This window comes from Zootoca vivipara, chromosome 15 (assembly GCF_965207765.1).
Source record: "Zootoca vivipara chromosome 15, rZooViv2.hap1.1, whole genome shotgun sequence".
NCBI lineage: Eukaryota > Metazoa > Chordata > Lepidosauria > Squamata > Lacertidae > Zootoca > Zootoca vivipara.
In genome coordinates this window covers 24,932,987-25,050,412 of record NC_142598.1, presented here as the reverse complement: position 1 = coordinate 25,050,412, position 117,426 = coordinate 24,932,987, and the positions used below count along the sequence as shown (strand labels likewise).

General features: G+C 44.4%; 2 protein-coding genes across 5 annotated transcripts; one reads left to right on the top strand and one right to left on the bottom strand.

Annotated features, from left to right (window-relative positions):
• The first annotated feature begins 439 nt into the window (after positions 1-439).
• On the top strand, positions 440-107,212 carry ABCA1 (ATP binding cassette subfamily A member 1). 3 transcript variants are annotated; one of them, XM_035097202.3, is made up of 51 exons: positions 440-658; positions 1,355-1,589; positions 21,278-21,419; positions 27,493-27,586; positions 28,760-28,901; positions 30,002-30,120; positions 48,544-48,665; positions 48,845-49,036; positions 56,481-56,567; positions 60,956-61,196; positions 61,405-61,544; positions 63,158-63,274; positions 66,782-66,970; positions 67,459-67,664; positions 67,760-67,936; positions 68,726-68,948; positions 70,318-70,539; positions 72,344-72,548; positions 74,031-74,141; positions 74,405-74,576; positions 74,671-74,802; positions 75,485-75,624; positions 76,616-76,753; positions 77,412-77,632; positions 78,574-78,646; positions 79,442-79,644; positions 80,631-80,679; positions 81,585-81,695; positions 82,691-82,839; positions 83,284-83,408; positions 83,616-83,714; positions 84,441-84,630; positions 85,579-85,673; positions 86,014-86,046; positions 88,008-88,113; positions 88,381-88,455; positions 88,746-88,915; positions 89,132-89,309; positions 89,772-89,887; positions 89,977-90,121; positions 91,759-91,882; positions 92,796-92,925; positions 93,431-93,551; positions 94,617-94,679; positions 94,947-95,053; positions 96,071-96,212; positions 97,219-97,353; positions 98,038-98,141; positions 99,029-99,121; positions 102,572-102,815; positions 104,296-107,212. In XM_035097202.3, exons 3-51 carry the CDS (start codon positions 21,348-21,350, stop codon positions 104,434-104,436), a joined length of 6,783 nt encoding a protein of 2,260 aa, XP_034953093.1. In that variant the 5' UTR covers positions 440-658; positions 1,355-1,589; positions 21,278-21,347; the 3' UTR covers positions 104,437-107,212. The 3 variants fall into 3 exon arrangements, with proteins under 3 accessions (XP_034953093.1, XP_034953091.1, XP_034953092.1); XM_035097200.3 differs by lacking the exon at positions 1,355-1,589; XM_035097201.3 differs by lacking the exons at positions 440-658; positions 1,355-1,589 and adding an exon at positions 12,347-12,465.
• A 1,012-nt stretch (positions 107,213-108,224) lies between these two features.
• LOC118097764 (protein NipSnap homolog 3B) lies at positions 108,225-117,037 on the bottom strand. 2 transcript variants are annotated; one of them, XM_035140977.3, is made up of 6 exons: positions 116,728-117,037; positions 113,512-113,719; positions 112,722-112,880; positions 111,381-111,530; positions 110,502-110,588; positions 108,225-110,382 (listed from the first exon to the last, which is right to left on the bottom strand). In XM_035140977.3, the coding sequence occupies exons 1-6, from the start codon at positions 116,788-116,790 to the stop codon at positions 110,306-110,308; spliced, it is 744 nt and encodes a 247-aa protein (XP_034996868.1). In that variant the 5' UTR covers positions 116,791-117,037; the 3' UTR covers positions 108,225-110,305. The 2 variants fall into 2 exon arrangements, with proteins under 2 accessions (XP_034996868.1, XP_034996867.1); XM_035140976.3 differs by lacking the exon at positions 116,728-117,037 and adding an exon at positions 116,187-116,500.
• Between the last annotated feature and the right edge of the window lie 389 nt (positions 117,038-117,426).

Sequence of the window (117,426 nt, the reverse complement as noted above, 5' to 3'; positions counted from 1 at the left end):
AGTGTCCCTATTTTTCCAGTTTACAGTAGCCATCCCGGTTTCTGATTTGATCCAGGGATGCCCCGCTTTCCCTTGCAGTGATGGCCAAACTTGGCCCTCCAGCTGTTTTTGGGACTACAATTCCCATCACCCCTGACCACCGGCCCTGTTAGCTAGGGATGATGGGAGTTGTAGTCCCAAAACAGCTGGAGGGGCGAGTTTGGCCACCACTGCTTGGACGTCCCTGTTTCCATTGGGGAAATGCATGGGCATCCCACGTCGCCCTTTTAAGAGGCGTGCTTGTCCTCCACGTGCTGGCGGTGAGTGACTGAAATACATAAACAGAGGTAGAGCAGCAGCAGCAGCAAGAGCAGAAGGAAGCCGCGGTTGACCGATAATAACCTCCTCCGTGCAGCGCCGGCGGAATCTATATAAGGAGCTCCGGGTTCAACAGATCTCCTGGTCTCCGTCCGTGGGGCAGCTGGCAAGGGGCAGAAGCAGCTCTCCCCGCCGCCTTACTCGCCCCGCCTGCAAATAACAACCACCACACAACAACAACCACAACCCCTTCGCCCAGGTCTAGGGGGACTATCATCAGGCTTCGTGGCGAGGAGTTTTCTCTTTTCCATTCCCCATCGAAGGGGACAGAAAGACACCCTCGGATCAAACTGGCGAGCAGGTAAGATGAGATGGGGTTTTTTTGGGGGGGTGAGGCTGGGGAAATGGTTGGGGGTTCAAGGGAGTTGTTAAGATGAACTTGTGGGGCTTCCCCTACTTCCACCCACCTCACGCCCCCCCCCCTAGAAAGCTTCATTTGCGCCTATGTAAAATCGACACAAAGAGCCTCAGCGCTGGCGCCGAAAACAACTCACTTTGGGGGGGGGGGACCTCGCTGTTTTTTCTTTTCTTTTCTTTTTCATGCTTTGCGTGGGGCTGGGGAAGCAGACCTCCGAGCATGTGCAGAGCGCGTTTTGTTTCCCATGCACACCTTCCTCCCCCGCACGTTCCGAGCATGCCTGAGCGCCCCAGCACCCTTATTTTTTTGTTGTTGTTCGTTTCGTTTCGGTGCCTGTTGGGTGCAGCTGCGGCCGGGAAGAGGGACTCGTTTTGGAGAGGACAAAAGAGGCGAGGCGAGCCTGGCTTGGCGAGGCATTTAAATGTTTGGGGATCTAGCTAGACAAAAAGCAGCTCCTCCGGTTGCTTGAGGTACCCCTGCCTAACCCCACCGCCGGATATATTTTTCAATTCGTTTTCTTCCCTTCTTCCCTGCCTCTCTTTGTTTTCCCCTGTGTCAAAACAACACATTTAGCTCTTCAGGGTTTAGTTGAGGAGTTGAATGGAGGCAGCGTGCAAATTTATTATTTTCCCCCCTCAGCAGAAAAGGCTCTCTGCACAAGACTTTGGGGCACCTTGGAAAGAGACAAATAAGGTTCCTGGCGGCATCTGGAGGGTTCCCTTGGAGCCGAGCCTGAGAGGGGGAGTCTGTTTTTCTCTTTCTCTCTCTTTCGACGGCTGCTTTATCAGAAGATGCCTCCAGTTGGGGCTGTTGAGGCAAGACCCGAAAAAAATAGGGCTGTGAGGAGAGATAGACAGACATGAGGAGCTCTACGGTAAGTAGCTAGAAATGACCGAGAGTAACCCCGGGGTACATATGGCAGCTTAATGAAAGCCATCAGCCTGGCAAATGGAATAATAATAATAATAATAATAATGGTGCAAATCCATCTCATTTGATGGATTTTGCACCTCAGCCCTGGTAAGAATGCATTCTGGACGCAGGAAAAGTTTTTTGTTTTTTTGTTTTGTTTTTGCTAGGAGAAGCAACATATAGCAATAACAATATATTTATAAGAATAGTAGTAATAAGTTTTAAAACATGCTTCTGGTCTTTTGGCCCACTGTTGTGGAAACAGATTCCATTCTTTGTGAGTCAGGACCCAACAGGAACTGGGAGTTTTGTTTTGCAAGGGGTGGGATAGAAAAAAGGAAGCCCTAGGGAACAGGGACTAGCAATGATTATTTTCCTGCCCAAGCTGATATACAGTGCGATCCTTCTGATCCATTGGTCTGGGAGCATTGTAAATATGTGGAAAAAATAGCCATAGTTGTGTTGGGGGGGGCATATTGGTGATAAATGGGAGTCTGGTATTGTATGCATATGGTTGTGTTTGTGGATTAGGTTAACAGTCTGGGTAAGAATCCCCCCCCCTCAGCCATGAAGCTTGTTAGGTGAGCTGAAGACCCACTTTCTCTCACTGGGTTGTTGTGGTGGGGGGGGGGGGGAACCATGAATCAAACCACACTTCAGTTCTTTGGAGGAAAGTTGAGAGACAAATGTGGCAAATAAACAAGAATAAAAAAAGTTCGAGATGGGTAAAGGTACCCCTGGCCGTTAGGTCCTGTTGCGGACAACTCTGGGGTTGCGGCGTTCATCTCGCTCTATAGGCCAAGGGAGCCGGCGTTTGTCTGCAGACAGCTTCTGGGTCATGTGGCCAGCATGACTAAGCCATTTCTGGCGAACCAGAGCAGCACATGGAAATGGTGTTTACCTTCCCGCCAGAGGGGTACCTATTTATCTATTTGCACTTGACGTGCTTTTGAACTGATAGGTGGGCAGGAGCTGGGTGCTCACTCTGTCACGGGGATTCGAACTGCCGACCTTCTGATTGGCAAGCCCTAGGCCAGGCATCCCCAAACTTCGGCCCTCCAGATGTTTTGGACTACAATTCCCATCATCCCTGACCACTGGTCCTGTTAGCTAGGGATCATGGGAGTTGTAGGCCAAAACATCAGGAGGGCCGCAGTTTGGGGATGCCTGCCCTAGGCTCAGTGGTTTAGACCACAGCGCCACCCGCGTTCCATTTGAGATGGATAACAGGAGTTTATTTGTTTGATGCACCTTTTCCTCCACAGACTTGAAGGCAGCATACATGGTTCTCCCCCCCCCCACATTTAATCCCCACAACAATGCTGCAATATCAGGCCGAGAGGCAGCGACTGGTCCAAGGTCACCCAATAATCTTCGTGGCCGAGTAGAGATTCAAACCCTGGTCTCTCAGTTCCAACACTCTAACCACTTCACAACACTGGCTCTCTTAAAAAAAAAGCAAATCATGTTTTCAACTTTAAATTTAATAAGTTAGTTTCTACCCAGTGAGCTTGCTGCAATTTAAGGTTTGTTTGTTTTTTTATTTTAAAAAAGTGTGCTTAGAAATCATTTTCATGAAGCATCACTGTAGATCCTACATGCGGGTCTTTAGTTGCCTGCACATACTGTGTAGACCAATTGCGGTTCCCCAGGGTCAAAACCCCTGACTTGTATGACTGGCACACAGTTGTCTATTATACCATCCGCCGATACCATCATTGCAAGTTTTAAATGAGATCTAAATAATGATTCCAAACGTTCTTTCTGTGTATGGAGATTTTTTTCTAGGACCTTGGCGGGCAATGCGTTGGCCCTCAAGGCATTGTTGAACTAGGACTTTCATCATCCCTGCCCATTAGTCAGTCTGATGGGAGCTAGAGTCCAACAATGTCTGCAGGGCCACAGACTGCTCACCAATTGTGAAATTCTGCAGAGTGCCTTTATGATGTTGCTGCACATCTTCTTCATATACATGAAACTACAGTGGTACCTCAGGTTACAAATGCTTCAGGTTACAACTCTGCTAACCCAGAAATAGTACCTCAGGTTAAGAACTTTGCTTCAGGATGAGAACAGAAATCGTGCTCTGGCGGCGCGGCAGCAGCAGGAGGCCCCATTAGCTAAAGTGCCTCAGGTTAAGAACAGATTCAGGTTAAGAACGGACCTCTGGAACGAATTAAGTTCTTAACCAGAGGTACTACTGTAGTAAACTAGGGAGAGACATTTTAGCTGAACCCTCTCCCCAAAGTTCTCCGACTGCAGGAAAGACACAATTATTTTGTCTGTGCAAAGTTAGTTTTGCCTCCTTATAGTGTAGAGTTTCCCCACATCCTGGAATGTCCCTTATCCAAGCCATCCTCCCACTTCTTCTCTGCTGTGTAAGCCTTCCCCACTTTTCTGCTTTTCTATCCTGTGGCCTTGTGAAACTCCAGCTGTTTTTGTTCTAAAGAAGCGCTCTTGGTTCATCCAAGGTCACAGCGAGGGCCAGCAGTCCTGGCTGGTCCTCCACGTGGACCGAATGTACATCTTGCAATGTGTCCTAGAACTGCCTGCTTGGCTGCAGCAGGGGAAAGGGTCCCTAAAGGCAGAAAAGACAGGAGTGGATGTTACTGAGCAAATGAAAAGAAGAAGCCTCACATCTTCCTATTCCATCCTGCCAAGGAACATTCAGTGAAGTTAAGAGGGAGGGTAACTAAAATCACGACTTGCTTGTCCCTTTCCTCCATCCCCGTGGAGGAAGGTGGCTAGAAGCTTAACATCTGCAGCTACTCCTGGGGTCATTTTTAAAGATGTAGGTGCCATGACCTGGTCAGGACCTAGAACCCCTACTTTCATCAAAAGAAAGATTCTTCAAGAGGCTCTCAGTGCTGGGATTACAGCAAAGTAAATGACCAACGACCTGATTCCTAAGGGTCAGTGGAATTGCTCTCTGTGAAAGTCAGTTTCATTTTTTTCATATCTGGTTGGATAGACATCTAGTCTAGCCCCTTGCAACGCAGGAATCTTTCGTCTAACAAAAAATGTCTCTGTAGCAAGTTTCCCATTCCAGGACTTCTTCCAGTGAAGTCTGCCTAGAGTTGGTACCGTAGACAACTTCTTGCAAATAGAATAATCATTTCATTTACCGGGTATATCCTACTTTTCTTCCAAGGCAGCATAGCAATGTGATTGGTACTCTTCCCACTGGCATTTTATTCTACCAACAAACCTGTTAGGTAGGCTAGGCTGAGATATATTAAGTGACCCAAAGTCACTGCATGAGTTTCATGGCAGACTTGGGATTTTGAACCTAGGTCTTACTAGTCCTAGTCCTAGTCCAACATTCTTAACCACTACACCAAGTAATAATAATGATAGATAGTCAAATCAATGTTTTGGATTGCAGAACTCATTCTGTTTATAAAAGATTGCATCCTTTTTGTAATTTTTGCAAGGCAAAAAAACTACCAGTAATGAATTATGTAAGTCAATAAGATAATTCCAGCATGTAGAAAGCAATTATGCTGATGACTACAATTATAACAAAAGATTAATGTTTCCTGCTGCAGCTTTCTTTTTAACTTTACCTCTTATCTGCTGTGATAAATATCTTTTAATGAACTTTTGCAGGTGGCAGAACCAACAGACTTTTATGTTTTTATGGTCTTGATTCAAGACTCTTGAATTTTCTATAAGTATGATAGTGACATGGAAATTCACGTGGAAATCAAATGCAAGCATTCTTGTGTTCCCATTCGATACTCCTTTGTGTGCAACGATTCCATTATCTCTGGATGAAAATATGTCTCTCTCTCTATGTCTCTGTGTGCAATCACAGTCCCTTCCCAGGACAGATGGAGCATTCTGGGCTTCTGTGAGACATTCTGCAGATTTGCACTAAATACATAGCATTGGGGTCTCCTGGGGCACCATATTGTTGACATGGCAGATGTAACTGCTCCCTCTGATCTACTGGAGTCCATTGTGTTGATGGGAGTTTGAACACATGCTGTTATTATATCATTCAGCTTGTCTCCTCCTGCATCTGCTTCCAAGGCAGTGATTTTATCAATGCCCTTAGCATGAATATCTTCTACTACTCTGCAGATAAAATTCATTCCAAAAGTGTGTGCCACACAATCCTCTAAATAGTTCTAGAGAAAGGTTCTTCCTATTTGAAAAAGTAATAGCTATCCATTAGGGATTCAGTCTATTCTCCATCAGTTAAAAATGTTAAAGTAAGGGAGGCTTCCTCTGGTCTTCCTGTGTTATGTTCTATCAGCTTAGATTTGGCTTTTGATTGAATACCACATGGGTGTTACTGCAGGCAGCAAATTGATTGTGTGGTTTTTTATAAAGTGGTTCGCATATTTTTGTTTGAAGAAGAGCCTGACAATTGAAAATGTGTTGGGCCTTAATTCATTGCTCAAGGTTCACCTTGTGATCACTTCTGAACTAAAATGTCTTCACTGCAATCGCTGAGGATATTTATCTTCACTTTTCTAGTATTCATAGAAAGACTCCATCATCTCATTCATACATATACATATACATATACATATATATATGATACAGTTCCATTGTTCTTTCTGTTTGTCGCATTCTTGGGTAACCAGGGGATAGGAAACACTGGATGGGCCAAAGAAATTGAGCTTCATTCTCAGTGGTTTCCGTTGACTTCCATGGTACAAAATTGTCTGCAGCCAGCAAAATCACACTTTTATAGCAGTTGGGCTGTAAAGAGATCTGCAAAATGGGAGCCAGAAAGGAAACTTTTACTGAGCTACGCCTGATGCAGAATATTGGCTGGAAATCAAGGGAACAAAGGAAGTTGCATTATGAAATGTGACACAGATCTCCAACGTGGGTTTCACTTCCTCTCTGTACCCTAGGAACCCCATTTTTGGTCTCCGTATAAATGGCACTGAACACTTTTCTTATTCCATGCCATTACCTTTATGGAGCTATGAACCTGTGGGGTTGCAGTCCCATTTTGATGGCGTTTGTGTTAAATGCTTGGGAGACTTGGCTGCCACTTTTAACAGTAGCGTTCCTTTTTCTGTTTTGTGTTATGTATGATTCACGAAGGGGAAAAGTCTGCTCCCTTTGCACTTTTCAGCCTTGGTCACTAGACGAAAACATGTGATCCTGTGTCAAGTACTGTGTCAGAAAGACAAGGCAGGCAGTCGGATAGGATGGAAAACTGTTGACACTGTGTTTTCTCCTCCCAGACAATGCCGCTTAATTCTGTGAGCAAATAAGAAGTTCAAAGGGGGGGTGATTCAGAGAGAGACCACTTACAAACTAGCTCTATCAGTTTAAATGACAAGTTTTAATTGCTCCTTCGTTCCTTCTAATAAATTCTTGACTTGGGTTTGGGATAAATGCTTCGCAGAGGTGTAAGCGTCAATATCAGGCTCTTGCTTCTTCTTTAACATGAATGACTACATTGAATTGGACATTTTATCCCCCTAGCTCTGCTTCTAAATAGCTCTTAGGTTAATCCAATAAAGAAACACTTTCTTCACATCATGTTAACTCCATTAGGAAGCAGTTAGTGTGTTAGGTGAGAAAGAGAGTGCTTTTTTAGACATTATGAGTTTGAGCTAGTCTGGACTGGAGGCGCCATCTTTTTTTTGGAAAAGCAGCTGGGATGATAGTTTTCCATCAAAATATACTCTGGCTCCCACTTCTAACAGGCAACCTGAGGGGTGCTGCAGGAATAAGAAATCAAAATTACATACCAAGCTGACTTGATGGTCTGCATGAAATCAATGGGGTTTCCCCTCCTCCTTTAATAGGCTTAGGTTGCAATTCTGTACCTGCTTACCTGGGAGTAAGTCCATTTGAACTCAGTGAGGTTTACTTCTGAGTAAACATGCATTAGATTGTGTTGTTAGATCAATAGGTAGACTAATCAGCTAAAACTTTGCTGATTAATTAGGGGTGGCACTTTGAATCAGGTGGCAAATTATAATCTTAACCCTCAGTGCTAGCTTTTGTTTATTAGGCTATAAATTATTCAGCATATATCAAAAGGTATATCAAAAGGCCCCACTGTTGAGTAGAGTGTTAATTTTTAAAAGTAAGTCAAACCAATCATTGAAAAACTGAAGTATTAACTAAAAATCCTTTAACAGCCCGTCTTTTTAACACACAACCCAACAAGCATCCTTGATCTTGCACTATTGTAAAACTGTGTGTGCCTTTCAGTGTTGGGCTCACATGGGCAATGCAATACACCAGGCGTCCCCAAACTTTGGTCCTCCAGATGTTTTGGACTACAATTCCCATCTTCCCCGACCACTGGTCCTGTTAGCTAGGGATCATGGGAGCTGTAGGCCAAAACATCTGGAGGGCTGCAATTTGGGGATGCCTGCGATACACCAATTCAGCATCTCTGAAATGGGGATTTGAGTCCCTTGAGCCAGTCTCAAATCCCTGTTTTGCCTATAGTGGGCTTGTTCGTACTTCTTCTATCTTTGGTGCTCCACTTTGAGTGGCAACCAGGTGTACAATCTGATTGTATGGTTAGTTCCTGGCCCATGCTAGGACACTGGCGTACTCCCATTGTGTCTCCTGGTGCTGACATAGGAACAGACCACACAATCCAGAGAATCCGTGTGTAGTTGCCATTTGAAGAATGACAGCCCAGCACTTTCTGAAGACTGTAAAGTTCGGGGAGTCCAGTTCTTTAGAGGTAGATTTTTAAAGTAGTTCTGAGAGCTTGACACCAGAGGGCAGAGTATTTACCGGCATACAAACACATGAAGGTATTTATACCCAAAGGACAATTTCTGTAGAAAGATAAACAAGAAATAAGGTTGTACGGTACCGTTGCATGCTTGGACGCTACAGTAATAAGACTTTGAACTAATATGAGCGACCGGGGAACAATTTTTTCCCCCATTTTCTGTTGCGTGAGATTTTACAACTGTTCTTATATGTTCTTTCAATGCTGATTTCATATCTGAAGTCGGTTTTGTTCTGTAAGCTCTAGTTTTTTTGCAATTCATGTTTTTCACTTTTCACCATAATCTTCGTTTTTCGCAATGCAAGAATTCAGTACAGTATATACAAGCTGCTGTTGTTCAGGTAAGAATTTGCGCTTGATGGTCAGGGATGACGGATAGTCCAAAACTTCTGGCGGGTACCATGTTGGCTACCCTTGCCACCAAGAAACAATTGTTTTTTAGTGTCATTCAAATAAACCAATTGCCATGGCTGTAATTCCATATACAGTATATGGGATCAATGTTAAACCTGAAAAATAATCTCGTCATCTGGGACTCTGGCTTTGGAGATACTGTAGTTTGTCTTGAATTTTTCTGATCTCATTCATGGGCTTGTTTATTGGCAATAAAAAGAAGACTAGACATGATTAATTGAACATTTCATTGTATTTTATTTGACTTAGTCCAGAATTTTGATTAGTCCCCAACACCAAGAACTATTGGCTTCACTTGGAAGTTTGCAAGGTTGGGTGGAGGTATATTGGAAATCTCATTATAACAAGAGCATATTTTATTATGGATGCCATTAATAATGGCTTTTGCAGTCCACATCATAGCTTACGGTATTCTGTTCTGCATTGATTGGTAAATACTACCCCTTTTCTCTGTAATGCATTGCCAGTAATCTCTCATATCTCTTTCAGAGATGAGGTTCTCTAAACACTGCTGTCCTCTCTGGCCAGAATTTTACTGATTTTTGAGAGTGAAATATCCTCCACTTTCAGAATGTAAACGATCTTCTTATGGATTGATATTCAGCTCTTGTTTTCACTGGCAATGTTTGGGACTTCCAACGTTTTATGTGGCGCTGTCTCGTAAAATTACATCTGGGTGTTTTGTGGTTTTATGTGGATAAAACATAATGTCAGTAAAAAATATCACTTGACTTATAGGAAGCTCTTGAATTTACGGTGAGGTCATAAGCCAGTCGAGTCGGCCTGCCAGTCAGCCCCATCTTCAGTGCTATATGAGCTCATCGATTGGAGAAGCACTGTGAAGTTTTCAGCCTGAAATTGTTAGATGCCCTAACATAATTCGTGCCCTTTATATATGGCCTCATTTCATCATTTCAAAGAAGGAACTGTTCCTTTCTTCAGGGGCAGAGCTCCAAAATGTGATTGAAATTTCAATCTGGCATTCCGGTTGGGGGCCTCTGGGCTGTATGGATGCCATTCTGTGGGAGCACAGGAGAAAGAGGAAGATGTTTGAGGCTTTGAGGCATAGAATCCTTTTTCCTGCTAAGAAAAAGACCTGGAAAAGGCAGCGTGTTTGCTGTGTGATTGTACATCCTTGGGTGGTTGTTTTCAAAGCATTAAAACGGCCTTGGTCCAGTATACCTGAAGGAGCCATAGCTGCCAAGTTTTCCCTTTTCTCGCAAGGAAGCCTATTCAGCATAATGGAAAATCCCTTTAAAAAAGGGATAACTTGGCAGCTATGGAAGGAGCGTCTCCACCTCCATCGTTCTGCCTGGATGCTGAGGTCCAGTGCCGAGGGCCTTCTGGCGGTTCCCTCGCTGCGAGAAGCCAAGTTACAGGGAACCAGGCAGAGGGCCTTCTCGGTAGTGGCACCCACCCTGTGGAACGCCCTCCCACCAGATGTCAAAGAGAAAAACAACCACCAGACTTTTAGAGGACATCTGAAGGCAGCCCTGTTTAGGGAAGCTTTTAATGTTTAATAAATTATTGTATTTTAATATTTCTGTTGGAAGCCGCCCAGAGTGGCTGGGGAAACCCAGCCAGATGGGTGGGGTATAAATGAATGAATGAATAATTAGAAAGTGGTGGAATGGCATGGTCCAGACTGGGACTATTGTACATAGGGGTGTGGGGTCTGGCTTCCACCACCCCCATGGCATTTTTCTACCAAAAAGTTGCCCCTTCCTCTCAGCTACGATGCATCCCCAGAAATACCATTCCAGTAAAAGACAGCTTTGGGCCAAATACCAGCTGGAGCCTGGAGGAGAGATTTTAGCAGGAGATGGCAGACTCTCTCCCTTCTCCATACCCTGTGGTCCAGACCATACCACCAGGAGCTGCTAAAAATAACAAGCCCAGGATGGGTGGTCATGTGGTAAAACCTATCTTCCATTCTGGCTCCAACTCATTTCATTCAGTACTGGTTCCCAGATGCTGGGTGCTGACACTAGGCCTGCCACCTTGATCTTGATGGGAACATGGGATGGATAAGCTGATGAAGTATATCAGTGTACCTGGAAAGGAGATTACAGGATAGGCACTGCTTGGATTTCTATCATAATGCTTCGCATACCAAAGAGATTTGTCCTTTTTCCTTCCTTCATTGCATTTCTTGACTTATCTAGAGTTCGTCCATTGATGATTTCATCCGCATGTTGCTTTTCCACAAAAAAGAAGAAACATGGCCGAAGCAGTGATGTATATCACAACCCAAACAGTGCAAAAACAGTTACAAAAATGTAACATAATAAATTAGCAACACAATAGCAAATGGAGCAACTTACGAAAAGCAACATTTCAGTACTATAAATGTAACAAGATTATATTAACAATACGACACCTCTGGGCAATAGCAAAAATAACAAGGGAGTGTAACAGTTTCACCTTGATCGTTATAAAAAAATAAACCCTCCCACAATGTTGCTCGCAGTTTCTCTCCTGCAGCAAAGCACAGGGTAGCTGCAAAAAAACCTCTCCCATTTGGCTACCCTCCCATGATATTTAGACCAGCACTATCTAAATTTGTGGAGCTAAACAGGACTTCAGAGTCACATAACCTAGAGCAGTGTTTCCCAACCTTGTGCCTCCAGATGTTTTGAGACTACAATTCCCATCATCCCTAGCTAGCAAGACCAGTGGTCAGGAATGATGGGAATTGTAGTCCGAAAACAGCTGGAGGCACAAGGTTGGGAAACACTGATCTAGAGCTTTCCCCAAAGGTTTCTATTTTTTTGCAGGTGAAAGTTCTTAGGCGCACTGGCCTGTGTTTCTTAAAACCGCATGCTTGTCATTTAGTCAAAGCATATCAAGCTGTGAATGTTTAGAAGCTCTTATCAAGAGAGGTAAACCTGAGACGTTTACAGTCTGGCGGCAGATCGGCACACAGCCATTCTTAACCATTATACTTCCAAGCTGCTGTAATTTATTTTATGATTTGCCTAGCATTCTTGCCTAAGTGTTGCTGCTGCCTCTTCTGCCCTGACCCACTGGGACAGCACCTGGACCTGACACTGTTACCGCCAGGTATGGAGGTGTTTTGAAATCCAACACTGCCAAGCCTTCTGCCTAACAATGTAAAATAAGGCAGGGATGTCTAGTTACTGATAAAGTTAACACAAACTGAACATTATTCCAGTAACAGCAAGGCATGGAAAGATGTGTAATGGCCACAGCATGGCCAACCATATATATTGCTCTGTTTTATCTGATGCAATGTGTAGAAAATTGCATCTGTCTACAGTTTTGCAATGCGCTTGCGGTTTTTAAGAATGAAAGCTGCCATTGAAAATGCTTAAACGTCAACAGTGGGATTCATATTGTTCAGATACATTTCAATATCTCAAGGCTGAGGCGAATGATTGTGGAGTTGCTTTGAAATCTAGCTAGAAAATGTAGGGAAACTTTAAAATCTAGTTATCAGAAAGCATTGCTTTTGGGATTCCAGAAAGCACAATTGGCCGTATCGGCTCCATTCATCTGATAATGGCTCGGCCCCAAGGTTTGAGGTTCAAAGCTCACAGCCACTGCTGACATTTGTGACCGAGACAGCACTTGGCGTGGACTACAGTGCTTCATAGAACTTAGATAGCAATAAGCTGGGTCTCTTGGAGGTATTACTAGTTGGAAATCTAGATTTGCTGAGTAGATTCAGGTAAGTCTTTCAGTTTTGTAAGATTGTTAGTGTAACTGCCTGCTTAAATTACAGCTGTAGGTAATTTCATCGATGACATTCCTTACAGTTGCTGTGCAATCCAACCAGTTTGTACCTTCTGTGCAACATAAAGAGGTAATCGACTACCCTAGCTATTTTTTTATTTTATTTTGGGTGGTGGGGAGGTCCTTCCAAAAGGAATCCTTTTGAGAAATGGTGCAATGCTACTGTTGTTTGGTGTTCGTTATTTTGTAGAACTACTCTGCCTTCCTTTTGGAAAACCAACAAGAAAAATAGCTGGTGGTGTCCTTTTTATGTAAAAGTTATTACTTGTTTCAAAAGGTTTGAATGGTTAGTTAGTTTGAATGGTACTTCACTTTCGTTTTTATGGTGGTTTTAACGTTTCTCATCTTAACACTGTCTGCATAGGGCAGCCAGGGCTTCGTATTTGAAAAACCTAAAATCCTGCTGATCAGCTCTTTGGGAGCTGTAGGGTGTGGGTTGATGGTGGCTGAATTCAGATCTCTGCTCAACTCCAAAAACTGACCATCAGGACTTTGAAATTCTTTTGAAAGGGTTCCGCAGTCACAATAGCAGCCATTGAACAGTGTAGGAAAACCATGCATATAATGTTTGTGTGTATGTGCATTCAGTTGCCTATCCGGTTTAGGACTAATGTTTCATCTACATAGCCTATATAAATATTGAATATTTCATTTCGTTTAAATATTTGAACATTTGAACATTGAATATTTCATTTCATTTTCATTTCACTTTTAATTTGTGTACCACCTTTCCATATACACAAGGCACTTCATAAGCCGAAGAAACAACCAAATATGCCACAAAGATCACACATCCCATATAAGAGTCTGATCCAATGCAAATAAGTCCTCATAAAAATATGACTTAAAGTAAACAACTTATACAGTATCAAATAAAGTAATATTCAATAATCCACTTCGAATATAATACCACGCAATTAAATTAACTCAAAATATGAGCAAATCATAAAACAGAAATCCACTCTTTACAATATTGAAGCGATCTTGTCCCAGGTTGAAAGATGCAAGGTGGGGGGTCTGGTTGGATAGCTGATGTAACCAAGTTTATCACAAGTTGTTGAAAAGTTCTCCAAGTCCCCTTCAAAAGGGTTATCAAGTTTGTTAATGCCCAACCCATTTTAAAAAATGATTTTTCTTCTTCAGAGGCCTTTTTGTTTGTTTGTCGGGCCATCATGGAAAAATGCTGTTTAAGGTTCTCCTTGACCACATCCAAACTTTAGGGTGGGGTGGGGGCACTTGGGATAATCCTTCTGTATATGTTTTTTTAATTTAAAAAATCCATTGTATTCCCTTCCTGATTTTGGTTTCTATGAGCTGTTGAGCCCATGTTTTGTGACACCATTTTAGGACTTCAGTCTGAAACAGTGTCCATTAGCCCCACCAGCATCACAATGATGGTTCACTGTGAACGGTATATAGGTATTCTCTTTCTTTCTCTCTCTCTCTCTCTCTCTCTCTCTCTCTCTCTCTCTCTCTCTCTCTCTCTCTCACACACACACACACACACACACACACACACACACACACACACACCAGTTCAACACTATTTTATTATTGTTGTTTTTAACTGTAAAATGTACTTCATTACATGATTTTTTTTGAAAGAAACTTTGCTCAAATTAGTTTGGAATCTGATGGCCATATGGTGTGGATCCTGGCTGGTGAGCTGGGCCTCAACCTTTTAGTCAATCAATCAATCAGTTTCTTACGGTCATAGACCAGCATTTTTAAAATAGCTAAAATACAAAATTATAAAAGCAAGATACAATAAAAAACAAGCCAGAATATAGAGCAGGGAGAGAAGAGTCACTGACCAGCAGGTTAAAACAGCTAGAATTATAACACTTACTAAAGCGATCCAGTTGAAGACTGGGGAAGTAGATTCATGTGTCTGAAACACAAGATTTCATGCCCAGATTACTACTGGTTTATTTTTTGGTAGCCTTTTAGTTAGGAAAATGGTGGTAGGCTGTGTTGTTTAATCACTTACCAGATTCTAAGGATCATAACTGTGCAAATTTGAAAGAAGGGAATTTTTGTTGGTACAACACTGGACTAAAGCATTTAAAAGTCCAATTAAAACAGATCTTAACAGAGGGAAGAGAGGAGAGGAAGGGGAAAGGTGCATTAACAGCACAATCCTATGTATGCCTACTCAGAAGTAAGTCTCACTGAGTTAAGTGGGACGTACTCCTAGATAAGTGTGTACAGTGGAACCTCGGTTTATGAACACCTCGGTTTATGAATTTTCGGTTTATGAACACTGCGGACCCATCTGGAACGGATTAATTCATTTTTCATTACTTTCAATGGGAAAGTTCGCTTCAGTTTATGAACGCTTCAGTTTATGAACAGACTTCCGGAACCAATTACACCCATGCTTCAGTTTATGAACGCTTCAGTTTAAGTACTCCGCGGACCCATCTGGAACGGATTAATCCACTTTCCATTACTTTCAATGGGAAAGTTCGCTTCAGTTTATGAACGCTTCAGTTTATGAACACCGCGGACCGTCTGGAACGGATTAATTCATTTTCCATTACTTTCAATGGGACAGTTCGCTTCAGTTTATGAACGCTTCAGTTTATGAACAGACTTCCGGAACCAATTGTGTTCATAAACCGAGGTACCACTGTATAGGATTCTACCTTAAGGCTGAAAATGGTATGCACACATATCTCTAAGTAAGGGTAAGTATTATGGGCCACAGGTGAGCATATTGTTTGGTTCCGCTCCTAAGCACACTTACTAGGGAGTGAGTCCCTAGGGACTTAATTAGATTTTCTTCTGAAGAGACATAACTTAGAAATGCAGCACACAGAGAAGAATTCAGGATATGTATATAACCAAGACCTGATGCATTTTATTGAAGGCAGCAAAAGCCAACCTGGTAGTCCAAAAATATAACATTCTTGAAGGCAGCTCATCTAAAGGCTGATTCACACATGCATGCACATCACTTGATTTCTCATTGCTTGAACCTAAATGGTTTGATGAGTTGTGGTTGATTCTATGGACTCACTCCATGGAAGAGCGTTGTGCACTGGTGTGATATCAAAATCCTGGTGATTGAACTGGATGGCTTGTTCACACGTGCAACACCACCACCTGAAACTGTAGATATAAAGCAGACATCCCCAAACTGCGGCCCTCCAGATGTTTTGGCCTACAACTCCCATGATCCCTAGCTAACAGGACCGGTGGTCAGAGAAGATGGGAATTGTAGTCCAATACATCTGGAGGGCCGAAGTTTGGGGATGCCTGTACTAGGGAGTCAGCAATTGGTGACACTTCAACAGTTTGGGGATGCCTGATATAAAGCAGTGCAGGTGTGAACCAGCACTAAGTGCCAGACCTTTAGGTGGTCATGGAGTTCCAGTTGGATCAAGATTGGAGTGCAGGTGCTGTCCCCCCAATCTGAAAAGGGCAACGTGTATAGAAATGGATAATTATCTGATGCCGTCTCCAACCATAATGGGTGATGGGTGAGAAACAAGAATGGTGGAAGCACTGTTTGGGCAGCTGGCCTGTTGCATTATTGCAAGTGGCTGTTGTAATTTGGTGAGTTGGAATGGCCAAGAAGAACTCACCTTTGAGAGTTTAATCTTACATTATATTTAAAAGTCAAACACTGCTTGCAATAGGAGTTGGATCCAACCTTTGATCTTTATTATGAAAGAGCCTGGACTGATTCCCCCCCCAGGCTCAAATAGTTTTATCTGTTCTCGGAGCAAGGACAGCACATCAGAAACAGCAGGGCAAGCTGGTGTTAGCATGCCAAGATTGTTTGCAGCTGCCCTGCGGGCTCTGCATTTGGGAGATGGAAGAACAGCTCAGTCTCTCTAGTCCTTTGTTCCTTGACTTAGAGAAGGGTGGGAAGTGAGAGATGCCTTTAATGCAGAGGTGAGAGATGTGTGGCCTGCGATATAGCATGGACAACTGTTTGGGTTGATGGTAACTGTAGACTGGAAACATCTAAAGGGCCACTCATTCTCCATCCCTGCTCAACACAAGTATGCCAGAGATGAAATAGAAAACTCTATGTACTTCATGGTGGATTATTTCATAGAATCATAGAATTTGAAGGGACACCGAGGGTCACATAGTCCAAACCCTTGCAACACAGGAATCTTTTGCCCAACGTGGGGCTCGAACCCACGACTGTGAGATTCTCATTCTTAATATTTGCTTCATAAAAAGGTAAAGGTAAAGGGCCCCCTGACCATCAGGTCCAGTCGTGTCCGACTCTGGGGTTGCGGCGCTCATCTCATACTGGACTGCAATACCTGAAGTTCATACATTCAACAATGCCTATACCAGGGATAGATAAAAAGCGGTCCTGCAGTTGTCATTGGATTATGACTGCTACCATCCCTGGTCATAATGGCTGGTAATTATCCAATCCAACCCCTCATTTATGCCGTCCCCTGGGGTGAGGGATGCTGGTCTACTGGTGGTGGTGTAACTGTGGTATGCTGTGATTATGTAGAGGTGTTTGCCATCTGGGGGCACTAACTCCGTGTAGTGTTGATCCATGGAATTGTGGAGTAGCTCAGTTGGTAGAGCATGAAACTCTTGACTTCAGGGTCATGGGTTCGAGCCCAACGTTGGGCAAAAGATTCCTGCATTGCAGGGGGTTGGACTGGTTGCCCCTCCTGGTCACCTGCTTCCAACTCTACAATTCTTTGATTCTATGCTGCTGCAGAAATTTGTGCAGTCCTATTGGGAGTTCCTGGGTCATGCTATAAGCACCTCCAAACCATGTTAGCTAGATCGCAAACCTGCCAGAAAAACACACCAGTGTTGAAACTGGTAGAGGTCTTATTACACAGATATAGCAAATTGGGAGTCTCAGGAGCCATGAGAGCTAGATCCTTCCGTTCATTTTTTAAAATAATAATAATAAAAAATAGAGCCTGGTTTCTCAGAATTATTTCTTTGTTTTTTAAAAACATAATTCACAAGTGTGTTTTTAATTGAAACTGCTTTTGGGGTGTTTTTAATTGCAATTGGTTTTAGAATGTTTTAACTGTTTTGTTTTTGAATTGTCTATGTTTGTATTGTCCTGGGCGCCTCCAGGAAGAAGGGCAGGATATAAATTTAATGAATAAATAATAATAATAAAATGAAGAGAGTGGGTTTGTTTCCTAGAATAGTTAAGCCTACCTCCATGAGCCTTCACCGTCTGCTCTCCGGTTTTATAACATTGCCTAGTCACTGACTAAATAGTTACTTTTTAGGGGAAAGGTTCTCCCCCACCCCCCCACCCCGGCCATACCATTTTTTTCTCCTAGTCAGAGAGCAAACAACTGTATTGTTTGCCAAAGCTTCCCTCTTCCCTAAGGCTGTTTAATGTTTGTTCAGTACAGCTGTGGTGAAGGATGAGTTGAGAATGAAATGCAACTGCACGGTTTTAATTTCCAACACACCTTAAACTTTAAAGCTGTAAAAATATGGTCATGGGTAATGGGTGGACTCTGCCAAGGTATGGAGACTGATTTTAGGTTATTGTATGGGGTGTTGGAGGAGGAGGAGTACCTCTGGTGGGGGACATTGTTGTGCTCCTTCTGGGGTAGTTTGTCCACCTTTGGTCCCCACCCTGCACTCATCTCATGACTCCTAGAAGTTGTCGGCATGCAACAGCGGCCACACCCCAGGAATGGCTTTGATTGGCTGGCTAAACCAGGTGAAGGTAGCCAATGGGACTCGCCTTTCATGCAAAGACAGGCTCCGGGAGATTGAGCGGATGAGAGCAATAGTGGGTCCATCAGTCAAGAAGGCAGCTTCTGCACATGGCGTAGCGCAGGCATAGGCAACCTTGGCTCTCCAGATGTTTTGGAACTACAACTCCCATGATCCCTAGCTAACAGGGCCAGTGGTCAGGGATCATGGGAGTTGTAGTTCCAAAACATCTGGAAAGCCAAGGTTGCCTAGCCCTATGTCTGCTGTAGAGGGAAGTAAGGGGCAGATAAGGCTCATCCACCTGGGAAGGTAGCCCATTTAGGAGAAGGAAAAGACTGGTACTAAACCTCCACTGCCTTGTGGGATATCTCCAGGAGAAGAAAAGGCTAAGGAGTAAATCCTACACAAATCCGGAGTGGAGTCCCTAAGGCAATTGGATGGCGCCTTGTACGCCTTCTTCCGGAAACTCCCGCAGCCAAACTGGTGCCAAACGTATTGTTCTGCTTTCCTTTGGACCAAGCTAGGCTGAGAGAGAGGGTTTTGTCATCTGGGCAGCCCAGGACCTCCATACACACTGCCCAGGCTTGCACCCCGGGGAGGTCACTTTGGTGCTGCTAACACAGAGGTTTGACTTCGCTCCCAGAGGCACATTGTCGAGACTGATGCAAACAATAGGAGGCCGAAAAGGAAGACTTTTTGGGGGGGGGGTTGGAGCTGCACAAGCATACTGTCCTGGGCTACCTTTGGAGTGCTCAGAAATGACATCTGGCCATGCCAGCCTTCCTAAAGCAAAGGCAAATTTGTGCTTAGAATTTTGCACTTTCTGCTTCGTGGATTAAAAGCAGTTCCTTCCCGAGAATCTGTGTATCACTTTGTCACACTTTCCTCCCTGAGAATTGCCACATGGGAAGTTGCTTGAAAGGTTCGTGGATCAAAACTCCACCTCTTCTGCCCTTTGATGCAGCTGTATTGAAAATGGGGGGCGGGAGGATAAACAGGAGGCATTGTCACGTAGCAGGGAGGGGCTTATAGGCTGGTGTCTCTTCCATGCTGCTGAGGCATTTTTCAGTAATCCAGTCTGGGGGTTGGGGGGAGGGTGATAGAGAGCTGAGTTCTAATCTTGCATTAGTCACTGTTTTGCTCTGGAAAGAGCTCTCCGCATTTTCTTATATTATATATTTATCTATTAAATTTCTAAACCACCCTTCATCAAAAAGGGGATACAAATGGGTATACAGTAATGGCATCATGTTGCAGGGAGTGCATTGCAGACCACGAATGGTCTGCAGAGACTGCAGTAGTTTTAACAAACATGGTTCCGTAGCAGCAATCCTGCTGCTGCTGTGGGTTTAGGGACAAATTTGATGTGACACAGGGAAATCCATCATCCGATTTCCTGCCTCCCTCCTCTCCCAAGGTAAAAGAAGCCATGGGCCCCTGAATCAGATTGGGATTATTGCTTTGGAGCACAGAAGGTCTATCCTTTCTCCTACACTGTGAATTGCCCTACCCACTTCAAGCTGGTATTTGCCCTGCAGAGCAGAACATACATGTGTGAAACAAGAAAATCGAGGGGTCCCTTCAAGAGGTTCAGCTTCTTGAGGAAGACTGGACCTTCGGAGAGAGCATACCTTTTAAGGCTCAAACTGGTCAGGAAATGAACAGAGACCAGACCAGGATATACAAAAGCAAAGCGGCTGTAAGCCTGATCTTTATTAACTGTTGCAACAGGGTGCTCACTGCCACACACAGGAGGCACCCAGGACAAAGGTGTGCAAGCCCTTAAATAGACTTTTGAACTGCCCCCCCCGGAGCCCATACATCATACATACATCACAGAAGGGGTGTAGCTCAAGACCACCCCGCAACACATCATACGTACATCAGAGAAGGGGTGGACTACAATAGAAATATGAGTGCGTTGTTTTTATCCTGTTTGCCAGGTTTGTTGTTGTTGTTGTTTAGTCATTTAGTCGTGTCCGACTCTTCGTGCCCCCATGGACCATAGCACGCCAGGCACTCCTGTCTTGCACTGCCTCCCGCAGTTTGGTCAGACTCATGTTCGTAGCTTCGAGAACACTGTCCAACCATCTCGTCCTCTGTCGTCCCCTTCTCCTAGTGCCCTCAATCTTTCCCAACATCAGGGTCTTTTCCAAGGATTCTTCTCTTCTCATGAGGTGGCAAAAGTATTGGAGCCAGGTTATATGGCTCCAATATATATGGCTCCAATATATATGGCTGCCAGGTTACCTGATTGGATTACCTGGGCATCCTGGCCACTCGTTTGTTATAACTACTCAATTCCTGAATCCAGGTCACAGGCCCACCCTACTCATATCTTAAATGTGCCCTTGAGGCAGGATTTGTGAGCAAAGAGACAATGGGGAGGCTCCCCATTTCTTTTGACCTTGCAGAGAAATGATTGAGGTCATTTGGGAGAGACAAAATGGATTCAGGACCTTTTTCTGTGGTGTTTCAGACATGTGGTTTATACATTTATTATATTAAGACCTCTGTGCCTACATGGTAACCACATGTTTTGCTCCAGAGGCAAAGAGTAGTACTCTCTCTGTGTGTGTTTCAGTTGTGGAAACAAGTGCAGAAGAAAGTGATCCCATCCTGCCCATCAAATGAATCTCCCCGTCACCATTTTTAACACCTCTGCTATTTTCCAAAAACAGCAGGATCTATTCTATTTATGAATCTCCTGCGTCACACCTTGTTTGGCTTTTGGTGTGCAGTTTGAATGGAAATTATAAATACAGAATTACAGGTGCCTCTGCGATACGGTGTGTGGTGGATGACCAGGGTTTGTGGGGGAATGTACTTGCGATTGACAAGAAGTAAAGTTTGGAAACACTTGGCTTAGAATTCAAGATCCGGTTTAAGCTCTGTAATCAATCCCCTGCTTCATCTTCCTTAATATTGCTGCTGTGGCTGTGTGGGTGTTACTGGGCTACACAGCCCTATATTGGGTAAGAACAAAGCAACATAAAGAAGGAAGTGGTTTGTTTTGCTTTAAGAATTAACAAAGCTTGCTAATCCATTCCTTTTGTTGTTTCTAGTTGATGACCAGCCACAGTATCTCTGCTGTGTGCTGTTGCCATCTGTGGTGGTGCCAGTGTAAACGGAGGGATGAAGATGGTGTTCTGGACACAGCTGGGTTTGCTGCTATGGAAAAATTTCACCTATAGAAGAAGGCAAACGGTAAGATCACACTATTGCTTGGTTTTTCACAAAGTAGGTACTGGTTGCTTGGTTCCCAATACAGGGACTACTTATAACATCATTATTTATTTATTTTGTGCTAAACAGTAAACACAGGGTGGTTACTCACATGTGCAAATCTCCCATTGATCTCTGAGTAGTTTTTATATATATATACAAATAGCTACAGGATTTGTATAGTGGCTTTGATGTTCTATTGATCTGAAGATAAGTAATAGGTTAGTTGGATAACTTACGATGCCCTGAAGAAGTCGTGGAAAGGCTTTTTGATCTCTTGTAGGTTCTCGTTAACGGAAGAAGTGGCAGGTAATGTTTCATGATCCTTCCTCCCTATAGCTACAGTGAGGGAAAAAAGTATTTGATCCCCTGCTAAATTTGCCCATATACCCTCTGACAGAGAAATGACCAGTCCATAATTTTAATGGTAGGTTTATTGTAGCTGTGAGAGACAGAATAACAACAGGAGAAACCCCAGAAACCCAGAAGACAAAAGTCTAGAGAATGATGTGCATTATAATGAGTGAAATAAGTATTTGATCCCCTATCAACCAGCCAGGTGTCAGGCTACCTGGTATAGTATCTTCAATGTATGTAACAAGCTGCTGTAAGGGAGAGGTCTTACCTGTACGACAGAAGCAATCAATCCAGCAGTTTCCAAAGTAGCCACCATGACCAAGACCAAAGAGTTGTCCAATGATGCCAGGGACAAGATTGTAGACCTGCACAAGGCTGGACTGGGCTACAAGACTATTGCCAAACAGCTTGGTGAGAAGGTGACAACAGTTGGTGCAATAATTCACAAATGGAAGAAACACAAAATAACTGTCAACCTCCTTCGGTCTGGGGCTCCATGCAAGATCTCATCTTGTGGATTTGAAATGATCAGGAGAACAGTGATGAAGCAGCCCAGAACGACACGGGGGGGAACTTGTCAATGAACGCAGGGCAACTGAGACCATAGTCACCATGAAAACAGTTGGTAACACACTATGCTGTGAAAGACTGAGATCTTGCAGAGCCCGCAAGGTCCCCTTGCTCAAGGCAGGACATGTACAGGCCCATCTGCAGTTTGCCAATGCACATTTGAATGACCCAGAGGAGAACTGGGTGAAAGTGTTGTGGTCAGATGAGACCAAAATTGAGCTCTTTGGCATCAACTCAACTTGCCGTGTTTGGAGGAGAAGGAATGCTGCCTATGACCCCAAGAACACAATCCCCACCGTCAAACATGGAGGGGGACATATTATGCTTTGGGGGTGTTTTTTTGCTAAGGGAACAGGACACCTTCACCACATCCAAGGGACGATGGACGGGACCATGTATCGTCAAATCTTGGGTGAGCACCTCCTTCCCTCAGCCAGGGCATTGAAAATGGGTCGAGGATGGGTATTCCAGCATGACAATGACCCAAAATACACGGCCAAGGCAACAAAGGAGTGGCTCAAGAAGAAGCACATTAAGGTCCTGGAGTGACCTAGCCAGTCTGCAGACGTTAATCCCATTGAAAATCTGTGGAGGGAGCTGAAGGTTCGAGTAGCTACACATCAGCCTCGAAATCTTACTGACTTGGAGAGAATCTGCAAAGAGTTTGCCAATACCTCCTGACAAAATACCTCCTGAGATGTGTGCAAACCTGGTGGCCACCTACAAGAAACGTCTGACCTCTGTAATTGCCAACAAGGGCTTTGTCAACAAGTACTAAGTCATATTTTGCAAAGGGATCAAATACTTATTTCACTCATTATAATGCACATCAATCTCTGACTTTTGTCTTCTGGGTTTCTGGGGGGGGGGTTTCCTGTTGTTATTCTGTCTCTCACAGCTACAATCAACCTACCATTAAAATTATGGACTAGTCATTTCTTCGTCAGAGGGCAAACGGGCAAATTTAGCAGGGGATCGAATCCCGGCTATGTCTGGGAAATTCTGGACATATGGCAGCCCTAACTTATGCACAACTGACTCGCGCGTGAAGCACCGGGAAATAAATAATTACATAGCTGCCAAGTTTTCCCTTTTCTCGCGAGGAAGCCTATTCAGCATGAGGGAATTTCCCTTTAAAAAAGGGAGAACTTGGCAGCTATGTAATTTGGTTCGAACCTTGAAATGGCAGGAGAGAGCTAGTGGGTCCTCATGGCTCACGAGGAGACCCTCCCCGGAACCCAAATAGGACTTCACGGCGGGAAAAGCTTTGAAGGGACTGAAGACACAGTGGGGCTTTGTTTAGGCTGCTCAGCCTCCCCGTCTAACAGCTGGTGTGCGTGGTAGCGCAGCAGCCGGAGCTGCTTTTCTGCACATCCTTCAGCCTCCAGCCGGCCCCAGAGCCTCAACTCTAGTTGTGGATATTTTTGGATGCAGTGTTTTTTTGGTCTGGATTGGAGAGAGAGCAGCAGAGAGGGCGTTTAAAGAGTGTTTAGAGGGTGCTCTCCACTTAACAGTTTTTGCTTATGTGTGCAGGGCCCAGAACGTAACCCCCCGTGTAAGTGACGGGATGCAGCCTATATCAGCAGTCCCCTGGTGGATTGCAGTCAATATCCTGCCCCTTGCTACATCTAGCACGGTTTGCATCAGCTTCGTAGATAGCTGGCATAAATGCATAAATGAACAGGAAGAGATGCTGAACAAGGAGGCGAGTGCCTGTGTATTTGCTCAGCGCTCGCCCCTGAAGTTGCTTTTTCCTCCCACAGGGTTCAGCCAGTATATACTTTGTCCTGGCTGCCTTCCAGCAGCACAAATGTAACTCTTGCTCTGCACACGTCGAGCTGAGCTTTGTACCCGGCTTTCGCAATGCTTAGTTCAGCTGGTGTTGCTGCTGCTGCTTGGAAAACTGGCGGAGAAGGGAAATGCAGCCCAAGCTATTTACGGGACGAGCTCTTGTGGGAAAAGAATCTTTCACAAAAAAAGGAAAAGAAACCCACCCACTCCCCCTGTAAGACTGAAGCACACACACATCTATCTAGGTGTGTATGAAGTGAGCTATCCCAAATTGCAACATCGTTAGTTGCAGAAGAATCAGAATTTTAGCATTGATATAGAAAATATTGATTTAAATATATGGCAAATATGAATTAATGTTTGTAGAATCCTTGTAAGGGAGGCCAGCATTATTGCCTCCTTAATGTAAATACGAGTAGTATGAGGAGCTGAAATAAAAGATGATTGCTCAAGATTACTTACTGAGATGGCATGCACTCTCTGAGCCATTGAACTACACCTTCACAGCAGATACCGAGCCTGGCTAGGTGTTTCCAATCCCCTTTTATAAAGACAAACCAATTTTCTGAAAGGAAAAGCAATAAACAATTCTTTTTCTCAGTTCCGATAGAATCTGGTTTTGCGGGATGGGGGATTGCAGCAAAACAGAGTATTTCATAAGGAACAACAGGATTGATATACATTTGTGGCTATTGTTGTGTGTATACCACTTCCCACACCAGCAATTGGATGGCACTAGATTTAGAGTACAGTGGTACCTTGCTTGTCAAACGCCTTAGTTGTCAAACAAATTGGCTCCCGAACGTTGCAGACCTGGGAGTGAGTGTTCCAGTTTGTGAACGTTTTTTGGAAACTGAACGTCCGACGCGACTTCTGCAGCTTCTGATTGAGTGCAGGAAGCTCCTGCAGCCAATCGGAAGCTGCGCCCTGGTTTTCGAAACGTTCCGGGAGTCGAACGGACTCCCGGAATGGGTTATATTCAGGAACCAAGGTACCACTGTAAATTGGAAAAATGCATTTCCTTCAACTTGCCTTGTGGCACACTCAGTGGAAAAGGTTGTCTGCAAGTGACAGACTCTCCAGGTTCGGATTCCAGATTTGGGGGAGATGTGCCCATTTGGGGCCACCTAAAATGCTCCAAAAGAATATCGAATTTGAATTCCCCAGCCTTCAGTTTTTATATGCTTTTGTCTTACCGGTCTACTTGTTTTATGTTGTGTTTTTGTTTTAATGATACTGTTTTTTATTATGATGTTATACACTGCTTAGATATATAAAGAAATATTAAGTGGTTTGCAAATGTTGTTGTTGCTGCTGCCGCCTCCCAGCTTGAACACACCCCTCCTAGTGCAGGTTGGCCCTCTCCCCAACCACTTGAATCATCCCTGTTTCCCTGACTGACTACCTGGGTGATTCTATGAGGGTGGTAGTGAGGAGGACCCAACATCAGCCACACGAATGTCCCAACCCTACAGTTTTAATCTGGGAAGCATATGGATTAACCTCTGAACATCCACCAGGCATCTGAGCCATTAGTCCAGCTTTTCCAGACTAATTTTGTATTGGACCAAGATAGGTCCATCCACCATTAGTTTTTGCTATGATTTTTTTTTAACAGACAGCATGAATCTGCACTATATTTAAGCACACTAAGTTTCACTGCTGTGGGAGCAAGGAATGCTACCACATTAAAGTCATTTTATTATTTATGCATTTGTTATCATTATATCTCCCCGTTTTCCTATGGAGACCTAGGTGTAAGAATTGCTAGGTTCGATAGATATAGATAGATAGATAGATAGATAGATAGATAGATAGATAGATAGATAGATAGATAGATCCCACTGAGTATTTGGTTATCTGATTTTCAGATAAGAAAAGGTTTGGAAAAGGAAAAAAAGATCCCCAGAAGTAAAATATAGTCAAACCTTGGTTGTCGAATGCAATCTGTTCCAGAAGCCCATTCGGCTTCCAAAATGTTCTACAATTGAGGCATAGCTTCTGATTGGTTTCAGGAGCTTCCTGCACTCGAACGTAAGCCACATCGGATGTTCGGCTTCCGAAAACCATTTCAGATTTTCAGAGTTTGGGAGCCGAAACATTCCCAAATGGAGGAGTTCGGGAGCTGAGGTTTGACTGCAACAGAAAGAGAGGTCTAGCTTGCCATGACATGACACATCTATTAAAGGCGCCTGAGCTCTGCCTTTTGCCGCCGCCCTCCCTCCCGCTATAGAGCCTCCCATCCAAATGCTGGCCAGACCAGACTTGCTTAGCTTCAGCAAAATCTTCTGCACCCTGTGACTTCAGGCCATGCTGTGGAAATTGCTCCGTTAGTCCTACTGTGTTTGGGGGAAGGTGTGGGATTTATTTACAGTTTAGATTTAGCTGAGTTACAGTAACACCCCCAGTCCTCCTTCATGCCTTGGCCCCATGTTAAATGTCAGTTGCCTAATTTTAGATACATGTTGATGCCACTACAAATGCTCTAAACAGCACCTCCTGCACTGACATGTAAAACATTATATACATGACAGTTGGCAATAACTGTGTGGATAAGTATATTGTTACACTCTCCCGACTCTTTTCCGAGTGGTGCGAAGTTCCAGGACTGCAGTGCCCTTACTCAGGTTTGGTTCATTGGAGGCTTCTTAGAATTTCGTGATTTCTGTGCCTATTTACAAATAAACACATTTAGCAAAGGAGGAGTCACACCTTCAATTCTCCAACAGGCACACAAAGCCCTCTGCTCCTGCGTCAGGTTTACCCCATCATTTGCTTCACAGATTACACCATCCTTGGTCCCCAACAATTTCCTAGCCATTGTTGGCCCATTTACCTGCAGTTTCCCCAGCAAAGGAGTTTTGGTGTTTGTTTGTTTTTTGACAACTTTCCCTTGATTATTAAGTCGGCTTCCAGAACTAACTGATACTTCCATGAAACTTCCCTTGTCCAAGCCACCAATCCCACAACACTATAAAGTATTTCCCTGGAGGTTTATGGATTTATTAATTTTTTTCTGGGGCAACTGTATTTTTTGTGAGAAAATAACCACATGAGCTGTGGTGGGTTGAGAAGCTTGTGGATATGATCAGAGAAAACACTGCATAATTTTTATCCTGTGTTTCCTTGAGATACATGAATTCCAAAAAGCAGCCTGTGCATCAGTGGCCCATTGACAAGTTTTCATGAAACACTGAAATGCAGTATCTTCTCCAGAAGTGGTGTTATAACTCTAATACTGCTTGTGATGGACTTAACCACTTTGTCCTCAGTTTCCTATTGATACCAAATGTGGATGATTAATATTTTGTTTCTTCTTTCCTCTTCTCTCTTCTAGTTCCAGTTGCTGATTGAAATCATTTGGCCTTTGTTTATCTTCTTTATATTGATATCTGTGCGGCTGTCGTTTCCACCCTATGAACAACATGAATGTAAGTATGGAACATGCATATGCTTTGCTTTATATTTGGTAATGATGAGAAGGAAGGAAGGAAGGAAGGAAGGAAGGAAGGAAGGAAGGAAGGAAGGAAGGAAGGAAGGAAGGAAGGAAGGAGAAGGGAGAGGATTGCCTTCATCCTCTCCCTTCTCCTGCTTGCATGTTTGGCATCTCTAGCAAAGAAGGACCTAAGTGGAAGGGAAGCACCTTTGCTGTGCATTATGGCAAAAACAAGCAAACAAAAAAGGTAGTACAAAGCTATGCTTGATAACTTGCAGAGGATACCCGTTCATATTGGTAGAAAGACACCAAGGATAAATGCAACTAAACTGCCATATAACAGTGGCTTTCCACGTGATTAACAACCCCCCATGTTTTTTCCTGTGCCAATGAGCCAGCAAATACCAGATGTTTTAACAATTTTGATATTACTATTTGCCTTCTGAGAAAAGAAGATACTCTTCACTTTATGCATTAAGTGCAGTTCAGTTTCATCAAACATTTTGCCAGGTCATGAACACACACAGGTGTACCTTCCTCCCCCTATACCAAGATCTGGGGCTGTTCAGAGAAACCTTGATTGCAGGTGACTGTGACCTCATTAGGTCTGCTTATGAATTTAAGGGACAGAACTGTTATCTAACGTTCCAACGTTCTTTGGTGTGTTTTTTTCAACATGAGCTTTGGATAGCTTACCACATAATATTGCAACAGCAGCCGAGCTGTAGGTGTGTAGCTTCTTAAACTACTGGATATTTTAAATATGGCTCGTTTAATGATTTTTGAAGTGATTCAACAATGGGAATTTTTTCAGGCATCGATTCTAGACACACCTATCTGGGAGTGAGTAGTTTTAAGGAAAACTGAAAGAGATCATTCCCCAAGGTATACAAGCACATTTTGTGTGTCCACTGTAATCGCTGTTCAAAAAATTCTGAAGGCTTTTGAAAGTTTTGTGGGTATTTCCCCATTGTTGTTTGCTAGCTGTAAACTCTTTGCATACATTAGAAACCACTGTGATAGTGAGATGCATGCTCTCTCATGGTGGGCATGGAAAAAAAATTTTTTTAGGGGTGGAGACAGACTTAGGACAAAGGTTTTTCAAAAGGAGAGAAAGCAACTTGATGGCCTAATATGTACATTCCTAAGTATTGTCCTTGCCTTTCAGGTCATTTTCCAAACAAGGCAATGCCTTCAGCTGGAACGTTGCCATGGGTCCAAGGGATTATCTGCAATGCCAACAATCCCTGCTTCCGCTACCCAACTCCTGGAGAGTCACCAGGCATTGTTGGAAATTTTAACAAGTCTATGTGAGTACCATATCTTCCTTTATGAATCTCTGGCCCAGGGAGTAATGAAGGGACAAGAAAGAAGAACAGAACGGAGGCAAAACGGCTTTGCACTGGTCTGCATTATAAAAGGTGCTAGCTGTTCTTTTTTGGCACCCCTGCAGGAAGCCTTTGTAGAAAAGTACACTTGGTTCTGAGATAGTGGCTGTACTTGGCAGGGCGAATGTTGGGGCAGAACATACAGGGCAGCGAATCGGGAAAAGTTTCACCCAGGGCAAAACTCTGCAGGTAGGAAGCAGTAGGAAAAGTGTATTAAAGGGGAAGGGGAAACTGAAGCTCTTTAGGACCTTAGCGGTTCCTATAATTCACTTGTCAGTCGCAGTCGCACCGACATGGAGGAGCAGTTAGGCTTGCTCAGCATGCAGAAATCACTTGGAAGGGTATCTGCACAGTTTGCTTCATAACTTTCTTTCTACGATAGCTAGAGATGTACATTTTAAAAATGAAAGCTGAGAGTCTGGGGTCCTTGTGTGGGGGCACCAATGAAGGCCTTTGTGGCAATCCCAAGTTATACAAGTATTTTTGACTAGTACAAATGAGGATGGTCCTGTTTCTCGCTTGATCCTTTTGGGATCAGATAACTCTTCTCTGTCTTAGTATGCTTGTTGCATCTGAGGAACGAATGGCCAGGTGCCCTTTGCTCTGGAATTGTGATCAACCTCTCTAATCACGTGTCAAAGTTGCAATACCCTTTGAGGCCCTGATCCCAAGAGGAAATGGGAAGCATGTTGCCACACCTGGAGTTTTTGATATAAAAGAATAAAGCATTTATATGAGCAGATGGTCAAAAAAATGCCAAAATTTCATTGGCGAAGGGAGAAAATGCAAATGGCACGTCCAGCCACTAATTCACACGGGAGACAATTCTGTTGGAATGAGCGCTCACAAAACATTCTTCCCCAAACCTCATTCGTTTAGTGGGACTTGCAAGACAGATCGATGAGTCTTATCTCCCCACTTTCAATTGTAAATGGGAATGTGCTATACTGTACAAAGAACAGAATTTGGGGTCAAGCGATCTATCCTTCTTTCCCCCTCTTATATTATCCTATCTTCCTTAGTGTTTCCCGCCTGTTCTCTGATGCCAAACGATTGCTACTGTATAGCCACAAAGACACCAGCATTAAGGATGCACAGAAAGTCGCAGGGAAACTGCAGAAAGTTGGGAAGACTATTTCAGGTAAATGAACAAAGGATGTGCTGTACGTTTGGTGTTGCGTCAGTAATGCAGAAGATGGAAAAGGCTCACTGATGCTTAAATTTGCACTGGCTAACTTTGTGAGGGGGCCCCCAATCATACCACAACAAGTAGTTCACCCCCATCTGTCCCTACCCCATGGCTGGACCCCTGTGTTTACCTGAAAAGTAAAGGCACTTTTCAGGTAAAAAAAATATAACTGAATCAGAAGCTGGAATTTAAAATATAGCTGCAATACTGTGCTTCCTTAGTTGAAAATCAGCCCATCAAAATCGATAAAAGATTTGTTTCAGAGAAAGTATGTTTAAAGCTTGCATCCTAATGTGAAATATGCCATTCTTTCTTTCAGAGAGCTCCTTCATCCTCCCCAAATGTGCTTGATTTCTTGTGGGTCAGCACCTCTATTTTGGTACTTTCCCCCATCCTCAGCACTCTGTGGTTTATGTGTTTGTGGAGCCTTTACCCCGAGATGGCAATGACTTTGTTGTTATTTTTATTTTTATTTTTATTTTTATTTTTATTATTATTATTATTATTATTATTATTATTATACATATACATACATACATATATATCAGACACGGGTTGTCTAAACTACAGAGCCTAGGGCTTGCCAATCAGAAGGTCGGCGGTTCGAATCCCCGCGATGGGGTGATAGAGAGAGATGAGTGTGCAACCCCAGAGTCACCCGCGACTGGACCTAACGGTCAGGGGGGTACCTTTACCTTTTACATGCATATATCATAGCTACCAAGTACCCTGTTTTCCCCGGGAAACCCCCGTATTTTCTTACCGTTCCCCGCAGGTGTCCCGAATGGCAAAATACCCCAGATTCCCCCCGGATTACGGAGCTCCTGCCATGTTCTTCTGGTGCCGCGCCAGCACCGGAAGTTGCTTCTACGCACTTCCGGACATGCGTAGAAGCGAGTTCTGGCGCTGTGGACATTTTGGAAATGGTCACAGCAGTATCAGAAGTCACTTCTACGCATGTCCGGAAGTGCATAGAAGCGACTTCTGGTGCCGCGGCGCTGCTGACCCCGGATCTTTCAATCTGGAACTTGGCTTCTATGAAATATGCGTATTCTTTTTTATTTATTGACTGCTTATATATCAGGCATAGGGTGTGGCATGCTATGAAGGGATCATATATATGTGGCAAAATAAACTTTCAGCCCCAGGACCATTCTTTTGACCCATCTAAGAAGATAGGCTTGAATCATGCATTAGGCCCACTCTCTTTTACCTTCTTGGTAAAGGAACTGGGCTGGGAGAAATAGCGGCTACTGTCATATGTAATCAAGGTGGAAGAGGAGGTTCCCTATTGTTGTTGTTAAACCATCACCCTCAACCCCCGTGCTTTATATATGAATGGGGAAAAGACCTGAACAATAAATATGTCTGCCCTTGCTATGTTTCTTCCCTGCCCTGATGTTCCATTTCTCCACCCAACCCTCTCATCTTCTCCAGTGCAAGAGTTCTTTAGCATTTCTTGTACAGTGGTGCCTCGCTAGACAAATTTAATTTGTTCTGTGAGTCAATTTGTTTTGCGAAAAATTCGTCCAGCAAATCCCATAGGAATGCATTGAATTATTATTATTATTATTATTATTATTATTATTATTATTATTATTATTATTTGCACATAGGAACGCATTAATTGAATTTCAATGCATTCCTATGGGAAACCGCGACTCGCTAGATGAATTTTTCACAAGGCAACCTCCGCTCAAAAAATCTCTTCGTTAAGCGAAAAATTCGTCTTACAGGACATTCGTCCAGCGGGGCACCACTGTAGTTTTTATTCAGACTTTAAAGGAAGTATGATTTCTTTGTAATGCAAAACCACACTCCTTGAAAAGCTGTAAGGGAAATCCATTGAAGAATATCCCTGGGCTGTAGCCATTGTGTGCATTTTTTGAATAGTTTGCCCGTGCTTGGTAGGTTCAGGTTTTATGAGGACGGTGCTTGTAATCTGCTAGCTCATGTTGATGATGGCTGTAAAGAAGTGAGTAGGGTATCCAGTCAAAGTGCAAATCCTGTAGGTTGGCAGAAAACACCTAGTGATTTTCGGCAGCTAACGCCATAAAAGCTTATAAGTTTGATTAAAGGGAGCGAGAAGACCTGAGGTAATTACTTGTTGCAGGATTAAATGAGTAATGAGTATCTCTGAGCTTAAATTTTATTATTAACTCTATTTGTAATTATCTATATAAAGCAGTGACATATATAAAAACAATTTAAAAATTACAACAATGCAGCATTGTAATTTAACACATGTGCGTAAAAGTATTTTGTGTGTGCGTGCGTACAACAAAAGATGTTGCACTTCAGAGAACAAGCATATGCCTCCTCTTGTTCTGCAATAGAGCTGACATTTCCTGAAAGTTTGCGACAGATGGAAAACATTGACAAGAGTTGAGCAAAATATTAATAAACAGCACTTTGCATTTCAAGTGTACAAGGCACTTCATAAAAGCGATCTCAGTAATCCTGGTGACAGGCCATTGCTGTTCCATCGATATTGCAGATTGACGGCTGGGCAGGGGATGAGCTGAGGCTGAGAAAACAGTGACTTTGCTAAGGCCTCATAGTGAGCGCATGGCCGATGCAAACTATGAACTTGTCAGCATTTTGCAGCCCACACCCTTCTTAACCAATATCCTGGTGCTGGAGAAAAGAATGGCAGCAGCAGCAGCTTCTCTCTCAAAAATGAAATGTATGGTGTTAATGCTAATAAAACAAAAGCTGGCAAATTGATTGGATAAACAAGGCCTGGGGCAAGCACATGTTTGTTTTATAAGGCAACTTGAGAATGTGCAGTCGAATGTGTGTACATTTTTTAAAAAATAAGAACATTGTGCACTGCAATTTAGAATGTTTGTATGACAGACACCATATTGTTGGTGCGAGCTGTGGTGGACAAAGGGGCGCTTGTCCTTTATGTTACACTCACACAGTCTCCGGGAAAATTAGTCAGAAGCTGTTGTAGCAATGACCTATAGCTTCAGGCTTCCATTGCTAGCAAATGGAAAAGGAAGACCACGCACAGAAATGAAAAGCACCTTTCAGGATTAGATGAGCATTATTTCTAAAGAGCGGAGAGGAGGCCTTGAAAACTTGCATGATACTTCAGGTTTTCAGTTTCCCCGAGTAGTAGGAAATCTGAGGGCCACCTTTTTACAGAGCAACTTTCCTCGTGATGAGACAGTACTTACTGTTTATTTACGATGGGCAATTACGAACCTTGAATCAGTGTTGGCCCACCAAAAGCAACAGCAGACCCAGGGCTGCAAACCTCAGTCATTTTTCTTTGCCTAGATTTGAATGGCAAAAATATTTCCTTTATCCCCCACACTGGCAGGTGGGATATGATCCAGACTCCATTGGCTTTGAGGTATCACCAGGAACCATGAAGCCATATTAAGCTTTCTCTCCTGCAGCTATCAGGCAGCGCAAACATCTGGGCAGCAGGCTTTGTCTTCACTTTCCATGTAAGAACAGTATGTTCCATAAGAACACCGTAATTGCATGCCGGATTTTTTTTTGGGGGGGGGAGGGCATTGATTCATCTGGCCCACAGTGAGACAAAACAGATGAGAAGTAACAGGGATGGTACAACTGGGAGGAGAGTAGCAGGACCCTTTCACCCTTCCAAACTATGCCCTCCCACTGCCACTTTCCAGCTGTTCTGCAGCTGCCAGCACAGTGTCGCAACTCCTCGCCTGCTCACCCCCACCTCCAGCTATGTTTTGTTAGTCTTACCAAAACTATTTTGGATTCCTCCGGAATTCCGAGGATCATAGAATCGTAGAGTTGGAAGGGACCCCAAGATACATCTACTCCAACCCCCTGCAGGATGTCTTGCCAAAGCAGAACTCCCCACATTTGTTTTTGCTTTTCGGCAAAACTGTGTTTCGGGCCGAAGCTCTGAAGACCACGTCCCCTTTCAGAATTCCTTCAGTGTTTCAAGCAAGGAGAGAATTCCCAAATGGACTAGGAATGTTACTTCTTTGAAAAATCAGGACTGGTATTTCCCATGGGAAGAAATCCCTCGCTGGCACCAACTGCAGCCTCCCCCCCCTCCCCCCGAAGGCAAATAGTGGTGCCAGAGGAGCAGAGGAGGGGAAAGTTCGATTCCTTCTGCCTTTCTGATCCTGATGCCTCCCCCCCCCCCCACCAACACGTGGATGATATTCTTTTTTAAAAAAAAAAACCATGATGCTCAAATACAAGAAAAAAAATCCTTCCAGTAGCACCTTAGAGACCAACTAAGTTTGTAATTAGTATGAGCTTTTGTGTGCTTGCACACGTCTGAAGAAGGTATTGTGTCAGACCAACACGGTTACCTACCTGTAACTGGTCAAATAAAAGGACACTTTAAATATCACAACTAGTGTGACCTTCAGTGGCCTAGGTCGTTACAATTATCGTTGACTGCAGATATTCAGGGCCTTGAGGCATTTATTTGTGTGCTCTCCTGATCCTTTACTACTGAGAAGAGGTTAAAAGACCTTTGCCTCTTGAGCCTAGGGAAAAGGAAGTTGAGAGAAGATAGGGCTGTGCTCTGCAAATACAATGGGAAGCAACCCTTGCACATGTGCTTAAGTCAGCTGGACTGAAATGTGGATATACAAGGACAGGATTGCACCTTTGCAGAATAAAAGTGAAGGAAGGGCCATGAGAAATGAACCTTTTGACTTGGGCTACAATGTAGTCGTTAAGTACAAAACCATATATTTTGGAGATTGTTATAAACTGGAACATCAGAGTAATGGAATAAATGTTTGGCAAGAGCCATGGGCAATAAGAACCAGAACAGTGCTCAAATGGAACTTAATTGATTGTTTAAGAGATACAGTATTAGGGTTGATTCGTAATTGGAGATTATTTGCCTGAAGAAGTCAGGAAGAAACCACCACCAGCTAGGAGAGTCTTTCTTCCTTTCCCATAAAACATCAGCATGGTGTAAAGGAAGGAGTGTCTCCACCCCCATCGTTCTGCCCGGACACTGAGGTCCAGTACCAAGGGCCTTCTGGCGGTTCCCTTGTTGCGAGAAGCCAAGTTGCAAGGAACCAGGCAGAGGGCCTTCTTGGTGGTGGTGCCCGCCCTGTGGAACGCCCTCCCATCAGATGTCAAAGAGAAAAACAGCTACCAGATTTTTAGAAGACATCTGAAGGCAGCCCTGTTTAGGGAGGCTTTTAATGTTTAATATATTATTTTATTTCATTTTTCTTTTGGAAGCCGCCCAGAGTGGCTGGGGAGACCCAGCCAGATGGGTGGAGTATAAATAAAAATTATTATTATTATTATTATTATTATTATTATTATTATTATTATTATTATTATTTATTGGACGGGGTGGTTTGTTTTTGAAATAATATCATTTTTTCCTCAAGCAATTGCATTATGATTATTGTCATCAGTTTCTGATGCATTTTAATGCTTGGGGGAACATTTTGACAGCATGACTAATCCCTTGGGTAAAGCTTTTTTTGGGGAAAGGGGACTACATATGTGGCTTCTTCATTTGGGCTATCGTAAAAATGGCTTCTTGAGCCGATGCTCGTGATTATTCTTCCCCCCCCCCCCCCCGAGATAACAATGTGATAATAGGTTAAGGAAGCAACCTTTAAAATCAAGGGGAGCTTTGCAGGTGAGAAACACCCCACCCCACCATCTATTTATTGTATTAGATTTCTTATTCGCCACTTCACACAGGTCCCAAGTCTGGTTACAGCCATATAATATACAATTGTGAAGCAAATTAAACAGGTGCAACTATAAAACAAGTGTAAAAACCTCTCCATATGTAAAAAACACACACACAAACATTTAAAAACTATTCCACACATAAAATGGTTAAAATATGCAGATTGAATTGCTCCTGGAACATGGCACTCCAAGAAATGAAAGTATTATTTCTACACCATTGTTGAACACTCTGTTCCAAACTTGTGCCAGATTCAGTTTGCTTCTGTGGCATGACTCAGTGGCTTTGTTTTGATTGATAATCTCAGGGCAGTGATTCCACATTTAGTCTAGCCATTTCTTACAAGGACTAGGAGCCAAGCATTTGTTATCTGTGACTGTATATTGTGTCTCCATTTGGGTAAGAGCCAGAAATAAATCTCAAGAGTGGGTGCAGTTGTTATGCTATTAACTGCCTGTATCCAAAAGGTGCGGCTTAGTCAAAGCGTTGATATCATGGCACACGCAAGCTAGTCTCACACCAGGACATAAAGGCTGCCGCTCAGACATCATGCTTCCAACCTGCGCCCCGTCAGTCATTTGGCAGGTTGTGTTTCTTAATTGCTGAAAGACGTAGAACTCGCATCAGTTTCTTGAAATTTTGTAATTTGCTTTTCCAGCAGGAATTTCTTGCCTCTGCACTGAGCCTTAAAAAAAAAGGTAAAGGACCCCTGACAGTAAAGTTCTGTCGCAGACGACTCTGGGGTTGCGGCGCTCTTCTCGCTTTACTGGCCAAGGGAGCTGGCATTTGTCCGCAGACAGTTTTTCTGGGTCATGTGGGCAGCAGCATGACTGAGCTGCTTCTGGTGAAACTAGAGCAGCGTACGGAAATGCCATTTACCTTCCCACCACTATTTATCTACTTGCATTTTTTTGCGTGCTTTCGAACTGCTAGGTTGGCAGGAGCTGGAACTGAGCAACGGGAGCTCACCCCGTCGCAGGGATTCGAACCGCCGACCTTCTGATCGGCAAGCCCAACATGCTGAGTGGTTTAGATCACAGCGCCACCCACGTCCCTGCACTGAGCCTTACCCTTCCTCAAACTTGAGGCTAGTACACACTGCCCTACTGAGCTCCTTGCAGCTGAAGTACCCATGCTGACTTTTAGCCATGCTGTCACTAACATGTCAGTCTGCACAGATGAGTTTTTGACATTTCTGTTAGGGTCTCAGGGGCTTGGAATGGGAATCTTGGGCCATGATGTTGAGACTTGCTGGACTTCTTGCCGTACTTGTTAACCATGCAAGTGGGTGTAGTTAGAACTAGAAAGCACAAGAGGCCTCTCCCGCAACGAGGCTCTGAGACTCAAGCAATATTCAAATCTAATTCTTTGTCTTCCTATTGGAATTTAAATCCCCAGTAACAGGGTTTCACTGGATTGATGAAAACCAAACCAAGGAACAGGCCTCAAGATACAATGTGTTCTGATGCGCTGTGGAACAGTATATTAGAACACAGCATATATATTGTAGCCACGTTCTCTTCCTCGGGAGCAATTTCTCCTACCATAATATCCTTCAACACAAGAGGTATTGCCTAAGTAGGTTCTTCCTTCAGTTAGTTGCACCCATAGCAAGCTTAGATTAGAGAGAGTCATTTTTAAAGATGGAACCAAGTGAAGCATTGGTTCCCATAGTGTGCTCTTGCCCTGCTCTTGTCCTCTTTTTCAGGTTTTAAAAACAGCTATGCAAAGAGGTGAATATCCTGAACCAGGATAGCTCCTTCAGTCCGCTCTTAACAGTAATCTGCCTCCAGCTGAAAATCTCTGCACAAAAGAACCTACGTTCTCACTGACCTTGTAGCTCTCTTCAGAACTCTGCTATCGGAGCGTGCACATTCATTGACTCAGCCACATTTTTTATGGAGAGCCAAGTACGGGAAATGTACTTCTTATCAATGATGTACCTTTATCTCCAGTTCTTAAAGATTATCATGCTGAGAACACACACTGAGTAACTTTGCAAGTTAGGGGCTCTGCACCTGACAGTTTAGATTCGAAGAAACACAAAACAAGGGCATAAGCAGCTGATAATGTGTAAACAGCCAGGGCTGGCCCTACGTGCAGGCTGGGTGGCGCAGGGCACCACGTCGCCGGCCCGCCAGGAGGGTGCCGCGAGCTGCGCCCACCCGCTGGCCAGCCGGTCTGCCATGCAGCTGCGCCCATGGCAGCCGCGCTGCGCCTGCCCGCCCGCCGCGTTGGGAAACGGGGGAGGAGGGCACCGGAAGGATCCAGTGCACCACGGCGCCAGGGGCGCTTAAGACGGCACTGTAAACAGCATAGAAAGGGGAACCAATTCAATCTTTTGCCTATGGTGGTTTCGGAGGCACGATTTGCATGCTATTTTACCTGCCGCAGCTGGTGAGACTCATTGTGACCTGTTAAGGGGTATCATAGGACATGTCATATGTCAATTATGTTCCTACAGTATACCTTTTTGTCCAGAACCCCCTGCCCCTTTTTTTGCTTTTTAAATAATAAATTACGAGGGAGGGAGTAGGAGACCATTTTAAAAACCCACAAATAACAAACACCACCCACTGAGTCCTTCCAGTTTTAACCAAACGATGAGACACTGGTAGCCTTCTTAGAAAAGCAGTGAAGAGATTTCTACAAAAAGGTAAAGAGGCCAGATCCCCTCCTCTAGTAATCTGAGCACTGGTTTAATCATGTGCTAGGATGTGGCTAAACTGATTCTGTCCTGGTTGCCTAAACACAAAACGCTGGTCAATAGGTGATTTCATTTTTCCACACTCCTCCACCAACTGCTTAGCTCCATACAATTACTATTTTAAAAACAAACACTCAGATCCATTGTGAGATTAAACATTCTTAAGGTGTTTTTTTGGGGGAGTAAGACGGTCACTCTTGGTCAGTATATTAGCTCGACAATTGCTGAATGGTGGAGTTAATTCTTCTCCAGGAGAGCTACTGTGAGTTAGTATGTAAATAATACCAGATGAAGCAATGATCTGACTTGGTGTTAGCATAGCTGCCAAGTACCCCGTTTTCCCTGGGAAACCCCCCGTTTTTACTTACCTTTTCCCGGTGGTCCCCCGTATCACTTTGTCTCCCGTTATTCTCCCTTATATTCTCCTGCTGGTGGCCTTTTTTGCCCTTTCCGATTTGCCCTTCTATGGGCACCAAAAATGGCCGCTGCCGGCTTCAAAAGTCACATCTACGCATGTCCGGAAGTGCATAGACGCGACTTCCGGTGTCGGCGGCAGCCATTTTTGGTGCCCATAGATGGGCGGAGCGACACTGGAAGTTGCGTTGATGCACTTCCTGACATGCGTACAAGCGACTTTCGAAGCCGGCGGCGGCCATTTTTGGTGCCCATAGAAGGGCAAAGCGACACCGGAAGTTACGTCGACGCAACTTCCGGTGTCACACGGCTGCCGTTCCCGGATTCTGCAGTCCGGGACATGGAAGGTAAGGATGTTAGGCAGGTTTGGGTGCAGCTTTGCTCCTAGCACACCCTGCAGGGTCATTGCTATTGCTGTCGATGGAGAAGAGTCTTCGCAGAGATATTCAGGCAATAGTCATTGTCTGAATGGAGGTATAAGAAGTACATAAAAGCAGCCATGTTTTCTGTGAAATGCAGCTGATAGATAGAATCGCAGCTTAAGAAATTAGGGTACATCCAGACTGTTTGCATTTTGCGGGCAGAACTGAAGTGCATACCAGTCCTGTAGGTTTGTACATTTAAGTTGGATTAAACTGCTCTGTTGCCCTAGTGTAACAAAAGTAATCTTTTGGTTTTTTTAATGAACTTTTGGTGGTCTGGAAATGAACTTTTGGTGGTCTGGAAAATGACATGGATATACAGTCATACCTTGGGAGTCGAACGGAATCCATTCCGGAAGTCCACCCAAACGTTCAGAAACCAAAGCGCGGCTTCTGATTGGCTGCAGCAAGCTCCTGCAGCCAACCGGAAGCTGTGGAAGTCCCATCAGACATTCGACTCCCAAAAATAGTTCACAAACCGGAACATTCACTTCTGGGTTTGTGGCATTTGGGAGCCAAAACGTTTGAGAACGAAGCTGTTCGAAAACTAAGGTACGGCTGTACATTGAAAAGTGTGTGTGTGTACAAATGACTAGCAGAAGCAAGTGTAGTAGTAGTAGTAGTAGTAAATTATACCATACTCATCTGACTGGGTTGCCCCAGCCACTCTGTGAATACCCTGCAAACAAATCAGGGTGAATGTAGGATGAATGCTTATTGTCAGATACCCGTGCTGCAGATAAATCAAAAGGAATGTTCAATAAAGGCCGGACATAGTCAAACCACCATTGAATGCTTTGTGTAAACAAATCAGGATGATTGCGGAACAAACTGGTTGTCTGCAGGAGGCCTCCATTGAGGAGTATGGCTAGTACCAAGAAGAAGCCACAGTGCTCAGCAAATGTCAAAATAGCTTTAAATTGCTATGACATCATGGTGATCAAATTTCTAACAGAGACAAACAGCACAGCTACAAAGCTTAATGAAATGTGGGGTTTTTGGCTGCTAAAACTTTGCCACTTTAATTTAGTATTGATTAGTGGGATGAACAATGCTGGTGAATGATGGTGCTATCATTAGAGGCATCTCATTGAGTTTGATCGATGCCATACTCTCTCAAGGGAAGATCCATCTCAAATCTTGGCTCTGTGCACTGCATATGCAGCCCTGTGTTGTCTGGAAGTGGAACACTGGTCTGACATCAAAGAACAAAACTGGCAGCAAATTCAATTATGCTGTAGAGCGGGGATTGCCCGTGTAGTGCCTTGGAGGTGTTCCTTGACTCCAGCTCCCATCAGCCTCTGCCAATGTGATCTGTGGTCAGAGATTATGGGAGTTGTCATCCAAAAGCATCTGAAGGTCGCTATGTTGGGTACGGAAACTGGTAGATTTAGGCTCCCCTCTTTTTTAAAAAATAATTCTCACCAAAGGGGATAATACAAAGGTGCCTACAACTTTGAAGCATCAGTCCTTTTATATGCAGAATAAATTTAAAAAGTTGACCCAGTAACTTTTTAAATACAGTCTAACCTCTTCTTACGTCTGCCTCCGCTCGCGTCCATTTCACCCGACGTCTGTGGCAAACCCGGAAGTAACCAGCGGGTTTGCCACCGTTCACGCATCCGCTTGCTCAGCGATCACCATTCTTGTATGCGCAGAAGCGGCAATCGCCGTTCGCACATGCACAGATGTGGGCAATCGCCACCTGCGCACAACGGCGCCTCTCCCAGCAACCCGTTTTGACTTCCGGACGGGCCTCCGGAACGGATTGTGGTTGTGAGTAGAAGTTCCACTGTAAGCAGTTGAGTTTAGCTATTACGTAAGTTATAATTAATTAGGGACAGTGTATCCCTCCCCTCCCTCTCTTCCCCTCCCCCCTTTCTCTCTCTCATTCTATTCACAGAGAGTGAACGAAGTTTTAGAATTTATCCAGCTAAAGTAACAGGGTGCACATGGCAAGGCATTGTGTTGTTTCTTTGCCATTCCACTCCAGGAGGGTAGAGGTGAGCCCTGCCGTGGGCCAACCTGAGGAATTTGATGCAAAAAAAATGTGTGTCGTGAAGATTGTGCAGCATGCCACATCGTACACGGTCGTGCTCCTTTGAACCAAGGCTGTTGTGTCGGACAGAGAGGATGGCTCAGCATCTCTCGGCACTTCCTTTGCTTACGCCATAGGCGGATTGGCTGGGCTGCCAACGTCCAGACTGGCTGCATGCCTGGTTGGTTTGCGTGTTTCAGAGATGGATTTTGCTGAACATGACAAGTGTTGTTCCTGGAGGAAGAGGCGGTGCAGCAACTCAAAGGCACTGTCTTATTTTCCTCGTGATTACTTATGGGGAAGTTGAACATTTATCAGCCCTGATGTCAGGTTATTTTAGGGAGAGATGTGGCAGGGGGAGGGGGTTTGCAGGCTTTGCTTTAGTCATCTGAAGTGTGTTTGAAATATTGTCTTTTAAACCATACTTCGTCTTGAACAGATTGTTGTTTTTAATTGTGATGAATACAGTCTTTCACCTGTGCAACTTCATGTGCACTTTGTAGCATATTCCGCACAGTGATCTAATGATTTTAGACCTTTATCCATAGCTATGAATCTTCATACCTAACCCGCACCCCAAATATAATAGTCTCTATAGGGATCTGATACAGCTTGTTGATCATTTCAGGCACAATCCTAATTATCTTCTCAGCGTTGCTGAGTGGCAGGACCACGTCTTCTTCTTCCTCCTCCTCCTCCTCCTCCTCCTCTTCTTCTTCTTCTTCTTCTTCTTCTTCTTCTTCTTCTTCTTCTTCTTCTTCTTCTTCTATCACTCGTAGCCGAGTAAGATTGTCTTCCATAAACACAGTTTTAACAATGAGTCCGTAAGTGACCGTGGAGGCCAATTCTGGACCCACACGTCCTTCCACAGTGGGGACGTTGGTTCCCGGGTTGCCACTCACAAGAGCTGCAGCAGAAGTAGGGGCCAGAGCAATGTGGATGGATTCTGGACCCAATTCCCACGCCAACTTCAGGCTAGCACATGCCCAGATCAGGTTGGGTGTCACTGCACATCAGCTGTGAGACCAGCTTGAGATTCAGCAGATCCCTTGCTGGTTGGCTGAGCCCCTCCCTGCCCTCAGAGCACCCCGCTTCTGCTGGCATGGATTCCACCAGTGGGCCTCCTCGTCGTCTGCACATTTGGTGGCTGGCAGGAAGGCAGCTTAGCTGGGAGAGCTGGGCAGAGGGACAATTCCACCTCATCCAACCCTCCCATTCCCAGCTTAAGAGTAATGGAAGCTTGGATTGCTCTGCTGGTTATTGACCAGACTTTACAATTCCAAGTTACTGTTCTTCAAATGCTCACATATTGTTTGATAAATGGAGGTGATCATTTACGGCATACAGTAAAATCTATGGTTAATGCGGCAGGCTTTTGGTGATCACTGTGGGCACATTGGTTTCTTGTAGAACTACTATATCAGAGTGATCTTTGTTTCAAATACTACCCAGTATTGGCAAACATGCCTAAAGACTTTTGGCTTCTGCACAGTTTTAGAACATGCAGAAGGAAGCAGAATAATCAGGGATACTGTATATGTTTGGGCATGCCCTAAGCCTGGCAGCCAGAAAGCTCTGGTTTGAAACACTCTGTACGATCCCTATTCCTCAACTGGGGTGAATTTATGAAGGAGTGATCCAAGGTGTTTAAAGCAAGGGATGCGGGTGGCACTGTGGTCTAAACCACTGAGCCTAGGGCTTGCCGATTGGAAGGTTGGCGGTTCAAATCCCATTGCTCAGTCCCCGCTCCTGCCAACCTACCATAGCAGTTCAAAAGCACATCAAAGTGCAAGTAGATAAATAGGTAGGGAGGTAAACGGCGTTTCTGTGCACTGCTCTGGTTTCACCAGAAGTGGCTTAGTCATGCTGGCCACATGACCTGGAAAAACTGTCTGCGGACAAACGTCAGCTCCCTCAGCCATGAAAGTGAGATGAGCACCGCCACCCCAGAGTCGTTCACGACTGGACTTAACTGTCAAGGGTCCTTTACCTTCACCTTTAAAGCAAGTGAATCTCCCCTGTTCCTTCCTTCCTTCCCATGTTAGCCTGGCTGATAATTAGGCCTTATAAGAGAACCTGAACTTGAGAGGGTCTTTGGGAATGATGAACTCAAAAGAATAAAAAAAGGAAAGGTTTCTTTTCTCTCTTGGTTTACCGGAAGTAATTCACAACAAGACGTGAAACAGATCCATCTAAAAGTCATGACACAAATGAAAAAGAGAGGAGGAGGGAAGAAAAGTTGTTGCCCCAAGTTTTATTGATGTGGCAAAGTTTGTGCAATGAGCAGCTGGGGAAACAGTTGCTGGAGTGGGGGAGACAAATGGAGCTGATTTATCACAGGCTTGGGGTGTGTGTGTGTGTCCCTGCTTCTCATCTCTCCCTGACAATGAGAGCAAAAGGGAGCCAATGGGATGGAATAACCTCGCTTCCCAACTATTCTAGATACCGTGGCCAAATGAAATCATTGTGGCTGGATGACAGTAAGGCAGTCCATTTGCTTTCCTAGCTTACCTGTTTAGGGGCAAGTATTCCAACTGAATCTTATCACTAGCCTGGATTTACTGTATCTGGGATTACTTTGTCTTTAAAAGCTTTTGAAGTTATTCAAATGGGGTAGTTTATTATCTGGCTGCCCTCAAAACAATGAGAACTGATATGTTTAAATTCAAGCCACTGTTTCTCCAGTGCTGTTTGTAGTGATAATGGTTTTTCCATTTTAAACTTTCTAGATCTTACATGCAGAGTTCTTTCATACCAATTGTTCCGTGGAATTCAGGGCATCTTCAAGATTATAGGCTGGCTGAGCCTGTCTTTATGGAGAAAGCTGCTCTACTAGTAGGCCAGTACAATTGTCTTTGCTCTCAGGTTGCTAAAATTATGGGTCACTCGAGCATGGTTCCAAATTATTCTGTCATTGCAGAAGGCAGTGGGAAAGCGCTTTATAATTGCTATCAGGAAGAGTTGTGGTTCTGCGGCACAATCCCAGGTTCAGCCTCTTCCTCCTATCTGAAAACCCTCGAGAAATGCTCTCAGCCAGACAGATAGTATTGAATTAGATGCACCAATAGCTTCCAGTATCCCTATTGATAAGAGCAATTCCTTTCGTAAGCCTTTCTACCCAATCAGAATGAGGCCATTGCCACCAATTCCTTGGACAGTCTCATGACATCTCAAAACAAGCCTTTGTGTATGATGATTCCATGATAAAGATGGCAGTCTGAAGCCAAGACAGGAGTGTGTCTGATCTGATATCTAAGTGTCCCTTTCCATTACTTACAGACTGTACCAGAAAGCATTAGTAAATTAGTTACAACCACACTAGCCATTGTTGTATTTTCCAACTTTTCTTCTTCTTCTTTTTTAGTAGTGTGCTTTTTATATTTACTGCGGGAATACTTTGGCAAGCCTGGAAAAGCAGGAATGAGCCAGTTTTCTGGGTCAAGTTGCTCTCACTGCATTACACAAGCAGCTCTTTTCTGAGTGAGCATTGTTCCCAGAACATATTTGTGAGGCACACTTAGACAATAATACGGAATGCTCTTTTCCACACAGAAGTTTTGCAACTAAACTGGCAGAAAGGGGAACCACAGTCTTTATTGTTGTTTTAAAAAAGTTGCATTATAATTAAAAATCCAGTTTATCATTTCTGTTGCTCTTACCGATTCTTTTCTTCCATTGCCAGTTCAGTGCTAGACCACTCCTCCTCCCTGAGCTAAGTTAACCCTCCACCATGCTATGGTGCCTTCTTATCTCGGATAGCTCAGTGAGGCTCTTAATCTCAGGGTTGTGGGTTCGAGCCCCACGTTGGGCAAAAAGATTCCTGCAATGCAGGGGGTTGGACTAGATGAGCCTTGCGGTCTCTTCCAACTCTAAAAGTCTATGATTCTTGTGTCAGGATTACCCAGGGGTGCTGGCATGGAGAGAAACCACTGGATAGCCTTCAACAATACGGCTTGCACCTCCCATGCCATCAATCAGAATATTGAAAGAAGGTTGCCCTTGGGAGTAAATCATTCTCTCCGTGGTTATAGGTCTAGATCAGTTTTTTAACTTTGAAGTTCCTGGGTGTGGCATCAAAGAATAAATTTGTTTCTTTCTCCCCAAGCCTGTTCTTCTCTCCCCACCCCAATCTAAGAGCATGTTGTTAAACAGCCCTGAAAAGATTTCATCCTCAAGTAACCCAGCTTTTGCCTCAAGCCCTCTGGTGACAGCGATTATTTTGCTTGTAGAACAAAAAAGCTTCAGGGAACATGTAACCGGAGAACTGGGATAGAGAGCGTTGACCGACAGTAACCCCTGAGCACGGGTATTCGGGAGAAAAATAGGAAGTGTTTCTTTCTTCATAACTTTTCTTCTCCAACCAGACTGGTGTCCTGCCAAATCAGGGTCTGAGTAATAGAATCATAATGCTGAGCGGCATAAAGGCAGGGGAAGGGTGCGGGAGGAGGGAGGCTGCAAACCACAAAATTCAGAAAATACAGTGCCTCCGCCTTCCTCTCTCGTCTTCCACCCGCCATTCCATTGTGGCGGAGATTTGAGGAGTTCTCCTTCCATCCCTCTTGGCATGCCGAATGTCTCTTGTAAGCGAGCCAGCTAATAAACATTTTTTTAAAGTATCAGGCAGCCTCGCAGACCAGCATCGGCTGCCCCCTCGGGATCTGGAATGTGAGCTTCCAAAGGCTGCGCTGGCATTGCATTGCTGCCTCTTTTACCCCAGAAGGTGTTCTGCGCTTTGCACCTGAGCTCCTGAAGCCTTTGCAGCCACGTCGTTTTCCGCGGCTGAAAAACATACATACTGAGAATGTGCCTTTATAACATGTTAAAGAACAGGGTTAAAGCTTTCGAGCTACACAGGTCTCCTCATAATATTCGCTGTTTGAGGGAAAGGGTGGGGGTGCCTTCCATAATGCAATTGTGCCCACCCAGAGTGTATGATTTAGATGAGTTTGTTTCAGAGTGCCAGGGATTCTTCAATATGTTGATCAGTACTGGCGCCATACGTCTTACTCTGCTTTCCTTTGGACCACATCAGCGAGACCGAGTTGGGAGGGGGGGGTCTTGTCATCTGGGCAGCCCAGGACCTCCATACACACTGCCCAGGCTTGTGCCCTAGGGGAAGTCACTTCTGTGCTGCTAACGCAGTAGTTTGACTTCACCCCTGGAGGCGCACTCCATTGACTCTCGAGACAGATGGATGACAGCAACAACTGGTGGATGAAGTTCCCCGAAATACAGTGGTGCCTCGCAAGACGAATTTAATTCGTTCCACGAGTCATTTCGTTTTGCAAAAAAATCGTCTTGCAAATCGCGGGGTCCCATAGGAATGCATTGAAATTTCTTTTTTTGCCCACAGGAACACATTGATTAAATTTCAATGCGTTCCTATGGGAAACCGCGATTTGCAAGACGGATTTTTCACAAAACGAATTCGTCTTGCGAGTCACCATCAGAGCGCAAGACGCATTCGTCTTGCGAAAAATTCGTCTTGCAGGGCATTCGTCTTGCGAGGTACCACTGGACATCTTTCCTGCCACAAACACCGTGTGTGGATTATGGGAGGGGAGAAGCAGAGGCAGCCCTGAATAATACCCACAAGTCCAATCACTGACTCCTCCAAATTTTAGGCAGATTCCCCCCCCCCCAATTCATAGTCTTGTAAAAAGTGTTGTTTTACTTCAAGGTTGTGTTGTATCTGTAGTTCCTACTTCTGTTATCTTTTTTTAAAAACTGTAATTTAGTTGAATGCATTGTTTTATGTAAACGATACTGTGACTTTAAATGGCTGTAAGCTTCCTAGACACTGGAAGGGAAGGAGAGAAGTTTTTATATTGTATTGTGTTTTTAATGTTCGATTGAGAGTCACCCAGAGTGGCTGGGGAAACCCAGCCAGATGGGTGGGGTATAATTATTACTGGTATTATTTATATGAAACAAATAAATAGGAACAAAATAAAAACAGCAGCTGGAGGGGTACATCATAAAGCTGCTGAGGTTTTTTTAAGGTCAAAGTTGTTGAGTTTGGTTTGGTTTGTTCAATTTATAAATATTTTTTTAAAATTATAACACTCCTTTTTGGACATCTTCCCCAATTTGCCAAAAATCCATCTGGACACCATTTTTCAGCCTGGAAACCCTATGGGAGGACTGTACCTCTCTTGATTATCCCTGTTGATATCTAAGCACCGAACATGGGTGGAACATGGGTGAACAAAGCAATGCAGAGCTGGGGACAAGATACATGGCCTTAGAGCTGGGGAAGCAAATTTGGCACTTTCCAGATGTTGTGGCCTACAGCTCCCCAGCTGGCATGGCCAATGGTCCTCAACATATGGAGGGCAACACATTGGTTGTCCCTGCCTTAGAGGAGCATAGTGGAGAGATATAGATAAGGAAGCAATGGGAGGTCCTCAGAAGAGGTATGGCATCAAATCATGCCTCCCTGGAGCCTCCAAAACAGTAGCTAAAGGGGCTCGTTGCAAAGCTTAGAGGGGAAGCATCCCATGCAGTGTACCACCAAACACTACACACTCCATAGTTACAGGATTTATCCTCAATGTATATTATTCAGTGTGAAAGGGAAGCCCAGGCTCACATGCCATTTTTATTGTTGCAGTCTGCAAATCCAAAAAGTGGTGTAGAAATGTTTTCTGCGCATAAATTATACAAATAAAACGTGACAGTGTGAACTGGCTAACCAACCTGGGAAGCCTGAGAAGTATATCTATGAGATGTGAGGGGCTGTAGCTGGAAAGAAATGTCACCTCTCTCTTCCCATGATTGTGAATAAATATTTTCTACTTATGCAGCAGAGCAGGGGAGCGGGTTCTGGCTAATGGGAACGTCTCTGTTACAAAGTGGTATGATCTTTATTCCAGTTTTAACTGTTACAGTTTCCCCCCCTAAACAGCCCTAGCAGTAGTTTGGTAAGGAGAATGATACATAATTTTCTGTTGGACAATTCTTAGCCTCTCACTCCCCCAATTCCATCCAAATTATAGCCTTCGAAGGGGAAAGTGCATGACAGGTTTGATGCTGTAATATTGACATACCCTCTCTGAGTTTCAATTTGTGTTGAATTTTGGAAAAACAAAACGGTTTTCTTGTTACCTGGCAGGTGTGAAAGTCCGAGATTTCCTGGTTGACAATGAGACCTTCTCTGACTTTCTACATCACAATGCTTCCCTACCAAAGTTTGTTATAGAAGAAATCCTGAATGCCGAGGTCAACATCCAACAGGTAAGAAAACATTCTCATGTGTAATATAGAACGTATACTGTCAATGAACAGCACTTGGGAAAAAACTCTACAGTTCTCAATTTGAATGTCATGAATTGTGAATGTGATGTGGAAAAGATGATTTCGCTTGAGTCCCAGGAGCGATTTATAGATTTACAACCTCTGGTACATGTTTCCAGGTCATTACATCTGGCTACCGGATAAGTGTGAAAGACCTTTGCAATTCAACCAAGCTGTCAAAGTTTGTCAACATCCAAAACCCAGTGGTAGATGTTCTCAGCAATGCCTTGATTTGCTCCATTCCTAAGGAAAAGCTTTCTGCTGCAGAGAGAGTGTTTCAGGACAATCTAGATGTCATGAAGCCATTTATGGTGAGTGTGTTGGCTTGAGTATTTTGAACTGTATTCACCAAGGTATAGTGCAAGTTTTTAAATCAGCAGAATATCGTGGTTCACATAATATAGCGTACCCTGTTACAAAAACAAAAGGCAAACAAACCCTTTCCACATTACATTTATCATTACACCTGGATTGCAGGAGACCTGTGGCCAAAGATTTGGCTGGTTATTTCAAATCACTGTGTGATTCCTTACGTCTGCAAAAAGAAGGGAGAGAGTCCAAAGGTCAAAATTTACTACTTCTGTGGTCTTAATATCTAAAGCTAAATATTTAGGTCTGGTCTAGGCATCCCTGTAACAGTAACCCATGGTTTGAAAACCAGGAGCCAGTCTTGGGATACATATCCCTTTCCCCTCCTTCCTTCCTTTATTGGCATTTGCCATGGTTTAGATTAGAATTACATGTGTTTTGATGTTAGCCAGTTTTATAGTAACCATGGCCCCATCATAACTAGAGTTTGAAAACTTCATTCGAAGTGTGTTTGCAAATCATATTTATGAGGGAACCTGGTTAGCATATGTCCAGCTGTAACTCTAAACCTTAGTTAATACTCACAGAAGAATGGAGGAGTTATTCGCTTCAGAAAATGGAAGAGGGAGGGGTATAGATTTCAGATCTCCGAGACTAGCTTCAGATCTGTAAACTATGGTTTGGGGGGAGCCAGGGTTACATTTGCACCAGTTCCCAATTTAGCATAATAAGATTGTATTGCTATTTATTTATTCAGTGTCATCAATGTACGGTGCATTATATATGGTAACATAAGCAAAACAGACTAATCCCTGCTCCCAAAGGACCGACAGACTTAACTTTTCTTAAGCAGCCTATGAAATGGCACGACTCTGCCCATCAGATTTTTTTCACCGCCTATTCAAATAGAGCTGCATGTCAAAGGGGCAACTTGCTTCCCGCAGGAGCTGTTACTTTCCTTAGCTATAAAGCTATGTTAAAAAGCTAAAGTGGGAGCGAGCTGTTCAGAAATGATGGAAGCAATAGAAACCAACACTCTTGTGGACCAGCACGTGAATGCCTGGCTAAGTGCAAAGCAAAAGCTCTTTTTAGTTTTGATATATCTTGGGGGATACAGAATTACGCCTCAGTTGTTTGGCTATTCACCTAGCCAAAAGCATAGGATATCTGACACTGGAGTCATATTTCTGCTCTGTCTGGAATGTAATGGTCAGCTCTTTTTAAACTGTTATTGTTTTTCACTAAACTGCCTGGACTCTTATATTTTTCCTTGTCATTTGCTTGTTTGTTTGCTTGCTTGAAAGCCTATCTCCTGTTCTCCAGCCTAAGGGTTACTGGGAGCAGCTGTAGTATTAGAAGGCAGCAAGCCAAACAGCAAATGACCAAAAGTAATAAAATTCCTGCTCATTGAAAACCAATCGGCCTAAATTTTAGACTCCTAAGGTCCGTGCACCAGAAAGAAATGTTGCTTCTAGGGAGAGATTTCCAAAGGCAGGGTCTTTTTTGTTGTGGTGCCTGCCTGGCTTCAGAAGGACATCTGAGGAAAAATGTTAATGCTTGACAGGATTGTGCAGGAATCTCATTGCACTAGCCGTACTTAAGGGACTGAACATTTTCTTGGGGTTTTTTTCTGTATGGCGATAATAGTGCTTAATTGAATTAAGTAGTTGTTTGTTACATTGCAGTGCTTGGAAATGTTTTCGATATATGTATTGTAACTTGCTTTGCTTTCCGAATGAAAGGCTTGGGTTTAATGTGATGAATATAAACCCTCTTCTATAAACCATAGTGCAAATTAGGACCAGAGCTGGAAGCCAGAAATTAAACAAGTTGAGCTTCCATTTGCAGCTAAATGAAAAGCTACTTTCTTATCTTAGGGAAAACTTAGGGAAATCTCGTGATGCTGCAAGTCAGCAATATTATTTATTGGGAAACCAGTGCCGTGGGAAATGTGAAGGACGCCTGTGTGTTTGTCTCATGCCTGACACTGTTGAAGCGAAGAAGGTTTGAGTGGGAGACCTTGGGGAGTCCCACTTAAACCTCTCTGTACTTTCTAAGGAAATGTAGGATTATAAGCATTGTAAATAAATAAAATTATGGTTCAGGAACCTAGAATAAAAGGGAGGGGGAAGGAGACATAGGAAGAACAGCTTTGATGAGTCAGAGCAATGGCCCACTGTCCGTCATGAGCTACGCTTTACCAAACACATCAGTGGAAAACTACCCTCAGTCATGAGATGTTAGCAGTCACTTCCCATTACTTTATTGCCAGGACCAGTACAAATGCTGGTGGGAGTATGGGTTTAGGAATAGATGGTGGTAGTGATGTATATGAGCTTTTGCTTATTAATTCATTTATTCCCTTCTTTTCAGCTAAGGTTGACTCCCAAAATCGCTACAATTAAAATCCATCATGCGTTGCCAAGCCAGACCCAGATATTTGTGTCCCATGGGTCAAGCTTTCCTACCCAAACCTATTTGGCTCTCGGCTTGTTCTAAGTAACAGGGACAGTGAACAATGATGATGATGATGATGATGATGATGATGATGATGATGATGATGATGATGTTGTTGTTGTTTCTATACTGCTCTTCATCCAAGAACCACAGGGCGATTTACAATATAAAAACCACAAAAATACATAACATAGCAACCAACAAAACAAATAACTCCCCCAATGATATTCCAAGCCTTCTCACCAGTTCTGCTATTTAAAGTATATAATATTCACCTGCCCCTCCAATTTGCTCGGCACAGACCCAATCCGGACTCCCCAACTCTTCGGTTAGCTCTAATAAGAGCTCCGGAGCGAGGAGGGTAGAAGTCGCGGGGGCCATTTTGAGCGGCAACGTTATTCTAGCAGGGAGAAGCTTCAAGCCGAAGGCGGAGAGCGCTGGATTCTTCCGAAAATAAAACGATTGGAAAAGACTGTAAGTAACCTCACGATTTGGATTATAAAACAATTTGGTCTGGGAGAGAGGGGAGAAAAAAGGAAGCCACCCCCCCCCACGGCAACAAAGAGACAGTAAATAGAAACCCGAAGCCATAAACAGAAGATTTGTAATTCAAAAGGATCCCTCAAAGGCATCAAAGAGAATATCCCCTTTGATGCAGGGTGAAAAGGGGAGAGAGACTGTGGTTTATGACTGCCCTGCAGCAATGAGGTAAAGCCTAAGAAAAACCTTTCTTTCCCTCGGGAGCCGGCAGCCTAGGCAATTCAGTGAGTTGATCAGGATTTATAAGTCAATTTTTACTTCACTTTGTATTTCTGGACTTTGTGGAATTTCTTTTTTGGCTTAAGTGCTTGTGAAATGTGAGTTCGAACTTTATTGTTAACAAGACTTGAAGAATGCAGCCAGCTTGTTAAAATGGAGTCGAGAAAATAAACTGTGATCATATTCCACCCCACGTGATAAGTTTTGACCTTGGCAGGACTGAAATATGTCAACAAAAAAGTGTTCCCCTGAGTTCCAGCGGTCTGTTTTGACCTTAATGTGGGAAACAAGAATAGAGTTATGTCAAGAGGAGACACGACGACAGGAGTTACAGCAGAAATTTCAGGAGGTGATGGCGGAATATGATTTTCTAGGAGATGAAGCTTTTGACACTGAAAAAGAGCAATGTGAGAATGACAATGATGGGGAAGGAAAAGATGAAGATGAGGACTGTGATGATTCAACACAAAATGAAACACACCATGAAAAAAATGATGACTCTACTCTACAAAAAGTTGGATGGAGTGCCCTGTCTTTGAGGGGGGCACGATTGGTATTATTGGAACTCCAGAACGCCCACAGGGAAGAAGGAAAAAATATGCAGAGAAGAGAAGAAATTCAGGGGTCCTGTATGGTGACCTGGATGGCAAGAGACTGTAAACAGGGGGTGGGGTGAAGGGAAAGTGATGTTGTGATTATAAGGATGGATTAACAGGTTTATAACTGGTCTGCTGATTTTGGAATTTGCTGGATTGGGGGGGGTGGAGCCGGTAATCGGGGATGTAAGGTTAAATTGAGAATAGTTATAGTTTTAAAAGTGAATGGATTTTGGAAAATGTGAAAATATGGAGGCTTATAGAGGGAGAAAAAAAATTAGGCACGGGAAGAGAAAATGGGAGTTTGAATTTTCAGTGATTTGAATATTAGATGAAAATGTTAACAATTGATTTATAAGTTGTATAAGATACAAAGGTGTATTTTTATAAAGTAAGAAACTGTTGCAGATGATAAAAAAGGGATGAAAACCGGGGAAGGGGGGGAGGGGAAGCCCATAAAATATGGTTTTTCAACTATGAATGCAAGAAAAATTTTTCTGTTTTGTATTGTTTTTTTCTTTTTCTTTTTTTTCTTCGCCCTTTCTTTTTCCCCTTTTTTTCCTATTTCTATTTTTCTCTTTTTTTGGTATAACAATAGATGGTTGGATGGATGTCCTCCTGCGTACTGCCCTGGTTTGCTGGAGCTCCCTGGTGGCAGGGGGGGGCTTTGGGGTCAGGGGAGGGGGAGGAGGACAGAAATCCAAGCATAAAATGGACCATTTCTGACTGTTCACAAACATGGGATACTTCTGTGGCAGGGGAGGACCCATGTGGGTGGGTAGGAAGGAGGTGGAAAAGGGGTTTAAGTATGTACCGTTTTTTTGTTTTTTTGTATTTTGTAAAATTAATAAAAAGTATGTTTAAAAAAAAAAAAAATATAATATTCACCTGCCCCTCACCTCTAGATACTGCATATTTAGATACATGAACAGGGCACGAGGAGATCTCTAAAATTATGAAGAACAAGCCAGGCGTATCCGTTATGTAGAGTGAGGCAGTGGCCATGTGTCTTACTTTAGAGAGGTCAGTCCTCTGTTTGAAGGCCCTATTTGAAGGGCTGTCAGGTCCAAGTATGGTTTAAAGGGGCTGGACCCTAAGAAGGGAGAGCAGGGGCCTCGGATGTTGCCCTTCAACACTTGCTATTCCAACAGCAAACTGGGCATGCAAACATGTCACCTGGTCACAGCCTTCCATATGATGGTGAGATGTATTGTACAGTTGTACCTCGGGTTACGAACTTAATTCGTTCCAGAGGACCGTTCTTAACCTGAAACCATTCTTAACCTGAGGTACCACTTTAGCTAATGGGGCTTCCCGCTGCCAGGGCGCTGCCGGCATGCGATTTCTTTTCTCTCCTAAGGTAAAGTTCTTAACCCAAGGTACTACTTCTGAGTTAGCAGAGTTTGTAACCCGAAGTGTTTGTAACCTGAAGCGTTTGTAACCCAAGGTATCACTGTACAGTGGTACCTCGGCATCCAAATTCCTCGACTTCTGAAGGTTTTGACTTACCCGGAAGTCTTTTTGCTGCACGCGCGTTCTGCGCCTGTGCAGAAGCGCAAAATCGCGCTTCACGCATGCGCAAAATGGACGCTTCGACAACCGAAGGTTTCGACTTATGAAGAGCGCCGTGGAACGGATTGCCTTCGTAAGTCGAGGTACCACTGTATTTCTATTTAAATTTTAGCAATTTTGTCTGCATTTGCTTCTACGAATTTGTGTTCCCATACGGAAATGTTGCGCAAATCTGTGTCCGTTTCTTGATCCTCCACTTTTGGTGATGCCTTTCCTCCTCTAGCGAAAGCTTAAGTGGGACTACTGCCTCAGGTGGTAGATGTAAAAAGACTGGAGAGCAGATATTGCTATGTTGTGCTACATGGCCTGCCCTCCATTCTTAATCTATCCTGGTACCTTCCAATGCATTGGAGGGTACTGTCTGATCAGCAGTGTTGAAATAAGATCGAACTCCCAACCTGATTAGCTTTTGTACAGTCACAAAAATGATTCAGGCCAGCTCTGGAACGGAAGGAAAGCTGTCATCTCCAACTAAACGTATGATGATAATAATAATCGTGTGGTCATAAACCAGTAGGGTAGGCTGTTAGGGTGTGATGACCTATGAATGATTAAAAAAGGTTGGAGGGATATTTCTCATGAATAATCTTGACCCAGTCTTTTATTATATTGTGTGGGCGGCTGTTTCAGATTACGGCAATGGTTGTGATTCATGCTTCATTCAGAGGCCACAAGGGAACTTGGAACAGCTCTGAAAGCCCTTGTGTTGTCTGCATGTTTTCTAAATAATTTGGGTGACATTTTAGTGTTCCCGTAGCATGAAAGAAACACTGAACAATACCAGCTGGAATGAATGTTGAACGCCCAACACATGCAGATGGTCACTGCTTCAATCTGCAGGCATATCCAGGTAGAGCTAGGGGGTCAAGAAGGCAACAGGGCAGGCAGCTAGCTCTGAAGTTCCTAGGTATCATCTATATCGTAACTCACATGCTATAGTATACATAGGCGTCTTTGTCCTTGTAGCTGAGCAAATGGAAAAAATATGTGCCAAAATCCAGTCTGTTAACTCATGCTGTATAACCTGAATCAAGCCATTAAATATGGTGTTCTTTCTTCTTTCTTTCTTTCTTTCTTTCTTTCTTTCTTTCTTTCTTTCTTTCTTTCTTTCTTTCTTTCTTTTCCAAAATGAGAACACTAGACACAGGGCTTGTCTACAGTTTTGCTTGCCCCACAACCTGACCCCTGGAAAACCTGCTTTTTACCATTGAATCAGAGCAAATGTCAAATGGGTTTTCCATGGATTGACAGGAGCTCCAATTTAGTGCTAAAGAGTGGGTTTTCCCCAGAGAAAGTGGCAGGGCAAATAGAAAACCACTTGGACCCCTGCCTAGGAAGCACAGGGCAAGTGGAAAACCTCTCAAATCTGTGCTTTCCAGGCACAGGACTTTTCACAAATGTGGACAAGCCCGCACAATAACATGATGTCCCAAGGGTGAAGTAACTTTGGCTGACTGTCATATCCCGGGGGTTCCATTTCATATGTCCTTGATGGAATTGATTAACGATTAAGGTGCAAAGGCCCAATCTGAGGCACATTGCCAAAATGCATACATGCACGCACACACACACACACACACACACACACAGAGTCAAGTGTATCTTGCAAACATTTGATGTGATTAATTTATTTTTTATATCCCACAGTAATTGCGGCAGTGCTTTCAATGCAGTGTAAGCAGCCAGAGTTTCTTGAAACAAATGGATTTGTGCTTTCTGCATGCTTAGCTAATGCACAGGCCCATTTAATGCAATTATTTAGCGCAGTAATAATGGGAAGTGAGGTGGCCAGAGATTCTGGTTCTCATGAGGAATTTTCAGAAATGCACAAGAGAGGAGGAGGGGGGGTGCCTCCCTTCTCTTGCCAAATGGCATCCTTTTTTGAGTGTGTGGTGGCTTCACTTGTGACCCTTGAACTACGGAGATGAGAGATGCCCTTGCTGATACAAAATGCCACTCTTCTTCCTCCTTTGAGTACTAAATTCAAATGATCATGTTGATTCCTATCTGCTGTATTGCAATTAAGATTCTTCTAAAACTAAATCCCCATTTGTCATTCCAGAAAGGAATCGCCTCCAACTCCACTCTTCAGGATCTCAAGGAAACCACAGAGACTTTCATGGAGAGCCTCGGGAAGCTCCTTAGAGAGGTAGGCTGCGCCTTTTTGTCTCTCGCCTAGGATCACGGATACAGTGATGTTCCCAGTTGAGGTATCCAAATTATTCTGAATCCTGAGCAGCTCATTGAAGCCTGTGAGTGCATTCCTGGTGCCTCTGGGCAGAGGTTTCTGCTGCACTGGGCATCACCAGTGCATCAAGCCATTAACTTGGCTCTTTAACCAAAGATTGCTTCCCATGTCCAATTTGCGCCACACACGCTACATCGGCCAGGGCCAGGTGCAGGCTGCCCTTCCTTGTGGTGGAGGGAGCCCAGGAAGAGCCATTAGAAGAAGAAGCAATTTAACTCCCCCCACCCTGTTGTGGCCACATGGAAGCATTCTGATATGCATGCATTTTGGGCACAGAAACACTGGAAGTTCAGTTTAACTCACACACAGCAGCTTAAAGTGGTTTTGATGCATCCTAGGTATGCATGTTTGCCACCTTGTCCACATTGCATTGCCCTCATCTAAGTGGCATGCCACATGCGAGTGGCGCTGTGGTCTAAACCACGGACCCTCTTGGGCTTTCCGATCGAAAGGTTGGCAGTTCGAATCCTCGCGACAGAGTGTGGTCCTGTTGCTCTGTCCCAGCTCCTGCCAACCTAGCAGTTCGAAAGCACACCAGTGCGAGTAGATAAATAGGTACCGCTGTGGTGGGAAGGTAAACGGTGTTTCCGTGCACTCTGGTTTCCATCACAGTGTTCCGTTGCTCCAGAAGCAGTTTAGTCATGCTGGCCACATGACCCGGAAAGCTGTCTGTGGACAAACGTCGGCTCCCTCGGTCTGAAAGCGAGACGAGCGCCGCAACCCCATAGTCGCCTTTGACTGGACTTAACCGTCCAGGAGTCCTTTACCCTTTACCTCCCTCCCCCATTAATTTGGATCTTCCTGATCTGCAGATAATGTTATAAAAGGGGGGAAACGATGTAAAGTGGGCTGCTAGTGGGGCTGGTTCTGATACACACACATGCATGTTGTTGTTGTTTGTAACCAGCTGGTATATTGGAAAACTTGTAGCTTGAGAATGAAATTCAAAATTGCCTGTGCACATAGGTGAACAAGTATGTGTGCACATGCCCAAAATGGGCCTCAAGTTTCCAGAACTCTGAGAGGATGGGAAAATACTACCTGATGTGAGGAGATAACAATACACAGTGTGAATTCATCCTACCAAGCCTGTCCATTCATGTGGGCAGGAAATACTGAGGTCAATTGAATGTGCACAAAAGTGTACATGGAAGAATCAGATCTGTGCAACCCAGATGTATATTAGTATTTTTGTGTGCACCCAGCCAAAGAGACAGCAGATCTGAACTTTCTTGTCGAAATTGCTTTTGATAGTGGATGGTTTCTTTGGAAATTCAGGTTCATTGTTTTGGCTTGGGAGTTTGGAGCTAGCTTTCCAAGCCCTTTGAATAAATGAAGTCATGCTGTGTGTTCTTTCCTGGGCAAACGAGCTGCCTCTTTTCTTCCGGCTAACCTTTTTATGCAAAGTGCTTTTTGTTGTTGTTGTTGTTGTTGTTGTTGTTGTTGTTGTTGTTGTTGTTGTTGTTGTTGCTTTTTGCCATTCTCAAAACATTTCCTCCTCAAGTTTGAAAGTTGTCATTTCAAACAAGTAACGAGGGGCGGAGATTCAGCTACACCTATTGTTCTTTCTCTCTTATACTGTTCGCTGGTGAAGGCTTTACTCCCTGAACTATAATAACCTCTCTGCGGAGTTGTGGTGAGGTCACTCGAGGTTGTTAAGAACTGGATATCCCACCCCCCTTTTCCCTGTTAAAGTTGCTTCGGCCACTTTATTTCCTATGAGTAGGTTGCCCTCTGTTGAGTTATAGAACCTGCTGTGTTCTTTTTGGCTGGCTAATGGAAATTAGCAGAAAAATCTGGTTGGAATCAATATAAAACTGCAGCTAGTTGTAATTATCCTAAAAGTTTGCCTATGTGTTTCTGGTTACAGCTGTTTCCTGCTACATCATTTGAGCATCGGTGATGTTTCATTCTTCCTCTTTTTCTCTCTTTTCTTTTGGTCTGGAGTTTTTTAAAAAATCAAAAATCAAAACCATGTGACATTCTCTTTGCTGATGTGGCCGGCTTGCTGAGGAATGTGACTTTTCTTTGGCAGTCATCCCAAACAGCACTCAGTACCTTTTCCTGCTGTCCTATTCAGCTTCAAAACAAAGGCAGCTTGGAAGCTTTGCATGAAAACCACTCTTAACTGCATGACCAAAATTTGCTTTTTAATGTCATGGCTTGCTAAATCCCCTCTGACAAATATGTATAGGAATAGAGACATTAAGTCCGGTATTTTTTCTCTCCCAAGGTTAGTGTTTTGTTAGTGCAGCTGCCATCTGTCTGGGGAGGGGAGGGAGGGGCAACAAAGTTTCCAGACGCCACTAATACGCATTTACTAATCTATTTAAATGTATGCAAATTTTAACCGCTGTAGTTTGAATGGTTGCAGCTTAGCTATATATAAAAAAACAAACAAACATGGACAGGTGGCAGCCATAACCAGACAAGTCCATATGAAATTGGACTGGATGTAAAACTGGGCAGCTGGGAACAGGCGGCTTGTTCCGAACATATCTCATGTGGCTTTTATTGCAGTAAAAGTTGTTCAGAAATTCCTTCTTCGGGAAACGCTGATGTTTAGAAACGGTTGCGTTTTGTGCCATTGGTGCGGCTCTTAAATCTAGCTTGCACAGCAGCCTGTGAACTGGACTTCCTCTGTTCAGAAGGCTCTGGGTGACTGTAGCAGTTGGAATGGATAGCTGCAAACGATCACAGGGAACTCCCCTTCAGCTTCCTAATATGCTGCTGCACACTGTTGTTCATATCCACTCTTTTTCTCTCCCCCCCCCTCCCCCGGTAAACTGGCTCAATAAAAAAGGACAAGGGCGCCTTCGCCTTTAGTAGTTGTGCAAAAATGGGAATTTCAGCATGTGTGACTTGTTGCCATAAGAAAGATCTACCTAAGAACTAGTGTGTGAGTTTATTTCCCCCTCCCTTCTCCTGTTTTTGAACCATGCCATTATAAACCCACTACCTTGAGTGTTGTCAAGCAATGCAAGAACTTCGCACACTTTTCTCTAGAATGTTCTTGTCACGTCTTGTACAATCACTCTTATGTCAGTTCTCTTGGCTATTTCTCTTCCTTTTAAATGTAAGTGGCAGATCACGACAATTGGGATGCCAGAGCTATCAGAACGCCTGAATGTTCTTCGACTTCATGTCATGCCCATGTGATTTTTGAGCAGTGCCGTATAAGCCTAAAAGGGAAGAGGAACGAAGCAGAGTTTAGGACACGGAAAGCCTAACTATGGTGTCATAGAGCCAGTGCTATTTTTCTGGAAAAAGAGGTGCCAGAACTCATCGTGAACGCCTCCCTCTTAGAATGGCAGTGGCAATAGGAGCCTTCTTTCTCAATCTGAGCCATCTCATAGGAATGTCATGAGGATAAAATGCATTAGCCAAGAGTTTCCTGGAGGAAGAGAGTAGGATACAAATAAAACAAAGGGAGTTGTGGGTTACATTTGGCTGCTGCAATACTTAAAGATCTAATTTCACAGGATTTATTTCCCTGCCAATGGGTCAGAGTGGACCCATTAAAATTAATGGGCCTAACTTAGTCAACGGGACTACGATGATTAAAAATTAGTTGAATACTACCCAGTGGCTCCAATTATTCTTTTCCCCCTGGAAGCGTGACTGTACTCATAAAATGCTCTCCTAACATCACATGAGTTGCAAATTCCTTTCCAGATTTTTGGACATGCACGGCACAATGTAGAAGCACCTCTCTTTTTTATTGTTCAGTAGAAGTTCATCTTCTGCTGTATTGACTGTGATTCCAAAAACACCATTGCTTGCAAAAAAAAAAAGGAGCTAGTTCAGGCTCACACACCTGTTTGTTGGTGAAATCAAACTGGGATATCTCAAGTGGCCTTTAACTAAAGTTTGGTCCAAATTATAGACAGACGTACCACCAAAAAAAATAGTCCTTAGAAATTGGAGAGAAGGGCTTTTGCTCATTAGTTTGGCCTGTTGATATCCTGTCTTCATACACTCCACCTGAAAGGAAGCTGACTCTTCTTGGGTGAGAGAATGAATGGATTTTGCTCCCTAAGAAGAATACATTCCATGCCTTCCATGGAATGGCGGGGAATGCAATGGAACGCAAGCAGCTTGCACAAATAGAAACTGGTAGGCAAGCAGTTTCTGTTCCTTGGGCACAACAGGAAATCTAAGGTTTGTCCGGGATGCTTTTGAACCAATTGATCTTTGGTGTAATATTTGTTACCAGTTTTATAGGGAAATGGATCGAGCTTTGACCTGTAGGTGAACTCCTATTTCCCCCCTCCCCTTTTGAACTACAGCTCGGGAGCATGAAAAGCTGGAGTGACATGAGGCAGGAGGTGGTGTTCCTGACCAGTGTGAACAGCACAAGTTCTTCTACCGAAATTTACCAGGCGGTATCCCGAATAGTTTGTGGACATCCTGAGGGAGGGGGATTGCAGATCAAGTCTCTCAACTGGTATGAAGACAATAACTACAAAGCTTTGTTTGGAGGCAACAGCACGGACGAAGATGCTGCCAATTTCTATGACAACTACACAAGTAAGTGCCACCTGGTGCATGCTTATAAATTTTGGGAAGATCATTTGGATTACAGTCCTTTTTATTTTCAGATATTCAGGAAGCTACAGTAGGGTGATGGGTGGATAGCACTTGTCTATACCTGGTGTGCTGTCTAGGATTGAGCTGAGAATGATACTGTGCACTTAAGCTCATCTCCCATAGATTTTTCTTTTAAACTCTTTTAAAGCACCCTACTGCAATGACCTAATGAAGAAGCTGGAGTCCAGCCCGCTTTCCAGAATCATATGGAGAGCTCTGAAACCTTTGCTTATGGGGAAGGTCTTGTACACCCCTGACACGCCAGCAACGAGGGCAGTCATGTCTGAGGTAAGATCCCAATTCCACATCGTTCAAAGGAAAGGGCGGGGGGCTTGCTTTGTACTGTTGCTGTCGGGGCTCCTGCAGCAAATGCACAAGAGGGAACTAATAGTATTGAGTAGGGGGTCAAAGCGGACTTGATGCCTGCTGCATAGTTTGCACTTTGTTGCATTTTCCCAGTCTGGAGGAGGCTGTATTCTGCAGCGTGGAGCACCAAGGAGGTTTTCCTTCCAACAAGGATTCAATTCTTACTGGCAGCTTATATAGGAACTAGAGGCTGTGTCCGCTTCCTGGTTCTTCTGAATAGACACATGTGTGGCTCACCAGTTTGCTGGTTTCCCTGAAGCTCCTGCCTTGCTCTCTGTCCTTGTGACTGTTGGGGTGGGTGGATCTGTGAGATGGCCGGGAAGCCAAGCAACCATTGCAGAGACCTCTGCTCCTGCAGCTGGACTGCAGAGAGAGAGAGAGAGAGAGAGAGAGACTTCTTTTAAAAAGAAAAACAGAAAAGAAACCTCTGCCATTGTATTTGCTAACATTTTGAAGACTTTAAATCCTTCTCCCAAAACACTCAAATACCCCTTCAAATTGACTGCAAGTGGAATGGCAAATTTAGAAGATGGCATTTTTTGCTTAGCCTTAAAGAACTTCCAGTGGCAATACTGGGTTAAATCAAGCAATAACTTGGCTCAGTATAAGGTAGGGTCATGTGTTCAGCTAAACTTTTTAAGTGTATACTGTACATTATATTCTTGGGCATTTTTTCTCCCTTTTCGGGAAACGTGGTTTGCCCAGCACTTCTTGTCCATAAGAAGACATTGCCGAAGGCCTGGCTGAATCCTATGCCATTGTAATTCTGGCAGATTCTGTGCTGATATGCTGTACTGGAACATTCTGCTCACTTATGCAATTCTGTTTTAACATTCGTAAGGTCCTCACTCACATGCTACATTTGCTGACCCAGGCAGATGCTCAAGAACAGCTAGGTTTTACGTTCAAGCACTGCAGCGCTTGATGTTTTGATGTTGCAAAGCTGCATGAGCAGAAGAGTGGAGGAAGACATAATAAACTGGTTGAGTGGTGGGGCTAGGGTGGGAGAGGTGTTGCAACTGGCCCTTTGGGTTCCAATGTCCAGAATTGAAAAAAGGGTCGTTGATACTGAAAGATAAAACCAATACTGCTTCTTCTTAGGGAAGAAGTCAGGGAGAGCCACTCTTTTTAGCCTGTTCTGCAAGTTGTCACCTTAAAAAAAATAATCAAAAATTTAACACAAATAGTAAATTTATATTTTTTCTGACTTTCCACCCCATTTCCCATGGTGTTTTTATTTCTTCCCCTCTGCTGCACACTGCCTTCAAACTCTTATACCATAACATCAGTATTATTTTTCCCAAAGCAATCACTGTTAAGGTTCTCTTATTTTGGCTGTTAAGTTTGCCAATTCAGCCTAGTCCATCACCATTCTTCTTTGGTGGGAACTACTTTTTCCATTTTTGTGCATAGAGAACCCTAGCCGCTGCTGTTGCATATATAAACAACTTAATCATTTTTGGGGGGGGGGCGAATTTCTGTCCCTGGTTTTCCCCTTTTCGATGTCACCTTTGACCCTTTCACTATCCTGGCAGGTAAACAAGACGTTCCAGGAGCTGAGTGTCTTCCGTGATCTCGGAGGGATGTGGGAGGAGATAAGACCAAAGATAAGAGTGTTCATGGAGGAAAGCCAGGAAATGGATCTAGTTCGGGTCAGTATGCCATAACTTCTCGCTCCTCAGATAACATTGGATATTTCTTGGGAGACTGGTTTACAAGAAGTGATTTAAATCTGTTTGGTATTGTGATTGGCACTTTGGCCTCGAGCGAGTTCCTGCATGTCTGTGTAGTACCTCATTTCTTCTGACAAGCTTGCTTGGGCAGGGCCTCCTTGTCTGTGCAATGTGACTCCAACCTGAGATGCAGCAGGAAGGTGCTTTCTGCTAGACAATAGCTCTCCCCTCTGTGACTTCCCCAAGGGCCAGGTAGGATGATTTGTTGTGCACAACTCAGGCAGATTCTGGCCAGCATATAAATCAGGCTGCTGTGTGTGTTCACCTGCCAAGGACATGGCCCATAATGAATGTGAAATGAGGGGCTATTCAAGTACAGGCAGGCTTCACATTCTGTTATGTTGAGTGCTGCTATAATCACATTACATGGGGCTCTGAACTAGAGGCGAATGTGATTAAATATTACCTCACCCGTTTTAACAGAGGAAACAGACGCAGGTCATACTGGCGCTATCCAGATGTGTGGAAAACAAGCATTGTATTTAAATAACTATTTGGAAGAACAATAATTCATTTCAACCTTTATAGTATTGTAATACAGTGGTACCTCTACTTACGAATAACTCTACTTACGAATGTTTCTACTTACGAATGGAACTCCGTCCGCCATCTTGGATGTGGTTTAGATAGGATTTTTTTTCTACTTACGAATTTTTAGATAGGGTTGCTTCAACTTACGATTTTTTTCTCCCAATGCATTCCTACGGGATTCGACTTACAATTTTTTTCGACTTACGAATGTGCGTTCGGAACACATTAAATTAATAAGTAGAGGTACCACTGTATTGACTTTTAAAAATTCCAATACAAAGTGTGCTATTTGCTATTGGAGAGCCAGTGTGATGTAGTTTGCATTGCTGGTGGGTTGAAATTCCTTCTCAGGCCATGAAGCTTACTTGGGAAGAGAGAGGGGGAAAAACTGTCCTGCCAGTGACCTAAAACTCAGGATGCTCCATTAATCAAAGATACTCAACCTGAAAGCCTAATAACCTGTTCAGATCCACATAGCTCTTTTGTTAAATCTGCTGCTTTCTTATGGAGCTGACTCACCCACAACTTCTAGGAGAAAACAGAGAAACTGTAGAGACCGTCACGTGTGAGGAGAACATCTCATTGCTGCCTGTGCACCTGCTGCCAGAATACAACAAGTGTCTGGCCAGCTCCCTCAGCAGATGCATTTGGCGGCAGCACATATGGTCAGTTGTGACCGTGGGAGAGATGTTCAGGTGGTAGCATTCTCTAAAGACAGACTTTTTGTTTAGAGTTCACAAGAACACAAAGTGTGTCCTGCGATGTCCCGGAGAGGATGCAAGCCGGGTTCTCTGGCAAATGACCTTTCCCTCCAGCCGGATGCTGGTCTTTGGTTTGTGGGTGTTGCAACATGTGAGTGTTGCAACATGATGTTGTGGCTTGTTTCGATGTTTTAACAGGGTGTGTGCATGTGGACTGTATCAGAGCGTTAGGGACCAGAACCTTTGGTGCTGTACAGCAGCGGAGGGCTCAAACAACTTTTCTGTCTGGATTTTCACTTTCCTGAAATATGGCAACACTAATAATCCTGGCAACCTTAATCCTGCCAGAGTTCTATGGAAGCGTTAGGACAGTCTTCATGTGCGGTTGTTGAGTTTGCTATGTTTTACTCACTTTCCATTTGCGAATTTCAAATGTTTTCCTGCATACCTTCCGTTTCACCCACATTTTCAGAAATCCCCTCTCCTCGTGTGTGTGTGTGTCCTGTTGTCCTGGCCTGCTGTTTGGAATGGGTCTTCCCCCTTCGCTGCTAAGAGGGAAGCATAATGTGTAACACAGAGCCAAAACCATCCTCATTAAGTTCTTCTCTGTGGTCGAACTATAAACATACTAATATGACATAGACGACCCCAAATTTTTGTGCCACTCCCATGGCTGTCCTTCATGGAGCTTAGCATGAGCTGGATAATAGACATTTTGCTGGTTTATGATGATACCTTCCCAAATTGGCCAACGGGGGCACCTCCCACGGCATAATGGCTGGCCCTGCAAACGTGGCCAGAGTTTGGTTACCATGGCACCTCAACTTGTTAACTGAACTCTTTGACACAGTATAAATATGGAACATGCACTTTAAAAGGGGAGGGGGGAATCTGATATGCCCAGTTGCTGATTTATTCCTAACTCATTTGAATTTGAAGCATTTGAAGAGCCCTGCAAGAGGCTCCCTCTGGCTTCATGGCATCGGAGGAACCCTGTGTTATGACGTTAATATTCCATTTATGCTTCGTTGCCTCTTTGCCTGTGCTCTCTCTAGACAGTTCTGGTAGTGCTTTTAACAATCGCCAAGCAGCTGAAACAAATTTCTTCCATTGCCCCTCTCCAGTTTTCAACGGGGGCCTTGTTTGTTTGCTTTCAGCAACGGCTGTCGCTCCCCGGCTGAGATGTTGTGCAAGGCTGCCGCCTAGTGAGCCAAAAATAGAAATAGTGAAAAGGGAAGACTCAGATCTGACACTGAGCAGAACAGGACCATCATAGAATCATAGAATTGCTGAGTAGGAAGGGACCCTAAGAATCATCTAGTCCAACCCCTTGCAATGCAGGAATATGCAGCTGTCCCATGCAGGCAATGAACCTGCAACCTTGGCATTATCAGCACCATGCTCTAGCTAACTGAGCTATCATGTGAATGTTCAGCTCGCCCAGTTCAGTTTCTGCCCTATGTAGCGGTAGTATCACTATAGCCCTACTCAGGACCACTGTCACAAGGAAGCCTGGGGGGGCCTGGCCTATCAGGGGTCTTCCAGGCCCCTCGTTCAGTGATCATAGTGAGCAACTGGACAGAAATACTGCCTGCAAATTTATGCAGGCAATTTTCCACCCAATTGCTCATAACCAGGCAACTGAGAGGCTACAGGCAGTTTGGGCATGTCCAGAATAGTGGAATACACAGTTAAATAATGAGCAGCCTTTCCCACCTAATGTGAATTCTAGTGTAGGTGTTGGAAAAAGTAGCAGTAAGCCTGAGATTGAGCTGCAAGTAAGAAGACTCACAATGGCAATAGAGACTTCTTGGCTTGTCGTGGTTTACTTTGGATGAGCAGCACACTTGTGCCGGTTGCCTGATCACTTACTCCTCCCCTGGTACAGGTGTGACAAACAAATCAAGTAGTTTTGGCTTCCCATTCCATCTAAACCCAGGACTATGGTGTGTTGCTTCCTTAGTAAGTTAACCCCAAACTGATGGCTTCAGGCTGGCCATTGATTACGGTTTGTTAGGGAGCAAAAAGCCACCATCCATGGTTTGGGTGTAATGGGAAGCCAAAGCTGCTTGGTTTGTTTATCCTGCTGTTCTGTGCAAACACAGGGAATATATCTGTGAAATGCTATTTATGCTCTTTGCTCTTACTTCATGGTGAATTTCACTAAGTTTCTTCGCTATGTTGCTAACACCAGACGTTACTGAAGAACAAGTTCCTTTGGAAACACCACTTAATGGGTTCAAGCTGGACTGTAGAAGACCTGTCCCTCTTCTTGGCAAAGAACCCGGAGGATGTTCATCCGGTGAATGGCTCAACCCGCACCTGGAGGGAAGCTTTCAATGAAACTGACCATGCTGTTCTGACTATTTCCCGCTTCATGGAAGTGAGTCTCTTATTATTGAGTAGACATGTTTGCTAGTGTTTTGATCTTGTTCATTATTATTGGGGCTGTTCCTTTTCTCTCTCCAAGTTGATTCAGCAGAACAGAAACTGGTCCTAAGAGATGCACAAGGCCATTTTCAGGATTTGGGTGGGTGTGGGTGGGGGGAGAGCACTCTCAGACAAGATGCCATCAGTGGGCCTCTTTAGCTGGCCAAATGGAGTAGAGCTTAGGTGTCCCTAAGAGTTCCCTGTCTGCTAAGACCACGTCTTTTTTGGGGGGGGGGGCTACATTTCGACTTGATGGTGTAAGTCAAAGTCAACTCCACCAACTTGATCTTAGTCTTAACACTATGACTGCTACACCACCCTGGCACTGTAACATTAAATCGGACAAAAATGAGGCATGCTTCTTATTTCAGTGTTTGCGCAAATATTTGCTTCTCAAACTTCAGCCCAGGTTCTGATTCATTCTGTCCATCATGGTTGCAGTGTGTCAATCTGGACAAGCTGGAAGCCATGCCTAGTGAAGTGAGGCTTATCGACAAGTCCCTGGAGCTGCTAGATCAGAGGAGGTTTTGGGCAGGCATCGTTTTCCCGGAAATCGCTCCTAGCAGCGTGAAGTTGCCACAACATGTCAAGTACAAGATAAGGATGGACATCGATAGCGTGGAGAGAACAAACAAAATTAAGGACGGGTGAGCAGTCCTCAAAGAGGCCTTGGTAGATTCGCGATTAACATGAACAGGCGTGAGATTTCTGAACCAACAATTCTTTTGCTTTGGTGTTATAGGTACTGGGATCCAGGTCCTCGAGCTGATCCTTTTGAGGACATGCGCTACGTCTGGGGAGGCTTTGCTTACTTGCAAGATGTGATAGAGCAGGCGATCATCCGTGCTGTGACCGGCTCAGAGAAGAAAACTGGAGTCTACGTTCAGCAGATGCCCTACCCCTGTTATGTGGATGATGTGTAAGTGACAGTCCGAGTGACTGGTCCCTTGGCGTGGCTGGCTCTGCTTAAGTCAGAGTGGACCTGAGTTTTAGGGTGGCAGATTTGGGAGAAATGTGAGCTGGTTCTTCACCTGACTGCAGAGGCAGTGAAAGGAAAGAACCTCCATGATGGGGCTTTGGAGCCCTCTTCTTCAAGCAGTGACATTTTCTCAAAAGATGCCACTTCCTGGGGAAGGGAAAGCTTCTCTATAAGGCCTCCATGGGCCATCTTTGAGGGAGCTTTCAAAATGGTGGCAGGTTAGTCTCCTGGAGCAGCTCATACTTCTGGGGTCCAAGATAGCACTGGAAGGGAAGGAGAGGGCAATCTAGAGTAGGCATCCCCAAACGGCAGCCCTCCAGATGTTTTGGCCTACCACTCCCATGATCCCTAGCTAACAGGACCAGTGGTTGGGGAAGATGGGAACTGTAGTCCAAAACATCTGGAGGGCCGAAGTTTGGGGGTGCCTGATCTAGATTCTGTTTCCAGCAGTGGCTGATCAGATGGCTCTGAAACCAAGCAGAAATGGTCTTCCTCTTGTTTTTCCCAGTATTCAGAACTTCGACTTTCTGTTTAGCTATTATTGATAGCCACTCATAGACAAATTCTCATTCTTTAGAAAAGCTTTGTAAGCAGGCAGCTAGCCACCATCGAATCATGAGAGGGGAATTACACACTGCATGAGGAAGTATTTCTTTTGGTCTGCCTTAAACCTGTTCCCAATTCATAATAACCCCAAGTCTTCGCCTTCCTCTGGTTTCCCCGCTGCAGATTCTTGCGTGTCATGAGCCGCTCCATGCCCCTCTTCATGACTCTGGCTTGGATCTACTCTGTGGCCGTGATCGTCAAGGGCATTGTGTATGAAAAGGAGGCCCGCCTGAAAGAGACCATGAGGATTATGGGCCTAAACAACGGCACCCTCTGGCTCAGCTGGTTCATTAGCAGCCTCATCCCCCTTCTCATGAGCGCTGGGCTCCTAACGCTGATCCTCAAGGTTAGCCTGGCTCCACGTTCTCACTCCTTTGGTTAACAGGATGTTTAATCCACAACTGTTGATCTACTGTAGTGGCTTACCATGCAATAGGAGGATGCCCCGCTGTTCAATTCTCACCTTAGCTACGGGCCTCTTCTTATGTTCTGGAGTAAGTCTCACTGGGTTCCTTGGGACTTACTCCCAGGTAAGAGGGTAGAAGAATGCACCCTGTGGTATAAAATGCTTGCCTGCACTCCCTTAAGGATGAACAAGAACGTAAAAATAATAGCAGAGCATCGTAATCAATGAACACCAGTTCTGAAACATTGGCTTTCAGTACATTTCCAAGCACAATGTTGGTGCTGATCTTTAAAGCCCTAAACGGCCTCGACCTTGTATACCTGAAAGAGCATTTCCACCCCCACCCCACCCCATCATTCAGCCCGGACACTGAGGTCCAGCTCCAAGGGCCTTCTGGTCGATTCCCTCATTGAGAGAAGTCAGGTGACAGGGGGCTTCTCAGCAGTGGAGCCCACCCTGTGGAATGCCCTCCCTTCAAATGCCAAGCAGATAAGTAACTATATAACACATCTGTCTTTAGAAGACATCTGAAGGCAGCCCTGTATCAGGAATTTTTTTGTATATGTTGGAAGCTGCCCAGAGTGGCTGGGGTTGCTGGGGCAACCCAGTCAGATGGGCAGATAATAATAATAATAATAATAATAATAATAATAATAATAATAATAAAGTCTTCAGAAAGAATATATGAGCTCAGGGGTGACCATTCTTTTTTTGCAAAATGGGATGGCTAAGCACCTTTTCACATATTCCACAGTAGCAAACGCGGGTTTGATAGTTAAGCACATTGGCCAGGGAGCTATATCCTACCCTGCCAGGAACCATAGGACTGTCTCTGTGTGTCTGACACATCCATGTGCTTACTGCAAACACATGTTTGCCCCCACTTGTTAATGTAAACCACCGCGGGTGTGTACAAATAGTAACAGTAATACTAGTACTAGTTACATGTAGGTAGCCGTGTTGGTCTGACGTAGTTGAAACAAAAAAACAAAACAAAAAATCCTTCCAGTAGCACCTTAGAGACCAACTAAGTTTGTCATTGGTATGAGCTTTCATGTGCATGCAGACTTCTTCAGATCTGAAGAAATGTGCATGCACACAAAAGCTCATACAAATGACAAACTTAGTTGGTCTCTAAGGTGCTACGGGAAGGAATTTTTTAAATTTTTATTTAAGGTGCTACTGGAAGGAATTTTTTTTTATTAGTAATACAAATAATGGTAATAAGTTGCAATAATAATAAGGCAATGATGAAATGTGAATTGTCAAATAATTTCATGGCTGTATAACTGGTCCTCTCTTTATCCAGAAAGGAAACCTGCTGCCTTACAGTGACCCCAGCGTGGTGTTTGTCTTCCTGTCTATCTTTGGCATCGTGACCATAACGCAGTGCTTCCTCATCAGCACCTTTTTCTCAAGGGCCAACTTGGCGGCAGCTTGTGCGGGGATCATCTACTTTACTCTCTACTTGCCTTGCACGTTGAATTTTGCCTGGCAGGATTACATGACCTTCTCTCTCAAAACGTTTGCGGTGAGTAAATGCAAGGGGGAGGAGGGGGTGGTGGTGAGGTAGGGTGGCCCCGCGAGTGAGGGCAGATCTTCTTTATCTGGTCTGGGCAGACCTTCTGGGACTAATTTTTTGGGGGGGTTCCTGCACATCCCCTTTCCCCATTCCTTAAATCTTTCAACTTTTAATCGAACTTTTCAAACCAGCCAAGTTAATGTGGCTTTCATCCGCACATTGCTTGGGTTTGCTGGCCTTTGAATGCAAACAGAACTATTTCGGTTTCACTACACCAGTGTAGTTGTTAGAGTGTTGAATTAGGACCTGGGAGACCAGAGTTCAAATCCCCACATGGCCATGAAACTCACTGTGCACTGTTGAGCCAGTTACCAACTCTCAGCCTAATCTACCTCCCAGGGTTGTTATGAAAATAATATGTGTGCCAGCCACACCCTTTAGCACTTTGGGGAAAGCTGGGATCAAGTCAGTTCATTGTGTTTTAGCAGGCAGCCATAATAATAATAATAATAATAATAATAATAATAATAATAATAATAATAGATTTACATTTTTGCTCCTTAACCTTTAAAAGATAGTTCATTTTCCATTTAAGTTTAATAGCACGGATTTGGACCCAGGTGGCGCTGTGGGTTAAACCACAGAGTCTAGGGCTTGCTGATCAGAAGGTCAGCGGTTCGAATCCCTGCAACGGGGTGAGCTCCCGTTGTTTGGTCCCAGCTCCTCCCACCTAGCAGTTCGAAAGCACATCAAAGTGCAAGTAGATAAATAGGGACCACTCTGGCGGGAAGGTAAACGGCATTTCCGTGCACTGCTCTGGTTTGCCAGAAACAGCTTTGTCATGCTGGCCACATGACCCGGAAGCTGTCTGCGGACAAACACCGGCTCCCTCAGCCTATAGAGCGAGATGAGCGGCGCAACCCCAGAGTCGGACACGACTGGACCTGATGGTCAGGGGCCCCTTTACCTTTTAGCACGGATTTGTAGAGCCTTAGCAATTTGTAGAGCTTTAGCAAAAAAATTAGATATTCTGAAGTATATACAGTGGTACCTCGCAAGACGAACGCCTCGCGCAATGAAAAACTCGCAAGACGAAAGCGTTTTGTGATGTTTTTGGTGACTCACAAGATGATGTTTTCTATGGCCGCACTTCGCGAGACAAATTTTTTGTGTGTGTTTTTTTTGCCACGGCAAACTGCGCTTCGCAAGATGAAATTATCACAAGACGAAGTAACTAGCGGAATGAATTAATTTCGTCTTGCGAGGCACCACTGTATGCATCTTTACATAGGACAGCAAAAAACAACTCTTTGCTAGGGGTGAGCTTCCCTTCTGTGATCTAAACAATGGGTAATTGTGATTGTTTCTAACATTATTATAAAAACGGTATTCAATGAGCACATGAGTTGTATCTTCTATTGACGCAGAGTTGCAGCCACAAACTCTGTCCTTCTCAGGAATTCCTGGGATGTGTGTGTATGTTTCCCATAGTGGTACTGGAAACTCTTCCCCACAACTTCTTCCAAATCTGCTCCAGGAATATTTGGTTTCGAGATTACATGAGCAGGGCCCAGTGGTATAGTTCCTCACCACCTGATTGCCAGCCTCTGTACTAAACAGATGATAACTGCATCCTTTGCCCCATCCTTGTGAAAGTAGATCATGTACCCATTTGGTCACAGCTGAGTCAGCTTTCGCTTTTGTTCCCTGTTGTCATTATGGCAAGGTTAATCTTTCCTTGCACTGAAAACGTGAGTGAGTGAGTGAGTGAGTGATTGCATCCAGGATGTTAACTGGTGTTTCTCCTCTGCAGAGCCTGCTTTCCCCGGTAGCCTTTGGGTTTGGCAGTGAGTACCTTTCCCTGTTTGAAGAGCAGGGTGTTGGGTTGCAATGGGACAACGTCTTCATGAGCCCCTTGGAAGGAGACAGCTACAACCTGACAACTTCTGTGTGCATGATGCTGTTCGATAGTCTGCTATATGGGATTCTGACTTGGTACATCGAGGCTGTCTTTCCAGGTGAGGAATAGCACATCAAATCTCTCTCCGTCTTAGCTCATTACTTCCCATTACCCCACTTCCCTCCCTTTGGAAGTCAGGGGTGCTGCTGTTTCCATATTATTATCCAGCCATGGGAGATCCCAGAAACAGCAGTCTCACAGGAGGAGGAGCGGTGACAGATTCTTGCAGATCCATCAAAGATAGCAGGTGCGAGAGCCTTGACTGTGCTCTGAAGGAATTGTTTGATTTGCTTATGCATGCTACAACGACGGCAAGAATAATCCTTGTGCAAAAAATGGGAAGAAGAAGTCCCACTGAAAGAAGATTGGCTTATGAAGATGGTGGAATATGTTCAGATGGCTAGACCAGCTGTTAGAATTAAAGGAGGGGGATTTTTTTGGGGGGGAGAGTGGAAATAATTTGTGGAATATTTGGAAGAAAAAGGACCATGGTTATGTTAAAACATATTCAGGATAGCAACAGATGAGAACTGGTAGTTTAATAAGTCAGAATTGATGTATATCAGGCATGTCCAACAGGTAGATTGTGATCTACCGGTAGCTCACTGGGACGTCTGTGGTAGGTCACTGGTAGATCAGTGGCTCCCCCCAAAGAAGCTGAACAACTTTGGCTCCCCTAAAAAAAACTCAACATTTTGGCCCTTTACCCCCCCCCCCAAATGGGTCTTCCCTCCTTCCTAAAAGAAGCTCAACAACTTTGACCTGAACCCCCCAAAAGGGGGTAGATTACTGCCAGTGTCTTGGGAGTTGGCCACCCCTGATGTGTATAATGGGTAAAATATAAGTAACATAGTAGCTTTAGAACACTGCGGAAGGGTGGATGGGAAGTCGGCGGACATGAGAGATTTGTTGTTTAAAAGAACTTGTAAAATCTTTAAATGGTAATACAAAGGTTATGCATTCGACAGGGCTGACTGTGCTGTTGGGCAAAGTGAGCTGGTCACCTAAGGCAGCAGAGGTTATAGGGGAGGACAAAGCTGCATGTGGCTTGCCCTGTATCTCCTCATCCTGCAATGAAGGATGCTGTTCAGGTGCCAGCGTTTTAGTAGGTTTCCAGTGCTAACCCAACCTGCCTTTGTGCATGGAATGGGACAGTGGTGTTGTCTTGTCCTTCACCTGAGGCAGTGAAATGCCTTTGGTCCTCTTACATCACTGTTATGAGGCTGCTTCCTCCAAAGATCGAGGGCAGAGTGTTTCCAGCAGCCGTTCGCAATCCCTCCTTTCCCCAGGCCTGTGGTTAGTCCAAGCACATTCACTTCCTTGGCTGGATTGTTTCAGGCGGGTTGAAGCTACTCCATACGAACTACCTTTAGCCACCTAAAGGTGTGGGAAGAGTGTTTGGTAAAGTGACTAGATAATATGGACAGATCGGGCTCCAATCTTTATAAAATTCAGTACTTGGAGAATCATATTATCTTCTGCACATCTGAATGATTTCCCCCCAAGTCTCACCCAGGTCATTTTGTCCCTTTTTGTTTAGGTCAATACGGCATCCCCAGACCCTGGTACTTTCCCTTTACAAAGTCCTACTGGTGTGGTGAGGAATCTGGAGAGCAACAGACCCCTTCTCTTGTGAAAAATTCATCTGAAAGTAAGCAACTGGTGTTCTCCTACATTTTATTCTGTGGCAAACCAGGCTTCTCTGATGGAATCCTTTCCAATGGATAAGGCTCCCTGCTGTTCTCAGTTTGATTTCTTAAGACCTGCACCCCCTTGGATTCGGGAAACCCTTTTTTTTTGTCACACCCCAGTTCTCCCTCTGCCCCCTGCTGTCCAACCCAATACTGAAGTAGCTTGCAGGTATTATAAACATGCTGTGCCTCCCTAAGTAGATTTACTTTCCTATTGCAACAGTCTGCATGGAAGAAGACCCACGTCATCTTCACCTTGGGGTATCAATTCAAAGCCTGGTGAAGGTTTACCGTGATGGCAAGAAACTGGCTGTCGACGGCCTTACTCTGAATTTCTACGAAGGGCAGATTACCTCCTTCCTGGGACACAACGGAGCTGGGAAAACTACCACAATGTAAGAGGGCAAAATTGGTACGGTGGGAAAACACCTTCCAAAGTCACGCTTCACTTTGCTTGTTTGCACTCAACTTCCCTTTTGTTATATTTAGGTCCATCCTGACTGGGTTATTCCCCCCAACTTCAGGCACAGCCTTCATCCTTGGCAAAGACATCCGTTCTGAGCTCAGCACCATCCGGAAGAATCTGGGTGTCTGCCCCCAGCACAATGTCCTGTTTGATGAGTGAGTCACGCTATGAATCACCATTCCCTTGGAACTTTTAATTTGTTTCTTAACTAGCAAAATTCCCAAGATTGTGATGCCGGGGGGGGGGTGGGTTTAGAAAGAGATAATCAGTAAAGACAATATCAGTTATCCAACCTGGAATAAGGCAGTTTCCTATGATGCCTAATTTGGGATCCTGCCTCTGAATACAATCATACCTCAGAAGTCGAACGGAATCCGTTCTGGAAATCCGTTCGACTTCCAAAACGTTTGGAAACCAAAGCGTGGCTTCTGATTGGCTGCAGGAAGCTCCTGCAGTCAATCAGAAGCCCCGTCGGACATTCGGGTTCCAAAGAACTTTCACATACCGGAACACTCGCTTCCGGGTTTGCAGCATTTGGGAGCCAAAACATCCAAGTACCAAGGCGTTTGGGATCCAAGGTATGACTGTATGTATTTTTCTTATCACGTTAGCACAGGCATCCCCAAACTGCGGCCCTCCAGATGTTTTGGCCTACAACTCCCATGATCCCTAGCTAACAGAACCAGTGGTCAGGGAAGATGGGAATTGTAGTCCCAAACATCTGGAGGGCCGAAGTTTGGGGATGCCTGCATTAGCACTTTAAAACTGGATGACAAGGAACAGACAATATGTGTGTTTTTTCTTACCAAAATGTGGCCGTTCTCCCCCCACACCTAGGTTGACAGTGGAGGAACACATCTGGTTTTATGCGCGCCTGAAGGGACTGTCGGAAAAGCTGGTGAAAAAGGAAATGAAGCAGATGGCCATAGATGTTGGTTTGCCTCATAAACTCAAATCGAAGACAAGCAAACTCTCTGGTAAGTTTCATTTATTCAGTCGAATGCAACTATTGTTTGCCTTGCCCTGTATACCCATGCGTGAAAAAAAATAACAAGAGCTCTTCTGGATCAGGCTGAGACGCATCTAATTTGTTCGTTGGCTTCCAATAATTGGCAGCCAAATCCCTGTGGATGTTTTGGGACTGTAACTCCCACCATCCCTGTGAGGTGGTTCTTTTAAAATGAGATTCAGAAGCAATACAAAACACAAGTGAGTGGGAAGATTAAAGATTTTATTCTAAACAGCAAGCAATATATACATACCAAGCATGAACTTCAATCTGCCACTTGGAAGCCCTCAAGAAGTGGCCAAGTTGCTCCCCCAGGTAGCCTCGGGTTGCATGGCTCCTGCGGCCAATCAGTCCATGCACGACCTTCTCCAAAACCCTGCCCAAAACCAGGCTTCTCCAAAACCCTGCCCAAAACCATCCAATTTATTGATAGCTAGATAGCTAGCCCTTGTGGCTTGCCTGACTGGCTATGTGCAGTCATACATTACCTAGCTGTGTGCAGATGATTCATTAGCCACCCTCTCCCAATGCCTCACTTTCTCCAAACAATGTCCACCATCAAAGAAGGTACCCAGCACAATCACTTCCTTCCAACAGATTAGGACATTAAAGATTGTTCTCCGCCATCAAAGAGCTTAACAAGACATAGGGAGGGGGAAGGAAGAGGAGGCAGGAAGAGGGCAACTGAGTCAGATCACTTAACTCCTCGAAATACAAATATATTCCAGATAGATTGCCCATACACCCTGATCATTGACTATTCTGTCTGGAGCTGATGGGAGTCTAAAATACCTGGAAGGCAGTAGGCTGGGGGATGTTGTCTTATACCTAAATACTTCTCTTCTACCACGCATGCATTCACATAAGTGCATGGCAGCAGTTCCACAGACCACCCCAGGTAAAGCGGAACTGAACCCTAGATTAAATTAGACTGGATCTTGTCTGGTTTTGCTTCGTAGGTGGCATGCAGAGAAAGCTTTCAGTAGCTTTGGCCTTTGTAGGCGGCTCTAAGGTGGTCATTCTGGATGAGCCGACGGCTGGCGTCGACCCTTATTCTCGCAGAGGGATCTGGGAGCTGCTTGTGAAATATCGCCAAGGTACCACTTGCCTTTTCCTCTTGCGACCCATTGAAAAGTTGCATCCGTATGGTGTGGTGGTTCTGCATTGCAGCCATGTTCCCTTGGTGTCTCTTTGATGACTCCCTTCTGGTATTGCTGGCCTTTAGAGATTTTAGACCCCGCCTTTCTCCTCCTCCTATATATGTAAGCTAACGTGCAATTTGAAAACGGATCCACAAATTGAACTGAATAAGGAAGATGGGCAAACGGTTGGAGAGGACTGTCCTTTTCTTTATCTGTGTACCAGTATTAAAAAGACCCCTGTCCTATAAAAAATCCTGGTTAGATGGGTTCTTCTCATTTTTGAGAATTTAATTAAAAATTAATTAATTAAAGTTAGTATGAACAGAGAGCTCAATCATGGGTTGTTGTTCTTAAAGACTTGAGTCCAAGCTAGACAAATGAGTGGAGATCTGCAATCAGATCCCTCATTTCTATAAGTGTCTCCTAAAGCAGCTTCAGCCCCTCCACCCTCCCATAGTTGGATTGGGGCTATGATGCTGTGTAGGGCTATGCTGATTCCTTAATGTAAACCAGCTTTCCCTACGCTGCCATTTGTTAGGAACAATATACAGTATGGATGCACAGTCCCTAAACCAGTCTGGTGTATTTGGCTCCTTCTCTTCCTGGTTGCCAGGTCGCACCATCATTCTCTCCACGCACCATATGGATGAGGCGGACATCCTCGGAGACCGAATTGCTATCATTTCTCACGGCAAACTCTGCTGCGTTGGTTCTTCGCTGTTCCTAAAGAACCAGTTGGGCACTGGATATTATCTGACCTTGGTCAAGAAGGACGTGGATTCGTCACTGAGCTCCTACAGGAACAGTAGCAGCACCGTGTCTTACCTGAAAAAGGTACTGCTTTCAGAAGTGCTGTCAAGGGGAGGGGGGGCAGCTTGATGATTTCTTCTAGAAACAATGGAGAGATTTTGGGGCCCCTCAAGTCACATATCCTATTCCTTTAGCCCATAACCAGAAATATTTTGTACAATAAAAAAGGTTCTAGATTCAGGTAGCCTTGTTGGTCTGACGCAGAACATATAAAAAAAAATTGTCCAGTAGCACCTTAGAGACCAACTTAAGTTTGTTCTGGGTATAAGCTTTCGAGTGTGTATCTGAAGAAGTGTGCATGCACATGAAAGCTTAATACCCAGAACAAACTTAGTTGGTCTCTAAGGTGCTACTGGATTTTTTTAAAAAAATTATGTTTCGAATAAAAAAGGTAAAAGTAAAAAGGTAAAGGACCCCTGGACGGTTAAGTCCAGTCAAAGTTGTGGCACTCGTCTTGCTTCCGGGTCATGTGGCCAGCATGACTAAACCACTTCTGGCACAACGGAACACCGTGACAGAAACCAGAGCGCACGGAAACGCCATTTACCTTCCCACCACAGCGATACCTTTTTATCTACTTGTACTTTTTGACATGCTTTCAAACTGCTAGGTTGGCAGGAGCTGGGGCAGAGCAACGGGAGCTCACCCCGTCATGGGGATTCAAACCGCCAACCTTCTGATTGGCAAGCCCAAGAGGCTCAGTGGTTTAGACCAGAGCGCCACCTGTTCCCTCCTATAGTATGTACAATAATGCAGTTTGATCATAGTGTGTAGATTTCAACTCTGGTCTCCCAGGTCCTAGACTGACACTCTAACCACTGCACCACACAGGCTCCTTCGAGACATAATATCAGTGTCCTTTTTGTTGGTTGAGAATTGTATTTTCTCTCTTTCTCTCTTTTAAAAAAAAACCCTGACTTTGTTCAGATAAGAGATAATTGGATTGTCTTTTCTTTTCTCATTAGGATGACAGTGTGTCTCAGAGCAGTTCAGATGCTGGACTTGGCAGTGACCATGAAAGTGACACTCTGACAATAGGTAAGGGATTTTAAAAGATAACAAAAAGTTGTTTCGTGTCTCTGCCTTTTATCATTTTAAGGCACCAGAGTGGTGGTGGTGTTATTTTTTAAATTATTATTGAGATTAGTCAATATTATCTCATCTGCCTGGCTTCCTCTGTGCCTTGTTTTAAAAAAAGTTTTCACCCTGTCACTTTTCTGTTGCTTTCCCAGCAATTTTTATTTATTGCCTTGGATTTATTGCCCCTCCTCCTCCTCCTCCTCCTCCTCCTCCTCCTCCTCCCCTCTCTTCTTCATTTACCTTATATCTTCCATTATTTATTTTACTTTATTTTCGTAATGGCATTTGCATACTTCTTAATCACAAAACCTCCAAGTGCCTTACATAAAATATACATTCAAATTATCAATAGAAGTCAGAGTTAAAAACCCACTTAACAAAAAAAAATAAAATGAAAAGGAGCAGTTTAAAAATACACATTTTAAAGATAAAACCACCTATTTCAATGCATGTCAACTTTACATATCTGGGCAGGCTTGACAAAGTTTTTACCACGTGCCTAAAACAGTACAGTGAAGTTGCCTGCCGAATTTCAATGCGCAGGGAGTTTCAGAGGGTGGGTTCTGCTGTGCTAAAAGATGGGTTCCTTATGAGTGTATTCTTGTAAGCCTACATGCAGGGATGTTGCCGAGAGAAATGGATAAAAAATCCTCAAATATTTTTTTTTAAAAGAAATCTGGTTGTGTGATGGTTGTGTGATGGTGAGCAAACTGTCAACAGTGGAGGAATTTGATGATATCTTGGTTCTTCCAGATGTTTCCGCAATTTCTAATCTCATTATGAAGCATGTCCCTGAAGCCAGGCTAGTGGAAGATATTGGCCACGAGATAACTTACGTCCTGCCCTACGAAGCTGCTAAAGAGGGAGCTTTTGTGGAGTTGTTTCATGAGATTGATGACCGCCTCTCTGACCTTGGCATTTCCAGCTATGGCATCTCTGAGACGACTCTGGAAGAGGTATGTGAGCCATGCAGTTCCTAATGAAGAAATACCAGCCATTCTCCCCCCCCCCACTCTCTTTTAGGGGTCATGGGGGAACAATTTGCTATCTAGTTCTCTTACGTATGAAAAGAAGGGGGACCAGGTTTCATCAAAGGTGTCTCTCTTTATAACACCTTTTGCTACCTTTCTAAGCCCAGTTATTCGCACTGAAATAGCCACTTCCCAGATATTGTTGAACCCTGCGTTAAGGGGAAGCTCAAGTCTGGAATTTCCAAAAGTACACCATCACCAAACGTGTAGCTGTCAGTAGAAGGAAAAGTTAGATCTTTATGTAGAATAGTAAGATCAGAATCTAGGTTTAAATGAGAGCAGGGCTAAAGCTGGAATTGGCGAGAGAGGTTGCTTAACAATTCTGGAAATAATATCGAAGACCCTTTGTCTAGAATGTGTGGGTGAATTTGTATTTCCACCAAGCCTGAGGAATAGCAGCAATTCTGGAGGCATGTGCTTTCTCTGCATATTCAGGCAAACCCCATCAAAAAGTCTGATTCCCTCACCTGCTGCCTGAAATTATTAGAATAGAATAGAATAGAATACTTTGTCATTGTACATAGTACAACGAAATTGAATGCCATCCCATAAAAAACAAAATAAAAACACAATTACAGACAGACAGACAGACAGACAGACAGACAGACAGACACACACACACACACACACACACCCATCACAACTCCCCAGGATCATACTATTTCGTTACAGCATTTAAGATGGTTATATAATCCAGGAGAAACTTTGCCATGCAGTTCTCCCAGTTGTATAAACCTGCCCTAAACTGAAAGCAGTTTATTGTGGTTCAGATGGCTCACCCACTGCATATTCTATTGGCAGCATGCTCTGAAGTGGGAGAGAGGGAATTACAGAGATCTTTGGGGGAAAGTAGGTCCCATTGTGTGGCTAACAAAGGTGAGTGCAGATATTTCAACATTTCTCCCTTGCAGATATTTCTCAAAGTGGCAGAGGAACATGGTGTGGACGCAGAGACCTCAGGTAAATATGATGATGGCGGATCTGAATATTCAGACATTATGGTCCCCAATGTGGGGGCTACCAAAAAAAAAGATCTGCATGGCAGCACTTCATTTGTGTCCATCCTGTTTGCAATCCTTTTTAAAAAAATGGTTTTTATTGGAAAATTTTCAGATATGCATTTCCATCATTAAATATCCACCATTGTAGTCATATAGTTCATCGATTTCCTTCCTTCCCCTTCCATGGTTCTTTCAAATTTTCCCATAATTTCTGCATATTGTAAGAACAAACAAAAAAATCCACTGTGCTGTTAGGCAGAGTGGGGCAGTCAACTCAGGCGGCTGCTTTTGAGTGTCATGAGAAGGCAGCAAATTGTTGTTTGTTTGCTTGATTTTTGTTGTGTGTGAACTGCTAGGGGAGGGAAAGGTACTTGTGGGATTTTCTGCCTCGGGAATTGACCTGCTTTGACTGTGCACCCTAGTTTGTAGGGAGGGGGGCATTTGCTGCTCTACTTCAGGCAGCAAAATGTCTTGGGCCAGCCCTGACAACTCCCAGGGGTTTGGATGGGGAACCAGTGTGATGTTGTTGGACTCCAGCTCCCACCAGCCTCAGGCCACATGGCCAATGGCCAGGGGTGATGGAAGTTGTAGTGACGCAACCTTCAGGGAGGGAAGGGAGGCATAGGTTCCCCTGGCGTGGAGAGGTGTGTCTCTCTCCCTCTATTTCAACTCTCAGTTTTGAACCAAACCTGCATTCCCTTGCAACTTGAAGAACACACATGCTGCTTCCTTGAAGCTGCATTGCATCTGGGGTTATTGCTTCTGAGAAAATGAAATGAAATAGAAGCCCACCGTCTAGTTACAGTAGAAGCTGAACATTTCTGGCGAACCTCAATAAGCTAACTCTTGAGCTTTCCCTTTCAGATGGCACTTTACCAGCCAGAAGAAACCGCGTCTTTGGAGACAGGCAAAGCTGCCTCCGTCCATTCACAGAAGATGATACTTTTGACCCCAATGATTCCGACGTGGACCCAGGTAAAAGATGAAAAGGGTCCCTGTGTGTTTCATGGAGCCAGGCGGATGGGGGCTACTTCAACCAAGAGTGTGTAGGAGGAAATCCAGAGCTAGAGGGACAATCCGTCCCCCAGCAGATGGCTCTCCAGCCTCTGCTTGAAAACTCCAGGAAGGGAGAGCCCACCACTGGTCTCTCTTTACTGAAGTATAATATGTTATACTGCATTTAAAGGATGAAACACAGTTGCCGATAGGGTAAGGCAGGCCTGTAGGCTGTCCCTGGTCGATCCTGGTCAATCGCGTGATCTCCAGCGATTGACAACACCCCCCCTAAAAAAAGCTCAACAACTTTGGTCAGTCCAATGGGTTGATCACTGCCAGTTTATTTATAGTGGGAGTAGATCACAGTCTCTTGGAAGTTGGACATCCCTGGGCTAAGCTATGATGTACACCCTATGTGTTAATTGCCTGGTGGCCATGTTTCAGGTGAAGACTTGCATGGCTTGACAGGCTGTCAGACTGAACCATCAAGTGATGAGTAGTCAAGTGTTTTCCATGCATGTGTGAGCCAGCTCTTAGTCCCAATACAGCCCAAGCCAGCCAACAGCGCCCCATAAAACCGCTAGCCAAGGATGACAATGGACAGAGAAGAGCAGTCCCCAGCGCCTTATCTCTGGAGGTTTATAACTGCAAGTTCAGCATACCATAAATGTAGGCCAGCCAAACTGCATTATGGATCCACATACAAGTCTGTTAGCTATATCAGCGAGGGTTTCTCTGTTGTGTGCCTGCCAGCATTTCCCTTCAGCTACACATCAAAGGCAAGAGGAGCTGGCATGCCTTCAACCTCAAAAAGCTGTAAGAACATTTGGATGATGTAATACATTTCTCCCCCCCTGCTTAAATATTCATACTGCTTCTTGCCTTTGATGAATATGTTAAATGAGAGAACACATCTTGCCTAGGGGAGATTGAGAGGGGTGAGTGTTTCATGCCCTGCAATTGTTTGCCTGCAGAATCCCGAGAGACCGACCTGCTGAGTGGGATGGATGGCAAAGGATCTAGCCAGATAAAGGGCTGGAAGTTGATGCAGCAGCAGTTCGTAGCTCTCCTCTGGAAGAGGCTGCTTATTGCCAAACGCAGCAGGAAAGGTTTCTTTGCCCAGGTGAGATGGGCTCTGCCTGCTACAAAACGGGGTGGGCGGGTGGTATTTTATTGGTTTCTCAAAAACATTTTCCTCTGTTTCATGAATGCACCACTTGAGACAGATACTGTTTTCACCCAGGTTGTTTTTTGGAATTTGATAGAATCTGGTTAGCTGACATTCAATAGCAGCTAGCAGACTTGAAACAGCAGAACTGACACGAACACCCGTTTATCCAACCTAAGCAGGCTAATTTTGATAGTGAGTTTCGTTTGTCGTCATCGCCGCCAGAGGGCAGCGTGGTTAAATAAGTCTGCAATTCAGTGATCAAGTTGACTCAGCTGTTGGTGTCAAGGTTTTAGAAGTGGGAAGAACTGAATGCCAGTGTGAGCGTGAGGGGGCATTCTTATTTCTCAGGACATTTGATGCGAACGACTCTTCCCTCTCCCCACTTATAATTTTCAGATTGTTCTCCCAGCCGTCTTTGTCTGTATTGCTCTTATATTCAGTTTGATTGTGCCTCCCTTTGGTAAATATCCCAGCTTGGAGTTGCAACCGTGGATGTATGATAAGCAGTACACGTTTATCAGGTATGTATCTAACTCTGCAATAGAGGTGGGAGGGAGGATAGAAGTAAAATGTGACATGTGCGATGAGAACGCCAGCTGTTTTTTTGTTACTGCACTGGTACCTTGGTTCTCAATCTTAATCCTTGGTTCTCAAACTTAATCCTGTGTTGGTTGCTTTCTCTGCCTGCACCGTAGTTCATGCCCCTGATGGTGTCTTTGATCCCATAGCAATGATGCTCCAGAAGACACAGGAACCCAGAAGCTTTTGGATGCTCTCCTCAACAAACCTGGTTTCGGTACCCGCTGCATGGAAGGATACGCCATTCCGTAAGTGGAACCTTTGCAAAGACCCTTGTGGAAAGGGGGTTACAGGTGGAGGTGAAGTCAGCTCTCTTTCCTTAATGCTTCTCTTCGAAGTTATTGTCAAGGCTGCGTGTGTGTATATCTTGATTCTGTGGGAGCTGTCGAAGGTGGCGTTGACTGCAGAATGCAGCTTATATAAAAGATCTCTGTTTGCGACTTTAGCCTATCGGTTACAATATGTTGGGAAGTGCATGCTATGGGGAAATCCTGATAAAATCTTAGCAGCCCAGAGAAGTCGCTAAATAGGGTCGGATCTACACTCGTTATTTACGACATTAAAAATGCGTCATTAAAATGTGACACCAGAGGGCGCTTCAGAGCAGCAAGCCACCAGCAATGGAAAACTGCAATTAAGAGTTATAGAACGTTCTGTTAACAATGTTTAGAAGATCAATATAGATCCAGCCTAGGTTTCCAGTATTTTAAAGTGGGGCTTCAGTGCCCTATCCCTTCTGGACACTCATCACATCACAGCATTGTAACTATCACTTGAAGCATGATACCGTTGCTCAACCGTAACCTACTTAAAGTGCAACTTAGAACTGGGACAGATGAACTGACCACAACAGCTGCTAGTGCATAGCAGGTGACAAAGACAACAGTGGTCCTTAACCCTGGCAATCAGGATGGTCTGATTTCTGAAACACTTTGATGTTGTTGTGACTCTGCCCTTCTGCCTTTTTTGTGCAGGGATACCCCTTGTTCAGTAGGCGAAGAGGGCTGGACCACTGATCCTGTGCCTGAGGAACTGATGGAAATCTTCCAGAATGGCAATTGGACTATGGAGAACCCCTCTCCATCTTGTGTCTGTAGCAATGAGAAGGTGAAGAAGATGCTCCCGGTATGCCCCGCAGCAGCTGGTGGCCTGCCTCCTCCCCAGGTAAAAAAATACTTTGGTCACTTTGTCATGTAGAAAAGGCTAGGTACAGGGTTTTTTGTGTGTGAGGTTACATATGCTTTTTATGTACAATTGTAAGCTGCCCTGGTTTATAAAATAAATAAATAAATAAATTAGCAGCATATAGATATTTTTTATAAACAAATAATAAAATAAACTCCTGCCCACCTAGCAGTTCGAAAGCATGTCAAAATGCAAGTAGATAAATAGGTACCGCTCCGGCGGGAAGGTAAATGGCGTTTCCGTGCGCTGCTCTGGTTTCACCAGAAGCGGCTTAGTCATGCTGGCCACATGACCTGGAAAAATGGTCTCCGAACAAACGCCAGCTCCCTCTGCCTATAGAGCGAGATAAGCGCGCAACTCCAGAGTCGTCCGCGACTGGACCTAATGGTCAGGGGTACCTTTACCTTTAATAAAATAAACACTTTCTGTCAACACTTAACGAAGCACACCAGGCAACTCAAAACATCCAATCATGATAATAATGAAGTATAACATATATATATATATATATATATATATATATATATATATATATATAAGCGTAACGTTTTATAGTCTGAATAAAAGAGGCTTTTGAGCTATGCACAATAACTAGTCAAAGCACTCTCACCGGATCCTGTATGATTCCAGAGTAATGGTCAGCCTCTGTAAGTGCAGCAAGATCTGAACCTTCCTTGGGCACCTAAAATGTGTTTTTAGATATGCCATTGTGCCCTTGTCCAACCCTCTCATTATGGCTATATCTTGTTTTACCAGCCATGAGCTGATTAAATTCCATCAGGTTTCCACACAAAAGCTCTATGTTTCTTCATAGCATTAGATTTCAGGTAGACCAAATGAATGACATACAGCATTTGAGGTATTTCATAGCCGATAAAACCCTTGATTTATCTTTTGGGTTTCTTCTTTCCCCCGCATTGGCCACAGAGAGTACTGAACACTACAGATATCCTGCAAAACCTGACAGGTCGCAACATTTCTGATTACCTGGTGAAGACCTATGCACAGATCATCGGGAAAAGGTACCTAATGTACAGTATGCTTTAACAACATTATGTCCTCCTAGTTGTTTTGGGACTCCATATCCAATTACCACAGCCTGTCAGGGAAGATGGAAGTTGTAGTCTGAGAACATTTGGAGCAGGCACCCCCAAACTGCGGCCCTCCAGATGTTTTGGCCTACAACTCCCATGATCCCTAGCTAACAGGACCAGTGGTTGGGGAAGATGGGAATTGTAGTCCAAAACATCTGGAGGGCCGAAGTTTGGGGGTGCCTGATCTGGAGGTTCCTATGTTTATCCCTGCTTTACTTCATTGTGTCTGACGTAACAAACCCTCTTTCTCTTCTTTTTGCATGCACAGTTTGAACAACAAGTTTTGGGTGAATGAATTCAGGTAAATACACCTTTCTCTTTGTCTTTTTTGGTGAAGCTTGTTCATCCTCAAATGCCCTGCTCCTGCCTCTAGTTTCAGAACGATAGGAACTCCTGAAATACATTTGCAGTATTAGATCGTTCTTTTTACCCAGTAATTATTTACTCAGTGTATCTGACCACAGGGAGATAATGTGACTCACAGGCAAGTACGAAATGCTAATTTTGCATGTGGACATGCAAGTGGCAATATTGTTCAGATAATATTGGGAGTTCGAGTCCATTCTCACCCAACATTGATGATATTCATACAAACCTGAAATGTGTGAAACTGTTACTAGCATAAGTCATTATGGATACCTTGCATACCACAAAAACGATGGTGGTGTCCTGTTTTGTTGGGTATCCCATATTGGTGATAGTGGGAGCCATTCATGGAAGGGATAAGGGCACAGGAAGAGCTCTGCTGGATCAGACCACAGGCCTATCTAGTTCAGCATCCTGTTTTCACAGGAGAAGCCTATGTGAAGCCCACAAGCAGGAAATGAGCATAACAGTGCTATCTGCAATAGGGAATGTCTAAGCAGGACAGGGTGCAGGAGCAGAAGGGGGAAACTACAACTCTGTGGGGGAAGGATGGGAAGTAGATAAAAGTAAGAGAAAAGACAAAATTGTGCTTTGACTGTACAGTGGTATCTTTGTTCTCAAACTTAATACGTTCCGGAAGTCTGTTCCAAAACCAAAGCGTTCCAAAACCAAGGCGCGCTTTCCCATAGAAAGTAATGCAAAACTGATTAATCCATTCCCGACTTTTAAAAACAACCCTTAAACAACAATTTAACATGAATTTTACTATCTTACGAGACCATTGAGCCATAAAATGAAAGCAATAAACAATGTACTGTACTATAAAATAAATAAAACAGTATTGTAGATGATGAAAATTAAAATTAACTTTTTTTCATACCTGCATTGATGATAGTCATTGTTTGAATGGGGGGCTTTTATCCATTTCCGTAGTCACACAATCAATCAATCAATCAATCAATCAATCGCTGAACTGGGATCCACACAGTCACAGTTACACAGTCACACAGTCACAAAAACAAATTAACTGGAAAAGCCTCAAAAGAAAAAAACGCAAAACAAATAGCAAAAAGAAAAAGCACCAACTATGAGCTCCAACTATCACCTCAGAACAATGCAATCGGAAACGGAAGGCTTGAATTACAATGGGGGGATGCAAATTAGCAGCGCAACAGGATACACAGGGGGACTCAAAATGGAGCAATGTTTGGCTTCAAAAAAAAGTTCAAAAACCGGAACATCTACTTACGGTTTTGCAGCATTTGGGTTCCAAGTAGTTTGGGAACTAAGCTGTTTGAAAACTGAGGTACCACTGTATATGCTAAAAATGCTGAAAATTAATAACATATAATTGGGAGGGGGGAGTGAATGTCTAAGCAGAATTTCATAGAGGGCAGTGTTCCTACACAAATGTCACTTAAAAGAAGAAAAATGGTGCAGTGGATATTGTAAAGGGTCACATGTATGCAATCCAATAAATGTTTGTTGCTTGTAGTCACAGGCCATTATGAATGCGCTAAAATGCCTAGACATGGATAAGTGTATGCACCATTTAAGATGCAATTAAAAATTTAAATGAATCTTAGCACTTCCTATGCATGTATCCTTGACCATGCCCACATGTGGTGGAAATCTGCCAGCAACCAGGCTTTCCACTGTATGTATATACGTCAACAAGCATCTTTATGTCCAAGATTATAGATATTATTTTATTATCTCAGTCAGTGTGAGGCTCCCAAGAGCTGTGCATCCCAACAATTTAATTTCTTTTTGTTGAGCAGCAGACCAGAATTGCAAACCTGAAATTTCTGACAAGAAAAGCAAAAGTCTCTTAATGGAGGGGGAAGACTCATATACAGAACCATGAAAATCAATCTGGTTTTAATGTGTTCCTAGGTATGGTGGCTTTTCATTGGGAGCCAGTAGCTCTCTTGTGCTCCCTCGCCGCGAAGAAGTTAACGAAGCAATCAAGCAAGTGAAGAAAATCTTGGAAATAGCCAAGGTAAACAGAGCAGAGATTTCTATGTGAAAATAAATGGTGTGGGCCTTGCTACTTCATTTGAAATGCAGGTGGTCTTTTGGGAAAGGGCAGGAAGGAATTCTAAAACAACTAAACAGTGTAAACTTAGGTACCCAAGATTGCAATTCTATAACAACTTACCTGGGAGTAAGCCCCAGTGAACTTGAGGGTATTTCTGAGTATACTTGTGTAGGATTGTCCCCACACAAACATATTCCAATTCGTGTTCTTTGTTATTATTCCTTTTAGGGGGGCTCTGGAGAACGTTTCCTTAACAGCCTGTCGAGCTTCATGAAGGGCATGGACACAAATGATAATGTAAAGGTAATTCCACCTGCTCGTTCTGTATCCTGGTAGCCCAGCTGCAAGTTGTTCTTGAATGTCCACAGAGGCTTCTCTCAAAGTTTAACAGCTAAAGCACTTGATAATAAAATAAAATTGAAGGCATACCTCACTGAGACACCCAGAAGCCTTTCCTCTTACTATGTTTGAAATTAACCTGGTAAGAGAAAAGGCCAAATTTGCAGTAAACCAGTGGGGAGCATCTATGGTTTGATTTCAAAAGTGGAGAGCTTCTGTTACTCTTCGTTGATTCCACTGTGCGCCCTTTCCAGGTGTGGTTCAACAACAAAGGCTGGCATGCCATCAGCGCCTTTCTCAACGTAATGAACAATGCTATTCTGCGCGCCAACCTGCAAGAGGGAGAGGACCCCAGCGCTTACGGCATCACGGCCTTCAACCACCCTCTGAACCTCACCAAGCAGCAGCTCTCTGAAGTTGCCTTGTACGTCCCGGAAGCGGGTGGATGGGGAGAGGATAAGGGGAGAGGGGAAATGACCTCCTTAAAATTAAACAGGAGAGTTAGGTCCAGTTTCTGCTTCTGCAGCTACAGGGCGTGGTTGAAACTGGACTGTTTCCATGGGTACTACTAACCAAGGATGTAGCTGCTCAAATCTACAAGCTCGTTTCTCACCCTCTCTTGAAATTTCTCTTTGCTCAGGATGACGACGTCGGTGGATGTTTTGGTCTCCATCTGCGTCATCTTTGCCATGTCCTTTGTCCCGGCCAGCTTTGTGGTTTTCTTGATCCAGGAGCGAGTCACTAAGGCCAAACACCTGCAGTTCATCTGTGGCGTGAAGCCAGTGACCTACTGGCTGGCAAATTTTGTGTGGGATATGGTAAGGCTATATATGTTTCTGCAGTATCATCCCCCACCACACACACACACACACACACACACACACACACACACACACACACTTTTGTCTTTAGAGAGAGAACTTTTGTCTTTAGAGAGAGTGCGTCTGAAGTGTGTGTTGCATGCCTATCCCCACACTCTGACCTGCTAAGAAAGTAATATAGGCATCATAAACTCTACCAGGCTTCCTTCCCTTTTCTGTCAATCTACCTGACAGTGTTGTGCAAAGGAGGAGAGAGAATTCTGCTTCCTGCACCATCGTTGTCTCACTGTGGCTGCAATCCGGAGTAGCTCAGTTTTGTCCGTTGCTTGACTTTAGGGTTGCTTTCTATGACAGTGGGAAAACCCTACACTGTCTTAACTTTTAATATTAGGGTCATTTGAATCCTTTAAGCCGGAGCTATTCTGATTGCATTTTCCTTTCTCTCTTTCCAACTCGCAGTGCAACTACATAGTTCCAGCCACCTTGGTCATCATCATCTTCATCGGCTTCCAGCAGAAATCCTACGTGTCCTCAAGTAACCTTCCCGTGCTGGCTCTTCTCCTCTTGCTCTATGGGTAAGGGAGGCCCTTTCGGCTCAGGTACTGGCAACCGATCAAGATGTAGGAATGGGGTTCCTTAATGTCACATCCTTTCTGTTTCCCAGGTGGTCCATAACGCCTCTCATGTACCCGGCATCCTTTGTGTTCAAGATCCCCAGCACAGCATATGTGGTCCTCACCAGCGTGAACCTCTTCATCGGTATTAACGGGAGTGTCGCCACTTTTGTCCTCGAGCTTTTCACCAGCAATGTGAGTTCTCGGCGGCCACAGCCAGCATGGCACGCTGCTTTGCTGTTTGCTGTGCTTTATTTTATTCATTTTTAAAGATTTGGTAAAAGTTGCCTTTATAAATTCAGCCTGCTCTGTGGTCTTTCGGATTTCAACACAGAAATACTAGATGGTTGCTAAAAGGTGAATTAGTCACATCTTCGTGATTTTGCTTAGATTTCCTGATTTTCTCCAATTGAGAACTCTTTCCAGAATTCAAAATCCTTTAAAAATATGTATCTTTGAGTTGATAAGCGAAAGGAATGAATGTACATTCTGTAGCAATAGTGAAGTAGGTGAGAGAGACTAGGGGGAAACTTTAGTATAGATGCTCGCTCAGGTAATTTGTTTGCCCTCTATTTTGCTTCAAGGAATTTGTTCCTCTCCTCCTAGCCCAACACTGTACACAAACACATGTGAAGGCATACAGGTAATAGCCCTTGCATGTGACTAGAAATCTAGGCAGGACCTATCAAGACCACATTAAAAATGCAGTCGCAAATACCTCTGGGAGTGAAGAGACATGCTGCTATGCCATCCCTCCCAAGGACACTGTATGGAAAAAATATAGCTGGACCCATAGGGGCAACCACCCTCCTTTTGTTCAATGTCCCTGGATGACAAGGAGCCTAGGTGAGCCTTAGGTTCACATGCTCCTGCACCCCTCTGGCATGGCCATGAGGAGGAGATTCAAAGTTTTTGCTTCAACTAACCACAGTTCAGCATTACATCCAAACCCTAAACTGAAGTTTCCCTTAATTTATAGTTTGTTGGAACAAGCCAGCTTCATATAACCCATGGTTTGAAGCTGCCTTGCTCCAAACAAACCATAGTTCATATTAACCACAGTTTGTTGGCTTCAGACAAAACAAAAGCTGCAGTTTATCCAAAAAAAGAAGCAAAAGATTCCACACTTCTTGTGGCCATGCTAGAGTAAAGGAAAAGCGTGGGACTCTGACACGCATCTAGGCTCGTTCTTGTGTGACATCTGAACCAGATTAGGTTCTGTTTCAGAGTTCAACATTATAAGGTACCAGTCCGTTTGGATTGAGCACCGTGGACCAATTTCCATGTCACAGTGAGCCCAGCAGCACGCTAGTGAACACTGCCCAGTTGTTCCTGCCTTGCCCCTGTCCTTGCACAAACAAGAGCAATAAGCCATGGAGCTTGTCCTGTTGTTATGTCCAAACTGCGATTGTGATTTGTTTCTTCTGGATAAGAAGTTGAGGAAGCCAAAGTTTGGACCTGGCATGTTCAGGAAAAACAAAGCACAACCGTGGTTTGGATGTAACAGCAAGCCAAGGCTTGATGGCTTGTTGCTTGTATCAGTGGAAAAGTAGAGCTTCACGGCTGCATGCACTAGCACCCTGTTCGCTCATGTAATTTTGGCTACAATAATGCAACGTTGCCCTTAAATCTGCTACATGTTTAACCCCAAACCAACCTGAATTCTTTTATGCCAAAGAAATAAGTCCTTCATTCCGAAATCATTTGAGTCTTAATTTCAGTGAGTGCATGCTTAACTTTTTCTAGATAAGTTCTCTGCCTATTGATATCTGTCCCTTGTTTGTTGTTGTAAATTTCCAAGCAACTGACTGCCACTGGTTTTGTGTCTTTAGAAGCTGACCGACATCAATGACATCCTGAAGTCCGTATTCCTCATCTTCCCCCATTTCTGCCTGGGCCGGGGCCTGATTGACATGGTGAAAAATCAAGCTATGGCAGATGCCCTAGAAAGATTTGGTAAGTGAGTTGTTGACCTAGTGGCATTGTCCTAAATCAGGCATCCCCAAACTGCGGCCCTCCAGATGTTTTAGCCTACAACTCCCATGATCCCTAGCTAACAGGACCAGTAGTCAGGGAAGATGGGAATTGTAGTCCAAAACATCTGGAGGGCCGAAGTTTGGGGATGCCTGTCCTAGATTGTGGAGACTTGGGCTGTAAGGCACTGTTGGGAGGATAGCGTACTCTGAAATCAAACAACCCACATTTTGCACTGAGAAAACTGGATTTTATAACCTGTATGAAGTATGCAAATTAAGTGCATTTGTGTACTCTTATTTATTCTGCAATTCTTACCATTTTACATAATGTAGAGGAGAGCCAAAAGAATTATGCTCTTCACCACATCCATTGGAAAACTTAATTGGCCACCTGTTGGGCTTCAGATATTTCAGCAGCCTTTACTCAACGTAGTTCCAAGCATAACTTTGCAACCATTTGGGATAGGAATTCCTGTCATCAGGAAGATCAGAATATGAGAACCAATTTGCACGCAACCAATCTTTTAGGTGTTCATTTCAAGATGTTTTAATGTATGGGTAACAAGCGGCAACAAATTCACAATTTCAGCCAGATATATCATGTTTACAAACTGGGGGGCCAGGATCAACTCTTAGATCAGAGGTAAACTCAGGGGTTTCCTGTGCAGTGTGTGGAAAAAATCCTTGGTAATTTGCAAATTACTGAGATCAGCATTAGAACATCTCGGATGTGAGCCATTAGGTTTGTGTCTCTGTAATGCGATGAACGATAAAGATCAGTCCGGTGTGTGTTGCTCTTACATATGAGCTTGTTGCATACAGTGTTGTAACAGGGGGTCTTCCTAGAGGTGTGACAGGAGAGTTGAATGACCGCCTCTGCTCTTCCCCATTAGGCGAGAACCGCTTTGTCTCTCCACTCTCCTGGGACCTGGTGGGACGGAATCTTTTCGCCATGGCTGTGGAAGGAGTCGTCTTCTTCCTCATCACTGTGCTTATCCAGTACAGGTTCTTTATCAAATCCAGGTAAAATGGCCTTTGTGACAATGAACACCCATCCTGGGGAAAGGCATATGCAGATTTTGAGGATCCAAATAATTGGGGTTTGGGGGGGAGGAGATCGTCCAAGACAAGTGTCTCTACCAGCTCTCCCCCAATAAGTGAAGTCAGAAAAGAGGAAACACAAGGGAGCAAGGATAGCATCAGAAACCCATGCTTCATTCATTCATTCATTCATTCATTCATTCATTCATAGCATTTTATCCCACTCTTCAGTCAAAAATAAGCTCCCCGAGCTGCCTACAAATGTTAAGGTCCACACCTTAAAATGTAAGGCGTGAAGTGGCTCGCGAAATTGTGTGTTAATTTCCAGGATGTGCTGGGAGCTGGCCATTAGCTAAAGAGTGAGTTTGTGTACTCCTCCTTTGGAATGGGATCCAGCAGTCGAGGACTGGTCTGCCTGTTAATGAATGCATCTTGAATTATCGGTGCACAAACTTAACTTCCAAGTGATGCATTCCCCCCCCCCCAGAACTGGCAATGCTAAGCTTCCGCCTGTGCATGAAGAGGATGAGGACGTGAACAGAGAACGGCAGAGGATCATTGGTGGCGGTGGGCAGAGCGATATCTTAGAAATCAAAGAACTAACCAAGGTGAGAGGAGGAGCGAGAAGTTCTTTGGGCATGCTGTGCATGGGGGAAGCCTGCATTTTCATTGCCACCGATGCATGGGGCCTAGCAACCCACCCAATGGTGCTTCTGTACAATTAGTATTCTGCTAAAAGGCTGATGGATGCCTGAAATTCATAGTCATATCCAATTATCATGAGGACCAAGCCTTTACAGAAATATCTACACGACAATATTTTAAATATATATATATATATATATATATATATATATATATATATATATTAAAATTCGGATGCCTGAAATTATGGAGCAAGTGTTGATAGCGACCATTCCACAACACCCCAAATTCATTGGGTTCACTCTGTATTTAATGCATTCCCTAGAATCAAAAGGGATTGCCGCTGTTGATAATGGTCTGCATTTCAAACAGAAAGAACCTCTCACTCATTGACTCAACGTATGAGCAGGGCTATGCTAACTAGCTCTGCCTTCCAACACTATGCACATCAGATGATTGCCCTACTTCCTGACATCAGTGTTGCTAGGGACAGAGGCGGTTTTAGGGTAGCGTGACCGGTTCAACTGCACTAGGTGCCACAACAACAATGCAGAACAGAGTGTGGGGTGGGTGTGTGCACCAAATTTTATCATCTCACAGAGTGCTGCTGAAATTTGAGAGTCCAAAGTCTGCCACTAGTAGGGATTAGTTCAGTCATAGACAAACTCGGCCCTCCAGATGTTTTGGGACTACAATTCCCATCACCCCTGACCACTGATCCTGTTAGCTAGGGATGATGGGAGCTGTAGTCCCAAAACATCTGGAGGGCTGAGTTTGGGGGTGCCTGGATTAGTTGGTATGGCCCCATTCATGCATTCATCGATCACATAAGTGCTTTTTTCCCATATGCACTTGCTGGGATTTGCTGAATTTGCAAACAAATAGGACAAAATCTGGAGGTCCTTTGAGAAGCTGAACTAAAGGCAGAGGCCCTACTAATGATTTGGCCGAAGAAGAGAAATGCACTGGTAGAGGATGCAAAGCTTAGTTGTTGCCAGCTATGAGCAAATTTCTGTTCTTCATTCCAGGTATACAGAATGAAACGAAAGCCTGCTGTGGATAGGATCTGCATCGGAATTCCACCCGGAGAGGTAAGATTTCCAAGTCGTCGTTTGCTTGTATTTAGTGGAACATTGCGCAAGATGGGAGGCAGATGAGCTGTGGCTCTTCTTGGGGAGACTGGAAATGCCACACAAACATCTTCTACTCTGGCCAGCACAAGCTCCCTCGGCTAAAAATAAAATGGCCGTTTCCCTGCCACGGAATCTCCCACCATCACCAACTGCAACAGCGCAAGGGGTGTGTGAGAGATGAATGGGGCATGCATGTGCTGATCAGGTCTTTTTTAATGTTTGCAGTGCTTTGGACTCCTGGGTGTGAATGGTGCTGGCAAATCCTCCACTTTCAAGATGTTGACAGGAGACACCGATGTTACAGGAGGAGATGCTTTCCTTAAGGGCAACAGGTATGGAAAGAAATGGCGGCTCCTTCTGCAGAAAGCCTTTCTGTCTGTTGCACTTTCAGAGCAAATGTGATTTCATTTCCACTCGCTTGGTCTGTAAGGCTAGATTGTGTTGCACTGTTGGGGCAGTGACATTCTCATGGTTACTATATGTATTCCATGCAAGGGAAAAACTTGGTATTGGTCACACTATTTATCATGATTTTCTAGGCTGAGAAGTTCAGCTTGTCACAGCCAGTGAAATCTGGGAAGCCAAAAGAAGGGATCAGTAGGATCTCCAGTGATCAGAACACGGCTTAGGCCACAGCTGTGTGCATGCCAAGATTCTGAAGGAGTGCAGGAAAAGTGTAGAATATAATATTGGCTGCCTAACTTTTTTTAATGGTTTCTGTCCTAGACGTAGTCCCTGGGAACAAATCCCACAAAATTCAAAGTGGGGCTCGTTTCAGCAGAGACTTGCACTGCATGAAATGAAATTACATTTCATCGAATAAAATGAGGCTAGTCCTCAAGGTCTTCAAGTTTGCAAGTCCATAACTTGCAACTGTAGGTGCTAAAAGTTTAGGAGCCTGGAGGGTGGCTGAATAAGATTTTCAGTTGTGGCTTTGGTACTCTGCACAACTCTTGCCCCTCCCTGGGGCTAGAAAAACTAGAGTTATGCAAATGTGCTTTCATTTCCCAATTCATAATGTTTGGCAGCTCTGTTCATTAACATGAGCCAGAAGGAAAGGCAGAGAATTTAACACCATGATCATAAAATCCGTATCGAAATGCACCATTTCCAAAAGTCTTGATTGACATTAGTAAGGTTGTTGCCAGCGGCACAGTTTTGTTGAACAGTCTGTTTAGCACTTCCAATACATCCTTTTAAAATTCTAACTTAATTCCGTGTAGTGGTATTTTATTTTATTTGCATTAGCTGCCAACGTCTGATAATTTCCAATTGGTCTGTGCGCCACAATCCACCCTGTGCTAAACCACTAGCAAACCACTCAAGATCTTCATCTTCTCTTGTTGCAGTATTTTGTCTAACATCCAAGACGTCCACCAGAATATGGGATACTGCCCTCAGTTTGATGCCATAAATGAGCTGCTGACGGGGAGAGAACACCTGGAATTATTTGCACTCTTAAGAGGGGTCCCTGAGAAAGAAGTCTGCAAGGTAAAAAAAATCAAGGCGGCAGGACGGGTACCACCAATGCTAATTACTTACAGCAACAAACTCCATAGGGTTGGTGATGGGGGAGGGCATTTATGTCTGTTTACTTTAAAACATTTCTATCTTGCTTCACCAGAAGCATGTTGCAGTTTGCAACAATGATCTAAAGCAGAGGTTAGCAACCTAAGGCCCATGGGCCAGAAGCGGCCCATGAGGGTCACTTAACCGGCCCATGAGCCACCCCCGAACTGAGCCGCCCACTCAGGGAGTCCCCACGCGCTGCGCTAAACCGGCACAGCGCAGCACCAGGACTCTCTTCTGTGGCTCTGGAAATCGCTTCTGCGCATGCCCAGATGTTGGAAATCGCATCTGTGCATGTCTGCGGCACCGAAAATTGCTTCTGTGCATGCCCAGACGCCGAAAATTGCTTCTGCGCAGGTGTGGTTTTCAGCATCTGGGCATGGGCAGAAGCGATTTCCGGCACCACGGACATGCACAGACGCAATTTTCGGTGCCGTGCACACACAATAGGAATGTTTGCAGAACAGCAATGCTGTGGAATAGCCTGATGTGAATAACATTCTGGCTGTGTCATCAGCTCCCTTTGACTGTATATAGACAGTCATGTTTTTCAGAGGATCAAAGGCAGCTTGAAAAAGAGACCCCCACTTATTCTGATGTACATCAAGCCACTTACACAACACAGGGTGTTCTTTTAATGGTTTCCAATTGAACAGAGGCAGAAGTGGGTGAAAAGGAAGATGCAAATACACCGTGGGAAGTGAACTGAGCCACTTACAACTTTCTTTAGAAACAAAGCTGTTGTCAAGTCTCCAACCTTAAAGAACCTGGAGGTGCTTCAGTCTTGTTTGCTGTGCTGAGTGGCCTGGAATATATAACAGACTGATAAAACTAAGTAGGACTCTGGAGTCGCAAACGGCAGCTTTTTAAAGCTGCACCGAGCCTGGAGGTTGTTCTTCTCTCTTCATGTTGCCCTCCTATCTGGCAGGTCGGTGAATGGGCTGTTCGCAAACTGGGCCTTGTGAAGTATGCAGAAAGATGTGCCGGCACCTACAGTGGTGGGAACAAGCGCAAGCTGTCAACTGCCATGGCCCTAATCGGAGGGCCGCCTGTGGTGTTCCTGGTGAGTAGGGTGGCGCTCACATCAGCAATGTGTATTCTGCTAAAAGGCAATTCTAGTTGTCGTTTAGTCGTGTCCGACTCTTCATGACCCCATGGACCAGAGCACACCAGGCACTTCTGTCTTCCACTGCCTCCTGCAGTTTGGTCAAACTCATGTTCGTAGCTCCGAGAACACTGTCCAACCATCTCGTCCTCTGTCGTCCCCTTCTCCTTGTGCCCTCCATCTTTCCCAACATCAGGGTCTTTTCCAGGGAGTCTTCTCTTCTCATGAGGTGGCCAAAGTATTGGAGCCTCAGCTTCACGATCTGTCCTTCCAGTGAGCACTCAGGGCTGATATCCTTCAGAATGGATAGGTTTGATCTTCTTGCAGTCCATGGGACTCTCAAGAGTCTCCTCCAGCACCATAATTCAAAAGCATCAATTCTTCGGCGATCAGCCTTCTTTATGGTCCAGCTCTCACTTCCATACTTAATAAATACATAGTGGTTATTATAATGTCCAGCTGCCACGGGAAACAGCTCAGGGTCAAGGAGGCACCAATGCAGCTGGTCTTTTGGCAAAGCTGATGGAATGAGCCCTGCTCCGTGATGGGTTGCGGAGGGAGAGAAGAAGGCGTGATGGAGCTTATCATCATGAAATGGTGCTCTGGCGAGATCAGTGCTAATTTATTATTTCTCAACTGCAGGATGAGCCGACCACAGGAATGGACCCCAAGGCCCGCCGATTCCTTTGGAACTGCGCCTTGAGCGTCATCAAGGAGGGAAGGTCTGTGGTCCTTACATCTCACAGGTAAGCAGGGTGGGGGAGCTCTTAGCTGCCATTTCAGTCACTGTTTTGTTTTCGGTTGCAAGTGGATTGTGACCAAAAAAAAAAAGGAGCTGTCATCATCTAGCTATATAAGCTGTTTAAAACGCCATTTGAGTCCACTGGGAACATAGCATGGATGCTAAAATCCCTTTCATCGAAATAAATGAGACATGTTTAGTTTTGGCTTGGTTTAGTGTAAATTGTACAAAAACTCCAGGCGGACACACACAGTACTGAATATTCTTTTTCTTTTCATACTCTGTTTTAAATTGATTTTTTAAATTCAAGTAACAAAACATATCCATACAAGGGAAAAAGAGAGCTTAGTAGTTGTACAGGAAATGAAGAAAAATAGCAGCTGATGGTAGCTGTTTCAGACGTTATAATAATAATTATTATTCTTAAGCAGGCATCCCCAAACTTCGGCCCTCCAGATGTTTTGGACTACAGTCCCCATCATCCCTGACCACTAGTCCTGTTAGCTAGGGATCATGGGAGTTGTAGGCCAAAACATCTGGAGGGCCGCAGGTTGGGGGTGCCTGTTCTTAAGTATCAAGGTCTTGTCACTTAGTGGTAGAGCACATTCCTGTCCTGAGATATTTCTGTCTCAGCTAGGAAGGTGCCAAAGACCTGAAACTAGACCTTGCGGAGCTGCTGCCAGCCAGACTTGGCAATATTGAGCTAGTTGGAAGGACAATTGCTCTCTCTTTTTGAAAGAACACAGCTTCTAGCGTGAAAGATTCTAAAGCCTGCATATCCAGGTCTTCCGTTTGTTTGAGGTTGTAAAACTCTGCCATGCAAAAGTGATTTCGCAAACTTGCCGGAACCTTTATTTGCGCAATTTAACTCACTTGTTCTCTTACCCACAGCATGGAAGAATGTGAGGCCCTGTGCACTCGAATGGCGATCATGGTCAATGGGCGGTTCAGGTGCCTTGGCAGCGTACAGCACCTGAAGAACAGGTAAGCCACGGCTTTATGCTTGCTGCCTTTGCACAGTCGGACGCACCAAGATAGCTCATGAGAGCATTCCCAGAATCTGCTTCAGAATAGATTGCATGCAGCCAACAAATAGGTGTAACTGTACTTATTTTCAAGTCTGTTCTGGACCATCTGATAAATTAATTGATTACATTTGTTTGCATTTGCATAATCAAAATCAAAACATTATCAGCACCTTTTTGAAAACAATGATGCTTTAGGTACTTAACTGTTTTTAGTTAAGAGAAAAAGTCATCATTAATGTGTCCCCCCCCATCTCACACCAGAACCAAATAGCCTCAAAAATTAACCTGGTTGCCCTTACCTCACTGTCCTGCCAATTTAAAATTAGCCCCCGTTGATTAATAATCAATTTAAACTTGGGGAGGCATGCTATGCCCACTTTGAACTTCCCTTGAACTCAAGCGGTTTGCTTCTCAGTACAGTGGTACCTTGGTTTACCACTGTTTATGAACTAGTCAGCCCTGCTTATGATCTATTCAGTTTATGAACTCTGCAAAACCGGAAGTAGTGTCCCGGTTTGCAAACTTTACCTCGGTCTACGAACAGAAGCTGAACGGTGGAAGGGCACTGGCGGTGGGAGGCTTCATTCAGGAAAGCGCACCTTGGTTTAAGAACGGCTTCATTTTAAGAACGGACTTCCGGAACAGATAAGTTCGTAAACCGAGGTACCAGTGTAAATATGTATACCAGAGTCGGCAAACTGAGGCCCGCGGGCCGGATACGGCCCACCAGGCTCGTTAATCCGCCCCGCGAACCTTGTGGACCCTGCCGCCCACTCAGTCAGTCCCCGCACAAAGGCGCGGCATGGAGGATGACTTCCACAACGCAGCGTGGCTTCTGATTGGCTGCAGGAAGCTCCTGCAGCCAATCAAAAGCCACGGACACATCTGGGTGCTGCCCCCTCCTTCCCGCTGAGGCGGCCGAGTGGACGTGGCTGAGCGGGAAGGAAGTGGCACCGGCACGGAGGCTGCCTATGCCGCCCAGGCCAGCAGCATGGGCTCTGCACTCCGCCGAGACAGAGGACGCCGACGCTGCCGAAGAGGAAGTGGCGGCAGCTGTGGCGTGAGTGGCATCGGCGGGGGGGGGCCTTTCAGGAGTGAGGGTGCTTTCGGGAAGGGGGGGTCCGGCCCCCCACAAGGTCTGAGTGACAGTGGACCGGCCCCCTCCTGAAAAAGTTTGCTGACCTTTGATGTATACAATCGTGCTGTTAGTTGGTTAGCCTAAAAGTTAAATCAGTTGAAGCTCTCCTGCATAATCTTGTGTTTATTCTACTTCTGTTAAGATCTTTACCAAACATCTACTGTGTTTTTTTTCCCCAAATAATTTTTATTATTTTCCATTAACAACATCACTGTAAATACATCCTAATTCCAATTTCCTTCATAGAACCAAAAGACAAAACAAAAAACAAAAAAAGCCTAAAAAAACAAGGCCAAAAAAGATAAGAAAAAATAAAAAAAGGCGAAAAAGAGAGGAAAAACAAAACAAAACACAAAAATAGAAATTAAACTTCTTAATTTAAATCATTTCATAACCATCTAGACTTCCCCGACTACCCCCACTCTGATTCCCTTATTAATTATCAATTGGACAGTTTTAACAATAATAATTCATCCCTTCATAATAATCAAAATTAACTTTCTTACTTTACACGTAATACTCATATTTATAAATCTATACTTTCAATTTTATATTTCCAATATCCAAACTTATTTCAACTCTATTTCAATTCTACAAACTTTTAACTCTTCCCTTAACTTATTATTTTTTACCAAGAATATTTTTTTTCGGATTATAAAAATCTAGCCTCTTTCCTTCTCACTAATCAATTTATCACATCCCCCCTACTGCTGTAACCAAATCCCTTAGACATTTCAATGAATTCCATTGATCATACCCAGATCATGCCATACATATCAGTCCATTAAGAATATTTATCACTTATTCATCCTATTCCCACATTTTCCCAGACCCACCCCCAGTATTCTCTCCCCATCTTCTGCCACCCCTTCCCATCAAGACCTGTTGCCCAATCCCTCTCCTCTTCCTTTGCGTTCTTTTCCCCCTCTACATCTTGGAGCCAAATATTTACATTGTCAGTCTCCACATCTATCTTCCCCCCCCCCTCCTTTTTCCTTCCAGTTCCCAGCTTTTGCCCTGAACTCCTTCTCTCACTAGGAGTTCAGCGGTGTCCACTGTTTCATTTTTGAGGACTCCTTGTGAAGAATCTATATCTTGCCCCACATCTCCCACTTGTGGAGCACTATGTTGTTCATGTTCCTCTTCTTCTAAAATTTGTGGTTGTAAGTCTTTTGCGCTGTCTCTGTCTCTCCATGATTTGTTAAGCTCCTGCAGTTGTTCATTGTCTTGCTTTAACACCTGTTTAATGTCCGAAAGCACAGCGAGAATCTTTTGCCAAACAAAGTCTTGTGATGTTGTTATGGCTGGGTCGTTCTCAGGCATCTCGAGTTTCATGTGGCTCTAATTATTTGTGCATCCGGGTAAAGGCAGGGATCAAATTCCAACTTTCTCCTCGCCATTTTTTATTGGATTGAGTATATTCCATCTTCTTTATAAAACTCCATTGTCATCAAATGTTTCTTAAAATCATTATCCACGTTTCAACGACACTTTTTAAATATCATCAGTTACTCAATTCCAGATCAAATATTTATAATCCAATTTTCTTAATTGCTTTATTATTCTCAAGGTCCGTTCACTGACCTGTCCAGGGACCCGGGTCCAACTTTCAGAGGGACTTTCTTTGAAATTAATCCCAATTGCAGGCAATCCTGTTAGCGTCAATTCTCTCCCCTGCGCCTGCAGCTGGGGAGTTTCTAAGTCCACTTCCTGGTAAATTAAAACTAAACTTTTATGACAGCCAAGGGCTGATTTACTGTCTCACTGTCTCTCAGAGGAGGGGTAATCGACTTCCTTTTTAAATTAACCCGTCTTGCCAATTCAGATCCAATTAAATGCCAAAGGTTTGTATAAATCCAATGATTGGGTTCTTACTTTAGAAGAATCCGCCGCTCTCCTCCGTCGGTATCAGGGCTTCCCCCCGCGAGGGTAAGATGACACTCAAAATGGCTCCCGCGGCGCCTATCTCCACTTTCTCCGGGGCTATTTCCGAGCTTACCGGGCAGTGAAGGGGCCTGCGATCGGAGCACTGCTGAGCTTTCGCCCCCAAAAAGCCCAATTTGGGGTTCTATGGGAGCCGCGTCGCCCCCGCGGCTCCCCCCCCCCTCGCGGAGTCGGGCTGTCTCAGAGCCGAGACAAATCCTGCCGATCGGAGCTGGCGGCAGACCGGAAGTCCACATCTACTGTGTTTTTAAGCTACAGGAATAGAAACGCTCCTTTTTTTTTGAAGGCTACTCTGTTGAAAGTCCCGCACTTGTTTTTTTCCAGGTTTGGAGATGGCTACACAATCATAGTGCGAATAGCAGGGGCAAACCCTGACCTGAAGCCTGTTCAAGACTTCTTTGAGCTCGCCTTCCCGGGCAGTGTGCTGAAGGAGAAGCATTGCAACATGCTGCAGTACCAGCTGCCCTCCTCTCAGTCTTCTCTGGCTCGGATATTTAGCATCCTCTCCCAGAACAAAAAGAGACTCCACATAGAAGACTACTCCGTTTCACAGACCACACTTGACCAAGTAAGTTTACAGTGCCTCTCATATCTTAAGAGCAGAGCTCATATTGAGTGGAAACCCAGAGGCGCTTAAGTTGCTTTTTGTAGGATTTGTGAGTCCAGGAGAGTTCAGAGGGCCAGACAGATAGGTCCGGAGAGTCACATTTGGCCCTCAGGCATCTGCGGTGGTGTATCATCATGGAGATGCCACCCCCTCCCCCCCAAAAAAGCTCCTCTCCTTCTTGGACAATTTCAGCCCTGGTCATGCAAAGTTATCTAGCCCATTCGTCATCGCAGAAATGTTGCAAAGCACCACGTCCCTCCTCCATGATGTTTGGCACAGCCCACCCAAACCACAGCTGGCAGAAGGAAGATACGTGTAGCCCCTTTCACAGGGCCTAGCTGTGGAGGAACTCTGGGGAATTACTGTTCCATGAGAAGCATGTGGTGAAGTTCCACGTGTGTATGGCTCACTTGATGACCTACTTGCATGTGTGAACCAGTTCACATCCCCTTAGAGCAGAGCTCTCCAAACTGTGTGTAACGACACATTAGTGTGTCGGCTGCAGTGTGTAGGTGTGGGGGAACAATATGTGTCCATATCTCTTATAAGGGGTTAGTTGAACCTCCGGTTTGCGAGTAAAACTGAATTACTGTGCCACAAAATGATGCATGTCTGAAAAGTGTGTCACCAATGTGAGAAGTTCGGAAAGCTCTGCCTTAGAGTATCTTTCGCCAGAACCTGAAGACTGGCCTTTTTTCTGTACTCATTTCAATGTGTACTTTTCTGTTTAAATTTCTCCTTGTTTTAATGTTTAGCAACTGTTCCAATAATTTTGTGTGTGTGTATGTTGGGGACTGGGCAGAGGAGGAGGAATGGTGGAGACTGACTTCCCATCCTGACCCTTCCAGGGAGGAGGAAGAGGAAGACAGTATAGATTTACAACAGGGGTTTGCAGGAGATCACAGCTCAGAGGGGGAAGGTTGGGAAATCAAAGGAGAGCCAGAACAACAACACCCAGCTGACACGTTGTCATTAGAAAGCATTCCAGACCCAGAACCTGGCGAGCCTTAAAAGTAGGAGAGTAAAGAGCTCAAAGACAGAGGGCACGTAGCAGCACCTGTAGAGATGATGATGAATGGGGAAGTGGGAGGGATGGGGAGTGGAGATTCACTTGGGACAATGCCATTATCCAAGAGGATGGGTTCTATAGCCTCTCTCTGTAAATACTGAAATAAAAAAGGATGATAAGAAACCTTTCCTTGTCTTTATACTTTCCTGGGCAACCAGCTGGGAGCCTTTGGCAGCATCCTGACAGTGTATTATGATGGTGTGCTGTGTTTTATGTGTGCTGCAACCTGATCTGGATTCGAAAGTAGAACAGGACCCATTGAATTTAATGGGCATGACTAACTTTAGTGGGCAAAGCTTAGAGGGATATATCCCAATAATAATAAAAATGTCAACAACTCATCCTAGTCTTCCTACCTTTTCTCCCTCTCAGGTATTTGTAAACTTCGCCAAGGACCAAAGTGATGATGACCACACAAAGGACTTGTCGTTGCACAAAAACCAGACTGTTGTAGATGTCTCACTTCTGACTTCCTTTTTGAAAGATGAAAAGGTGAAAGAAAGCTATGTATGAGCAGCAGCCCTGTTGCGAAGGGTGCAGCAGCCGTTCTGAGCAGAAAGGCGAAGGCAGACATCCTTTCTGTGCCATAGTGGGGAGATCGTCCCACGAGCAAAGAGACAAGAGAAGAAACAGAGAGGAAGGAAATAAAACTGAACGTGTTTGTTTTTTTACTAGTAACCATTTGATGCAATGCAACCCAATGCAAAGAAATCAATATTCCATTATGGAGGCAGTGCCTCTTGGAGATGTTGCCTTGTTGTACTGTTCTCTAGTGAAAGACTTGAATCTAGTTGTTCTTTCGTTATAATAACTCTGTGAAATTCTGGTATAGTGCCACTTCCTGCTATGTGGTCTTCTGCCATGCTCCTGCTTGTTTCTACTTAGTACGTTTCCCGGCCAGGGGTAGCGCAACAACTGCTCAGAGGATTCTTGGCCAGTAATTATTTATTTGCCATTTTAAGGCATGCATTGCCCTTCCAGAGGGCGGGTGGAATTGCTGTGGTGCAACATCCATTGCTGGCAATGAGTGTACCAGTGAAACCAGTGCCAATTCGTCACCACGTAATGCATTGCTGTGGCCTTAATTAAGTATTAGCAGTTGGGCCCCGTTAGCTACACAAGTTTATGGGGACGAGAAGGAGGATCACCGTTGCCTTATCAGCGGGCCGTGAAGCACACCACCTCAAAACATGCATAAAACGACAACAATACACTTAGTTTCTTATTAGGGTGCGGCAGAATTAACAATCAACCATGGAAACATTTGAGAGGATTTCTATCCCAATGGTATGGTGACCAATTGCTCGTTCTTCCACTCTGCTTTCATAAAGCCGTTGCTGTTTTCAGCTTTTATTAAGAATCACGTTCGATACGTCTGTTTTCATTGCAACAGTATTATTTAAATGTGACCTGGCACCTTCTGGGGATGTATGGAGATGCTGTCGTGCCTCCCTTGTCCCAAAGTATCAAATCAATTTCAGTCTTGGGTCTATATCACGCCAAGTGTCTAGAACCTAGATTAAGTCGCCATCATGTGTACAAACAGTCACATTTCTTTTTCTAGCCTAGCAATTCTTTACCCAGTTTCGGTAATCATACAATGTACTGTGATAGGTTTTCCCACATTAGAAGTTAAGCCATGTTTCTCTGATGCATGGTGGACATTGCTGCCACTTGTTCCCTTTGCAGTCCTTCCTCTATCCCATCCCCCTCACCTGCTGGGTGGCACACCTGTCGACAAATCTCCTGCTGCGAGCTGGAGATTGAAAGAAAACACCCCAGTTTAGGTGTGGCAATCCCAGGCAAAAAGTTAACTAGACTGAATCAACTGAAAAATATGATGAAGGGGTCTTTTAAAGGTGATTTGCAAAACAGTTGCTCACTTGGGAAGCAATCAGAATGTTTTGTTTTAGAAAAAAAGGTCAATCAAGTAGGTACTTTTATGCAAGGTTGGGCGGAGTGGGGAGTGGGGAAATGGCTGTGGGCAATTCTTTGTGTAACTGGACTTTTTAAACAAAAACTGGAGTTTGCCAAACATCGTCATGCATGCAACATGACCATGACCATATTCCAACACGACAGCACAAAGCAGAAAAGGCTAGTTACAGCAAAGGTCTTGAAAGCAAACAGGACTGGTGTCTGGATCCTACACCTTTATTTAGAAACCATGTCCTGAGTGCCCATACAACTAGCTTTTGCTAGAGTATGCCCAAACGCCTCTCATCATCCTTTAACATCCCTTTCCATCCCAGCCACTAGTCACAAAATGCCTACAGCTCACACAACTCAATGCCAGGTGCTTCTCTTTTTTTTCCGCAGAGGATACTATGAATAGTTAATACTCTGCTGTTTGGCAATGCTGACGCACAAGAGTGCTTAACTGATTGTACACAATGGTCAGCCTCTCCGGGCATAATATAAACAAAGTGCTCTTTTAATGTACTATTTAGGATAATACTTGCAATTTTGCCCAAGGACCAGTCCAAACAGAGGTCAAGCTCTTCTACATGTCTACTCTGAAGTCTGTCTCATTTGAGTTCAGTGACAATTGCTCCCATGCAAATGGTATAGGGTTGCAGCAAGAGTTTGAAACGAGAGACATGTAGAGAGGACTGCACTGTAAATCTTAATTGTTTGCAAGAACACGTGCTTAACTCTTTTCATGAGAAACGAGTTCTTAGCAGTGCTTCCTGGCAGGAGTGGGGATCCAGACTAGCTTTGACCTCATATTGAACACTTAGCGCTGTGTATAATATGGTACAGTTGCTTCAAAATCAGTCCTGTTACGCAAGCTTTTTGTGGGGTTATCCTCCGTGCGAAACACATTGTGATACAAAACCACTGATCATGGAACTGTGTTAAGAACACCTACCACTTCAGTATGTGTGCGGCAAAGTTGTTGCATCCCTCTGCAGTATCCGTACTGCTGTAGAGGCTTTTTCTTATCAACACTTTTTTCCTTATAGAAGTAATGGTAAGCGTCTATTACCATGCCTTTCTTCCCAACCCAGTTTCCAACTCCTCTCCCTTTAATACGATTGGTCCTTCATTCCAAGCACTTTATGCTAGCTGTAATGGGATCTGTTTTTGCACTGGAATACCCTTGTCAACTTTGCAAAAAATCTAGAGCATTTTTTCCTCACACACAAATTAAGTTAATCTTTTCAATGGACATTTTCATGAAAAACGAATATATATTTGTATTGCTAATAACTATTTGTGAAGTATTAATAGGCATTTGTTAATTGCCTTGTATCGAGCATAAAAATAAAGTGTTGCTGGTCTACAATTGTGCATTTATTATTAAGACTACTGCACGAATCTGTTGACAAGTTAGAAATCTTTTCCAAGTTTACTGGTAAAAAGCAACATTCAAAAAAATCTGCCACCCCATTGCCATTTGAAGTGGCACAGTCCAAAAATTCATCTCTGCATCATTAAGTACAGTGGTGCCTCGCTAGGTAAAGGTAAAGGGACCCCTGACCATTATGTCTAGTCGTGACCGACTCTGGGGTTGCGCGCTCATCTCGCATTATTGGCTTCCAGGTCATGTGGCCAGCATGACAAAGCCGCTTCTGGCAAACCAGAGCAGCACATGGAAACACCGTTTACCTTCCCGCTGGAGCGGTTCCTATTTATCTACTTGCATTTTGATGTGCTTTCGAACTGCTAGGTTGGCAGGAGCTGGGACCAAGCAACGGGAGCCCACCCCGTCACAGGGATTCGAACCGCCGAACTTCCGATCAGCAAGCCCTAGGCTCAATGGTTTTAACCACAGCACCACCTGGGTCCCTGGTGCCTCGCTAGACGAATTTAATTCGTTCCACAGGTCTTTTCTTATAACGAAAAATTCGTCTAGCGAATCCCATAGGAATGCATTGAATTTTTCCCCCCATAGGAACGCATTAATTGAATTTCAATGCATTCCTATGGGAAACCGCGATTCGCTAGACGAATTTTTCATAAAACGAATTCGTCTAGCGAGGCAACCTCCGCTCGAAAAAATCCTTTCGTTAAGCGGAAATTTCGTTAAGCAGGGCATTCGTTAAGCGAGGCACCACTGTAGCTCAGCTCCTAAAGACGGTGGATCTCAGCCACATGGACGCCCCTACATCATTCTCCCTTGTGAAATCTGTAAATGAACTCTTCCTGCATCTGCAAAAAAAAAAAACAACCACCCCACCCACCCTTGGGTTTTTAAAGTAACTTTACCACCCTGACCTAACTGAAGATAGCCACTCCAGTAAGGATGCTATGTCTAAAATCTGAAGCACCAGAAAACAAAATCAAGACCACAGTAGTATGTATAAACATCCCTCCAAAAAGTCATTTTTAATGTTCACATTTCCACATTCACATCCCAGGTATTTGAGATGATTGTTCCAGGTGTGCAAGCATGTGCAAGAGAGATGAATGAACAGAGGCGCTTCCAGAAATAGCAAGTTAATTCAGAGTTTCAGCATTTTAGCCAGCCAGCGAGAGCTCCATGCTCATGAAATGAATGAGGTAAACTTTTCCATGTACTGTAAAGGTAATAAAAGCCAGGCTGGACCCGAAACAGAAACTGACAGATGAGTTCCCATGTTGCATTTAAAAATGTGTGTGTGTGTGTGTGTGTGCAGGGGAGAAAGTTATCTTCATGGTTTCTTATTCACTCAACCACTATGTAAACTGCACTGCAAGGGTTGCTTTGACCCAGATTTATCCCAACTGCAGCCAGGCAGTTAATGAGAAACCTAAAAATTACATTGTTTAGGCCAGCATTGGAAAATTATATCATCATAGGCAAATAGATCTCACCGCTGGGCTGATGCAGCTGTTGAGCTTTAGAACAGCTGACGTGGAAACTGTAGGGCTTGTGGAACTGGGAAAAAAAGAAATCACTACACATGATGTTTGCTATTCTTCCCGTTTTGCTCCGTGTGCATAGTTTGAAAGCCTGCAAATGGGGTTTGACTAAAAGAAGCATGTACAGTAGACTGGGGGGGGGAAGGTTGTGTCTCTTAAATCACTTTTAGCTCTCCTAGGGCACAATAGCAAGGGCCCCTTCCCACTGCAGGTGGAGAGGTGGGTCCACCCACGGAAAAGGAGCTCCGCTTTGGAATCCCTCCTTTGGAATGGAAATCTCTGCAGGTTAAAGCGAAGTCATGATGGGATGGGCAGGGGGAAGCTTTGGTTGCAAAGCTGCCATGTTCCCTAGACATGACTCCCAGAATAGGAAGGAAGGAAGCTCTGCTAGCTGTAGAGTTGGCATAACTTGTCTTCCCACTGAAACAAGTTTGGGAGTACAGTGGTACCTCGCAAGACGAATGCCCTGCAAGACGAATTTTTCATCTGATGGTGACTCGCAAGACGAATTCGTTTTGCGAAAAATTCGTCTTGCGAATCACGGTTTCCCATAGGAATGCATTGAAATTTAATTAATGCCTTCCTATGGGCAAAAAAAGAAATTTCAATGCATTCCTATGGGAAACCGCAATTCGCAAGACGAATTTTTCGCAAAGTGAATTGACTTACGGAACGAATTAAATTCGTCTTGCGAGGCACCAATGTATGGGGAAAAAAGGCAGGGGGGAATTATATAGCAGCCTCACCTTCTGCTTTGACCAGCACAAGGCTGACGAGGTTTACAAATCGGTCTCTCTTCCCTGACTTCCCTGCCCATTTACAGGTGAAACTCGGAAAATTAGTATATCATCGAAAAGTGCATTTATTTCAGTAATGCAACTTATTTTTTTATTTTTACAAATGCTTTCTTTTGGAAATTCCACAGTAATAAAACAAATACCGGTAGTTACAATAATAGAAAAATAAACATCGCTATTACATTTCATTAATTACATTCCATTTATAACTGACCCACCTAATGACAAATAATTACAATTACAACAAATAAAGGCTTGACATATCTTGCTTTGCATGTCATGCATCTATCTCACATACTGTATTGGTTTCACCTTTTAAGTTGCATTACTGAAATAAATGCACTTTTCGACGATATTCTAATTTTCCGAGTTTCACCTGCATTCCCAACACCAGAGTGCTTTTACATCATTGTCCCGTCTTGTCCCGTCTTCACAACTCATAGCTACGCTAGCAGCACAGCCCTCATGCAAAGAATTTATGAGAGCCCATTTTTATATATAGTTTAGTAAGCTCTGAATTCCCGTTTAGTGGGTGGGTCGTGGCCTCTACCATCATTCATTGCACTTCCAACAAAGGGAGAGGGGTGTTGCTAGAAGCAGAAATAAAAGATGGGAGATTGGGTTTGCACCCAGCCTTGTAAACGGGCAGCAATAAGGCTGGATTAGGACAGCACTTAAAAGTACTTTTTAAAAAAAGAAAAAGAAAAAAGAAAACCACCATTCGTAGGTATAGAACACTATTTCAGGGGTGAAAATGCTGTAGGTACCAGGAGACAGTTCTGCTGCGATTCCAGGAACTGAACACTTTCCCGAACTGAAAATAAATTAAACCGACAGTTAAAAAGAGAAGGAGGGAGGGAGGACTTAAGCAATACTGGGGTTTTGATTTAAAGGATGGTAAAAGAAAAAAAGAAAGAGAAACCTTTCATTTACCTGATGCTACTACTCTGGGATCCTCATGCGCAGAGTGTCTTCCAGCCGCGCGACTGTCTGAGTTTTCATTCCACCAAAGCACATGAACTAGGAAGAAAAAGCTACAGCTATATTATGTTGTGAATTAAATACCTGCCTATCTCTTTCTGTTTTGCTGTTTTGAGAAATCCTGTGCTCCGGATAAGGAAAGCGTTCACAAAAGTGTTTTGCTGAAAGGGATTATTTTAGAAAGCCGTGCTTATGCAGTACAGTTAGTGTGGTGCACTGATTAGAGCGTTGGGACTAGGACCTGGGAGAACAGGGTTCAAATGGCCACTTGGCCACTGGTTGACCCTGGGCCAGCCATGGATTTATTATCATAGAATTGTAGAGCTGGAAAGGACCACAGGGGTCATCTAGCCCAACCCCCAGCAATGCAGGAATTTTTCGCCCAACGTGGGATTCGAACCCACGACCCTGAGATTAAAAGTCTCACTGCCTCTCAGCCTAACCTACCTCACAGGGTTGTTGTAGGGGATTAATTGAGGAGGAGGAGAACTACATGCACCACCTTGAGCTGCTTGGAGAAGAAAGGGGGATAGAAATGCAATAAACAAACAAACAAACATTAGTGAATGTTCTGGACTTCACTATTAGTTACAGAGACGTACTTCCAAAGAATGGAATGAAGAGCTAAAATCTGTCGCCGTTCAAATAAGGGAGATAATTTTGCAGCCCCTGTCCAGGTTTCTAGTCCCTATGGGATTCAAGGACGGGGAAGAGCTACCGACAGTTCCAATCCAAAAGGAAAACTGCTTGATTATTATTATACAGTACTTTGCCAGAAGACCACCAGGTGACAGAGCCCAAGTTTGTACTTGAAATGGACAAGTATTGTACCTCTGTTAAGTAGTCCATATTCTGTGTGGAAGACACCAATCAGTTCGGTGTGTCCTGTCTTTATGTGAGTACCAACTGCTGCTTTAAAGGATTGGCCCCACACGGCTGGTCCTCCCGGTTTCATCTGAAAGGTCACCAACTCATAGACTCCTAGACAGGATAGAAAGCAAAGCATCGTGAACAAATGGATTCATTAGTATTAGGCCTCCAAAAGAACCTAACCAGGGCTATGCAACTGAACAAAACCAGAAAGCACAGATTCCGGAGTACCTCAGTCTTCAACTCTAAAAATAATAATAATTCTAGTCCTTTGTGGCTGAGCAGGTACAATTTCGTGACTGGCGCGAATTCTGACAAGATCTTCAAAAGGGAAAAAAACGCTTAGCAGGATTTCAGCATTGACGGGTTGGGGATTCAATGCCCTGCATAACATCTTGCCGTGCCCCTTAGCTAGCAAAATAGAATGAAACGTGCAAAATAAAAATACAGTGGTATCTCTACTTACGAATTTAATGCGTTCCGAACGCACATTCGTAAGTCGAAAAAATTGGCAAGTCGAATCCCATAGGAATGCATTGGGAGAAAAAATTCCTAAGTTGAAGCAACCCTATCTAAAAATTCGTTAAGTAGAAAAAATCCTATCTGAACCGCATCCAAGATGGCAGACGGAGCTCCATTCGTAAGTAGAAACATTCGTAAGTAGAGGTACCACTGTATACAGGCTAAAGCTGCAATCCCATAGCTTCTGCGAGAGTGTCCCGAAGGTGTCTGTTGGATCTTTCTTTCCAAGGGCAGAGAGAAAGAGATGTTCCTCAAGGCCACGGGAAAGTTTTCAGCCAGCTTCTCTGTGATGCTGGGCAAAGAGATGCGGCAAGGGTGCGTCAGGAGAGACACTGAATTCACAGCTCTCCCATTCCTTCAACATACTCCCAGAACAGAAGACATGCTATCTCTGGAGCAGTGAAACAGTGTGACCCTGGCGGGGCATGAGAAAAGGCCATTCCCCCCCCCTTCCCCACTGGACTGCTCTGTAATTGGCAAAATCTGTACCCGCAGCACATTTCTGAGGTGCACAAATATAGTTTAGCTCATCTACCATTAACAAGCTTCTAAGAAACCCCAGCCTTTTAAGAGTCTATTTCTAGTCCTTATGGCTGCAGAGACAGAACACAGATTGACAACCCATTGCATTACTTCGGGGGGGGGGAGTCTACATAATCAAAGATGCCAACATATCTACAAGTCCCCATTAAAGAAAACCGTTTAATAGCAGTGAGTCAACAGCTTTAAGCTGTGACACACACACACACACACACACACACACACACACACAAAGTTTACCATCCTTGGGAGGGCTGCCAAGTTCACACCAGGGCACCAGGTACGCAATTTCGTTGTCTTGTTTGTTTAACAAGGGCAGCATTCGAGACATGTATTTTTCTTGCCATTCTTGGTCCTTGGCTAATGCTGTCCGGACAGCAGATCTCTGAGCAAAGCTCTCTACAATCCAAAGAGAGGGATGTCAAAGAGAGGGATGCACAAGGCTGGGCTCAAAGGGCGCACAGTCGCCACGTCCCCACACCACTCTCCCTGTACGGTCTTACAAAGTTTGGATCTGGGGAGGGTGGCTCAAAGAGGGCGCAACAGCCATGTGCTCCTCGATCCCAGCCTCGCCAGCACTGCTTGTGACTTTGGAATAATTAAGTTGGTCCAAAATAAAATGCACTCAATTGGAATGAACTAGGACAGGCAACCCCAAATTGCGGTCCTCCAGATGTTTTGGCCTACAACTCCCATGATCCCTAGCTAACAGGTCCAGTGGTTGGGGAAGATGGGAATTGTAGTCCAAAACATCTGGAGGGCCGAAGTTTGGGGATGCCTGAACTAGGGAGTCAGCAATTGGTGACACTTCAACAAAATCTACCCTCCAAGTGATGCTCCTTGGCCCACTTCCCAGCTGCGAACTTCGGCATGGTTGTTAAACAACACTGATGACATAGGAGCTCTCTTTAGCTTCTTCCTATGTTGCTCAAGTAACCTGAGTAGATTCACACCCCATGGGAGGTCCAGAGCAACAGTCTTAGCTGCTCGGTTACAACCCCAAGGCACTATGTAGAGAACCTTTGCATACCATATTTCCAAATATGGAAAGCTTTATTCAGTCCCCCAAATTCTGAGGTCCAGTATCCAACCATCTGGGAATGAGCTGTACGAAGGTGAATGTTTTTGCTGGTCAGTTCCAAGAAGTCTTTCATCTTGTCTGGCTTAACAGTATAGGTACGAAATTCGTAGAATGTGCCATCATCTTGCCTGGGCCCTGTGGAAAAAGGCGATGAGACCTGAAAAGAAAATAATTTAGGGGGGGGGGAAACGTAAGAAAGCAGCCTGCAGGATCCTTTGTTTGCACATGCAATGTGAATTTACAGGGTCAAAGAGAAAGAGAACGGTTGTTATTACTTATGGCAATAGCAGACAAGACCACAAACTAATTCTAGTTGAGCTTCACTCAGCTAAAATTTTAATTAGCTGTCAATGAATAAAAAAGTAGTCGTACCTTGGTTTTTGAACAGCTTAGTTCTTGAACACTTTGGCTCCTGAACACCGCAAACCTGGAGCTGACTGTTCCGGTTTACGAACTATTTTTGGAAACTGAACGTCTGACAGGCTTCCACAGCTTCCGATTGGCTACAGGAGCTTCTTGCAGCCAATCAGAAGCTGTGCTTTGGTTTCCAAACATTTTGGAAGTCAAATGGACTTCTGGAATGGATTCCGTTCGACTTCCAGGGTACGATTGTACTGGAAGTCACTCAAACAACATTTGATCTTTCCACGACTGAAAAAAGCAGCACTACGAGAAAAATCTGCAGTCCGAACCCCGCCCCCGCCCCCCCACACCTTTACTTCTGAGTGGACATGATTAGGACTGCAGCCTTTATACTCTCAGAGTCAGAGTTTAAATGCAAAGCAATGACTTCAGTTGAATCTACTTTACTGTTAAGTGTACAGAGGGACAACTGTGTAGAGTCTAGAGGAAGGAGTTCCAAGCTGCCCACTCTAGCTGAGCCATATCTCAGGGGAAGAGCATCTACTTCACATGCCGGTGAAGGTGTGAGATTTTATCCCTAGCATCTTCAGGTAGAGCTGGAAGAGAAACCTCTCTGAAGCCCTGGAGTGTCACTGCCAGTCAGTCAATACTGAGCTAGACGAACCAATGGTCTGATTTGCTGTAAGGCAACTTCAATCACTTTTGAGTTCTACAGGTCTTACTTCCCAGAGTGCATTCAAGAGAGACGGCAGCCCAGGCTGCATTTCAAGAACTGTACTTTGGTCCTTCCTAAGCTCACAGAAGTCAGTGCTACACAAAACACCAGAGAGGACACTACTGTACACAGACGTGACCAAACTGGGCTTGTTTCCCAATGAAATAAAACACACAAGGTCAGTTTCCCTTTCTTCTCAGTTCAAGCTCTGAACCCAGCACTAGCAGTCATTTATTGCAAAGTGCTCACAACTACCAGCAAGAACCAAGGTGGGAAATTAATTGCTGCTTCTCTGCTGTTTTTAGACTACCCCCAAGTGTCAGCAATACCTCCAGGGAAATAAACGAACATGTTATATTTCAGCTGTACTCTTCTGTAAGGTTTCCAGGGAACAATTTGCTTTGTTGCTCAGCTTCCCCCACCCCACCCCACCCCAGAGAAGCTGCTGGAAACAGCATCTCTCTGTCTAGAGGGCTCTATAGATTTCCCTTGGTTCACAGCGCTATAAATCAGTTAGCTGTACAGGGGTACCTTTGGATAAGCACACCTCTGGTTGCGTATCCTTCAGGATGCGAACATGGCAAACCCGGAAGTAATTTTCTGGGTTTCACCGCACGTGCATGCACAGAAGCGCTCTACCGCACCGCCACACACATGCACAGAACAGACACCTCGGGATCCGACTGGAGCTCCGGAACGGATCCCGTGCGCAACTGGAGGGACCACTGTACTTTAAATATAGAAAGAGTTGGAGAAATCACTGGAGTAGAACAGCTGAACCTCCCAGCTGCCCTGGAATTATTCTTTCCAGGATATTATCACCGACACATTGCAAGATTCAAAATTTCACTTTTGCAAACGTGGCAGGGTCCTGCCTTGGTTGAAGCAGAGTTTTGTTTTCTGCAGTTTTGCAAGCCATCGTTTTGTGAAGAAACCACAGTTTTTTCACACAACTTTTCAGAGAGTTCCTGCAGTGCAGTAGTCACAGTGCTGAACTACAGATAGTTAAAGGACTGGATTTAAGCCAGGCAGCCCTGAATTTATTTATTTTTACTCCTCATTCAAATTAGACCTTTGTTACATTGTGACTTGCACCAAGATTCTGCGTCTTCTTAGTTTCTCTTCCTTTAATTGCAACTCAGTTTTCCTTATCATACTTAAACCATAAATTCTCCCCCAAGCTGCCTTTCGCACCCAGCTCTTGTTGGGTTGTAGTAAAAAGAAAAAGAAAAAAACAAGCAAATCCAACAAGCCTGAAGCCTGTCCTAGAATAGGCAGACCATCACTTTCCAGAAGCAAAGTATACTTCTTTTGAATGCACATCACCATAGCTGCCAAGTTATCCCTTTTTTAAAGGGATTTTCCCTTATGCTGAATAGGCTTCCTCGCGAGAAAAGGGAAAACTTGGCAGCTATGCACATCACCATATACGCAGATGGGCTAAAAGCAACACAGTGGTGGATTGCCATTGCTGCTCCCCCCTTGATACCTATCAAAACCCCAGATCATGAGACGCAGTGCAACAAAGGCTGGCAGCTACCCTGACCTCTGAAACGTGTCTGGCACAAGAGGAAGCGCCTCCCAAGTTCTTGCCAGGCCCGTAGGTCTTCATAGCCCAGTCCCAGGCTTGTGATCGGATCACATCCCTCCGCCTTCCTTGGGGTTCTGGCCTCTCCTTCCTCGGAGGCTTTTAAGCAGAGGTTGAATGTCCATCTGCCATGGATGCTTTAGTCGAGATTCCTGCATTGCAGGGGCTTGGACGAGATGATCCTTTCCAACTCTACAATGCTGGGATTATTCTATGGATTGACATTTGCTCCTTCTCTTCCTGCTTCCACTCGTTTCCCCTCCTACCTTAAGGCTGCTTAAGTTCTGCTAGAATTTCTAGCAGGCTGGAAACCAAGGGGGAGCAGCTTCTCCCCACCCCCTACCCTGGAGAAGGCGGCGCCAGCTAGGTTTCTGCCTGCAGGGCAAGCTCATCTAAACGCCAGGGCGCCCTAAGGTGCCTCTCCTCGCCTGGTATCCTGCGCCCTTTGCCCCTCCCTCCTTCGGGCTCCTTTTCACCCCCTTTTGGGCTCTCCTTTTACCTCAGCGGTGGCCCTTCGCGCCGCTACGGCGACTCTCCCGAAGAGCGCGCGGGAAGCCAGCATGGTCTCCCCGTGGGAGATGGACGAAGCGGCGGCGGCGGCAGCAACTACAATGCAGCCCAGCCGTCCTTAAATCCGCCCAGAGGCGCTTCCTGGTCGCACGGCGGCCGCTGCCCTCGCCCGGCCCGCCCGCAGAAAGCATTGGACGGTGCGCCCCTCGTGGCCGCCGACAAAAAGACGCGTGGCTACAGCGGCGACCTTTGCGCGCGCGCCCCTCGCCATGTCTCTCTTTCCTCAAGCACGGGATGTCGGGGGCGCGTGCTGGGCGGCTGGCGTGTGGGAGGGGTCGCCACACGATTACAATACAAAAGGTGCCGCTGGTGAGCAAGGGAGGAGGGTGGCCAGGGCGACGTGGACGTCGTATTGCACAGGGGGAGTGGGGAGTCCTTTTACGCACAGGGGTTTTCGTTTTTGGCAACGTGTCCTGTGAACAAGGAGGAGGGAATTAGGCAGGACTCCACGCAGCACTGGCAGGAGGAGGCTTCCCTGAGAGGCCGGGGACCACGACTGCCTGCTACTTGGGACCCAGGCTTGCTGAAGCTAGGAGGGGAGGGGAGCAAGGAGAGAGCGAGAGGCCGAGAGCCTCTTGGTGCGCAATGTTCTGCACGCACCCTTCTCCACTGAAGGTGCAAATATGTG

Excerpts from the sequence above, each read along its gene's own strand:
- ABCA1 (XM_035097200.3), top strand. The coding sequence starts at position 21,348 with ATGAAGATGGTGTTCTGGACACAGCTGGGTTTGCTGCTATGGAAAAAT. Across the intron at positions 92,926-93,430 it reads AGGTTCTTTATCAAATCCAG|AACTGGCAATGCTAAGCTTC; the intron begins GTAAAATGGCCT and ends CCCCCCCCCCAG. Across the intron at positions 96,213-97,218 it reads CTGAGAAAGAAGTCTGCAAG|GTCGGTGAATGGGCTGTTCG; the intron begins GTAAAAAAAATC and ends CCTATCTGGCAG.
- LOC118097764 (XM_035140976.3), bottom strand. The coding sequence starts at position 116,252 with ATGAAGACCTACGGGCCTGGCAAGAACTTGGGAGGCGCTTCCTCTTGT. Across the intron at positions 110,589-111,380 it reads ATATGGACTACTTAACAGAG|TTCATGTGCTTTGGTGGAAT; the intron begins GTACAATACTTG and ends TTTTCTTCCTAG. Across the intron at positions 110,383-110,501 it reads TCCCAGAGTAGTAGCATCAG|TTCGGGAAAGTGTTCAGTTC; the intron begins GTAAATGAAAGG and ends ATTTATTTTCAG.